Genomic DNA, 113,078 nt, shown 5'->3' with positions numbered 1-113,078 from the left:
GTACCGGTAAGCATTGGAATCACTAATCAGACGTCTATTACAATGGATGCCAACTACGGACATTAGTGGGAATGGAAAAAATGATGGAGTTCAGCGAGCTATTTGCTTGGATAGCAAAATGCCATTATGCAAATTGCAAGAATTAGAAGTACATTAAAACAAGTGCAAATATTCAACCACCAATAATTATCAAGCAGGGCCAACTGGAACATTATCTAACTTGTCAAATCCAATATTAAGTTCAAAAAACCTTGGGCGACTCGGGCGGAGAGAAAGTCCAGGATCCAATGATGTATAATGAAAAAGTATTTAAATTCAGTTTATTTTGTATAGCCCAAAATCACAATCTGGACACAGACGACATCCCTGACCTTTGACCTCACATCGGATCAGGAAAAACTCCCAAAAAACAGGGAAAAAAGGGAAGAACCCTTCAGGAGAGCAACAGAGGAGGATCCCTCTCCACAACCATAGATGTCATGTGACCAGATGAACAGAGTTACAACACATTTAATGAATATGACGGAAATTATGAATAATGAGTAATAGGCATGGACCACGATCCAGACCTCCATCATCCATGGCCTACCTGAACCTTGTGATATCATAGCAGGATATAGAGGAGTACCTGTGGTTAGCTAAAGGTTGTCCCAGAGGAGGTGAAGCCTTCTGTTACAACCACCTCTCACACTGCTGCTGTGACATTGGAATGAAACGCACACAGCAAAACTGAGAATGACGGCAGAAGTATCTTCCACTTGGCCAAGTTTACAGCGCGACTGTTCTTTCTCTCTCACTGCTGCTGTCTTGGAGGTTTCAAGCAAACGCAAGCTTGAGATCATAAGTGCAAACAGAGTTGAAGTAGTGATGAATATTTACAGTTCCCGAAGGTGTCTCTGGAGCGGGGCGCGTGACCCAGAGGAGACCGCTCTGAGGCTCACACTGGGACAGGTTGGAACTGGGCAGCTGCCACTGGTCACTGGGAGTGTACTGGGAGATGCATGCATGAGTACATTTACATTGATGCTTTGCACACAAGTTGGCATAGCTCCCTAAAGTGTTCTAAAATGTGTTAGTTCAAGAAGGCCAAGTGTGGTTTGTCTGAAAGGTTAAAACTGCAGCTGTGTTTCATGGGACCGGGTTAATGCTTCTCTAATAGGTTCATACATGTCTTCATTCTCCCTTAGAATCACTGAGACCCTAAGGGAACCTCACAATCCTCCATAGATGACCTCCGAGGTACTGATCCACCGTGTGACACCACCAAGTTACTATGATGTGAGATTAGATAAGTAGGGCAGGATGTCTGAGGAACCGGGCTCACTGACAGTGAACTGTTCATCAGCGTTGCACCTGTCACAGGTCTGTATTAACCTTTTCACCAAATACCAGCCATTGCAAACGTGCAGCAATCACCTCCAATGATGATGAACGAGTCAAACCAACTGGCTTTGTGTCTGTTTTTATTGAACCACAGTGAGATAAGTAACAACAATCAGATAACTTCTTTTATTGAACAAAAGGTACAGTCATGTCTGGAAAATAACTAGTCTTTAGTGTCTCTAAAGGTTCAATTAAATTCAGTTTATTTTTTCACCGATTATTTGAAGCCTCTAAAATGCCGATATAGTAATACAAGCACAATGTAAAGGATGAAACATTGTAGGAAACAAGTACTTTCTATTCATATGAGATGATGTATCACAGTGAACAACCTTTCTTCTCACTTGATCAACGTGTGGTACTGCAGACTTTACGGGCAGATAAACCCGTTTAGGTCCAACTCCCTCCTCCACCATCACTTGTGCATTTGGCATGAGCCACGTATCCTCCACCTTTCAAAGTAAAGGGCAACAGGGCAGCTTCATTATTTGCACACACAACGAGAAACCAACTCAATCCTTTTCTAACCCCAAAAATATTCTCTATCTTCTCCAACCTCCTCGACCCCCTCCTCCTTCCACTATTCTACGAAGCAACTTCGTCGACTACTTTACAATCAAGATAGACGACATACGCTCCTCCTTTACTAATATATCTATAAGTGGTATAACTACATTTCCATCAACTTCATCTTCTTCCCCATCGCTTTCCTCTTTACCCCCTGTCTCCTAATCAAGTTCTTACCTTGGTAACCTCCTAACGATTGTATGTGTATCATTGTTCCTCTGTGCCATAGAGCTCCATTGTTGCTGGAAATATTCACTAGAGCATCAAATAGGAATTAATATCTATAATATGCATATCCTTATCCACCTGTTTTAGGAAATGACTAAGCCTTTTTAAGCAGTGAAACGATATACTGTATGTTTGAGGTGTTTCCGAGGACGTGGGTCTCTAGTAGGAAGCAATGGGCTTGGAGCTGAGAGAAGCAATGAAATAATAATGTTTCAACCACAGATGGTCTTCATCAGCTCACATTGAAGGAGGGAACACATCTGTATTTGGTGAGTAATTACTGAATTAGTCATCTGATATGAGACATTTTCAGAGATAATAGACTGATTTGTCCTCCTCTTTCATCTTATTGTCCTCATGTTATTGGAGAGACAACGTGCTGACACTATTTATATTTACTTAATATGAATATCTGACATAACAGACACAATTTATTATGCACATGATTTACTTGCCCATTCACACTGATATAGGAGACAATAAACAAATAATTATCTTACTTATTGGTGAACTTAGAGTGTAATATGAATATTTTGAGACCACACTGGAAAGATACAGACTATGAATATTGTCTGTTGTATACAGTATGTGCAGGTTTTTGATGACTTGTCATTTCATCATAAATAAACACAGACCTTGTGACCTAATAACACATCCACATAAAATAAAAAACAGTAGTGATTCTGTGTTTTTACATTTATTTCTGTTACTCTCTACGCAAGTTTTTTTTTGTGCAAATGCTTTTGTATTACTACTCAAAATTATTCTGATGGCAGAGTTATTCCATACTCACGTTCACGTGCACACTAGTTTGTGTTCCCTGCTTTAATGTTGAGAAACACTTCATTGTTTCCTCCGTCTGAAACGCTCCATGTTCGGGCTGTTTCTTTAAGCTCCTGTCCCAGAGAAGAACGCTCTGACGCTACGTCTTTGCAGAGGGCGTTCTCTGAAATGGGAGCGAGCAAGGGGAGCTACATCTGATTGGCTTGTAGAATCACATGATTCCTGATCAAACACAGACTGGGTTGTCACACAGTGTGCGGGCTCCAGATACACAAACGTATGCACTGTGTGCACTGAGAACGTGAGCTTTTCATCATAGGTCCTTTTGATGGAGAAGAATACATTAGTTGATGTTGTACTGTTGAATTTATTAAAACTTTACAACAAATTGGCAATTAATCAAATTAATTCCAAAAATCATGTTGTTGTGAAATAAACTAACTTAGAATCAGTGTCAGCCCCACTCTACTGTGATGTCTATCAAATATTCTAAAGCATGCAATCAGCAGGTTCACGGCAGGAGGCAGGAGGCTAGAACAGGTCCATTTACCATGCACCATTTTACATAAATACGTAACCTTGTGCGTTGATGTGCAAATCAAAGGACGATGCATTAGTGTAGTACTTTTTTTCAGTTTAGTTTACCTTGAATGCATCCTGTTCAAATGGGAAGCACAACTAAAGAAGTATATGCACATGCGATTGGATATGTGAATAACTTTGCGGTGTGTGATTGGAGAGCTGCTGCTGACCTTCTGAGGGCTCAGAGGCCCTTTCCAAACACTCCTACACAACCCCAGAGACGAGCGTTGACATGAGGTCAGCCTTCACCTCCCTCCAGGCTCTGCTTCACCTCCTGACCAACACCATAAGCCTTAGGACTCTGTGTGTATGCTGCTGTTAACCTGGATCTCTGTACAACAGACCCCCCCCAGCTGTGCCCCAGAGGCAACACTGAAACCAGCATCCTGCAGGTCTCTAAACGGGGACAAAGATTTGAAAAGCAAGGAGACATCTTGGTTGACATGATCGAAAAGTAATGAAATAACAGCAATTATTATAAAAAATGAAGGGAGATAATACACTCTTTTGGTAATGGACCTGTACTTATTTCTCTTTTCTAGTCTTCAGACCACTCAAAGCTCTTTAACACTACATGGCATCATTCACACACTGATGGGAGGAGCTAAGGTTCCACCAGCATCAGGAGTAACTAACTTTCACACACTGATGGGAGGGGCTAAGGTTCCACCGGCATCAGGAGTAACTAACTTTCACACCCTGATGGGAGGGGCTAAGGTTCCACCGGCATCAGGAGTAACTAACATTCACACACCGTAGTCACAGCTTCAGGAGACATTTGGGGTTCAGTGCCTTGCCCAAGGACACATGGACATGGGCTAGCGGAGCCGGGGATCGAACCGCCGATCCTCTGATTGAAGGACGACCCTGCTCTCCACTGAGTCACAGTCTCCTTTTTGATGATTACATTTTTGCTACCGTTTGTAAAATCCTGCACGGTCATGTGTGCCATCAGCCTAATGCCCGACACCTTGTGAGGTCCGGCTGCAGTCAGCTCGTTTCCACATTTATGTACATGGACACAGACATCTTTGGAGATATATATATATATATATATATATATATATATATATATATATATATATATATATATATATATGTCTTCACAATATTAAATAAATATATAAAACAAATTCACAAGTGTAATGAAAGTCATATTTAATTATATCTTACAAATGTGTGTGTGTCATGAACATGTCTTAAAAGAGTATCGAATATATATAGAATAGTATGTGATGAATATTAATAGGACAGTATTTCATAAAACATCCTCCGCAGACCGGTGAAACCTTCAGGGTTCCCCGTCTCAGCGCTGCAGGCGATGACCTCAGGCGATGACCTCAGGCCTTCAGGTCGGGCTGTTTCCCTATGATCTCCTGCCTCTTGGAGAGAAACAACCCGTATCACGCGACTCACCCTCTGAAGCAGAGGACAGTTCAGAGGGCTGTCAGCCGCTTGCTTGACACAAGGTCAGAGGTCAACGACAGCAAGTCAGACACGAGATGGACTGTCAGCCAAAGGAAACAGCCCCACATTTGGAAGGGTAATGAGTTACGTTTCAAGGAAGAAAACATCCACGCCATTGCATGTTTTTACAGCATCTTCTCGTCACCGTCTCTCTCTCTGGGGGAAAGGTATGCTCGCCTTCCCACCATTGCTCCCTGCTTCTATCTGCTTATCTGTCTCTCCTCTCCCTCAACAGAGATGTGCCATCGTGGCTGAAAGGCCAATTTCCATCATCCAGCTCATGAATACTGAATGGCCTCAAGTAGTTTTGATTAAGAAGGTACAAAGGTTGCAGGCAGTAATCTGCAATCTTTCACCAGTCAGGGAGGGATTTCTAGGAAAACAGGCCTGAGGAAGAAGAGGAATAAGATGGATTGGAATAATTTATGTTTCATTTTTAAACTAATTCAAACAGAGAAAGGCTGTGGCTGTTTCTTTTTTTGAACTCTCAGACAGAAGTGAAGTATAAGGTATTAACTCCAGAGAGAATTGCCTGAAATTGCCATTTCCCCGTCCTAGAAGTGCTGAGGCAGCAGAGCAACTTTGGACATCCCGAGCGAGGTGAAGCTGAGCAGCCGCCCGCCTGCTGTTTGGGGATGTTTCCCTGTAGCAGAGCCACAGTGAGGGAGAATCTCCATCACTTACCAGCTCCTCAGATGATCTGACCTCGCCTCTGGTTGTTTCCTGCTGGCTTTGCTTGTCAGTGCGACGACACTGCAGGATGAGGAGCAACACGCATTTGACCCGTGAAGAGAAAACAGCGTGAGGCCAACCTCCCGAACCGACGCGTTCGAGGAGAATTCATTTAAAATTGGCTGACAATAGATGCTCAATTAATTCCAAGTAAGTGTATTATTCCAGTATGAAAGAAGAATTTAATATCTATTTGAATTCATGAGCAGATGCCAGTGCATTTAGATGAACTCGTTTCTAATGGAGGTCTGGTCTTTTTTTTCTGTTATTTATTAATTTTATGCATTAATTCTCACCACCTACTGCTGCAGCTATTGCTAATTACCAGATGGAGTAGTACACTGTATAAATGTGGTGTGATGTTAATGTGATACTAAATATATAAACGTGTTAGCTGAAGTTAATGAACTGCCTTAAAGCTGCAGGTTATTTGCTGGCAGATAATCTCCATCTAGACTGTACTGAATATCAAGACCCAGACCACATGATGGTATGTGAGCAGGTGAGCCCCAGACCACATGATGGTATGTGAGCAGGTGAGCCCCAGACCACATGATGGTAGGTATGACCACTGTAAGACGGAACTTTAGAGTCTGTCTATAGAACCACTGTAAGACAGAACTTTAGTGTCTGTCCATAGAACCACTGTAAGACAGAACTTTAGTGTCTGTCCATAGAACCACTGTAAGACGGAACTTTAGAGTCTGTCTATAGAACCACTGTAAGACGGAACTTTAGTCTCCGTCCATAGAACCACTGTAAGACAGAACTTTAGAGTCTGTCTATAGAACCACTGTAATACAGAACTTTAGTGTCTGTCCATAGAACCACTGTAAGACGGAACTTTAGTCTCCGTCCATAGAACCACTGTAAGACAGAACTTTAGAGTCTGTCTATAGAACCACTGTAAGACAGAACTTTAGTGTCCGTCTATAGAACCACTGTAAGACGGAACTTTAGTGTCTGTCCATAGAACCACTGTAAGACGGAACTTTAGAGTCTGTCTATAGAACCACTGTAAGACGGAACTTTAGTCTCCGTCCATAGAACCACTGTAAGACAGAACTTTAGAGTCTGTCTATAGAACCACTGTAAGACAGAACTTTAGAGTCTGTCCATAGAACCACTGTAAGACGGAACTTTAGTGTCCGTCTATAGAACCACTGTAAGACGGAACTTTAGTCTCCGTCCATAGAACCACTGTAAGACAGAACTTTAGAGTCTGTCTATAGAACCACTGTAAGACAGAACTTTAGTGTCCGTCTATAGAACCACTGTAAGACGGAACTTTAGTGTCTGTCCATAGAACCACTGTAAGACGGAACTTTAGAGTCCGTCTATAGAACCACTGTAAGACAGAACTTTAGTGTCCGTCTATAGAACCACTGTAAGACAGAACTTTAGTGTCCGTCTATAGAACCACTGTAAGACGGAACTTTAGAGTCTGTCTATAGAACCACTGTAAGACAGAACTTTAGTGTCCGTCTATAGAACCACTGTAAGACAGAACTTTAGTGTCCGTCTATAGAACCACTGTAAGACAGAACTTTAGAGAACCACTGTAAGACAGAACTTTAGAGTCCGTCTATAGAACCACTGTAAGACAGAACTTTAGTGTCTGTCTATAGAACCACTGTAAGACAGAACTTTAGAGTCTGTCTATAGAACCACTGTAAGACAGAACTTTAGTGTCTGTCTATAGAACCACTGTAAGACAGAACTTTAGAGTCCGTCTATAGAACCACTGTAAGACGGAACTTTAGAGTCTGTCTATAGAACCACTGTAAGATGGAACTTTAGAGAACCACTGTAAGACAGAACTTTAGAGTCTGTCCATAGAACCACTGTAAGACGGAACTTTAGTCTCCGTCCATAGAACCACTGTAAGACGGAACTTTAGAGTCTGTCCATAGAACCACTGTAAGACAGAACTTTAGAGTCTGTCTATAGAACCACTGTAAGACAGAACTTTAGTCTCCGTCCATAGAACCACTGTAAGACAGAACTTTAGAGTCTGTCTATAGAACCACTGTAAGACAGAACTTTAGAGTCTGTCTATAGAACCACTGTAAGACGGAACTTTAGAGTCTGTCCATAGAACCACTGTAAGACAGAACTTTAGAGTCTGTCTATAGAACCACTGTAAGACAGAACTTTAGAGAACCACTGTAAGACAGAACTTTAGAGTCAGTCTATAGAACCACTGTAAGACGGAACTTTAGAGTCTGTCCATAGAACCACTGTAAGACGGAACTTTAGAGTCTGTCTATAGAACCACTGTAAGACGGAACTTTAGTCTCCGTCCATAGAACCACTGTAAGACGGAACTTTAGTGTCTGTCCATAGAACCACTGTAAGACGGAACTTTAGAGTCTGTCTATAGAACCACTGTAAGACGGAACTTTAGTCTCCGTCCATAGAACCACTGTAAGACGGAACTTTAGTGTCTGTCCATAGAACCACTGTAAGACGGAACTTTAGAGTCTGTCCATAGAACCACTGTAAGACGGAACTTTAGAGTCTGTCTATAGAACCACTGTAAGACGGAACTTTAGTCTCCGTCCATAGAACCACTGTAAGACGGAACTTTAGTGTCTGTCCATAGAACCACTGTAAGACGGAACTTTAGAGTCTGTCTATAGAACCACTGTAAGACAGAACTTTAGTCTCCGTCCATAGAACCACTGTAAGACAGAACTTTAGTCTCCGTCCATAGAACCACTGTAAGACGGAACTTTAGAGTCTGTCCATAGAACCACTGTAAGACAGAACTTTAGAGTCTGTCTATAGAACCACTGTAAGACGGAACTTTAGAGTCTGTCCATAGAACCACTGTAAGACAGAACTTTAGAGTCTGTCTATATAACCACTGTAAGACGGAACTTTAGAGTCTGTCCATAGAACCACTGTAAGACGGAACTTTAGAGTCTGTCTATAGAACCACTGTAAGACGGAACTTTAGTGTCCGTCTATAGAACCACTGTAAGACGGAACTTTAGAGTCTGTCTATAGAACCACTGTAAGACGGAACTTTAGTGTCCGTCTATAGAACCACTGTAAGACGGAACTTTAGTGTCTGTCCATAGAACCACTGTAAGACGGAACTTTAGTGTCTGTCCATAGAACCACTGTAAGACGGAACTTTAGTGTCCGTCTATAGAACCACTGTAAGACGGAACTTTAGAGTCCGTCTATAGAACCACTGTAAGACGGAACTTTAGAGTGTCTATAGAACCACTGTAAGAAAGGACTTTAGAGTCTGTCTATAGAACAACTGTAAGACAGAACTTTAGAGAACCACTGTAAGACAGAACTTTAGAGTCTGTCTATAGAACCACTGTAAGACAGAACTTTAGAGAACCACTGTAATACAGAACTTTAGTGTCCGTCCATAGAACCACTGTAAGACAGAACTTTAGAGAACCACTGTAAGACAGAACTTTAGAGAACCACTGTAAGACAGAACTTTAGTGTCCGTCTATAGAACCACTGTAAGACGGAACTTTAGAGTCCGTCTATAGAACCACTGTAAGACGGAACTTTAGAGTCTGTCTATAGAACCACTGTAAGAAAGGACTTTAGAGTCTGTCTATAGAACCACTGTAAGACAGAACTTTAGAGTCAGTCTATAGAACCACTGTAAGATGGAACTTTAGTGTCTGTCCATAGAACCACTGTAAGACAGAACTTTAGAGTCTGTCTATAGAACCACTGTAAGACAGAACTTAAGAGTCTGTCTATAGAACCACTGTAAGACAGAACTTTAGAGAACCACTGTAAGACAGAACTTTAGAGAACCACTGTAATACAGAACTTTAGTGTCTGTCTATAGAACCACTGTAAGACAGAACTTTAGAGAACCACTGTAAGACAGAACTTTAGAGAACCACTGTAAGACAGAACTTTAGAGAACCACTGTAATACAGAACTTTAGTGTCCGTCCATAGAACCACTGTAAGACAGAACTTTAGAGAACCACTGTAAGACAGAACTTTAGAGAACCACTGTAAGACAGAACTTTAGAGAACCACTGTAATACAGAACTTTAGTGTTCGTCCATAGAACCACTGTAAGACAGAACTTTAGAGAACCACTGTAATACAGAACTTTAGTGTCCGTCCATAGAACCACTGTAATACAGAACTTTAGTGTCCGTCCATAGAACCACTGTAAGACAGAACTTTAGAGAACCACTGTAATACAGAACTTTAGTGTCCGTCCATAGAACCACTGTAATACAGAACTTTAGTGTCCGTCCATAGAACCACTGTAAGACAGAACTTTAGTGTCCGTCCATAGAACCACTGTAAGACAGAACTTTAGAGAACCACTGTAATACAGAACTTTAGTGTCCGTCCATAGAACCACTGTAAGACAGAACTTTAGAGAACCACTGTAATACAGAACTTTAGTGTCCGTCCATAGAACCACTGTAAGACAGAACTTTAGTGTCCGTCCATAGAACCACTGTAAGACAGAACTTTAGAGAACCACTGTAAGACAGAACTTTAGAGAACCACTGTAATACAGAACTTTAGTGTCCGTCCATAGAACCACTGTAATACAGAACTTTAGTGTCCGTCCATAGAACCACTGTAAGACAGAACTTTAGAGAACCACTGTAAGACAGAACTTTAGAGAACCACTGTAAGACAGAACTTTAGAGAACCACTGTAAGACAGAACTTCCATCGCAGCCTTCAGGTTTCTGGAGAGCTATTGGTTCTTGAGCTCTGCTTTGAACAGACAATATTCACTTTCCTCTGAATTAAACAACAAACAAAGACAATAATGAATTGAGTGGAGTTTGGGAAGGCGTTCACAGGGTCAACGCGGGTCAAGTGGATGAATCAGGAAACACGTCGTGTGGAAACCTTAGAACAAGAACACAGGCAAAGACCACATTTAAATGACATTACAGCAGCAAAACACCTCAACTCAGACAAATTCAGTCTTCAATGCATTCTAAAACAATCACCATCATTTATTTACAATATATTAAACTGTAATGCAAAATGTATAACAAGTGGTCAATTTGTTCAATAATGAAAATAAACATGAACTATTTTCAAAGCTAGCATCAATCATACACATATTTATATATAAATACGGTGTGCAGTCAGTAATATCATGCCTGCTTTTTTGTTTTTATTCCGTTGAAGCAAGACACTGTTTTCAGGGTCAATAAGGTCAAAAACACATTTCCACACTGCATAGAGAATATAAATGAAGACACAAGTCTACAAAACGCATGTATAGTAGAATAACACCCAACTACTCCCACAACGACCAACGCCTACAATTTCTTTTCAGCCCTAAATGCCACGTCACGTTCTCCTGGACTCTAAATGGCTTTCAAACACATTGTAATGCTGCTCAGTAAATAGATGACCAGGTGTGACACTGAAGCTACCATGAAAATGCAGGTTCCTATTTTGTTGCTGTTTCGAGGCATCATTGGGTTGAAGAAACAGAACACCTGACAAATAGCCAGGCCTCAAAGACACCGAACATAATTTCACAGTAATGGTTATTATATAGGCTGTAGTGTGTCCAGTTAACAAAGTTACAGTTAAAATACACAATGAGGCTTTAAAAGGAGATGCTGGTGATATTCTACACTTTCCTTACAATATCATCATAACCCATGAAAAGATCCAAGCAGAGATATGTTAATGTCAATCAGTGGATCTGCTGTACGGTTCATATTAAACTTTGGAGATGTTTGGCATTTAAATGTGCAGCATTGACCAATAGCAAATCAGCTATAAGGCTGCTAGGTCTGTCACTTTTATTCAAAATGTGTGGGATATGGGAGAAATAATGAGGTATACAATCTGTAATGATTTGTTTCAATGATAAATGGGCTACTCCACGTCCTGTTGGCCTATCTGTTAGCGAGGCTCATGTTAGAGAAAACAAGATAATTCATGCCACAAAACCCCAAAAGGTAATGCGTACAAGCACTGGATGTGACACTATGGATGGAAAATGTGACTTTAAAAAATAAAAAACACAACATAAGCCATATTTGAAGACTCAGTAGTCTTCAGTATGAACTGATTAGCTAAAGAGTTGCAATGACAACTGTGCTAGCTCCATTTGATGAAGACCACCAAGAGATGTGAAAGCTCCAGAAAACATGTCAAGTGGACCTTTGAGCTTCAGGACACACTGCTGGTTTTGGTCCTTTCATGTGATTTGTTGATAAAGAGACAAATATAGAACAGCACCAGTCGTTCCTTGGACATGCTGCTTGAGGATTCCCTACGTAGGACTGATGCCCAAAGTCAAGTACATTCTCTGCAAAAGGAAAGCGCATCACACGTAAAACAAACACAGGTGACACGTGAACAACAAGCACAAGAACAAAGCCAAAGTCTATTCCTCACTAAAGAATTAGTTCAATCAAGTCAAATTAAAAACAAGGCTTTTTGCAGAGGTAAGCTCAAACCTCGTGGAAATGAATTTGCTCGACGGCGGTCCTCTGCAAAACCAAATCTATCGCACATCAACTAAATGCTTTGCTGTTATGGAGGAGCAGTTATTGATGCAATCACCCTCCCTGTAAGGAAGAGCGAACGGCAGAACAACTTCCCCGTTTCTGCAGGGAAACAAAGAGGGAGCCGATGATGAGCGTGTCCTCGGTGTACGGCACGCAGCTCATGAAATGAGAAGCCAGCTGCAGAGGAGCCCACTTAAATCAAATGGCACTAGTCCCGAAAAGGAAAAGGAATAAAAATAAGGATGGGACTTTTCTCAGGACTCCGCATCAATTGGCAATAAGTAAAACACTGTGCACACACACTTGAACAAAGGCTTTTTGGCAATACATTGTACTATGGCAATACATCTTATTGTGGTGTAGAAGAAGAGAGGACGAGTGACAGTGACAAAGAGAGAGACAGAAAGAATCTATTATCATTGCAACCTCAAGTTCTTTGGCTAAGTTACAACCATACAGGGTGACAAGCTAATGCTGCTTGCATGCAACCAACGGCGTGGAGTTGTTAACAACAGAGCTGCTGTGTGTGTGTGTGTGTGTGTGTGTGTGTGTGTGACTAATGAGTGCCAAACACCGTGTAGTTTGTCAAATATGACCAAATCCTGTGAGGATCTGCAACAGGAAGCTCTGACGGTGTGTTGGGAACATGTGTTCCTGCAGGGTTGTGAGTTATTAACTGTGTGGTTTTGTCCAACTCAACACAAATGTGGTCAACTTTGCATGCAAGACAAACTCTTAAGGGCACGTTTCAGAGAGCGGACGCCGACAGCGAGGACTACGATGAGGTCTCATGAGGCCGGTCCTCGCTGTCGTCTTCTTTCATTTGGCTTCCGTATCGGAATCGAGAGTATTGAGAGCCCTGGGTCGCCCCGCCTTCTTCTTTTTCTTCTTCCTCTTCATCAGATCTCTCGAAGCCGTAGTGTCTGGAGCAGGAGAGAACAAGTAGAAGCTGATGTTGTTATCAGGAAATTGAGCCGAGAACAGTACAGTGTCTAACAGAGCTTGATGCACCGCAATGAAATAAAAACAAGCAAACGTCGCAATCATCCTCATCACAAGACAAACGCTGCATTTAGGAAGGACAAATACTCAAAATACAAACTCTCCATGGGCGTTTGTTTGTTTTTCCTCTCACGGAGAAGGTAGATAAGAAGATTGGCTAGAACCCTAAAAAAGCCCTAAGGGTAATGTGAGATGGCCATCCAAGCCTGTTATACATAGTGGTCCTGGATCAGGGGCAACACGAAATACAGGAACATATCACAAATAGGGGTCGGCTGTAGCTCATGGGGGGAGCGCTCGTCCCGTAACCACAAGGTCCTCGGTTCCATCCCCATAGTTCATGTTGAAGTGTCCTTGAGCAAGGCACTGAACCCCAGTTGCTCCCCGGGCTTCACTGCAGCCCACTGCTCCTTAATAACTAAGGAGGAATCAATGTAGAGGAGAATTTACCCACGGGGATCAATAAAATGTAGATTTCTTTGAAATATAGAAATCGCCAGAAAACACAGAAACACAAAGATGGAACTAAATCACAACACAAGTCTCGAGGGACGAAAAGCACAAACACACAATGTGTTCAATTCAACTACATGTCAGTTGAATTGAAGGTGAGCTCATGTGAGTTTTTAGGCTCTTATTGTGCCTCTGTGATACTATTGGAGAGATAAGCACCCCGAGCATTAGCCCGTTAGCATCTACTAGTTCTTACTTGCAGCGTTTCTGTATTTGGTGATTTTTGTTTCTCATTTGCTTGCGTCTTCTATATTTACAGTTGTTTTCTCTAAACTTGACAGCTATTTGTCTAAGTGGTGATGAGGTTGTCTTCATTTGCTTGTGTTTTGTCTATTTGCTTTGTGTCCTTGTGTTGCAGCTTGTTGAGCTCCCATAACCACGAGCTAGCTGTGCATATTGTCAGGTTAGCCTTTGCTCTCGCATTTAGTGGGAACAACAACTCTTGCAATGTGATACAACACTCGCATGCAATATGATTGTGTTATTATTGTTCCTAAGGGACCGAATAAATGCCATTCAAATACCAAATGCAAATCACTGCAACAGATGCGATTCCATCCTCTCATAATGTTACAGTTGTCATGTGAATCAGCTATATTGAATTACAAACCTGCTGAAAATGAAGTGGTTACCAAAATCTAAATATGATTAAAAAAAAGAAAAGGTAATCTCCAATGACTATAATGAACAAGAAAATACATCCAAACAGCTTAAACATTGTAAACTGGGGGTTAATTACTGTCAACTGTGCATCTCAAATGAATTTGCGAGTTATTTTTAATCAAAGCTTGGGGTCTAATTATACCTGCACTTATGGGGCTGAAAGGAGACGTGTATTATGGCCCCTCTTATTTAATTCTTGTTATCTTTGCCTGTCTGGGACTATACATGTCAGTGGTATCTCGGGATTGATTAAAGTCCGACTTGAGTGCAGCTTCTCACTAACTACACTACCCAGCTCCTTAAGAGTCCTCAATGAAGGCCTTACTAGACTAAAAGAAAATCAGCCACAGAGGTAGTGCTGCCAATGGTTTGACATGAATCTGAGAGGGGGTAGTAGTAAACATCAACAATTGTTAGCATGCCCAATACACATCATCAAAAGCAACCCAGAAATGTGAATTCTGAACTGTAAATGCCTAATCCAAGTCAGACTGGTGCTGATTGATGAGTTAAATAGTCTTTGATTGGTTAGGTAACAACATGCTTCAAAAACACTCTTCAAGGCAAGTCCATTTCAGGCAACCACCTACTGCCTGCCTCAGTCACTGTCCGGCCGATACAGGTACTTCATCATCAGGTTGTCGACCCTCTTCTTCCTCTTCTTATCATCCTTTTTGTTAATTGGCTGGCTCTCACTCGGCGGCCGAGCTTCTCCTTCGCTTTCAGGGCCGGACACCTTTCGATCCGGGGCCCTCTTCACACTGCTGGAGCTTCGGTAGGAAATGGTTGAAGCCCCGGAACTTGACCCAGAGTCCGACTCGGAATCTGAAGACGAAGAAGACGAGGAAGAAGACGAAGATTGGCCCCTCTTCTTGGACTTTTTCTTAGACTTCTTGGATCTCATCTTGGAGCTGCTCCTGTGACGGTGGTCGTCTCCTGAGCTGTCGGACTCTGAGCTATGGCTTCTCTTCTTTTTCTTGCTCTTGCCTTTGCTCTTACTGCGATGGCGACTGCTGCAGCTGCTGCCGCTGCGGGACGATCTCATGCAATCCACTGCCGATGCAGAGCGTCTAAGACTGCTGACAGGGCGACTACCATCTCCATTACTTTTGTTGTCGTCTTTAATATTCTTAGATTTTTCTTCTCCATCAGAGTCTTCCAAGCTCCTGCGCTTAAATTTGATTGGTTTGAAACTCAGCACCTCATTGATGGCTTTCTCCAGGTCAGGGTCCAGGTAGTTGCGATGACCAACTGGTTTGATATCCAATTGGGTATTATCAATTGGGTCATTATCAGCAGTTGATGATCTGGCTTGTGGGGGTGGCATGGAAGTGCTGCGGCCAGTGGATGTGTGAGGACTGTATGCCGACCTCTCGGTGAAGGCCACACTACGACTATCATCAATATCAACATCAAACTCGCTCAAGCGGCAGCTGCGTGCCAGGGACATATGGGAATCAGCTCGGCTAACACTTCCAGGACTGCGGCCCCCAGACCGTCTGCTAAAGCAAGGGCTACTGGGAGTGCTGCCATATAGTGACCGTCCGCCTCGGCCCTCATCTAAGTGTGAGGTGCTTTGGCGCCGTCCAAGTGGGCTTGACAGACCTAAACTGATGGTAGACTTGGCATCATTCTCGGGGCTTAACCCAAGACGTGTAGAGGCCCGACTTGGTGCAGTGTATGAAATTACAGATTCTTTGTCAAAATCAGCCCAACGGCTGTCCATACCTTTCCTGGCCCGGCTGTTGGCCTCTGAATAGGCCTGGGAGATGCATGATTCTCTGTCATGCATGTCATTTCCTGCCTGGGACTTCCTCCTGGAGCTGACCGAGTAGGTATCATGCTGAAGATCAAAGTTTTTGGGTTTAGCCTTATGGGGGGATAGAGCCTCTTCTGACTCTGCATTCTCCTTGAGGGCACTAAAGAGGGCATCCCCTTTGCCACTGATGGAATTAAGGTTGGACCGTTTTCTGTAGCTGAGAGAGCTCATCACCGACATTGGCCGGCTCGGCTCTACGTCTTTGCCCTCTTTATTGACCTCTTGCCATTCCTTACCCTCTTTCCTTTCTTTCCCTTCCTTTGCGTCTACATTTACAGCAAATCTAGAAAGAAGCAACAGTGGAGGACGAAGGAATGAAGACAATGGGAGAGAAAATGACAAAGATGAGGTATTGGGTCGAGTGGAAGGGAAGGAAGAGAATACAAAAATAAATGATGAAACATGACAAATAAAAACAGAAATGTCATGAGATTGTACAGTAAAGCAATGAAATAGATTAGGAGAATGCAGACAACTGAAAAGGAACTAAAGGACAGTAGAAAAACCTACCGAGAACCGATGAAGGCCACAGTAATGATCAGAATGGGAAAAAAATTATCTTACAAAGCCACTTTAAAGCAATCGAAATGTTTTGGCTAATGGGCCCATGTGGCATTATGGCAAAAACATAAAAATGATATAGCCATTTAGCTTAAAGCAGATACATAGGTAATACATCTGAAAAAACTTTGAGGGCCAGTGTGTAAGATTCCAGGAAACATAATGAGTTGTATTTCTGTACCGGTTCAAAATAGTTTTGTCTTTGTTACCTTAGCGCCATGTTGCGGACTCCGCTGCTTTACCTGAAGGTCACCGACCTGCAACAACGTGAGCCGCCAAGTGCAAAACCGTGATAACGGCAGCTAAATTTCAATGCTCCTAAATGAACACGGCAAAGGTCTTGAAATATACCACGGTTTTGTCTGGAGGAGTGAGTGGAGGGGTATTCAGTTGGTTGAAATCTGCAACCACACTGCTAGATGCCACCACATCGTACACACTGGACCTTAAAGTATCAAATATAAATACTTTATTTAAGAGGTTTGCGTGAAGTTGAAACCTAGGTCAAGCGAACATTTTCCATCCTGGTGGGAAATTATCCAGTAATCTTGCTGAAATATACTAAAATATTTTACATTAAATTCCATATTTCTTCCGGGTACTTCCTGTTTAATACTGATCTCAAACAGTGAATCCTATGAGAATTACCGAAACTTCAACAACATAATTTGAAAATCAGATTCAAACCAAACAAAGCTTAAACAACACGTTAAACTAAACTTTTGTACCCCATTATTTTGATCTATCCGTTGTTGAACGTCTGAGAGAACTGGCCAAGAAATCCGGTGTACCGGGGCAAATGACAATTACAGTCACTTAAACTTGAACGCTGCGACGACAAGGGCCAGTGTTGGCTTATCCCTTAGAGTTTGTCTGTGGGGACATGCTGCTAAGAGAGATTCAACTTTTCAAAAAGGTTGGTAATGGCTCAGCTGAGGGAGGGCAGTTAAATCTTCTGGTAAGGAGACAAATCTGGGGCAATGGTAGCTGTCAGCTGGCAGACACATTCATTTATCTCAGCAGGCGGCTCAGGTAAACTATACCATCTGGCCATTGGGCATGTCAATAAATCTACCACAGAGGTGGTTTGTTTTTAGAAAAAAAGCAGGCAACAATAAAGACAAAGCAGCTTGAAAAATACATTTCTGTAATAGCAGCTGCTTTCGTACTGACCTGGAGCTCTTGAGGCTGCCGTCATCTGACAGGTTCTTGGTGGAACCTTTGCTTTTAGACAACCAGGACTTCACCCCATCCACACGATCCTCCACCTCAGAGTCTGTGTCTGAATCCCCCTGACTGGTAAGAGTCAGAGACAGGAAAACAAGTCAGTGGAAGCAAAGGAGAGACAAGATGGAAAAGGAGGCTGTGAATAGAAAAACGACAGAAGTTATGGCTATTCACAGAGGAGAGAAAAGGGTCAAAGAAATGTTGGTGTGAAAGGTGAGTCAACACTGGTAGAAATGTTCCTGCACTTCTCTGTAGCTGTGGAGACAAAGAATGGAGAACAAGCTGTTTGTGTTAGTGTGGAAGCAAAGAAGGATTGTGACATTCATACTGGATAAAAGACAGCACATGCTCAAAAGATTCCAGTTAGCACCCAAACATGCCCACGAGAGGTTGTATCGACGTAAACACCACACAGAAAGTTCTTACTGTTGTCACTGTTAGAAGAGTGCTTCACTATCATGGTGCTACGTCTAGCTGGCACTCAGGCATCCAACAAGCATTCTACCTTTACTGTCCCAGTAACATTCATACAACGCAGGAACAGCCTGCGGGTAACAATCTGGATTAAGTGTGTTGCCCAAGGACACATCGACATGTACTAGCAGAGCCGGGTATCGAACCGCCGATCCTTTGATTAAAGGATGACCCTGCTCTACCACTGAGCCACAGGTCTGGATTGAACTTAATGTTCAAATAATTATTTGTTGAGGTTGTCTGCTTACATCTCCTACATTTCAATACAATGTGGTTTCACAATGGGATTTGGTGTGATGGTGCAATATGTGAGGATGCTACTCTAGTGGCGTTCTTATGATGGCCTTTATGCAGAAATGCATTGGCATAAGAGACTTGAATGATTAACTGTGGGCATAGTATTACTATTGTTGTTATTGGAGAAGGATGATCTCACTTCGTACATTACTCTATCTTTAGCAGGAAGTGTAGCTGACTTGCAATGGCCGTCAAATTGGAACAAAGCACACAAATATGATCTATTGCTACTTAACTTCATATTTGTATATCTACAATGTCTAAACAGCATTCATCTGGAAATAACTGCATATACTTAATAAAGATTAGATCCAAACCACATAAAAAAGAGTTGCGTCGAACATGTCCAGATTTACCTTTCATCGGGTAATTATTGTCATCACCAGTTCTGCACACACACATGCAGTCATATGCACACACTCATAAAATCCCTTCTTGACAGAATGATTTGGTACACAGCTGGGCACTGCACGGTGGTTCCTCTCAATTATCATTACGCATACATGAACCACTGTGAGCCACGGAGTAAAATAGAGGGCTTGTCATAAAATCTGACACGGATGGAAAGAACGCAACACTCATTAAGAGCCGTCAAAGCCCAGTGCTTGTGTGGCGCTGTGAAATTAAGTTGTTACAGCTTAATAGTCCTACAGAGACATCAGAAGGGCGCCACATCTCTGCATCGGTTTCAGAAAGCCTCCCATCTTGTCGGGGAAGAGAGAGAACATTTCTTTCTCCAGTACACGGAGCTCTGAGAGGCCCAGTGCCACATAGAATTAAAATCATTAGCAGTCGGAGACAAAAGCTCCCTGGATTTCAAAGGGGAGATTTCAAATAATGGCTTTCCCAGTGAGATCCAAATGCAGTCGGCTGGCTTTAATGGAATACAATAACCTTAAGCTGTGATTAGCTATACAAAACATGCCTCTGCTATTAGACAATCTGGGGACTTGCTGCTGTCTATGATGACAGAGCAGCCGAGTGTCTTTGGCACCGTGGACTTCTCAAACAAGACTTCACTCCTTGAGGGGAGAAGGTGCTCTAATGTCAGGTAGCAGGCCCTCTGTGGGCTTTATGTCGTGGACTGGCATCATTTTCTTTCAGTCCAAATAGTGTTACCCTATCCTGGGGGAGGAGGGGGCACACAAAGCCCAGGACTTTGTATCTAGTGGTTAGGGTGAATATCTAACATTGCCTCAAGACAGTCATCAAGCTTTAGTTGCTACAATATTGTTGTAAAATAAATGTTTTGGGTCTACGCTCATTAATCTGTGTAATAATGTCATGAAACAGTTAGAGCACATAGAGGGAGACTTCTCTGGTCTACAGCCAAAACTACAATTGTGGACAATACGTAATTGCGCACTTCGCACACTGTCAACCACAATTTATGTCCTTGACCACCGTCCCATTAGTTAAGCCCTGCCAACAGCCTGGGGAAGCAAACAAACAGAGTGCAGAGGAGACATTAATTGTCTGTGACATTCTGCTGCCATTGGTTGTACATCTCTGTTACACACTATTACATTCATCATTAGCTTCTATGGATCCTCCTGCTCCGCTCTGCTCCTCTGTGTCCCTGGGTCTTATAGACACAGTTTGTGCCTCCGATATATGAAGCTGTCGGCCCAATGAAGTCCCTGTGGCTTTGGAGCCCAGATGGGCATATGCACCGTCTCCAAGACCATGTGGAAACATAAGCTCGGAGAACAGTGTCACATGGAAAGGTACCACCGTTAATCTGTGCTGCAAGACACAAATCCAAATAGTAATTTATTAGCTGTACTAAAAGCCAATTGAATTTATAAAAGCATGGTCAATTATCTGTGCTGATTTACATTTAAAATTCTTACGATACTTAACAGTTTTAAAGAAGGTCTTCAGAGATACATCCGTAATGTGCATGTATCCTCCAGGCCTCCGAGTGGCCGAGAACATGTTTGATTGGCGGCACGAAACACAAAGGAAACCAATTGAGGACAGGGGAGTTGTTTGTGGGCGTGGCCTCCAATACGATATATCACATTCAGTTTTTTGGCTGGACGTTCTCCAGGTGGCAGGACACCAGGCTCCATGTCACCAATGGATGCTTTGATTGCTCTCAAAAAGAAAAACTACAACTACGATATTTAATATTGTATTGGGCTGTAAGTACAATGTAAGTACGTTTCTGGAACCACGGATATGATGAATGTGGACATTTGTGCATTCAGTCAAAGTAAAGTAAAGTAGCACCAGAGCGAGGGCCGTGGTATCAAGCGACTGTTAATGAAAGTTACTTGGCATAATAACGTTTTCTATACATTCTGAAATGTTAACACTCACAGCCGGTGTTTCCTGAACCGATGTGAGGTCCCTTGTGCAGATTGTAAAGCCCTCTGAGAAACATTTGTAATTTGGGCGTTACTAAATAATTTGAATTGAATTAAGAAGAAAACAACACATTATACTTTATCTTATAATGTTCCTAGCTGCAGCTAACCGTCTATATCAAATGACAACAACATTGTGACTGAGCTGGTGCTGTCTGAAGCGTAAATGTCTTCCAAGTACATTACAGTACAGTAGATTAAGAATAAACCCCAATATGATTTCAATGACATCTTAAGTTCATAGCGTTTCTTGAGAATATGTATTTTGGAGCAGCTTCATATACAATTGAATTATACTGTAATCATGTTAATATGTTCAAATGTATAGCTCCATAAATTATATTTCACAGAAATAGAAATTGTATGTTGTGTGAGTAAACATTTTGATTCCAATGTGACGATGCTAACAGCTCATTACAAATCAAAACACTACACACTCGGATTAATAATTCCTTTACAGCCGGGAGACTGGGATGGCTGAGCCAGAGGTTAATGCTGCGTGTGTGCTCCTCGCCTGGTGAGCAAGGCAGCTTTTTGTAACACATTTGACGCTTTTGCATTATTAAGCAAGGGCGAGTCCAAGATTGATGAGGAACACAGCCTTTCTTTCTCCTGTCAGGAGGGCAGTCGAAACCGAGCCAGTCACATCCAGATGAAATATTAAGATAGCCCAGGGAGCGAGAGGCTGACTCGTCATCGACTGCTGTTACGACACAACACAGCAGTGTCTGACATGACGCCCCCCCCCGGCTGTGTAAAGGAAGAACTGTGAGTATGATCTCAGTCAAGTCACAAAGCTTTGCAAAGCAGTAACCACAGTGAAGCTGAGGAGGGAGACTTGTTTCATGCTGGGGCTTAAGCAACATATTGTCAGTGGTAGCCATGCAACTCAGCATGTGAGGCCGTGCAATCAAGAGTGGCGTCGACTGGGGGTTGAGGGAACCTCTAATGACTGTTGATGATGCATTATCCCCAAGCCTTCCCCCATCAAAGGAAACCCCCCCTTGGCTTGACTGTTCCACTGTATCTTCCCTTTGAATGTTGGCCACGTGTGCATCTGCAACTGAGCTTTGATTCTGAGGGCCTGACACCAAAAGCTGATGTCTTGAAATAGATGAGGAATCAGGGAACATCTCAACACATTATAATTGGCCCGAAATGCCAGGTGCATTCCAAATATCTTTTCTTTTTTTATTGGTCTGGGGGGGATTTCTCCTTTGAATATATCTCATTCAGACAGTGTGACAGCAAGAAGTCAACTTCTCAACTACACATTCAAAGACTGTAGAATACTGCATCATTTCCAGTGGTGCAAACAAATAAAGTTCCTCACGCTCGGTTCTGTCTTTTCTGATACTTTGTCACCATGTCTTGCAAACTGGTCGTGATGATGAAGGGTGGAGGGACAAAGAAGAAAAGACAATACAGAAAAACAAAAGACAACAGAAGGGAAAAACAGGAAATAAGAATGTAAATAAAGCTCATACATATCTCAATAAATGTGTGCGTCATGGAAGATGCTGTGATGACAGACTAGTACAGTATGCATCCTGTTTCAGGGACATTGACTGTGTGCCACCATCTTGTGTCTTGCCTACAGAGGCTGTCTACTGCTGCTGTAGACAACCGTCCTACTTGTTGTACCAGAGGTCTATTTAAGGGGAGCATTGACCTGAGGAGGAGGGGCCTTCAAGGTACATGACCAGAACATTCACTACCTGGAGGGCTTTGATTGGATGGTTGAATGTGTCATTGGTCCTATGGCAGTATGACACAAATCAGCTCTCATTACAGTTCAACACAACAGGCTTATCTGCAGGGTGTGATAACTATTATTATCCTCTATATAATAAATATAAAGTATAAATATGTTTGAAATGTATCTCAGTAAAGTTCTGCAACGTGAGAACAGTAGAGTGCAAACAACAATCAAATGAGGAATGGACTTGGACTTGAGTCACAACGTGGTTACCCCAGCTACTCATAAATACACCTGCCGACACCTCGAGAGCTCACTCATGAACATGTTGAACCCTGATCGTTTCACACGTCTGATTTAGGGAGCGTTTATGTGTTGGCCCATCTTTTCTGGTTCTACGGCTGTAGCTTGAGGTACAGATGGTGAACTGGTTGTTGCTCTGGTCTACAGACACGAGGGAACCAGGCAACCTCACTCTGATGACGAGACTCCAGCTCTGTTCTACAGACATGAGACTGATGTCTGCTCTCCCAGTGAGACTTTATACTGAGGAGGAGTTCCACAGGATGGTCCTTAGCTCTACATTTAATGCACATGATCAGACCGATGCTGCCAAACCCATCACGGGTATCTACATACAGTCTAAGAGCAAGGCGCTGCTCTTCCAAAATCTCTGCTACAATGTATGTAATTGCACAAAAGATGGTAATTGCAATACATTCCTAACACGATGAGCTATAAAAGATTTACAAAACTATCCCACCACTTATGGATTGTAGCAGAGTTTTGGTCCCCTGAAGATGAAGGTTGTTAAACATCCTACAGGACGCTGTGGATAGCAATATATTGGTAATAAATAACAACAATCTTAATCATTTTCTGGTGAGTTGGTATGATAGAGAGTTGTCATCGACCTGCTAATGAAGATGCTAAGAAGTGTCTGAAAGCTCAAGAACATGGTAGTGAGGGACCTCGAGTGGAAATGATGATCAGAGGGACATTCTGCTGGTTTCCATCCTCATGTGTTTATGCTTGTACCTGTTGATCAGGTCTTCATTGTCGTCACTCTCCATCTCGTCCTCGATGGCTGCCTGGAGGTCACCGATCCTCTTGAAGGCCAGCTTGAGGTCAGCCTGCAGGCTCTGATTAGCAGCCTCTAAGCTCTCAATGTCCATTTCCTGTTAATGAGACGCGAGTGAGCAGAGCGGGACCAACGGTTCATTTGTTGTTGATGGATTCCATCTCCTAAACTAACGGAGCTGCCCGCTCATCGATAATTGTAAGTAAGTTGTCTCATCGTGACCTTACCAGCTCGTGTTTTTTGCGGCTGGCCTCGGCTTCTTTCTTGGCCAGTTCAGCCATCTCCTCTTTGACGTCGCGGATCTGTCTCTGCTGACGCTTGTTCTGTTCCTTCTCTCGATTCTCGCTGCTGCTGCGTTGGTCTCGTTCCTCTGTCAGCTTCTCCAAGTTCTCTTTCAGACGCGCTACAAGGCTCTGAGCAGCAATAAAGAGAGATGGTTCCACAACAAGGTCAGACCATATATATCAGGGCACCAACACAGAGTCCAGCCAAAGTTGAACCTGGCTCAATTTTTGCTGGTCCACAACACAACATCATCTGGCAAGTTGCATATGCATCCAATCATGTTGGTAGCTCAGCCCGCTCTCTCCAACAAAGTCTGCTAGAAATGTGTTTGCATTGTGAATCACAGCCAACTAACTTTCACCGAGTTTCATCTGTCACTCAGCACTGTTGCGTTGCCCTTTATAGATGACATGAGAGACCAGGTCCTGCTGTGGCCCTCAAGCAGCCAAACACGGCTCATGTCACTCCACTTCTCTTTTCTCTCCACTGGCTCGTCGTAGTGAGTTGTAGTCAGTACTGCTCGTGGCTTAGAGCACCCACCTACCTGAATCCCCACATTCAGATTCATAAGATTACTGTTCATGACAATCTGCGAATAACTGACGACTAGTCTTACTGCCAGGAAACCAATCTCAATCCAGCCTCTGAGTTCCAACTCCACTGGATCAGCAGAACCCTGTGATGACCTACTCTTCCCAGAGTGTTTCCGTAATATGCTCTTTCTCTCTATCTCTAGCCTACTATAATATACTCTACACAAACAGAAGTTATTTGCTCTGCACTTTGTTGTTCTTGAATGCACCTGGTAGCCTCTACACCCGTGTGCCGGGTGGAATGTGTAACTGATGCAGAGGAACTCAAAGGCCTCACCTTCATCCACTGGTTTGTGTGACAACAGATAAATAATTACTGCAGTTTTCATTTGTGTTTTGGCTTCCGATGTGAGGTCAAAGGTCAGGGATGTCGTATGTGTACAGATTGTAAAGCCTTCTGAGGAAAATTTGTAAATGTGATTCTGGGCTATAGAAAATAAACTAAATTGAATTGATTAACAAAGCTACTGTAGAGAATTAGAGCACAAAAAATACTCAATACATTCCGAGAAGCCCCTGAAATAATAGATGGGAGTCTAACACTTCACCTCCACAGAACCACGGAGGGAAACAATGTTACGGATTGATGAGCTTATTTGTATCAATAATGCATTGGGCTGGTGCACCAGGCTTTCATCACATGTTTGTCCTCAGCCGTGTGTTAACAGGTGACTCCCATATAAGTCTTTTGAATCTGCAGCCAGTCTGTATCGACGCCAGCAGCATACTTCATCAGTGAGTAAGCGCCTGCATTAGCCACCAGCCCTTCCATATTTCACCAACTGAGTGGGAGGATTACTGTTCCTCCTCCCATCTGTATTGATTGAGTTCTGCTACCTCCAGCTTTGATGAGTAATACTCCTCAGGCTACCTGAAATCTTCACCCGCTTTTAATGCTGGTGAGAAGCCATAGAAAGCCGAGCAACAGACAGCGTCTCTGTTTCCCTATCTGACACACTTCACCACAGGCGAAAAAAGAAAAATCTCATTTAATAAATAAATACAGTTATTTTGACTTTGGAGGTCAAGGAGCAGAGGGAGTGTGCCTGGAGGTGAGCACATTGCACAGCTAGTAATTACTAAACTGAAGCTGCAGAACTGAGCACTAGGTCATTTTATCATTGGGCGAGAGGATTTCAATTTGTCCCTGAGAGCGAGCAGATGGTAACCTTTAGCCTTCACTTGTGCTTTTTGTCTCAAGCAAAAGCAGAAAATAATTTGAAAACGACACAGTAACAATTGCTAGAGGACAAAGTAAAGCAGGGATGGTCTAACTGACAGTGGTCCGAAGTGTTCTGGAGATGCAGTACGTGTGCTGCCATTATATGTGCATGTTGTCATGACCTTTATGTCTGCAGTCCATCTCTGACCTCGGGAGCACATTTCACCCGCCCACCTCCATCAGCCGCCTACTAACACCAGCACTCGTCCCCCTGTCTTTAGCTCTCACCTCCAGGCGTTTGACCTGGGTCTTCTCAAACTCCAGCTTGGTCTCCAGCTCGCGGATCTTGGCCTCCTGCCGGCTGACGAGGGATTTCTCCACCATGGACTGCTCTTGGAACTCCAGCTGGCTCTGGAGGGCTTGCATCTAAGACACAGACATACACATGTGTAAGTCACCATATGTGTGAGTGAGACCAATGGGCCAAAATAAAAACAGAGCTTTTATTGTCTGAATTCAAAGCTTTTCATCATAAAGAGCAGACATGTCATGGAGGCTCCTTCCTGTGTGCAGATACCACCCAACACTAAATAGCCGTTGACACCAATGACTTTAGCTCTTGATGAACGGATCTTTGATGCATCATTTCCTGAGAGCGCATTAGAGTCTTTAGGTTTTCCCTCCAACCAATCCCCACAGTAGTTGATGTTGTGAGTTATAAATTAATCTGACTGACGGATCTCATCCTCTGCTGCATTCGGTTGCATTAAAAACCTTTCAGCCCTTTGGTTCACAATTGCATAAAGAAAGTATTATTAATTTGAAATATTTGAAACTTTGTATAGATCATCAGTAAATGGACTGCACTTGTATAGGCTAGTCTTCCAACCACTGAAAGGGCAGAAGCCCCAAATAACCGGTCTAGAACCCATCTAGGACCTTAGGTCAGAAGAGGACATCTTACTCCAGCTGTGCCGAATGAAAACGATGCATGCAGCCTCAGATTACGAGGTTCAGCATTATTGCTCGTCTTGGGACACCAAGTTGGCCATGTGTCACACTGCAGTGCCAATCCAAGGTTGTATTTGTTAAAGGGAGACGGCCGATGCAGCGCTGCTCATTCATGCTTTCAAGTTTGTACACGCGATTCTTCTTTTCATTACGAGACTTAAAGTGTCGTAACATAAGGCCGGCATATGTTGACAATTTCTTAAACAAGGTTTTGAGGCAAAAATAATAAGTATTGATCAATATGAAAACCATGAAAAACCCCAAGGCCAATCAACACACTCAAGACAAAGTCAAACCATCAGAAACAAGCAGAAAAGTAGAAACTCTTTACATTTGTGGAGCTGGAACCAGCAAATACTTGGCTTTCTAGGCTGAAAAGTAACATGTCAAGTAAAGCGGTTCTGCTCTTGAACCGCTTTCAATTTCGGTCGTGATCCTGGTTTTAAAAAGGTAAATCTTTAGATTAAAGTATTCATAGACCGTGGTCATCTGGTCATGTAAGGAGGCATTACCTGATCAATGGACTGTACTTTTCTAGTCTTCAGACCACTCAAAGCTTTAACACTGCATGACATCATTCACACCTATTTATACACTGATGGGAGGGGCTACCATGCAAGGTGACTGACTAACATTCATACTAATTCATATATTACAACAGCAATTTTAGGGTTCAGTGTCTTGTGGAGTAGCGGAGCCGGGGATCGAGTCTCCGATCCTTTGATTGAAGGATCTGTTCTACCACTGAGCCACAGTCACCCTAAGTCTGTATGCTACGAGCAATTGATCAAACATAGCTCTCCATCATCTTCTTCCCACACAGGAGGTCCTCTCCTGAGAAGAGCAAAGGGAAGAGAGTCCTGAACCCAGCTGAGACCTGCTGTCTGAGTCCAGTTCAGTTACTGCTTCAAAATAAAAGCTTTTAAATGACAAAATGAAGCATTTATAGAAAGATACGCTCCTTATACCACTGAATAAGCAAAGCTTTGTTAGTTAAAAATAACAAGGGACTGTTATTGTGAAGGATTGTAAGGAAATAAAATGTTTATCCACTTTTTACAGCTGCTACTTTGACCACGAACTATATCCAATCACTGCCTGATGAGGCAGATTACATCGAAGTGTGTAGTGTGGACACACACACAAGGACACAACTGAGTTCTGATCTGGTGGACCCGATAACAAAAACACACCGAACAGCCCCTCAGTGCTGTTTGTCCCCCATCAACAAGCACAAATACTTAAATACCTCACACCACTTTAAAAACGTCAATTTTAGTCAAATGCATTGGGCTAGCAACACAAAGGAGATGGGAGATCACAGCTGCATTTGAATAGAATAAACTTATAAAGGCTCTTTTCCAATTTGTTCCTGAGCCCCACATGCATGTGAAATGACTGCAGGGCTGGATTACACTTCACTCGTCCTGCTGGTACCTCCTCTGGTCTGACGAATAGGTTTTAAAGCTCTCTGCCTGTTTCACTGTGATTTTAGATGGAATACAGATTTTAACTGGATGCCTTTGTTACATCAGTAGTATGCCGAGAGCAGGTAACCGGCATATACCTTCTCCTGAACCTCCTGTTTCTCCTTGAGGGCCTCCTCCAGCTGGGCTTGTAGGTCACTGATCTGCGCCAGGTTCTGGGCCGACTGAAACCACAAAAAACACACGAGAAGCAAAGTCAGTGAGCAACATGATACATTAGTTGGATATTACTCGTGTTTTTCTTTTATTCCATTTGACGAAAGAATACATGATCTGAAGTATATCAATTATACAGGATTCAGGCTAAACATCCTAAAAAGTCAATCTTAATCCATTAAACTCCAAACAATAAAAAAGACGTTATACAACACAACGACACATTTCATAGACAAAGAGCTCTGCTGGAAACATCCTTTTAGTCTGGTGAAAGCGTATCAATGAATCTCATTTTAGTGAGACCTGTGTGAAATATGTGAGCTCCTCCTCACAGTAGATGAGCACTCGGCTCCCACAGGGAATTCAGCTGCTTCAGTTTAGACGGGAAGGATGAGATCATTTGGAGCCAGTGGAGGCAGATCACTCATCACTCCAGCCGCAATGGAAAGGAAGCACTTTTACTGCACTTTCATTTCCCCATGCTATTCATCTGCATGTACAGCGACATTAATACTAATGGGAGTTAGCCAAACACCACCGCTTTTCAAAAACGTGTCATTTGGAAGAGAGTGAGTGTGTGAGTGTGTGAGTGTGTGTGTGTGTGATGTTACATCAGCTCTCCGATGTTGGGCAGATCTCTGCTTTCTATTTAAAATCATACACCAGTGAACGTCTTCCTCTGTTCCGTGATGTATTGCTGACTTACAGTATCAGCTGTAGAACTGATCAATACTGTACTGCTTGTTTATGGGACCCACTTAAAGGTTCTCTGTTGAGGGACAACTCGTATCACTGCAGCGGTGTGCTGTTTCTGAGCCGCTCTCCGTTTAGCTCGTCTCGTGCACGTGCTTGAGGGCGCTCGTGCATCAACACAGAAAACTGGTATTTTTATATTGTCTTTTGAAAAGAAGATCTAATAATCCTCCAGACATAAATAAACCAATCACCAACACATGTTGGTATTGCTTGAGGCGACACACATTCAGAGTTTTAAATACAATTAAATGTGTTCAAGCCAGTTAAGCAAGTTTTATTTGGCCAATCCTGTGGCTGCTCTGTAAAATAAGCTTCATTCCCTTTTTAGGTCTTTATTTAAACTAAACATGAAATGGAAAGTGTAACTGTATTAGTAACCAATTCATTGTGAGATGGAATATGAGATACAAAAGGTCAAAGATCAAAGCATTTTCTTTAGAATGGGATTCATTAATACTTTAAAGGATAAAGCTGCATAAAGAGGCCTTAATTGTAATGTTTAGGCCATAATGTTATTGGGGTCTCTAACAGAGGAAGAGGAGAACAGCGGACCTGAGCTACAGCGGCCTTGTGCTTCTTCATCAGCTCGTTCAGGTCCTCCTGGTCCTCCTCCATCCTGGACTGCAGGTCATTCTTCTCTCTCTGCAGACGACTCAGCTGCTCCTCCAGCTGAAGGACAAAGACATTCGTAAATACATCAAACCCGCTGTGTGAGACAAGTTGCAGCTGTGTGTGCAGTTAAAACACAAAGGTGAGACAGCACGTGTCTCTGGCTATGAGCAACCTCACTGGGCAGCAGCTTTACATGTCAATTAGCTGACGCTTTTATCCAAAGTGACTTACAATACACTGTAGAACAGCTACAGGGAGCAATTCAGGGTCAAGTGCCTTGCTCAAGGAAACATCCCCCTGATTGAAAGACGGACCTGCTAACCACTGACCCACAGTCGCCCTTAAGTACTTAAATAACATGGTGCAGTGCTGCTAGTGATGTGAAACTCGAGGATTCAAACGTGCGATTATGTCTTGACAATAGATGTCGGCTTGAAATTATATATATTTATATATATATATAAATAAATACTAATTTATAAAGTCCAGGCCATTCCCTTTTGATAGAATAAATTTAGATTTGTATCTTTAAAATAGGCAGAAATTAATTATTTATCAGGATTAATAGTAAAATTCTTATTATCGCTGTCATCATTATTCAGATAAATTCAAAAGCACATAGTGCATATAGATTACTTTTCTCTTCCCACACCACACCTTCTTGACACTACCGTCACAGTAATATCTTATATTTTATATAGATCTTAGGTCATCTATATGGATATTTTCTAGGCACACGGGTATATTGTGTAGATTTAGAAAGTAAATCTATACATATCCATGAACAGTTATAAATCATGCTTTGACTTTTCCCAGAGGAGAGCTCGTCTTAGCTCCTCCCCCTTATCACAGGGTCCATCAGGGATGATCTAAAGGCCGTCAGAACCAGGACGTCCAATGAGAGGCTAAAGGCTCGTACCTTCAGCTGAGAGGAGAAGTAATCCCTCTGTAGTGACTGGGATAGAGGTTGTTGGTTCAGGGATATGGATTAATAAATCATGACTAATGTGTCTATGTGAAAAGGCTAATGAGTCAGGGGACAGGTGGAGCTCACAGTGAAGCATCCATCTCATTTAGAAACGGTCCAAACGGGAAGAAGAATGAAGAAGAATCAAAAGACAACCTCGTCATCCAAATCCGTGTTTTGAAGCCAAGATTTATTCATTCCTCGTCTATTTATATTAAAACCACGCGCTGCTGAGACGTACCAAGGTGCACAGTCACTAAAAATATCCATGTGAAATCTGGGGCAAATTAATTTACATATCACACTTTCCCTTTTTAAATTCTCTGAGTGCTAATAAAAGCTTTGAAGGCAGCTCATCCTCTGCAGCGTCGGGAACATTTTGTGATGGACGTGAGAAAAAAAAACGTGACAGTCAAAAGCGTCAAACTTTAATTTAACACATTCAACAATAGGCTGTCAGTGCAATCTCAACCCAATTACGTTGCTCTTTGTTTTTTTTCTTCCTTTTTTCCCTCTCAGGTTGCTGTGAAAAAATAAAGCTGCCGGAAACTTGCGAGGCAATTTTCTCAAAACACTTCAATTATGGCGATAGACCAGGGGGAGATGGTAGAAACGGCAAACCATCTGAAAGAAATGTTATTTGCATGATTTTATCTTGGTTGAATTGCAATGTGTGATGCGGTTGAGGCTCCATTTATATAATAATCATTTCTGTCATTCTGGCAGCCTCCTACTTCCCCTGCAGGCTGGATGTCTGCTGCAGAGGTCGTCCTCAAAGACACCCTTTCAAAACCAACAGCAGGGTACGCCTTCATCACTCTCTTTCTATTAGATGGATCATGCATTTGGGGGAAAACATTAGGATGCATTAGTGTGGAATACGTTCATAAGCTTCTCCAAACAACCTGATTCAAAACCAAAATGATAGCCGAGATGAAGCCGAGCATGGCCCTGACCAATAAATACCCTCCAAATAAAGGATACAGGACCATGAGCTGCTTGGAGGTTTTATTAGGATGGCAGAGGGAGATTAGCCTTGAGTTTGAATCACGCCTCGTCTATTATCGGCTCATAAACGTTGTAGCGTAACAATCCAACACGGCACAACTTGAAGTTGAGCCATCGGCACATTACGACTTGTGGTGAATGACTGAATTTCCCACGCTGTGACAAACGTGTGTAGATGAAGCATCAACTGACAAGCTAATTCCACCATGCTTTCATAACCCCTCATCTCTGGCTCAAGGCAAGGACTTGACAGGTTGACTGCTGTCCTGCTACCACCACAGATGGTGCTGCGCTCTAAAAGACTCAGACACAATCCATGTCCTCACCACTCATGGTCATTTCCAAGCTTTAGCTTTTTCCTCTTCTTAAACAACAACAACTTGCTGAAGGAAACCATGTATGTAACCACACATGTGTGGTTGGGTGACTGCAGGAAAGTGCTTTTAAAGGCTGAGCTGAGGATCCAGAGAGCTGTACTGACCGCCTGTTTTGTTTTGGAGATGTCCTCCATCTGAACGTGCAGATCTTCAATCTCCACCTCCATGGACTTTCGAGCTTTAACTGCAGACGCAGAGGTGAACTCAGACTCCTCCAGCTGGAACAGACACAAGTGGAGGAAAATGTATTAGTTCAGTAACAAAATGTAAATCACATGAACAGTGACTGAACCAAAATATCAATTGATTCTGGTCCCTGTCCATTCAAATTCATGGCACCGTGGTTACATATGGAACAATTGGAGTTGTAACTGGAAAAGAGAGAGAGGAGTAGTATCAGTTGTCCCATTTACATTTATTCTCAAGGATAAACATGTATAGGCAGTTTTCTAGGAAGCATCCTCATATCTTTGTCCTAGGATGGCGAAGTCCTGACGCGTTCTACTCTGATTGGCTAGTATTCGTCTGTGTAATATTTGTAATTTTGACAAAAAACAACATTCTGAACAAATACATTGAGGTGCAAATGAATGGCACAGAAAGAAGTCCTGTAGGTGTAAAGGCCGCCTGTGCGTTTACGATGTCGGTACCTGGTTCTTGAGCTGAGCGATCTCTCTCTTGCTGGGCGCGTTGTTCTTTATGTGGTCCAACATGATCTGGGCATCAGCCAGCAGGGCCTTGGTTCTCTTCAGGTCCTTCCTCAAACGCTTCTCAGTCTCCATGTCACCGCTTCTCACCTGGGAAACAGGTACAGTCAAGTTTGGTGACACGACTGATACATCGGGGATTAGCATCCATGTTACCATTAAAAAGGCCCAATCCCTACATTTTATCACACATACATTTTAGTTCAATTTACACACATTATTTATTGTTTAGCTTATAGATGGAAAACCATTATTCTGTCATTAAAATTCATTTAAAAATGATTTTCTTATTGCTTTGTTAAAAAATGTACATTTATCGTTCAGTATTATTTTACCTGTTAAATCTACATATTTTCCAATAATTTACATCGTAGTATGTCAAAATAATTTGAACACAAGGTCAAACATTACATTTCCAGCAGTTTTATTATATATAGCAATTAAATATAAAATATAAATTATTTAAACAAAAATAAACTCTGTCAATTGACTAATTAATTAATTGTTGCAACTCTAGAAAAGATGTCGGGAGTCGGCTGACCTTTTCTAATTAGCTTGTACATCTAAGATAACTAAATAAATGGTCTTTACCGTAACCCTAAAAAACCCTTCATGTTGAGGTCAGTACAAGAAAGCTCCACGTCGGTTAATGGTCAAGACGCGGTGATCACAGGTGGTCTGGTTGCAGCAGGATTCTCCTGTTTCCTGGTTTTATGAACGTAATTGATGCCGATGGCTCTCTAGTTGGCAAAGTCAGATACATCTGTGACTCAGTCAGCTGAAGTCATATAAAACGCCCACATCTCCACACACAGATGGCAGTAGTGCTCTGGCTTTACAACTAATAACCTCCCTAACATTGAGGTACTATATCACCCTGCACACAGCCAATGTGTCTGTGATGTGCTGTGAATACACAGAAGAAATGAGCCGGTCAAGTCCTGTTGGAAGATGAATGCATCTTACATTGACTATTTCCCACACACTTATTGTTAAAGTGGAAACTGGGACTGATCCCATGAAGACTTCCCATCATACAGTGTAGTTACCTTGGTCTGTGAGGACAGAAGCTTGGACTCCAGCTCTCTCTTCTCTTTCAGCACCTTCTGCTTCTCATCGTATTCTTCTTCAAGCTGGACTTCCATTTGCTTTAGCTGGACACACGGAAATAAAACCTCAGCAATGAGTACATTCATAGACCGGTCTGATCCCAGTGGGACGGAAAGTAGAGCTCAACATTTATTATTATTTAAGAATATTAACAATTATGTTACATCCCTCTAGGTCCTGACATGTTGACCTGGTTACCATCACAAGATGAATTGTACTAATGACTGTACCAAATGTTGTGCAAAGCCATCCAGTAGACTTTGAGATATTTCACGGGATAATTGAAAACGTTGGCAAGAACCAGTCTGCAGTATCTTGTATATTCATATGCTTTGGATGCACAATGAGCAACAAACACATTACTATAGGTCTACCTCCTTCATGCAGTTATTCAGTATAATCCATCATCAAACACTACATCCCCTTGGACATGACACTGGAAGACGCAGTGGGGGGGGGGGCCAACAGCAAACCTACCACTGACTCACTCAGACACCCACACACACACACAGACACACACACTCAGCACACTGATATCACATGGCGGTTGAGCCACCAATGGGAGCCAAATGTGACTCAAGGACATAAATAATTCACATAATGGATCCTAATCTAACAAATACAATGAATACAGTTGGAGGGTCTTTGTATGCATAGTGTGTGTCTTGTGTGTGTGTGTGTGTGTGTGTGTGTACTATGAGGGCCAGTTCCACAAATACCCTAAATCCTTCAATAAAAGCCTAAGCAAGCACCAATGAAGGCAAAGGTACACTATAGGCTCATTGTAACATCCACAGCACCTACTCATCAATGTAAGAACACGGCATACAACAATGTGAGAGCAGTATGACGTCAGGCTTATGTTATACTGACAACAGGTAAACATAGAGATGACTTTGTATTACCAGCAAACAAACGTTGTGTCTCAGTGACATAAGATCATTTCTAGAATGGGGAGGACTCTAACTCAGTTCATCTGGTCACATGACATCTCTTCTTCTGTCCATCCGGGGAGAGGGATCCTCCTCTGTTGCTCTCCTGAAGGGTTCTTCACTTTTTTCCCTGTGAAAGGTTATTCTTGGGGAGTCTTTCCTGATCCGATGTGAGGTCAAAGGTCAGGGATGTCGTATGTGTACAGATTGTAAAGCCCTCTGAGGATAATTTGTAATTTGTGATATTGGGCTATACAAAATAAACTCAACTGAATTGACGTGTGCTCCAAATAGCACACACGTCACACCCATCGCTCCCTCACGTTCAATCATAATTGTACAACAAACTTTAGTCACAGTATTACAATGTGTGCATGAACACATCCTCACCTTCTTGCTGCAGGACTGTCTGACCTCCTCCACTTCATCGTCTTTGCTCTCGATGTCCTTGGAATGAGTGTGACGCAGACGCTCCATCTCCATCTCCAGACGAAGTTTGGCCTGGAAGACGAACACAGACGTCGTACACTCTGCTTAAAGGAGGCCATCGCTGGTTTTCAACCTGGTTTCCATATATAATTCATAGACGACGTGCATATGTTGTTCTTAATATTGCTAATAGACTGACAGCTGCTCATAGTGGACGAACTACAGGGAGGCGTTGGCTTCCTGTCTGGAGCATCACTGCAGCTCAGTCTGCTGCTGGAGCTGCTTTATGTTTTGAGAACACCTTTTATTACATGTTTGATACGACCATTGACTTCCTGCTGACTCGTCGTTTTTATAATGTGTCTTCCATCAGTCAGAGTGGAGATGGTTGAGGAACAGGACATTAGTATCAGCAGTAGTGCTCCTCAGGTAAGCAGCACAGGAACAGTGTGATTAAGTAGAGCTGGAGGCCTGGCACACTGCCACTAAATGTTAAGTTGTTAAAATAGCAGTTTGGTAAATCCGTGCTGTACTCAGACTATAAAGCTGCTAAATTCTAAATTGAGGGCCTCTTTATCTTGTCCACACAGCTCTCAACATGGCGCTCTCTGCTCAGGTAGACATGACAGAGATGATCGTTGTTTGATGAGATATTAATGTTCTGAATGTGCAACACATTGTGGAGGTCAGTGCTTTTTCTGCATCGTAGCACTGGGGGTGGGACGATGTGGCGTTTTATATCTATAAAAAACACTCGCAATGACTTGATTGTGGTGAATTTCCATTGAATGGTAAATATCCTCACAAGCTGTCTAGCTCCCTGTTTTGAACAAAGATAAGGTAATGTGTTAGGGCCATTTGAATATTTTTAAGCATATATTAATAATTATCGGTAACATAAATACCAATTACCACCCAATATGAACATGTCATACTCTCTGACGCCTACTACAAACATACTGCCTCGTGATGTCGGATGTTTTAAAGGCTCTTTAAAGGTCTCCTCCCTACCTCCTCACAGTGGTTCACCTTAAGCGCTCTCTTAATGATAAGTGGCTCTGTGGATTTGTGAAGAACTTTCATCTTTACCAGGTTCTTATCTGAAAGGCTTCATGATTACGGCCCACAGGGTTCCAACAGGGTCATTCTGCAGAGTTCTTAAACCTTCACATATGGAGCCATGTCATCGTTCAACGGTTCACCTCGTGCTCGTGTCCAGATGGAGGACACAACTGTACTGCAGGGATGTGCATCCTGTGCAGTTTGTTGGTGTCTGATAAACTCTGTGACTCAAACTGGACTTCCTTCATTATTCTCGTCACCAGTACCTGAAGCAACAAGGTTGTCTATATACCAACACCTCTGGAGGCCTGCGTTTTGTTTCACTGGCAAGGGCTGTAATACTTTAGTCAAACTGGAACCCAAGTAAACAAGTTAAATATTCATAACACAGTTGTTTTCCCAACATTAACAGGACATTACAAGTGTGAGTGTGTTACTCAGAGAAAACAGTGCTTGCTGGCTGTCACCGTGGTCTCAAATAGAGGCCATGTGGATGGTGTTAAAAGTCAAGTAGAGTATCAGCACGTCATCATTGGGCTAAACTCCTCATTTACATCTGCCACAGAAGAATCACTCTGCAGGCGCCGTTAGTTCTACGGAGCTGTTCAGTGACACAGTTAGAGACCAGCTGCTGGATATCTGGAGCATTGAGCAGATACAGAGGCCACAGCAGAGCGTGAAGAACAGTGAATATTGGACACAAACACCACTCCAAAGGAAGGCGTACATGTCTGCTTGATGTGTGAAGAGGCACCTGCTTTGACACTTGTCATCTGCTTCTGATCTGTCGGCTTATTTTTGTGGTCAAAGATGACGTAACACAGCTTTAAACATGGCTGAAGATGTTCCTGTGCTTTGTCTGTACCTGCTCCAACATCTGGATGGTCCCGGCCTGCTCGTCCAGCTCCTCCTCCTGGTCCTTCAGCTTGGCCTCCATGTCCCGAAGTTGCTTCCTCACCTGAATAACACAATACAATGGGAAATAAATATATATATATATATATAAAAATAATACATAAATCATAGTACATAATGTACTATGTATGTAATAGAGCGTATCCACTGGACTATCTTTTACTATGAATGACTGAATGTCTTGACTGGGACATCAGGTCATAGAGCTGCTGTGGCAGCACTAAATACAATAACACACCAGAGTACTAATACAAGTTAAACAAAGAAGACCTTGGCCAGCGATGCTTCATCCTTGGATTCCTGGGAGTTGAGGTCCTGCAGCTCGGCCTCCAGCTGGTCCAGCTTCAGGTTGACTGCACACACCTCCAGGTCCTTGTCCTGAAGGACAGAAGGTTGCAGTCAGGGAGTCACAGTGTAGACATGGACCAGGAACCAGACCCACATACACGTGATGAGGGACCGCTGAGCAATTACTAACTCAGCATAATAATCTCAGCATCCCTTAATAATTACAAACGCATGCTGTGCAGAAGGGCGCAGTGCAAACCTGCAGACCTGTATCGTAGATGTAACCAAGAGCCACAGGACAAATAAAGGCTGTTCAATTACGAGTACATGTGTGTACAGTATTCCATGAACAATAAGGCATGCAGGTGATCATAACGGCCCTGTTTAAATAGTTCACTATAATAATACAATACAATAAATAGTTCACTAAACATAACCTAGAAACACAGGCTGGTCGAAAGCACATCCGAATCAAGTGAACATTAAGTAACTTAATATGCTTCACATGTCCTATTGGGGTTCTTTTTATATCATTTTGCCCCATGTTATAATCATATAATAAAATGATAGATGGACCTTTCTTTGGACTCATTTCTTTCTGTGAAAGCTCACTAACAGGTAGTGTACACGATGACACCCAAATATGGCCCCGCTTTGTACCCGTGTCTTCAATAATGAAAACTTAGTTACTGTGAAGCTACTAAAGTGACTTTAGGTATTGTGAGTGTCCCTGGGTAGACCTGTCTGAAGATGATGTATTAAGAAGAACTCTATGAAACTCTCTCAGCTTTCCTGGTTCCTCACTGTAACTTTAAAGTTCAGAGAACTTGTATTTAAAAAGCTTGTATAACTTTTAGCACGTTTTAATCTGGATGCTGCTGGATCTGGTATGTTTGGTTCATGGAAAGGTTTTGACCTAATATAGGCCAATATAAAGGCCCCTTTATGATAAGAAATGACATCAGTGTTGAAAAGATCAGTTCACAGATTTAGTGTTTTACAAAAAAACGTTGTGCAGTCAATATAAAGGTTTCCACTCTACAGTGTCATCAGAACAAATATGTACACTGCTTTCTGCAATCCTACAATGCAATGCGCCACAGGGAGAATAAGTGTGTTTAGACACTACAAACGTCAGTGGTGATGTCATCCAGGGAGAGGAACACACGCTGGTCTGAGCTGATGTTTGAGTCCTGGGCTTAGGACTCGGTTCTTTTTGATTGTTCTTTTCTCGACCAACATGCAAGAATGACATTATAATTAAATGCAGCTTCAGAACAGAGTGACTGGGAAGTTACATAATGCTCACCGAGGCATAAGGATATTATTATCATACTATTATTACTTTGTCTCCATTGGGTATAAACATAACCTGAATAAAATTTAGTTCAAAGAAAGTGCCATCGTGGCCACAGCAGATCCGTGTGACACCAACCTCCAGCTGCTGTCGGAGGCTGAAGGCGTCTCCGGCCAGCACGTCCTTTTCCCGGGCCAGTTTCTCCCTCAGACTCCTCTCCCTCTGCACCTCCTCTTGGGCTCCACTCAGCTCACTGTCAAACCTGCACGCCAACACACACTCCTCCCATTAACTGTCAAACCTGCACACACTCCTCCCATTAACACCGTCACGGAGCACGGCCACGCTGAGAGGAAACAACTCGGTGTAAAAGTTCATTAAAAGAAATCTCATCACGTAAAATGTGCTGAGCTGGTCACAGATGATCCCACATGTTTTAACTACATCATGCACACACACACACACACACACACAGGTTAGCAGCTGTACAAATGAGCTGGAGACCTGTCTGTTCTGTCTGCACAGCACGGTGCTATAAACAATCTGGAACACAATTTTCTGTCCAGTTATTATTGTTACTACAGCAACACCACTGGACCCTTCACAGTGTGTGGGAACACAGCAGGATGCAGCTGTGTAAAGTCTTGTGTACCTACAGGAACACCTGCTTGTACATGACACGTGTCTGTGTGTGTGTGTGTGTACTGACTTCCTCTGCTTCTTCTCCAGGTCGTGGTTGCGGCTCTGCTGGCCCTCCAGGTGAAGTTTGGTGTCCTGCAGTTCAGCTGTGAGTCGCTGGGTTTTCTTCTTCAGCTGCTGGATGTTTCTCTGGGACTCCTCGTTATCGGCCTGCATGTCGCTGATCTGCACAAACACACACATGCAACTAATCAGACGAGGAAGAGAACGCCCTGCACAAGTGTCATTCTAGTGATCATAATCTTACCAAGTCAGCATCCAACCTAAACATTTTCATGTGTACTTCTGTATAAACCGTTCACAGTGTAGGTCCCAGTGTTTTACTGGCTGAGGATTAGACGCCACTGCTTCTCACACACAATATGACTGAGATGAAGAAGCTGAGCTCGAGCTGAAACCTTAAGGACACCTCAATTGGCCCTCAGGTGACGTTTCCTTGTCTGCAGGTGAAAAGCATTCAATTGATGTGTTCTTTGTTGTAAAGTGTAGACTTGTGTTAAGACAACGTGGTTCCTTTGTACCCTCATTAATCACTACATTACAGAATTGATCTGAATAGTCTTATTAGCCGCGTTACCTGTTTGTTTAATCTTGAATTTACCTTCAGAGACTTTGGCCGTACATTTTAATAATTGTAAATATTTGTGTTGCAATAAAGCAAGAAGCTTGGAGGTGTCTAACTTGGGTACAGCTGTATATCGTACCGTAGACAACAGATGATGTCATTCCATTCCTAATGACCTAATGACTGAATTCTACGGTGCATGATGGACACTCACCCTCCTCTCCAGCTGCCGTTTGTTCTGCTGCTCCACCTCCAGCTTGTCCTCAGACTCCTGCTGCAGCCTCTTCTTGGTGAATTCAATCTCCCTGATGGCTCGTTCATACTTCAGCCTCCACTCTCCTCCTGTCACATCAGCATGTTCACATCAGTTGGATCTCAATATGCTTACAGACACCTTCATACAATATTTTTCATGACGTTTGCATGAAAAATGCATTTCCAGGGTCCCATATCCTTATGTTTAACCTAAACAGTTAAAGCCAGCTCAGTCTAGAGATGAGAGCGCTGCAGGATGATGGCTCATGATGTCCTGGAGACAGACCTGACACATCTGAGAGGTTAGTTTAGGATAAATTGAACTGAGCACATTAACAGTGATCTTGGTCTGTCTGTCACAAAAAATCCATGAAACAAACTTAAACAATATATAGATATAGCTTCCCCTCTTATGTATGTTATCATGTCGTGATCTGTTGATGCAAACACTTCAGGAGGGGCCATTCTCTGGGGGACCCTGAACATCTGTATCATGGTTCAGAGGTTTCACCACATTTAGTTTTATATGATGTTTGAGCACATTCATTGGTGGATTCCTCTGCTGCCGTCACCCAAGTCTATAAAGGGACACTATGAATTACTTTTATGGATGTGCCAAGTGCATCCTCAAACTTTACTTAACAAAACACTGATTTTATCAAAGCATGAAGCTCAACTTCAGCCAGTTTGGAACTTTATCCACTATTTTCAGACTAGTATAAGTATATTTTCCTGAAGAAGTCAGTTGTCGAGGTCATGTGACCCAGCCCACACATTGAATGTACATGAAGAACACGGCCACGCTTGTGTCACAGTGTCAGTTCACACGAGTCAAAGCTCTGCTTCGGCACCGTGCGACATGGAGACACTTCATCAATTCGACATGTCACACACAGGCAGCTGGCAGCCTGCCGGCAGGGCGTCTGACCCGAGTCCCCACTTCACTCCTCGCTTGGAACTGATCGATTTATAATGTACTACTTCACGTCGGCTCGTTCTTGGCTTTAGCTTTGGCTTTAAGCATCGATCGGGCTCCACCCCTACAGTCCTGCAGCGCCCCTGAAGACCACAGGGTGGGAATGAATTACTACTTCTGTAACCTCTATGTGGGGGGGCGGGGGTGTGTGTGTGTGTGTGTGTGTGTGTGTGTGTACAGTTCAGCAGTGTGTGTGCAGACTGTCAGAGGTGTACATTAAACTTGATGACGTTCTGGTGACTCTTTGTTCTTACTGTTGCTGAAAGACGAATTGTAATTGTGATCACTTTATCTTTCTGGAAGACACTCACTTAACTTGAATTTTACAAATAAATGATTCATCATTTGTTGTTTGTTGTTTGTTTTCTGCCTCCAGAGATCTATCTGTTTAATATTAATGTCAAAATACTGTTTTACAGTGGGGCTCGTCCTCATTGGGTTGACACATCGCTACACAGGCAGAACAAGACAACACCTCCAATGACGCTCTGCAACATGAATGGGATCTATTTCCTGTCTGAACAGCTGTTTACAGAGTCACAGGTGTGATCTGTAACTCCCACACAGTCTTGGTAAACACCTGTATGGGCGTTCAGCAGCTTTAACACAAGTCCGACTATGGGCATTACTATGTGTAGTACATACATACACATCACAATCTCTGCTGTGCTGAAGAACATCTGCTGTTTAGTCTACATGGTGTCTGACCTGTGTCGTCATCTTCCATCTCTCCGTTGAGTTCAGACGCCCTGATGAGTCGAGCCTCCATCACCTCCATCTCCATGGACTCCATCTGTTTGTTCATGCTGTCAAACTTGGCCTGATGGATGAGAGAGGAAACCGTTTCTATGACAACGTGAACACATATGCCTCCGGAGATTAACGGAAACGTCCTGCAGGTTATTGCGTGTTGGAGCCCAAATAGAGGGACATTAGACGGCTCAGAGACACTGCACAGCATCAAGGCTCAGGGGCCCACAGAATGGGAAGAGCTCCACAGATCACGCCGGGATGATAGCGGAGCACGACATGCATGTTTAGAGTGTCACTTCTAAAAAACAATAATAATACTATCCCTGACCTTCAGTGGGATTTTTCTTCGATTCAGTTCCAAAAGCACATATGTGTGAGAAAATAAATATTCTTTAAAGAACTGACCATAACACATGCTGGGAGATCCTTTTCAGATAATAACATTACCAGTGGCTCTGTTCCCTTAAGTGTCCCAGTTAGCCCGGCCAGTGAGCATGTACAATCCCAGTGCGCTAACCAACTCTCCTAAATGGAATGCAGCCATCATTAAAGTCATTCATTTCACCTGTTCTCACTAACAAGTCACAAGGTAGTCGGTATCAGTAATTACATTGAACTGTTATTCAACTGCGGAGGACAGTGAGTTAGTGTACAGGTGCATTGCAGTGCAACATTCATCAACCAGACATTGGAACTCTCCTCACTCTCACAAGAGGAAACTAACATCCATCCTACAGAGCGGCCTGAGCAGCCACAACCCCCCATACAAAAAGAAAATAAATCACCTCTAAGGGCAGTAGTGGAGAAATGGCCTGACAATATAATTTCACAATTACAGCCATCACTTTGTGTGTGTGTGTGTGTGTGTGTGTGTGAGACAGGCACATGGATTCAGGGGAACAGAAAGCTTGGAGAATGAATGCACGGTGAGCGTCATTGATGCGGTTGTCAAGGCAACGCTGGCTGACATGCTGTTTGCATAGAATATGTATTGAGTGGATTTAAGGCTCAGGTCGTTTTAAGTCATCTTAATACTGCCTGCCCATTGAAAGCGTTAATGGTTGCTGTAGTCATTCCTCCTCTACATAATAGCTGTGAAGTGATCCCTTTAGAGCGACTGCACTGTCAATGATGGAGGAGAACATCTACAGTGCTCTGCACAAATATATATATTAGAGTTGAGCGGAAAAACACACAAGGCTTCAGCTGTGTGAGTTGGTCTGGAAATATTGTAACGTGTCCTGTGTCTAAATAAACTTTGTATTTAATTTGCTCCACCAAAGACGTCGTTCTGTGATATTGAACAGAGTAAAGGCCACACACCTCCAACACAACAAGATGCTTTTACAGCCCAGCAGGCCGAGTCTCCTGCTGGCTCACTGCGGCGTCTGATGCTGAGCAGGGGGGATTAACTGGTTCCTTTATGTGCACACTTGGCTTTTCTGTTCTTTAATGTACATAAATGCTTCACCCCTGAACACAATGCCTATGAAGCGTCTGCTCCCAGCAGCCTGGACCGAATGCCTCTGAGACCGTACTGCAGTGCGTTAGGATCTCCTGGGTCTTCAATTACTACTGCCTGAATGTCTTGACAAAACAGCACTGTTTAAATATGACACAGCCTTTTATTATCCAAGATGAATTTTAAATGACATCTTCCAACATTAATACTCAAATAGACGATAACACCTCTCGGGAGAAAAGCAGCGGGCTGGCTAATAGTTCTGCTTTTTAATAATTCAAGCTGATGTGCTAATGTTAAATGTATATATAAATGAGCAGACATTAAATTACATTTTACAATGCGCATTAAAATAAAACTTCACTGTGAAGTGGCGGAATGGGCTGTGTTGTAGAACACTTTATTACCCTACTGCTAAAGGGCTAATTGGGTAATAAAGTGTTATCCATCTTTATTTGCCATCACAATAAGGCGGTTCCATTTTCATTTGCCTTAATGGAACTCGGCTTGGAAGAAAGCACCGCGTGAAGGAATGGGTGGGGGCGCTAATGGACACAGTGAGGCTCGAGTCCCACGGTGTGACACTGCAGCACAACCTGACTCTTACTCTACACACTCAGGCACGTGCACAGATAGACCCCTAGCCTAGCACCTGCCCGTTTTCATCAGTATTTAAGAATAACAATGACTCTCTCTGTCATCAATTCCCCCCAAATGTGTTTTGATATCTGACGGGGCATTTATTTGAGTTCTTGTGAGAGTTTTGCCCCTCCCTCCTCCTCCTCCTCCTCCACTTAGTGCTCATGCACCACGCCTTCTTCTTCTCTGCCCCGCAGCATCAGACAAACAGGTAATGACGGAGTTTGGGATAAATTAACCACAACATTAGCGCCGCTGAAAACATTACGTCTGGTCCGACGTTTCCTAAAAAAATAAACAAACAAAAAACTTACGAAATCTGTGATTTCAAAGCCTCGTCCAGCTGTTTACTGACGTTTGTCATGTTTAATGAAGAGAGAGACGGCCTGTGAAGATCCTTTAATTCATCCAGAGCAGAGTTTGGATAAGTTTTAAGTTAGAATATTTTTTGATTGCATTTGGTTATACAATATGGCCTTATTTTGTCAGTTAGTTTGTTTAAAAAAAAAATATATATATATATATATAAAAGTTGAAAATATCCTGTGTTTTTTAATTTATTATTATTTTTAATTTCATAAATAATTTTGGCGATGGGTGCCCTTTTTTTGGTTTGAGCACCTGCCCCCAAAAATGTCTGTGCACGTGCCTGACACACACGACTGTGTTACTTCACAACATGTTGCATTCTGTGTGTGTGTGTGTGTGTGTGTGTGTGTGTGTGTGTGTGTGTGTACCTGCAGGTCCTTCATGTCCTTCTCCAGGCGCAGTCTCTCAGTAGTTTCCGTCTCTAGCATCTGGGAGGCTGACTCCCCGGTGTTACGCTCATCAGCCAGCTCTGATGACAGCTCTGTGATCTGATGCAACGCACGCACACACACGCACACACACACACGCACGCACACACACACACACACACACACACGTACGTTCAGTCGGTCACACACACAGCCAGTATAAAGCATGTTTGTACTCCATGTTATATATAGATGGAGAGCTTGGAGGATTTATGCTGATTTAAGTGTGTGTTTTTGTTCTAGGCCAAGCTTCATCAAAAGGGAGTCTTTGCAGAGACCACCATGTCTTTGCAGAGACCACCATGTGACAAGGCCCACTTTACAGCAGGAATCACTGACCTGTGTGTACAGCCTGGTACTGAACTGGGGTCAGTCTCTCTTATTTCAGTGTTCATGACAACTGTACGAGTGACGAACTTACTCAAGGCACAATCAACTGAGCTAACTCTGGTGTAATATCACACCGAGTTTACATGTTACGGGTGGTCTGATTCCCCATTTAGTTCAAATGGTTGTGTAGGTCTGACTCCAGGAAGCAGCCATGTGGACAGCATGTCTTTCAGAACAATCTGGCTCTGTACTCGTGTGTGTTTACCCGGCTCTCCAGGCGGTCGCTGTTGAGTCTCAGCTCGTTCCTCTCTTTCTCCACCTTCTCCAGCTTCTGCTTCAGCTGCTGGATCTCTTCCTGAGAGGGGAAACACAGAGAGACACAACAGATGGAGGGAATTAATCAGCATATGAACTCACACTCATCCCTGTCATCTACTTTTTGCCTAATTGTAGGTGTGTATTTATGGGAGACGTCCGTGTACATTTATTTGATGGATGTAATACAGTTTTATTGAATAACAGCTATTATCAAACAATATTAATTGTAAAAAATCTCAATAAAAAATAGAAATCCTACGAAATCTGCCAGAATAAACAGGCAGATTGAAAAAATCTGTCCGTCCGTCCGTTCATCCATCCGTCTGTCTGTCTGTCCGTCTACTCACGTCCTTGCCCCGGATCTGTTCCTCAGTGAGCTGCACCTCTATGAGAGGTCTGACGGTGGTGAAGAGCTTCCACCACGGCCAGCCTTTGACGCCACGGTTCTTCTTTATGTTCTTCTGGATGCAGCGGATGGCCAGATCCTGGATCTGTCAACACATGAACCAATACAAGCACTGATTAGAACTGTAAAGAGGATGCTGCATTTACTACTGCAGCCATAGGGCTGCATTGTCTATGGAAAAGCATGATGTGGTGTCCTCAGCGTCACAGCACACACTTCTTTATTGCAGCCACAAAAAAACAGATTCTGTGAATCGATTAATTTTGAAAAGGAAGTGTGTGTTTAATACATAAAGGGTTGCAATAAAGTGACTTTTCTTTTCAAGAGAACTTAGTAGACTGGCTGGCTTCCCTGAACTTATCAGAGGAACACGACCAAAGGTTTGACCTGCACTTGACCATCCATCTATGTTCTGTGGTTTATCCGAGTAAGGGTTAGGATGGCAGCAGACTGGTCTCCTCCCAGTTGAACACAGAACCACTGCACCAGATTATTTTGATGTGAAGAAGCTCATTCCAGATGCCTGAGCTAAAACACACAAGCCAAAGCTCATGCCTACAGGGTGGACCAGGATGTTTTAGTGATGATCAGGTATCTCTCCATATACGCTCCCCTCTGTGGAAGTTGGATTTAAAATCATCTCTAACATGATTTCTTAAATGTGTTAAAAAAGACAAATTGATCATAGAATAATGCAAACACAACTGCTGATGTGGGAACAATGCAAAGACATCAACTTTAGCAACTGAACCAAACCTGCTCACCAATTGAACAGTATTCAAGTTGTGTAAAACAAGTTGGGAAGAAAGCAGCATGAAGAGATGTCATCCAACCTGCTGGGCTATCATGTGACGTACCATGGAAGAGTGTCACTGAGTTTCCACAACACAACAGAGAGTAGACTCTTCAAAGTCCTCTGGTCCACCAGCTACTCTTTGACTGTTACTAGGATCCTGAACACAACTCAATGTCATCCTTTTGGGAGCTCTGATTGAGAGCCGAGTAGTTCATTCTCAGATGAAAATAGGCGAATGCTGGAATTATTCTGCAGGTCAACACGAGATGCGTCAGGGCATTTCCCATGAGATCAGCTGCATGGAGAAGATTTTGCAACAGTTTCAATCTTTTTTCATGGAAAATATATATATTTATTTACAGAAGTCAAGTCATTGGAAGCATGTCCAGCCTTTCAATGAAAAGCACTGCAGCCTACTTTTTCTAAAAGACCAGATTTTGTCTACACCACCAATGGGCAAACAAGAGTAGCTGTCTCTAACAATAATCTATATCTATATATATCTATATATATATATATATATATATATATCTATATATATATATATATATATATATATGTTCCAACAAGACTCTAGATACAGATCTATAGAAGTATCTGTTCTAACAAGACTCTAGATACAGATCTATAGAAGTATCTGTTCTAACAAGACTCTAGATACAGATCTATAGAAGTATCTGTTCCAACAAGACTCTAGATACAGATCTATAGAAGTATCTGTTCTAACAAGACTCTAGATACAGATCTATAGAAGTATCTGTTCCAACAAGACTCTAGATACAGATCTATAGAAGTATCTGTTCTAACAAGACTCTAGATACAGATCTATAGAAGTATCTGTTCTAACAAGACTCTAGATACAGATCTATAGAAGTATCTGTTCTAACAAGACTCTAGATACAGATCTATAGAAGTATCTGTTCCAACAAGACTCTAGATACAGATCTATAGAAGTATCTGTTCCAACAAGACTCTAGATACAGATCTATAGAAGTATCTGTTCTAACAAGACTCTAGATACAGATCTATAGAAGTATCTGTTCTAACAAGACTCTAGATACAGATCTATAGAAGTATCTGTTCCAACAAGACTCTAGATACAGATCTATAGAAGTATCTGTTCTAACAAGACTCTAGATACAGATCTATAGAAGTATCTGTTCCAACAAGACTCTAGATACAGATCTATAGAAGTATCTGTTCTAACAAGACTCTAGATACAGATCTATAGAAGTATCTGTTCTAACAAGACTCTAGATAAAGATCTATAGAAGTATCTGTTCTAACAAGACTCTAGATACAGATCTATAGAAGTATCTGTTCTAACAAGACTCTAGATACAGATCTATAGAAGTATCCGTTCCAACAAGACTCTAGATACAGATCTATAGAAGTATCTGTTCCAACAAGACTCTAGATACAGATCTATAGAAGTATCTGTTCTAACAAGACTCTAGATACAGATCTATAGAAGTATCTGTTCTAACAAGACTCTAGATACAGATCTATAGAAGTATCCGTTCCAACAAGACTCTAGATACAGATCTATAGAAGTATCTGTTCCAACAAGACTCTAGATACAGATCTATAGAAGTATCTGTTCTAACAAGACTCTAGATACAGATCTATAGAAGTATCCGTTCCAACAAGAGTAGCGTTGTGACTTGTGGGCAGGAAAACGTTGTCTGAGCTCAAATAAGACGTGTGGAGCAAATCTAGTGCATCGAGTGTACTAGAAATGACAATCCTGATGGTTCTTTGACTCACGCTCTCCAACACAGTGGCCATTTGTCAAATCAAACCGACACAAGAGAGGATTTGTCAGCACTCAGCAGCCCTCTATGATGGCACCTTTAAACAGCAGCAGTGGTAACTTTACTTTGGCTGATGGCTGTATCTGATAACGGTTCCAGCTCAAATGACTAATGTTCCACCGGCAGCTTGTTGAAGCTCTGTACTCTGGAGAGCCATTCATAACACACAATTAGGACAAATTGCTCTCTACAGCAAGAGCTGGCATGGCTGGAGGTCCTGATTACACAAATGTTTCTCATCAAATCGGGCTCTTTTCCAAACATGATGACCTGGGACTTTTATTTGAGAAATGTTCAAGTAACTGGAGAGGTCCGTTTGCATTTCCAGATGAGGGATAACCTTTAAAAAGAGGGGAGACGACTGAGGACAGGAAAAGATCGATGAGGCAGGATGAAAGGAAAGAAGAGCAGCTTGAGCTTCATCTGAACACTTCCCACACTCCTCCTGACCGGGACACGTCTTCCACTTACCTTAAAACAGCTTGATTCAATTCTTATTGAAGAAAAAGAATCTTCTGATGTAAAGAGGCACAGACTTCACTTGAATTAAGCTTATAATAGAGTTGGATTTGAGGCGGATCGCTGCACCAATGTCATGAAAAATGATTATTTATTTGACTTAATATCATACACAGTTGATATTTACTTACTATGGTAATTCTTCTGCTGTGCCTTACACAGAGCTCCTCCTGTCATGCAGCGTGTTTACATGAACAGAAGCAGCCATGTTGCTAAGGTAGTCGGAGAACATGGTTACATGCACTGTAGTAACCTGGTTACTGTTGGTTACTGACCTTATTGGAAGCCTGATCTTAACTGGATGAGTCACTTGAAACAATGTATGGGGAAGATGCATTGATGTTTTCACCTGCTGCCACTGATGCACTCTTTCCAGTTGCATTGTGCTATTCTCGACTGCACTCCTGCTTAAAATCTTTTCGTTTCTATACGCAAACCGAACATGTGCATTAAAACGCAGTGTTGTGCTCGGCCTACTTACACTGTACAACTTAATGCAGCCGATTCTGATTCACGAGCAGCAGGTAAAGCCAGCCCCAGTGTTTGCTCTGCTCTCATTAACCCCTTGGACATGAATAATATGAATTCAGAGTGTGAGTGTGCATTGTGGCAGAAGTACACAGTGGTCACCTCAAATGAGAAACTGGAATGACACGGGTGTCCTCTACCTCTCCTTCACACACACACACACACACACACACACACACACACACACACACACACACACACACACACACACACACACACACACACACACACACACACACACACACACACACACACACACACACACACACACACACACACACACACACACACACACACACACACACACACACACACACACACACACACACACACACACACACACACACACACGTCTGCCTGAGCCCACCTGTTCCCACTTGGGTGAGGCTTCTGTCTTTAGGCAACTATTTAATTAGGCTCAGTGTTGGTTGGCTGGCGGTGGAATCCCCCATGCTCCTCCACTCTCAACTGTTCCCCATGAATGTCAAAGAGACGGAGAGGAGAGGCAGGCTGCAGGGCTTCAAAGCAGCCAGCGGATCTCTTCTACTTGTCTATTCCCCCATGTCTCTCTTTCTCCAGCTTCCCTTCCTTTCTCCCTTTTCTCATTCTCATCCCCCCATCACTTATTTCCTGGAGTGCTTTGAACGCTGCTTCCCCAGACAGGAAGAGAGAACTTGTTGGAAGGAAACGGGCGACGTTCCCCCGAGCAGGAATAATATGAACGAGATGGAGGAACAAACTAATTGATTTTGTGTTGTGGCAATGTGAAGAGAATTTTAATCTACCTTTCTGAGTATCTGGACGTTTGTCGATGACAAAACTATAAATTAGAATTAAAGCTCCAAACGGAGAATTGAATGTTGCAGATTTGGGAGTGAGACACGCTACTGATTTGGTACCCAGTGACTTTGTTTTTCACATTGTGAACCCTCTAGAATAATGCTGCGTTCACACTAGATTACATACAAAGTCAATGCAAAGATGTGAAACTTGTGCCCCAATCGCACGAAGGATTGTCGTGACGCTTCACTGTGAAAGCTATCAGCGTTGAAGCCAATGACCACAAAGAGTCCAGCGAGTAACGCAGCACAGGAGGGGCTGCTCACAGACACACATGTATGTGGCTGTCAACAAGACAATGGCCGGACCTTGTTGCTTAAAACAGAGAAATGAACCCAATTCCAAACTTCATCAATTACAAGGGATTTCCATTTACCCCGAGAGACCAGGCTCAAAGTGAGTCCTCCGGGAGCGCCGTGTGAGGGGAAACCCAAATGCCCTTGAAAAGGAATTCTGGTAGCCGGAGCCCAGTGCAGCGAGAAAGAATGAAATAGTCATAAAAGGCAGACAAAGATCCAAAGCTTGAACACACACACACACACACACGGGCAACTTGTGAAGCACCCAAAAAGCTCCAAAGTAAAAGTATGTCTTTGGGCTTTAACGCATTTCATTTCTCTGTGAAGTGTCTGATGACGCTGAACTGGCATGATGGTCCATAGAAACCACGGCCACAGGGATGCTTCTCCTTCAGCTTGACCCGGCGAACAGTTGCCATTGATTGTGGGTGGAAAGCCAGTCGGTGTGGCTCTGCTAAAGGGAACCGTGGAGCATATCATGTGTGCCGTGCCCTATTCCGAATTGGGATGCCACGGTGGGCAAATGGTCCTGCCAGTTAATTAACTGGTGACAACACCGGTGTTATGATTCCAACGGCCCATTTACAGAGAGGATAGATATCTCTGACGTTGGATGCTTTCACTCTGCACGCCTTCACGCCAAAGGTTTGCCTCATTAATGGAATCAGATTCCCTTTTAGCCTTTGGCAATATTTCAGATTTAAACCAAAGAGCCACTTTTGCTATTTGCCATGACACCAATAGGCCACCATCTTTTAGTTTGCCAACTCTTTAAGTGTGTTGAATCTGACACTTCTCCTCTCTGTAACAGTGCCACTACTCATATAGTGCGTTGGCAATCTGAATATGAGTGAACCAGGCACATGTATAATACCATCAACACAATGTCACATGATCATTTTCCAGAGCCACCCATCAAGGTCAACAACAAAGAGGCTGATCTGAAGCCCGGGTCCAGAATGAAGCTAAAGCATCAGTCCAGTGAGGGCACATGAGCCCATGGCATGTGACACCATGCATGAACATGAACTCAATAAAGAGTTCTCAATACAGCTGCATGCTGTATTTATATTTTTCTAAAAGCACTTAGGAAAGAAAGTCATTAGGAACAAATTGGTTGACAAAATGATGAGAAACGTGACCGACTCATGATAATGACTGGTGGTCTGACTGCTTGGCCTCTGTCATAGGAACAGCTTCACACTGGATACGGAGCTTCCTCGTGTCCTCAGTGAAACACCCTCCTTCAACGGGCCTCATGCTGGACTGCAGAGCCCAGAAGCTCCGCCCCACTGCAGCACTGAGTACTACGTACTTGTTTCTCAAAGTTTATTCATTCTGAACATGTCTCGTGTCCAAATTGCACCAAATTCGACAAAGCAAGGCATCCGCTAAAAGTGTGACGTAGATCAGATGAGCGACTCTCGAGACATGTGAAGGAGAGAAGAGCCTTGCTTCGCAGTTCTATATAATAAAACACCTCTGGGTCGTGGGGGAGCCCAGTTAGTGGGATGAGGGTAAAGGGAAAAATCCTATCTCCAGTACTCCGAATGTTTGCCATACGTTCTTTATCAAGTAAGCCTTACAAATGTCAAAGATGCTTCAGCAGCCTTACCTTCCTCTTCTTGAAGGCCAGTCTGGACAGGTATCCCCTGCAGGCAGCCTGGAACAGAGAGATGTTCCTCCTGGTCTGAACGTCTCGCTGCTCCTCCAGTCTGGATAGAGCCCCCGCTCTGAAGAACACCTGCAGGAGGAGAGGGAGAGTTGAGGCACAGCCAAGACGCATGGAGAGCAGACTTCCCACATATCGAGGTCACGTACAAACGCAAACATTTTGAAGTTACGCAGAAATAGAGCTGCACCTGTCCATTATTTTAGTAATCAAGTATTCTAGCGATCAAGTAACCGGATGAAGAAAACATTTAATTAATCATGTCGACGTCTCATTTCTAGGAGATGCTCTGTGAATAAGGATCAGTCTTATTTACATGCAGAGCTTTGTACAGGGCTCTGAAGGGACAAGACTCCCAACTTCAATACAAATAACTACCTAAAATCAATGAATAATCATGTTAAGTCATTGTAATCGCAATACCAATCAGAGTGCAGCTTTAAGTTCACAAGGTTCCCATTCTGCAACATAGGAAAATACACCCAACAAGAAACAAAACCACATCATGAGCTGAGGAGTCTCACAGCCAGAGAACGGAGCTGCTCTGAAGTCTGCTGGTTCATCAGCTGATACGTCTGCATCTCTTTGAAGGAGCAGCAGGTGAACCGGTTGTGGCTCGATGGGTTTAGTCTTTTCATCTTCACAGGCTCCTAATGTCACCAACATCACTGATGCTCAGTAGATGGTACCAATGAGGTTCTGGTTGCTGTTAACCACCCTGTAATGGTTGTATTATTAGTAATCCTCTGTAAAAGGGAATCTGGTCTTTAGAGATAAGTGGTGGCTATGCCAGGAACTTTAAACTGTTTAAAAAAAAACTTTTTCTCCAATCCGATTTCTTAACTTTCAATTTCCTTTTGTTCTTGTGTAATTTCTTTTATTAGACATTTAACATTTGAGAACATCAGAGATATATTATATATATAAAGTAAGGTATCCAAAAATAATTGTGAGTATGGAACTAATATCTATACATTTCAAATGATAGCCAGGCTGAGTGTCTGGCGTGGGCAGATGAAGGAGGCGAGAACACATCTGGTACCATGAGCGCTGAGCTCCTCGGAGACCTATTTGTCCGTGCCGGTGTAGTGATATCAGGCAGAGCGCCACGTACAAGTTGGCAGGCTGGAGGAGATGCAGCCACCTGCACATTCCACACTTCATGTGTCATCATGGGTGACACTTTCATTTTTGGGTGGATGTATTCAGTCCCACAACAAAACTGAGGTATTTCAAAGTTGTGTATTATTCTATTCAGCTAAACAAAAGGTTTGACCGCAGTGAAAATATAGATTTTCAAAGACTAAATGCCAACAAATATGGATTGAAGCAGAACATTTAGTTAGATAAGAACATCAAATTGAACAATAAATTGCATTTGAGTCGATGTGCGTCTCTTTTTTTGGATGATCATTTCGAATAATTTAGTTTACCGGAAAGCAATATTGTCAGTTTGGGAATTTGAATATGGCCAAACATCAACGGGAATGTAAACTGGATAACAAGTTTACTGAACCCAACTCAGCATCTATTGCAGGAGAAGATGTGGACTGATGCACAAGTAATGCAATGCTGGTGTATTAATCATATGGTATTCTCCACTTCGATGCAGCTCATTTATTAATTATTCAAAATGCATGAGGTACTCAGTATAATTAGATAGAGTAAGTGGCCCAGTGTGTGGGATGGTTGGACCTGTGTGTGTCTCGTCTGCCAGTCACACTCATGTGGAACAACAGGCATGAGTAACATGACGATCACCACGGAACAAAACTTCTTTGTGAACTTTCTGAAGTAGCAGGCCAAGTATAGACTGACTACACCAAGGTTAAACTCTGCAATATCTGCCAAGAAACTTCTCTAATTGACAGCTCAAGGCGCTCACTGTTCTTTATTCCACAGACATTCACAGATCTAATTAACAAAACCACCAGCCTGTCTTTTTCCTTGTGATTAGCAGCTCTTTTTTATCTCTAAGAGTTGGAGTCTGCCAGTGTCTGACTGCTGCTTGGCAAGGGTCCCCATGGAAACAGAACCAGGACGACTGAAGGTGAGAATGGAAGACTGGACTTCTGGATGGAGAATGGAAAACACTTGGCATTGTCTAATGGAGAGAGTCGCCCAGTGAAAAGGTGTTGGCACTTGACCCAGACTGTTTGATGGCAACATACAAGATGCAACTGTGAGGTCAGGGCGAGCTGACTTAGTTTCATGTTCAAACTAACAACATTTCTGAGAAGAAATTGAAAAACATAAACATTGTTGTTGGGCAGACTTTGTGGATGCTGCTTCGTAAACATAAGGGCAACATTGTGAGCTGTAAGTTTGTACCTGTATGCACTGAAGGTTGAAGGGTTGAAGGTGACAGTTACAGAGATGATGGTTGAGGCCAGTAAGTGAAACGCCTTGTGCTCAGCTCAATGACAAATAATCAATTCACTCAATTCAAATAATTGCCAGGATAAACCAAAAAAGGTTTCTAATAAAGAACATTGAAGTAGAATCAGTGCTTCAACGTCATACTGCTGCTTTCTTTTTGGACGACTTTAGAATAGTTTTATTGACTACTTTACTTCAGTTTACACTCAAAACCTCCTGCACATGTATCATATTGAAAGGCTCGGATTAAAGGGAGGTATGCATGTATGATATCCCTTTGTTTCTATTCATGTATCATATCAGATCTCTTCTATGTTGCTGTTCTTTTGACTGTCAAGCTCCACACGTCCTGCTAGGCTTGGACAATATGACGAAATTACGGTTAATCACGATATTGGTTGGCCACGATAATAGTCCTCACAATAATAGAATGACACTCAATTCTGCAACGCCCGTTATGGATTGTGTGTCTCTGTCTTTCCCTTTTTCTTTCTCTATGCTTCATCACCATGTTGTGAGTAACAACGTGAAAGCATTCTGATGTACTTTTGATTTTTGTGTTAGATGGATGTCACGTAGAGTGTAACTCCTACACCTCATCATCGGGGCTTTTGCAGAGGGAAGTCAACGGAGAGGGCCGTTACTACCGGTTAATTCATCTGATGTAATGATCTCAGCTCGTGGACCAATCGTTATCATTATTAATGGTACAGACGTATGAATCAGAGCAGGGAGTTTCACTGACAGTGTCTCAACACAGAAGGCAAAGTAGATATGATTGGAACGCGATCAGAAAACCAGCATCAACAGAAAAGGACAGATCGTTGATGAAGAACACACTTTTAGTAACGATGCTCTCTCACATGCCCGTTTCCCTCTGCAGGCCTTAAAGCCCCGTGACAGCGTTATGGTATCAGCCCTCATGAAGAGTGGCGTGGAACGTGTGCATGCTTGTGACCACTCACCCTGCTTAGCCCCATGTGGTGGCTGCTCTTCTCCAGCTCCAAGGACTCCAGCAACTCCTCCACCGCCTGGAAACAGCAGAACAAGCAGTCAGACCAACATAACCCCCCTCAGACTACCTGCCTTAGCTCTCAGCCAACAGGAGTTAAAAACGCTCAGTCAGTGTTCTACTTTACGACTCAGAAGGTCTTTAGTTCACGCAGCGAGATGATTCTTTTTTTTAATGCACAATTTTAGATGTGGTTTATAGATGTAGCATCCATCTGCTCTCAATCATGTCTCAAATGGCTTTTTATGGTGTTTTCTATTTGTTTCTGTCTATTGGTCGCTGTCTCAAAGTTGGCCATTTTGAGGTAGGATCTCACAATCACCATCAAGGAGCATTATTTTAGGTCTGGATATACTGCAGATAAAGGTTGTTAGTGCAGTGTGTCCCTGTCTCCTGTGAGTCCCTTGTTGAGATACCTCCCTGTGTTTGTGAAAGTAAGACTTTACATGTCAGGTCTCAGGGACAGGACGCTGACAGCAATGTGGGGAAATGTGGTGGACTTCCTCTCTGCTCCTGTCAGGTCCACCATCTGGCTGCTAACATCATGGCTACATCACGCTCTATTAAGAGGAACTGACAGAACAAAGACAGGGTTCTCTCAGACGGGCTCAGATTACCAACATTCTCTTTCTCTGAACACCAATTCTTTCATATTATTCCTCCAATTATACGGTCTTGTTGGTCTCAAGCCGCCTCCTTTCATCTTTCTTCTCCACTGTTGGTTCCCCACTCCCCAGAGAACTGGCGACCATTAGTTATTTTTGCCTGGCTGTCCTCTCACTTTACTGCAGTGTGTTGTGCTGTGGTGAAGAGGGGCTTTTGATTTCACTGATGTGCTCAATGAATCCAGTTCAATATTTATCTGCTCTCTGCTATTCCTTTCATTGACTTTGTGTCCTCCACATTTAACTGGCACACACAAACAGGCCAACCAGGTGTTTGGATAAAAAACCTTCTTTACTTTCTACCACAATACATTTTGGTCGAATGCCTTAATGTAGAGATGTTTTCCTCCAGCAGCCCCGCCTCCCACTCATAAAGGCTAATCGCACCTTTGTGCAAAGCTGCTCTACACTGCCTGAGCAGAAGGTAGAGAAGGCATTAATCATACACTCAGGGATGTTCCTACACTGTTCTGCCTCCTTTACAAAGGAATGGAAAGATAATGAGACAAGAAAAGAAAGTGGAAAGAGACAAGGGAATGGGAGGGGAGAGAGAGAGAGAGAAGGAAAGACAGAGCTTCTCCACTGCTGGTAATTAATCAGTACAGTAGCCGTATGCTGCCAGCCTGTGCAATCATAATTAATTACACACAAGAGCGCTCTTGGAACAGGGAGAGGACAGCGGAGAGAGGAGAGGAGGAATAAAGGGGTTCTGTTCACACAGGGAGATTATAATGTAGAGGGCAAGCTGAGGAATACTGAACCTCCAGACTTTAGAGTTTCAACATTCTAACAATCTGACATCATCAAAGTTATGTTTAATAGTAGAATAAAGCTCCTCCACAGCCACAGAAGATATTGTTTTTACAGGCTGAGAAATGTGAGCCTTGAGCAGTAAGATAACCTCTTTAAATCGGACCGTTTTTATGAAAATCTACTTCCTGACTTACAAGAAGACATTGTAGCACTTTGAGGATGGACCGAACATTTCAAAGAGGGTTCTTCCACCTCGAGAGTCCATTCATCATCCAACTCAACACACAGCGAAACTGTGTCACAACTTGAGCTCACCTTTCAAACTAACCTTTGACCTGAAACTATTAACTGCCGTGAAAATGGTGAATCCTATTCAGACAAGAAATAATTCCTTCACATATGAAAAAAAATGTATATATATATATATCTTGATTTTTTAGAGAAACCTTCTTTCAGCTCTCAATTGTCATTCACGTAATAACTGCATGCACGATTCAACTTTTAAAATAACAATTCACTTATTTCATCACTATACAGAATGTGCACAATCGGCCATCTGCTTAAATTTCTATTCATGTTCGATTTCTTTATTTTATGGTTCTCATCTTTCTAATTTTTTGGGACATTTTTGTGTTGCTGCAAATAGAAATACTAGAGAATGAACAAATTGGAATAAAATATTAATGAACAGGACAACTGGGATTTCAGCACTATAGATCATTATTGGGTAGAGTGTTGCTAAAGATGACATGGCATGTTACATGGCAGATGTAGGTTTCTGAAATAATAGACATACTGATTAGATATGTTGATCAGGTCATTGATAAGGTATAGAGGTATAAGAGTCCTCCATGTGTCCTCCGTGGTCCTGCTGATGCCCCCCTCCTCCTCTTTACCTCCTTCTGTTTCATGGATTGTGGAAGTCTGGGTCGTGGTCCATGCTGACTACTCATGATTCATAATTTCTGTCATATTCATTGAATGTTTATGTAACTCTGTTCATCTGTACACATGACATCTATTCATCTGTCCATCCGGGGAGAGGGATCCTCCTCTGTTGCTCTCCTGAAGGTTTCTTCACTGAAAGGTTTTTGGGGAAGTTGTTCCTGATTCGATGTGAGGTCAAAGGTCAGGGATGTCGCATGTGTACAGACTGTAAAGCCCTCTGAGGGGAGTTTGTGATTTGTGATTTTGGGATATACAAAATAAACTGAATTGAATGTGCTGGACTTGTGCAGTATATGTAGTGGTATGCTTTATATTTGTTTTATTGTCCACAAATTTCATGTGCAGACCTAAACCAACAGTCAATGCATTTACTAACAAATATTGAGTAATGATATCTGTTCTTCCTCTGTCCCTTCTTTACCATGCTACAGTGACCAGCTGTTTTAGGAAGCTATTGAGCCCTTTTCCTCAATGGAACAGAGAGAGAGAGAGAGAGAGAGAAGCCCCAAGTATCAGACACTCACCCTCTTCTCATCTGTGACAATGTAGTGGCGGCCATGCTTCTTGGTCAGATGTGGTGCCAGGACATCAAAGCGCCTGCGAAACTCTGAAAACACCATGTGGTCTGGGTATCCTGAGGCAGCACGACAGAGAAACATTGAACAGGAGGTTAGAGGAGTGGACGGACAAGAAGTGTCCATGTTCAACTTTTATTTTCAACCAAAAAACACATTAACAGACTTAAGAGCAACAAAAAAGTGTCAAAGGTGGAAATGAGCTCGAGCTTTTAGAGAAGCACGAACCATGAGAACGATATTAAGGATATCCAAGGATACACTTTTGAATGACAGGCTGAAGTTAAATAAATCACTGGATTCAAACGATGAGATTATCAGACAGTATAGCTAAGATCAAAGGACCAGGTGTTAATGAACTCTTCCCTCGCCCCCTCACCTTTATGCCACACCACTCACCCCAGGGATTTAGCATTGTACTTCTTTAGAGTTGGGAGATTCATAAGAGACAATAGTCAAAATCAAACTAGCAGAGGTCTCAATATTCTGATTTGCAACGCTGAGTGAGACAACAAATTGACTCACAGGTAAATGGACCTGTAGTTGTAGCTCTCTTTTCTAGTCTTCCGACCACTCAAAGCTCTTCAATACTACATGACATCATTCACCCATTCACACCCTGATGGAGGGGCTAAGGTTCCACCTGCACATCAGGACTAACTAACGTTCACACACCGTAGTCACAGCTACAGGAGCCATTTTGGTTAAGGACACATCGGCTGGCGGAGCCGGGATCGAACCGCCGATCCTCTAATTGAAGAATGACCCTGCTCTCAAAAGTCGTTCAAACTTGTGGAGAATGCAGACATCGATCCCTCTACTTTGCATGCTAAGCGAGCCCTTGGGAGTGAGTCAAAGATGGGAGTGGTACTTCAGTTTTATAACATTTCAATAGTAAGAAGACAAACAGAATCCAGCTTTTGATGGCTGACTTTCAGGGTTAAATGACATATACAACCGGGTGTCATCGACATAACAATGGTTAATATTACCTATATTACAGCAGATACAAACTGGATATTGAGCCTTGTGGCCCTCCCACAAGTCAGAAGAGTTCAGGATGAATAAAGTTACAACAGATACTCTGTTCTATATATCTAATTCAGCCAGCCCTCACGCCTTGAATTGGCCAAGCTACAAGATTCATCAGATCCTACATTTCCCATGCAACAAAAAACATCTATGCATTAGACCATACTGCCAGTTAACATTAATAGCTTTCAAATTGTATACCATAGGTTTGTAACACAGGTCCCATCCAAGTTAACCTGAATGACATCATTATTTTCTCAGACATGACAATAAAGAAAACTGTTTTTATAGGCTGAGTACTCCTCAGTTAACTCTGGGTTCTTATTTTTAATTCATATCAAGGTTTTCAAAAGTACTTTATTACCTTGCCTGTAGATGCGCAGTGCATCCAGCAGCTTGGATCCTCGGAGCTGAGCTCTCAGGAGGCTCACGTCCAACGTCATCAGACCTGAGTCGGGACTCTCTCCATGCGTCACACGGGGCTCACCTCCACCACCCACTGCCTCTGCTTTGGGCAGCAGGCAGTGGATGAAGTGAACCCTGGAACGACGCACCATGTCAATCAGAGCATCCTGAAGACAGAAAGGAGGGCACTCAGAGAACTGCTTCACTATTGGTGAAATAGTCTGAGCTCCAGCTCTGAGCTCCAGCTCCACCAGGCCACCGAGTTCAGGCTGGATGGAAGAATCCAGGTCATTCCAGGTGCAGTTTGGAGAAACTCTAAACGTTGCGTTACCTACACTATTCAAAGTAATCTTCCTTAACAAAGGAATTGTACTTAATGAATTCAACATTATTATTATAATTATGCAATTATTTAGTCCGAAAGATCTTTGGGGCAATAATAAAAATTCACATTGAAAAGCGACCTTCTCATCATTCAACACTGGGAACAAACTTCACTGTTGACCGATGCCCAGAAACAGCTGACCAGGCTGTTTATAAATGAAGTACAAGTTCCACTTACCACTTGGAGCTTCACCTGGATACACAGACTCTTCTTCTTGACGGCGGCCACGCCTGTGGTGAAGGTCTTCCTCATGCTGGTGGCTCGTCGCAGGGCAAGCTGGGAGCTGCCCTCCAGACCAGCGATGGAGCCAGACAACACTGTGGCGCCGCTGGCCCGGCCCATGAACAGCCCACTGATGTTCTTCCTGTGGTGGCGGAGGGATGAAGTGTATTCTGTATGCATGTACATGACTGACAGGACTTTGTTCTCCCTCACCCAATCACAATCTATTAGACAGGGTATGTATAATATACAGGTAACTGATGTGACTGCTTCAGTGGCGTATTGTTTGTAGAGGCATTCGTTTCATATCGGCTCTCTGCTCCTAAACGTTTTTCTTTTTTTCTAAATCATTATGGATATTTTAGGTCTGACTTTGATTAGGATTGGTTGATGTCCTTTTAGTGCATGTGAGTGCATGTGAGCGTGCCTTTTAGTGCATGTGAGCGTGCCCCACTGATTAGCTCTCTGCTCTGCTCTCGTACGGCGCTAACAGCTGATGACGGCGTCCCGACCGACAGGATTGTAAGCAGAAGCGTAACGCCCACCCTCAGGGTGTGATTTAGTTATTACAATTAAGAATACTGAATTATGGTTTACAAATAATTCCATTTAGCTCCATTGTATCAGGGTGAAACGGATATCTCAAAACTATCTGCATGGAAAGATGCCACTACTGCAGAATGAAAGAATGTTTTCTTTTGTACATTTGGTTTAATGATTTACTGCTATTACTTTTAAATTCACAAGCAATTTCTCAAATAAAGACTGCTATGACAGGGATTCAGTGTCTGGTCGAGTTTAAGGAGATAACCATATAAACAGAAGCGCATGGATTACTCGTCGGTGAGCGGTCGTACTTCTGGGAGTCCTGCAGCAGCGTGGCAGCGTTCTGGGCGGCAGGGTTGTGCTTGGCATGGCTCAGCCAGCCCTGAGCGTTGTACTCCACCCAGTCGGTCCCGTGGCTGTGGCCCAACAGGAAGAGGTGGGGCTTCTCTCCTCGCAGCAGCAGACTGGCTCCTGCAACGCATAGGAGACATTCCCTCCAGTGTCAGCCGTGAGGTCAGGCCGCCTGTTGTTCCAGGAAGCTACTGTTGAGGTCTCACCTTTGTTGTCTCCCTGTGCAGAGCCGTAGTGGCTGAAGAGTCTCTCCAGCATGGTTTCCTCTGATCCTCCAGGCTGAACAGCCTCCTCCTCCATCAGCCACAGGAGGCCTCGAGCTTCATTCGTCCTGGCTAGAGTCCGCACCTGTGATGGAAAGCAACGCTCAGCAATGTGCCCCATTGTTTATTTATTTATTTCATTTGACTTAATCAACCTGAATATTGTTTAATGTACAAAGATGAAAGGAATCAGGAGGGTGAAAGGTCATTGGGCGAGGCCGTCACAAAACGGTCCCAAGCAAAGTGAGGAAAGAGAGGAGAGACAACGAGAGCTTCTACTGATGCTGAAGGGGAGCTGGTGTCACTGATGAACACCAGTGGTGGAACCAGTATGAACCAGTATGAAGAGCGTCTACTTAGTTAAACACACTCTGTCACAAGGAAAAGTAATGTATTCAAAATCGTATTTAAGTTAAAGTATGTAGGCATATAATCAAGAAAATGTGCTTACAGTATGAAGGGTAAAAGTACTTAATATGCAACAAAAGGTGCTCTTTAGTCGTTACATTATTATATATTAGATTATTATTTGTATTGATTTATTTAGATGTAGATTCATTCATGTTTGTATACAGTTGGGTGGTTTCATTTATTGTATAACAATGCATCATATTCCATACAAATTATAAAGAAATGTATTCAAGTAAAAAGTACAATATCTCCCTCTAGAATGTAGTGGAGACAAAGTACAGAACTTGACTAATTGACTATTGACTATTTAGTTTATATGCAGTTACCATGTCAACCCTCAGCTGGTTTAAACATGATCTAACTGGAACGGGCCTTCAGTGATCCGTGGTTCAACAGCTGATTAATGCAATGGGAAGTGTCTGGATGCTGTTCTTAGTCTATTTGAAGAGAGGCTGGCCCCTATTCTATATATATCCCAAAGGGATCAGCCTCTTTAAATAAGGACATGGAACCTGTGCAAATAGGCACCCGTTGGTGAAAACAAGAGCGTTAACTGACTCAAGGCATTTCATAATCAAAGAGGAGTTGCTGTATTGTGCTGCTGAACCATTATCGCAGTGCAATCCTGATCCTTTACAGAGATAAACATGAGAGAGATACAGCTATAAAGCGAGCTATAGTCTGTTTGCATGTCTACGGGTCTTCTTGAGGACGTTTCTGTGCCACAGCTTGTGAGTCCTTTGACAACAACAAGCTCAAACTAAATACTTTCCTTCTTGTTGCCTGTAAAAAGGATCCGTTGAAGCATGTTCTGTCTGCCTCCGTCAGCAGGACGGCATCATGAGTCAATGACTTCCTTCAAATAGTGATCCACATAGGATTAGAGAACCCAATGTGCACCAATCACAAAGTACAGCTAATGCTGATGGGAATACCTGCAATGTCATGTACTTGGTCATAAACCAAAGTGTTCACAGAACCCGGCCATCAAAATAAATGTACGTTACGCATTGACAGCTGACTCTGGGGAAGAATCCTGAGCCTTTCATTCCTTTTAGCGCTCTCCAAGCCAGGGGCCTCAAACTCTGACCTGGGGGCCGCATCAACGGATCCAATCTTCTCAATCTTTATTAATAACAGTTCAGAAGATGAACGGTTCTTCAGAACATGAACGGTTGAACGGTTCTTCACAACATGAACGGTTCTTCACAACATGAACGGTTGAACTGGTTCTTCAGAACATGAACGGTTGAACGGTTCTAGAGAACATGAACGGTTGAACTGGTTCTTCACAACATGAACGGTTCTTCACAACATGAACGGTTGAACTGGTTCTTTAGAACATGAACGGTTGAACGGTTCTTCACAACATGAACGGTTCTTCACAACATGAACGGTTGAACTGGTTCTTCAGAACATGAACGGTTGAACGGTTCTTCACAACATGAACGGTTCTTCACAACATGAACGGTTGAACTGGTTCTTTAGAACATGAACGGTTGAACGGTTCTTCACAACATGAACGGTTCTTCACAACATGAACGGTTGAACTGGTTCTTCAGAACATGAACGGTTGAACGGTTCTTCAGAACATGAACGGTTGAACTGGTTCTTCACAACATGAACGGTTCTTCACAACATGAACGGTTCTTCACAACATGAACGGTTGAACTGGTTCTTTAGAACATGAACGGTTCTTCAGAACATGAACGGTTGAACGGTTCTTCAGAACATGAGCGGTTGAACGGGTTCTTCAGAACATGAACGGTTCTTCAGAACATGAACGGTTGAACGGTTCTTCAGAACATGAGCGGTTGAACGGGTTCTTCAGAACATGAACAGTTCTTCAGAACAGGAACGGTTGAACGGGTTCTTCAGAACATGAACGGTTCTTCAGAACATGAACGGTTGAACGGTTCTTCAGAACATGAGCGGTTGAACGGGTTCTTCAGAACATGAACGGTTCTTCAGAACATGAACGGTTGAACGGGTTCTTCAGAACATGAATGGTTGAACGGTTCTTCAGAACATGAGCGGTTGAACAGGTTCTTCAGAACATGAACGGTTCTTCAGAACATGAATGGTTGAACGGTTCTTCAGAACATGAACGATTGAACGGGTTCTTCAGAACATGAACGGTTCTTCAGAACATGAACAGTTGAAGTGGTTCTTCACAACATGAACAGTTGAAGTGGTTCTTCACAACATGAACGATTGAACGGGTTCTTCAGAACATGAACAGTTGAACTGGTTCTTCACAACATGAACGGTTGGACAGGTTCTTCAGAACATGAACGGTTCTTCAGAACATGAATGATTGAACGGGTTCTTCAGAACATTAACGGTTCTTCAGAACATGACCAGTTGAACTGGTTCTTCACAACATGAACCATTGAACGGGTTCTTCAGAACATGAACAGTTGAACTGGTTCTTCACAACATGAACGATTGAACTGGTTCTTCAGAACATGAACGGTTCTTCAGAACATGAACGGTTGAACTGGTTCTTCAGAACATGAACGAGCGGTTCATCAGTGAGTTTGGACCTGTACTTTGACTTATTAAAGTTCATGAAGAAGAGCTTTTCACACACACATGTGCTCCCAGAAAGACTCATGGTCCGCTTGATCATCCTGGAAAGCTCAGGGAAGGTGGGGGCTTGTCTGCTCGTCCACTCACCTCCCTGAACTTGGCTTTGAGTTCAGAGTTGCTCTGCAGGTCCATGAGCTCCACATGAAGCACAGAAGGGCATCTTGCACATGGAAGGAGAAGGTCAGCAAACATCTGAAAAGTGTCTCTGTGTCGTGAAGTCCTCAAACCTGTGATCAATCCTCCTGTAGCTTTACAATGGCATCAGCATACTTCTCACCACTGAATGTTGTGCATACATTAGTCGGCTGTAGCTCAGTGGGGAGAGTCCACAAGGTCTCCGGTTCCATCCCCGCTCTCCCCATAGTTGTCAATGAGCCATTTGGGATCACAGCACAGGACCGGCCGTTCTCCGGAGGGGGTTTCACGGACTTCAATCCGATGAAAGTGTCCGAAAATCAAACGCTGCACTTACGCCAGGAACACCAAATTATGGGGGGCTGGATGTCCCGCACTTCGGCTGGAGAAAGCGTAACCATAAACTCCTTTAGCCGAAGAAAGTGTTCGACATTCGGATGCGGTAAAAAATCGTGCTTGTGAGAAAAACGCGCGGGCCGCACTAACACTGAACTTTGATGTCAAGTAGGGGGCCACAAAACATGGTGAGTTTGAGACCCCTGCTCTAAACGGACTCTGCAGCAGAAACAACAGATTCGGTCGCTGGGTTCTCATCTGACGTGCCAACATGGAAAAGTGAAGGCCGGAGCTCTGCTATTTAAAACAATAGGTGCACTTCACAATGCAATTAGGCTGTCTTCAACTTTGATGACCTACTAATGCACCTTGGTCTCCCACACGGCTGTATTAACCAAAATCAAAAAGAGCTTCTTACAAGGCGGCAGGTTCACCGTTGATAGTTGCAATCAGCTTCAAAACAAATCTATTCCCGTGTTCATGCTGGTAAATTATCAGCCAAAATTCCATTCAACATGTTTTGCCCTTTGACATGTTGGAGGAAGGGTCTGTTTCTGTGTCCAGAGGGTACGTGGTTAGATGAGAGGCCTTTGTGTGATGGTATGTTATCTCTAAATCTTGATATATGATACTCCTTCCTTCGTCTGGAAGGTATGTGTTTAGCTTGGGGGTCCAGTGTGACGTTATGTTATCTCAAGTTTGGGACTAAGCAACAGCCCTATATAACTGGTCGGCTTTGGAGTGTCCAGTAGAACTTCCAATTGGCTGAGAAGTTTCTCCGAGCGATCTAGTCGCTCGTCCTGACCTGTGATTCCTCTCTGTAATAAACTCTATTATACCAAAAAGAACAGTGTCCACGGAGATTCCTTCATCCTCATTCTTCAACATCACTGCCGCTTGAAAGATACGACAAAGCCAATACACGACAACGCTGCAGATGTTCTGCCACGCGCCACGCATACTTCTACCACTAATGATTGAATGGGCTTCGCATTAAGAGGCCAACTGATGAGTAGAGTGAGAGAGGCCCTCTCAAGAAGGAAACAAATCACAAACTTTAATCCAATTCATTTTCCTGATGTATCACAAAGGGCCAAACTAATTGGCAACAGGCCTGGTGGCGCACAAGTGATCACGGTCTACTTTTGTCATTATTTAAGGGTAAACATTTCATTGGGCACAATGCTTGGAGGTGTAAACAGTAAAAGAAGCTTGTAAAGCCCATCACTTGTTCTCAGGACAGGTTTCAACACAATGACGTCACATGCACAGAGATGCCTGAAACAGAGACCATGTATTAGTGTCTGTGTGCTTACCAGAGCTTGGGTTGAGGCTTGGTCAATAGCTGCTACAGACAGTGAGGTACTGGACTCTATGTCATCTAAAGCAAGCTCTATGTTTTCCTAGATGCAGGAGGGATAAAGGTTTAGGTTAGTAACCTACAGGAGATGAGATCATCAATAAATCAACAGGTGGATTATGAGATGAGCTATTACTAGACTGGATTAGGTCAGTGGAGATTTGTTTGAAATTAGCCAATGCTTCTAAAGTGGAAAACAATGGAGATGCATTGAATCCAGGGTAACCCCGAGACTGTGATGTGCACAGCTTTCATTGGATCTACTTCCAAATGAACGCAGTAGCTGCAGTCAAATAGTTCAAAAAACAAACGTCCTATGTCTTTTCCTAACTCCTTCTCCTTGACGTCGATAGAGAAGGTCATGAGGTGTCATAAGGACAACTGAAAACACAACCACAGTGCTCATGGAATCCACCGTCAATGTACACAATGGAAGACAAGTGGGTTTTTGTTTGTTTGGCAACTTTAACAAATGTGAAACAAAGGAAGGGAGTAGTAACAAACTCAATGATGTACAATTCAAGGAATCCTTTCCAGAACAGAATCACACCTAACAAAAAATGTATATATAGAATAAATATCCATAGTGTACAAATAAACGGGGTTATTGATGGCCGAATGATGCGATATTATCTTCTTCCTTTAAAGGAACCAGTGTTCCCTATGCTAAATGAGACAGGAAGCATTGTTCTGTGGATTAACCAGAGCAGCTAAATGTCATTTTCCAATACCATGCACACCAATCCATTTCCATTGTATTTGGAGTCTATTGGCATCTCAAAACAGAAACTATCTGCACTAGAGGTGAGAAAGTAAATGAACAGAATATATATCATTTTGTTTAGATTTGAACAAATTAACCATTTAAATAAATTGACTTAATTTGATAGAAAAGAGCTAGTGTGTTAATATGTGTATGTTATGTCCATGCGCATGGTTGTGCTCTGTGGACCCAGCAGCACCTCCTTGTATCTTTCCAGCTCCTGGACGAAGGTGCGTTCATGGAACAGGGTCTGCAGCCTCTCCTGGGTGTAGTTGTGGCAGAGCTCCTCAAACGTGGCTCCCCGCTGCTGTTGAGCCAGCCGGGGGTTCTGGAAACCCGGCGTGTCCACGATCAGCAGGGAGCACAGAGAGTGCTGACTGGACTTCAGAGCCCTGAGTGACACATGTATACCATGAAGCTTTAGTGATGACGCTTTGACACCGGGAAGCTGTTGATTTGTCCAAAGACATTCAATGTACAAAGATATAATACAGAGAAAAACCGGTTCAGCTTTAACCATAGACTGTAAGCAGTGGACGTAGTGTCACCTATTGGTTTGTGGACTGATGTTACCATAAAACAAAATACCTTGTGGACCTTGAGTTTGAATGCTTAAATCAAGAGAGAAGTCATTTTCTCATAGACTTCTATACAACCAGAGGAGTCGCCCCCTGGTAGTCAGGAGAGAGAATGCAGCTTTAACACATGAAGCAGAGACTTCTATACAACCAGAGGAGTCGCCCCCTGGTGGTCAGTAGAGATAATGCAGCTTTAACACATGAAGCCTAGACTTCTATACAACCAGAGGAGTCGCCCCTTGGTGGTCAGGAGAGAGAATGCAGCTTTAACACATGAAGCCTAGACTTCTATACAACCAGAGGAGTCGCCCCCTGGTGGTCAGGAGAGAGAATACAGCTTTAACACATGAAGCCTAGACTTCTATACAACCAGAGGAGTCGCCCCCTGGTGGTCACTAGAGAATGCAGCATCAACTTCTATACAACCATATATGTCACAACCTTTACTAAAGTGTCCTCATAATAACACAATGCATGTATCTTGTGTTCGTTGGTTTTATCATTAGTTTTTTAGGGGTGGGATCCCCTTGTATTCCGGTACCGTGTCATTATCAGTGAATGGGGATGTCTGCTATATGTAAACTGTAGTTATGATTGACAAATCTGTACAATATATGAACATATTGTTTCACAGCCACCTGTACAACAGTGGCAAGACTAATGGTTTACTGCAAAGAGGAAGATTGAAATGTCAGTTGAAGCTCTCAATAGATACACTGAAGTGTAACAATAATACATACGTTTGTTTCTCAAATCAGATCTAGAAGACAGTCAGTTATTTCTTGTATTTGCAAGTGTTCAGATGGGATGTGTGTGAACCAGACATCCCCAGCCTATCTACATGGGTTGCTATGGTAACGACTGTAAGGCCAAGTTGAAACAGCGAATGAGAAACCTAAACTAGTGCATCGGCTGATCCCGAGTACCGCTCCGATACCAGTGTGTTAAAAACTAGTTTGGTTTTTTAGAGACAGGGAATTGGAGTCAGAACTGTTTTTAATAATTATCATGAATGCTTTTTTGAAAAAGAACTCCCAATAGGATCAAAATAATAAGATAACATAATTGGAATATTCTTGCCTGTTAATTAGGGAGATGACAAGAGTGAAGAGCTCCGAGTAGAGTCCGGACGCCATGGCCTCCAAGCACTCCAGAGCTGTGACCTTAGAGCCTGAGAGACAACAGATCAGAGTCAAAGAAGCACATTAAACTCAGCTCGTCAGCTTTTCTCCAACATGTGCTTTTAGAACAGTATTTGAAACATAGGTAACAATCCTGGAAAACAACTACCTAGGGACCTCAATTATTTGGGGGTACAGACCTAAATGTGTAAAAGTACATAAAACTGCCAATTACTAAAGGTTTGGGCATATTTTTAGTTTGTTGTTTAACTAAACAACATTTCCATATTTAATTCACCCTCATCTTATCCCACACACAAACAATTGAGTATTAAGCAATGGTACAGTACATATGATCCCAATTAAAGTCCACTTCTCCAAACTGATCATCCTATCGGGGGTAGTAGGACAACCACAACTGACCGAATCAGATTGTCTGTGAAAAGCCAACACGATCTTACAAAGGGTTAGGGGTTAGACAGTCAGGGGTTTTACCTGAGCTTTCCCCTTGGCCGGCCTCGTCCGGTCCTCCTCTGAAGGAAGTGGAGTGCTGCAGTCCTTTAGCCTGGTGCTTAAAAATAGAGGAGGACAGCTCCTCCAGGGTGCAGCCCAGAAGGTAGGCCGCCTTCTGGGCCCATTCATGACGGGCAAACTGCCTACGACCCGCTGAAAACAAAGTCCAAATGTGTTTGAAAAACAAAAAGATATGCAATAAGAACGTTGGTGAAGATAACAGCTGCAGACAGATGAAGAGGGAGGAGGATGTTCCATGGGAGGTTCCTGTCAGCTTCTACTTTCCTGAGCTGTAACTAACCTGATCTGAACACACAATGTACAAATCAGCATCAACAACCATAATCTTAGCCTTTAACCCACGAAGCATTTGTATATCCATAACACATGACACCTTTTTAAATGGGCCTACATGTGTTTCACCATGCTGCCCATTGGAAGTGACCACTCCTAATGTAACGACTGCACATCATTTTACTGGAATGGCCCTGCAGATACTGCCAACTGGTTGGATTAAAGTGGTAATTTACAAAGCTAGTTATTGTGTATCTAAATGTGCTCAAGACTTCACATAAGTGAACAAAGAAAAAAATGTTGACGTAAAATCAAAATGCATAATTTCAATTATGTTTGAATATCACAACACATCAGGTAGAGACAAACGTGTTGTACAACTGTTAGCTAGCCAAAAGTGATGACATCATGCAACAGAAAATATGACCCTGAATACCTTAAATATGGATGAATGATGTATTTTGGCCATTACAGCCGGTGGTGGCTGACTTTTGTTTGCATGTCATGTTTTTGGGAAGGTGGTTAAATAACTTAATCAGAAAGAGGCCTTCTGTCACGCTTGAGAACCCCTACGGCTGTATTCATCAAGCTTTCTAAGAATTTCCCCTTAAAGTATAAAATGATCCTGGTCAATAAAAAAGTTCTTCCCATCTCAGCCCTTAAAGAGCTGCTCAGGTGAAACACTGAGGAGGAGGAGGAGGAGGAGGAGGAGGCTGAAGAGTTTCTTCAGCAGAGGAGAAAATAGTGGAAAGACAGAGGAAGAGAAACATTGTCCAAACGCTGCAGGACTCAATGAAAAAGCCTCCAGATAAGAACGTCCTCCCATCTCTTACCCAACACTAGAACGCCAGGAATGACCGACCACGGCACTAGATATGTGGCAACTGGAAAAATGTTCATAGATTGACATGCAGACTGCTACTTCTATAGACTGGCCGGCCCATGGCTTGTATTCAACAGAGATGTTCATGACTTCAAATAGTTTGGTCTGAATGGAGACAAGACTCTATTATCAATACATCTCTCTTTAAAAGAACGTGTCCTACCTATCGCCGTGCCAACCCCACCTGTCCTTTCCTTGCTCCGAGTTGCTCTGCTCTGAAATCCTTCCCCAGTAGAAAGGTTCTGGCTAAGTGAGGGTTCTCTGCATGTCTGGTAACGCGACCACTGGACAAATGAGAGCCTTCACAGACATGATGCTGAACTGATATGGGCGAGTCGAGGCACATGAAATATGTCCTCCAGAACTGACTCCAACACTGTTCATCACACTAACCTCCATGCAGCTCAAGTTGGCTCTTAAACGGCTTTCATCAACATCAGAATCTCATCTGATAGCAGAGTTTAACGAATAAGCTGTATGCCTAACTGAGGTCATCCCGAGGGAAACTGACTTAAACATTGCTTACCTCTGAATATGCTAAAAAAAGATGTCAAGAATAAATACAAAGATATACACTTATTGAACTGAATAGATCGGCCACATTATCACTCACATCCGATTTTGTTATTTGAGTATGGGCATCTCTAGAGACACAGGGTCCACTATTCCAGTCTGAGAAGACACTAAAGTAACAGCTCAATGTCTGGACTTGGAGACTTCCTGCATTACAAACTAGAGGTGTGAGTTTTGGAACATCTGAGTGTACTAAGAGTTCCAAAGAAATATATGATGGAGTTGCATTGTGGGAAGTGCAGGATCCAATGCATGGAGGTACGAAACTTAAAGTCTATATATGGACCTGTGCCATATTATTAGTTTGTTGCCCCAACATGTGGAAGTGAAACACTAAATCACAAAAGGAGAAAACAGCTCCCTAACCAACACTACCACTTATTGAAAGCCCTGTATGTTTCCTATCGAAGGCACTTAAGCAAATAAAATAAAAGCTTGATAAAGTTAAACTTGTGTTTTCTCTGGTATGCGGTAAAAAATACAGTGAACTCAAACCGAACAACTCAGATTTAGATCTTTGCTAATGACTTGTGATCACACCCTGACTCTGCATGCAGACTGCATCTCCATTTGGTCTGGAGGAGATTCAAAGCCTATGTGGCAACACGACAGCCAACCAATCAAAGAGCTTATAGACACAGATCCAGAGAATCAACAGGAGCCCCCGCCAAGCACAAACACCACGGGAATACACGGGGTAGCTGGGAAATAAAAGTTCCGTGGACGAAAGTCAAAACACTAACTGGAGAAGTGAAAATGACCATGCGGTGCTTTGGAGGACGTGCTGTACTGTGACAGCGGCGCCGCGGGGAGGCATCAGAGAGCCGTTTAAAAGGGACAGCAACGTTCTGATTTCCATCTAACGAAAGAGAAAAGGGTGAGACGTGGAGCGGGGAGCCGTCATGAGGCCAACACGACTACACGAGAGAGAGATGAAGAGAGGATGGGGAGGAGGAGGAGCAGAAACAATGAAAATGCTAATGTCTTAAGGCCTGGGAGGAATGATAAAGGCATTAAGACCTCAAGTACAAACAAGGGAGCCTCTGAAATAAAGTTTATTTGAAGTGTGTTGTTTTCTCCATTACCTTCATCTCCGTCTGCGTGTGAGAGGGCGCGGCATGCAAACATGCAAGCAAAGAGAGGAGGTTAGAGAGAACACAGTTCAGAGTCATCAATTCACATGCACATTAAACAACAGCAAGCAGAGAAGCCTCAGAGGAGGGTAAATGATGAGTCTACATACAAAACAACACGCGTTCCGTTGTTGTTCTGTTCACGCCACCAGACAGACTGCTGTCATGTTGATGGAGGTGTTAAAAAAGCACACGTCTACTCTCAGCTGAGGTGGGCTGTTGCTCCTGTTTTACAGCAGGAGGCCATGACCACACTACGATCTGTTGTGAACAAAGCCAGGCCCACTGACCAACTTAGTTTCCCAGTTTGGTGTGGAGCAACTTGACTGGCCAGCAGAGAGCCTGAGCTCAACCCGTGTTTACACCTTTGGGACGAACGGAACACCGACTGCTCTTGTGGCTGAATGTGAGCAAACCCCTGCAGCCAGGCTCCAACATCTGGGGGACAGACTTCTCAGAAATCTCTCACAGACATTCATAGTTCAGAACCTGGACACATACAACCACAACTATCCTCATGGTCACGTACCACGAGGGTGAGAGCATGCCCCTTTAACCACACACAGTAATCTGTGTGTGGTTAAACAGCATCTGATGCTAAATCCTGTAGTCCTGGTTGTAATTGCTGTCTGCATGCTGCCTACAGACAGTCAAGCCTGACACCTAGTGGCTGTTTTCAGATCTTTTCTGCTATTCTCGTTTGAGAATAACAAAGAGTAAGAACTTATTTTTGCCCTCCACCTGGTAAAGCTTAACAGTAGCATGTTCAGGCAACCAATAGACGCTTTGTGTATTCAACCCTGTTGGTGTCTGATTGGACTGCATTATAACACAAACACTTTCTAGAAAGTCAAATACTGTTATTTATGGGAAGGTTTCATTGTAGCCTTCACAAACGTAGCTTTTATTGCATTACTATGAAATTGGATGGCATCATACTTCACAGTTGTGCACATTATTATGTCTCCCCTGTATATACTGTAATCTAACTGGCCAATTGTCACCGTGGAGTAGAGCACTGAGCACTGAGTCCTTCAATGAAAGAGGATGTGCACAGTGAGTCATCGGTCCTCGTGTTACACTGAGCCTGGACCGACAGGATGAAAACAAGAGGTGAGGTTTGACGCAGCTTCTGCGATACGAGTCACAGAAAGACTAAATAACATGCGTGTATTGTGAACACACACATGTAACCAGGGCCTTAGTAAATGCACTAGAAGCACACAGTTAGGGACACGGAAGTTCTCTTCAGGTACCGACCAGTAGAACCAATGGGACACCCTTCCAGTGCTGTGGTGGACTCAAGTTCTTACCTTTTGTGGCCCCTGCGGCCCCCAAGTGGTAGACGGCCCCTAGGATGAGCCACAGGGCCTTCTGCTCCTCTCCAGAGATGCCCAGCACCTTCATGGCGGCCTGCAGCTTGGTGAACTGCTGCGAGGCTCGCTGCTTGTCTTCAGGCTGGAGAGGATAGGAGCAGATCAGAGTGACAGGATGTTGCAGCAGCAAACAGCTACTTCCATATTTTTATTTCATTCATAAATAACATAGAGGTTTGAGTCCGGCCGATATTAGATTACTTCTCTCACTCACACTTCTCTTTTTGCCTTCTCTCCTTCAATTTGTATTCTGTCATACATTTATTTTCATTTGTATTTGCACAGGCTGTCTTCAGGTAAATAAAATATGAATGATCTTTTTGCAGATACATCGGTATTGGCATATTTGTCAGCTAATAAATGACAAGAAAGTGAAGAATTTGTATAGAAATGCTAAACCAATGTTTTGAAACCAGGCCAACAACATGCATTTGTCAGCTGCTTGTCCAGTGCATTGTTGAAACAAAAAAACATCTAAAATATGAATCAATTCATGGGTTGTATAAAGAAAATGTATTTCCACCAATATATCTTGATAGGATTTTTTGTAGCCATTGGAATCGGCCTCAGAAGCTTGTGAACTGGCCTTTAATATCCAGCTCTGACAAATACATTCACATCATCTGGTGTGATTACCTTAGACTGAGGGAGGATCCCAAAAGCACTATTCTCAGCCAGGTGGTTAAAGTGCAGCTCCGTTCTAGAGGAGAGGAGGAGAGGAGGAGAGAGGGAGAGGATGAGAGAGGGAAAGGAGGAGAGAGGGAAAGGAGGAGAGAGGGAAAGGAGGAGAGAGGGAGATGATGAGAGGAGGGGAGAGGGAGAGGAGGAGGAGAGGAGGAGAGAGGAGAGAGGAGGAGAGAGGGAAAGGAGGAGAGAGGGAGAGGATGAGGGGAGAGGGAGAGGAGGAGAGAGGAGAGAGGAGAGAGGAGGAGAGAGGGAGAGGATGAGAGGAGGGGAGAGGGAGAGGAGGAGAGAGGAGGAGAGAGGAGGAGAGAGGGAAAGGAGGAGAGAGGGAAAGGAGGAGAGAGAAGGAGAGGGAAAGGAGGAGAGAGGGAGATGATGAGAGGAGGGGAGAGGGAGAGAGGGAGAGGATGAGAGGAGGAGAGAGGGAGAGGAGGAGGAGAGGAGGAGAGAGGAGAGAGGAGGAGAGAGGGAAAGGAGGAGAGAGGGAGAGGATGAGGGGAGAGGGAGAGGAGGAGAGAGGAGAGAGGAGGAGAGAGGGAAAGGAGGAGAGAGGGAGAGGAGGAGGAGAGAGGAGAGAGAGGGAGAGGAGGAGAGAGGGAGAGGAGGAGGAGAGGAGAGGGAGAGGAGGAGAGGAGGAGAGAGGGAAAGGAGGAGGAGAGGAGGAGAGAGGGAGAGGAGGAGGAGAGGAGAGGGAGAGGGAGAGGAGGAGAGAGGGAGAGGAGGAGGAGAGGAGAGGGAGAGGAGGAGAGAGGGAGAGAGGGAGAGGAGGAGGAGAGGAGAGGGAGAGGAGGAGAGGGAGAGGAGGAGAGGAGGAGAGAGGGACTGGGGTCAGCCTCACAATGTTGTGCAAGAATTTCCACAGAAGTTCTTTCGATGTAGTTCACACTACCGGACAAAATGGTAACGATTCAAAAGCCCGAATCTCCCATTGCTGCTAATGTAAGTATGTTAAATGTCTGTTATACATTCGTTAGAGTGAGGAGGTGAACAGGGGAAGGGCTTCAGCCCAGAGCGGTCCTCTACCAAAGAGACACGGACTGCATCTCACTCACAGAACAGAACTGTGATCGTACACATTTTGATGTTTGCCGTTATTTATTTATGCTGTTCATATGTTGACTAGCGGTGTTCGAGGACTCACCTGAGGCTGCTGTCGGCTCCGGCCATCATGTAGTAGAAGACGTTGAAGGTGGACTCGGCCTCGGGACGTTTGCTCACCCTCAGTTTCTCCAGCAGCATCGTCTAAGCAGGAGGAGACAAGAGGAGTCAGATGGTCCTGCTATGAGTCAGTGCAGTGTATGTGTGTGTGTGTGTGTGTGTGTGTGTGTGTGTGTGTGTTTGTGGTGTGTGTGTGTGTGTGTGTGTGTGCGTGTGTGCGTGTGTGTGTGGTGTGTGTGTGTATGTGTGTGTGTGTGGTGTGTGTGTGTGTGTGTGGTGTGTGTGTGTGCATGTGTGTTTGTGGTGTGTGTGCGTTTGTGGTGTGTGTGTGTTTGTGGTGTGTGTGTGCGTGTGTGTGTGTGTGTGTGTGTGCGTGTATGTGTGTGTGTGTTTGTGGTGTGTGTGCGTTTGTGGTGTGTGTGTGTTTGTGGTGTGTGTGTGCGTGTGCGTGTGTGTGTGTGTGCGTGTATGTGTGTGTGTGTTTATGGTGTGTGTGTGTGTGTGCGTGTGTTACCTGGATGGAGGCGGAGGCCACCTGCCCAGCCTGGTCAAAGTCCAGGGACACTATGTGGGAGAAGCGGCTGGCGTTGGAGTTCATGGAGGTGGAGCTGTTGCCGAAGGCCTCCAGGATGGTGTAGACCGCCTGCCACTTCTCAGCTGGGTCACCAAAACAATGTCACACTGGGTCTCAGTATGTGGTCAGGGGGATCAGAGAGCAGCCATGTGTCCTGCCCTTTGTTTTCCACTAAATACTTGAGCAGGTTGTCTTCATCTTTTAGAATGATTTAAATCAACAAGAATATGGCTTGAGCATATTTCTAATAAACTGCGCCTCATGAAAATTGCTCATAGTGGTTCAAACACTAGATGTCGAATACATTTCGTAAAAAAAACCCTCTCCGTCTTAAACTATTATATTATATTTTATAACTGTTTATAACATCGTAATATTAGACATATGTGTCTCCTACATTTGCATCATAATCTTGATCATAATTTATGAAGAGAAACTAATACTTACCTACATATTTACACATTACATCATAATATTCAAGTGGGCACTTAGGCCATTCACTGCATTGGAGTTTACAAGTATTAAGTACTGAATGTCGAATGTTAAACTGAAGTTGCCTTGAGAGTAAAGTGAGCTCTCACAGTGGAGGCTCATGGCCGGTAACTGTTTCCACAACACACACTTTCTGTGCCCATAGTTGAGGACACAATGGGAGATTATCAGGGACATAAACTGTTGCTTTGTTTACTGTAAAGAAACGCATCTGCTTTTTAAAGCAGTTAAGAAAAGTTGGGGCCATATTACATTCAAGACGAGACGTTGACAGACATCTGTTTCCACTGCAGCGATGCAACACAGTGTTATACGGGATAGAACACCACCGTCCTGTATGACTATGATCAGACATCCATCTGTTCCATCTATTCATGTATGTGTGAAGACTCTGCTGCCCTCTTTCTGTCTGGAGGCTCACCGGAGAAGATTTTGCCCGTGCTGCCAGCGATGGAGACCAGGTACTGGACCAGGTGCTGGCAGTTGGTGGTCTTGCCGCTACCAGACTTGCCCAGCAGCACAATGGACTGATCCTGCCGTGTGGTGAGCAGGTTGCGGTAGGCAGACTGGGCCACAGAGTAGATGTGAGGTGCAGAGTCCTCACGCCGACAGCCTTTGAACATGTGCATCACCTGATGGGAAAGAGACACAGCAGAGAGGTATTAAAATAAATGGAATACATTTCATTGGTATGCGTTCCATTTGATCTAAGAGCTTTAATGAAGGAAAGTTAAAGTTTTTTGGGCTTGAATCTTCCTGCTCGTTCTATTCACTCAATATGGTCACCCACACATGATACGCCATTCAAAACCATGGGCATTAAAACAGTGTGCTGCTGTATCACCAGTGTCACACGTACCTTCTCAGAATACATGGAGGGTGTGCTCAGGGGGTTGATGACTACCATATTGGGTCCAGCGTAGGTGTGGATGAGGTTGCCTCCGTAGCGCTGCCTCAGGCAGTGCATCACACTGGATTCATTCAGATAGAGCAGTGAAGCCAGGTCCTCTGATCGGTTGGATGATGGAGGGTTGGCCTGCACAGGGAGAGAGATGACGATGATGCCATTCCACTAGTAACCAGATGCACCCCTGGACTATTTAAATAGGAGCTTGGATACAACATGTACAACATCGTATGGTACTTTAGGGGGATCCAGAGACAGAGTAAGGGCCATCAGAGGACTGATGAGCCACTGGGGAAACCCAGATTGGGAAAAGCATTGTGGCCAAGTAAGCAAATGTTAACAACTACCAAAGCTCCCAACTGTCCTGTGTGACCTCTCCTCCACCTATCCCATCATTCCTGCTGGCTGTCAGTGTCCTCTGTGGCCTTCTGAGGCCCTCAGTGACAGGCGGAGATTAGACCTCATTATTCTGCCCAGGGTTGAACATGGACTTTGCTAAATTACAAAAAGTTAATGAACTAACCTTCATTTTGTTTTATTAGAAGTGGAAATGTGCCTTGACTGGTATAAGTCAAATTTGTATAAACAAAAAAACATCACCAAAACAAAAGTATGAGGTCCGTAACATTCATTTTTAGAATTAATAGATAGTATATACAATTACATATACAATGACACACTGCCTCTATCTGTGATATAAATGTTGTTCTGTACATCCTCAATTGACATGACGACGTCTGATTCTGTCTTCTAAATCAAAAACGTCACGTAACCTAGAAAATAATCAAAAATACTTTGCGGTGGGTGAATATGAAAAGTCTGGATGAACAGTCTGTATCAAAGCTCCTGACTTGGATTCCTACTGGCGCACTCCCATTAGCCAACCCCCATTCACCTTTTCTACGTCGTCTTCGTCCACTTCCAGGATCGTCCCATCATGCTCCAGTTTGATCTTCACCTTGCCCTCTGGCAGGGAGCCAGCCTCTGTCTTCACCACGGTGGCTGAGAGGAGACACAAAGATACAGTAGCTATTAGCCTGCTGGAAGTGCTCACACTCATCTGTTTATCGTTACTGGATAATTCAAAAGACAGTTTATGATTTTCATGATTACAACTTTGGAGCTTGCACCCGACTACCACCAGAGCTTCTCTGGTCACTTCGAATCAAAAGAGACAATAACACTGTTTCCCTCTGCTGACAGACCTTTTACCACCCCTAATACCTCTAATATCTGTCTTTTCAAAAGGAGCATCTGGTCATAAAAATGATCTGGGTACAATGCACAGCAGTCTATACAACTAAAACCTTACAGATGTGGTGTTATGGTTTATAGTGACCACCAAAGAGAGACAAGCGACACACAGTTTAAGGTGTTTCTAATCATCAAAAGGTGGTCAACTGTTGGGTAATAAGCTTATTTGATCTTTCAAAGATAAACAAGACTCATGTGTGTGTTAAGTACAAAAGCTTGAGTCCCAACATGGTTAGCATAGCTTAGCATAAATACAAGAAGCAGAGGTAATCAAAGCACATTGTATCCCTTTTGTTTAAGCCAGGTGCTGTAGCCAGAGACACTGCAGAGGGATGAGCACGAGGAAAAACATTCTAAATCTGCTTGTGCTTAAGGATGAACTGTCCACAGAAGTCGATCAGTAACAAGTAATAATTGGAGTCATGGTCTATTGTTGTGAGATACCTACAGACAGAGGATTTGAGCCAAGACCACAGTGTGGTAAATACATAAATGGCTTAAAAATCACACTATAATCCCATTATTCCTCCTGACTGACACTAACGGAGCAGTTAGGACAAACCACATGTGCACAAATAAGCCCATGTGATCCAGGGTTCGATTCCCATCTGACAGTTTGCTGCAACATTCTCCTCCTGTCTTTCCCCACATTTCCTGTCTCTCTAAACTATCACGTCAACTAAAGGCATCACATGCCTAAACATTGTCATTCTTCCCCATCCGATTGTCTGCAGTGATACCATTTAAATGAATTTGGATTGGTTCCCATTGTATATTTCTTTATTTCCTCCTAACGTTGTCATTGAGAAACCCACACAATCACACTACATAAAGTACGAATCCATCTAAAAACGTATTAAAATCCTGTTATCTTTGTCATTATACTTGACTGGTGTACAAGATGAAATTTAATTAAAAGATACAAACATTTTTAACAGAGAGAGAAGAATTGCTCCCCAAAAGGTTAGAAAAGTCCAACATCGGACTGTTTAAGTAATCCCATCTCACCCAGGGAGAAGCCATTTTTGTGGACAAGCCAGACTTTCTCCGATCCATACCAGACTTGCTCTGCTGCGATCTGCTCTTCTGTCTTCACCTGGAGGACAGAAAGGACAAGGAGACAAATGACATGAGAGCAGGTACGGGGGAAGTATTTTGTTGCGTCATTGGGTCTGTTTGAAAACCCCATTTTGATAACCAGCACATGCCGAAAGGTTATTAAGGGAAAGCTTGCCAATATGATGACCATGCAGTGGATGACAGTGGACTCAAAAGGCCTCACAGTCCACTGTTCCTTCAGGCTGCTGTGTGACAATGTGTGTGTGCATGTGTCAAAACAAGCCGTGGTGGTGGTGGTGGGTGGTGGTGGTGGGTGTGGTGGGTGGGGGGGGGACCACCACAACAATGTAACATAAATAGTAAAACACATCTTAGAACTGAACACATAAATTTGAAAGATGAAATGAATAGTGACCATTTTAGTCTTGAGTCTTAACTACTGGTGACTGCTTACATTTCACATCATAGTACTGGGAAAAGTGAACAAGACACACTTCGCAAGCAAAGGGTGAGAGCACAGCACAACATTCTACCGAGCAGGGTGATCATGAGTCGAGCTGGTGGTGAATTACACTCAGACCTGGGGTTGCTGAGCAGCAGCATGAGATGCCTGAAGGAGGGCCACAGGGTCCTCTTCCACTGATCCCTGGTGATTCGGCCAGCATGAGGAGGTCAAATGTTACAGTTATACGTGAGTAACACATAACACACATAAGGACACAGATAAATGGGAGTATCGTCTGCGAAGCATTGCATCGGAACAAAGTGAAGTAAGTCATACTTATCCAGCACAGCTGTGAGACAAAATCCAGTTAATTATGTATGAAAAGGACCTGTTGTGATCCGTTTGCTGGCTTCACGGTAGATCAGCTTCAATATTACAGTTTCACAGGTACATTTTCAAATGGTTGCATTACAACAAAACACATTGGTGTAGCACCTGAATGTAATAATTAGCCACACAACACGCACACATACTTCTTTATTAAGATATAAACAGCATACATGCATGCCAACCAAAAGATACAAAGCAGGTCGCTTCAATCAGCCTAATGTGAGAAATCTGTGAGCGTTTAGAAAGTAGCATTCAGGGGTTTGGGTTTGTTTTCAAACACAAAATCAGTAAAGAAGTGTCACTTTCATCTGTGTTTCCAGTACTAACATAAATTAATGCCAAATAAAGAAAAGTGGCATGTTTGATTTGTATCCTTTGTAGCTCGACATAATGTCTCCAATGTTTTTTTAGACCATGAGACAACTGACAACCAGGCTTACAATCACAGTAAGGTTCACAATAAAACATAACCAAATCTGATCAGTCAAATAGCGGGTTTGGAATCAATACCCTTAAAAGGTTTTGATCCACATATTATCCATTACAATACAACTGGACGCTGACTGGATTAAACCCTGTAGCCTTTCAACTTTTTGTATTGGTCACAGCTTAATACAGTTTTTGGAAATGCTGCAGACATGGGAAATAAGGAAAAGGGGAAATGATAGAAGGATTCCGGGCCTTACACTCTGACAAGTCACACGAGCACAAACTCCAGTCAGGAGGCCCAGAGGAAGGCTGCAGGGCTGCGGTACCTGGAGGAGGCCTTGGGACTGTGGGGCGACGGGGGTGGGGGCTTGGACAGAAGACGAAACACTGACTGCCAGCTCCAGCTTAGCCGCAAAGCAACCACAGCGAGACAACGACAACCAGCAAAAGCAGTGTGTTTGGGATATGGAAAGAAGACAAGAGAGTGAGGGGACAAAGAGGAAGACAAGGTCAATATGGAACTTTGGATTAAGAAAATGCATTGCATAAAAGAAAAAGAACGTGGTGTGAAAATGGCTTTGCAGTGAGTAACCATATGGTGAAGATGATTCCAATACACTGACAACATCATCAGTGCAAACCTTTACAGTTATTGCCAACTGTCAGAGTGGCACATTAGTAGGCAGCATGTCCCTTACGTTATCACTTCCGTTTGGTTAGTAGCTTAGTTACAAACTTGGATGTCAGTCTAAGACCATTGGAGGGGAAAACCCTCCCCTTTGTACACCATTGTACAAACAAGTGTTTCTGTAGCTGCCGAAAGCAATGGAGAGTTAGATTTAGTAGATATATATTTCATAAATCAACATTTGGACGATATCAAGTCTGGACTGGACCAGACTTGATTTCGGCAGATACCCAATATTACAAGACTCAGAAATGGGACGTCTCTGCTTGCTTTTGTGGACTCATTGGAAAGTTTCCCAAACAAACAAAGATTCCAAATCTTCAACTTGGAAACTGAGATTTGACTTTTGAGAGCAGCCATAGTAAGTAGTAAGTAAGTAGAAGTAAGTCATAAGATTTGAGCCAGGACAACAGCAAAGGGGATATTTCACTCTGTCATGAGTCACAACTGTTCTGCCCCAGTCAAGAGAGCAAGAGACACCCTCTGCTGTGCGTCTGTAAATATGTACACCAATAATCCAAGCATGTCAGGCATGGCGACTAATGCAAACAACCTAGGAGAGCCATCTTTATGGAGGCTGACGTTCTGTAAGCCAACCGGGTTAAGCTCATGATGCAGACTTCTTTTTAGGGGAACTTCAGCAGTGTTAATTTGACTCTGTCTGTAAACTTTTCTGTCGTTAAGATAGATGTTTGTTTAACGGCACAAGAGTTTGCTGTTTTTAGTTGTGCAAGAGTTGGCATGGACAGAAAAAGAGACATAGGGCCATGAATAATATGCAGACGGGCAGCAGGGTGATTTACAGGGGCACCGAAGATCCTCATCAGGCGCCTCTGAGCCTCCTCGGTGGGACTGAGCGGTTCCTCCTAAAGATCCAAAGCAGCACATCAACACTAAGCCCACCAATAAAGCTGAAGCAAAGCCCACAACTCTACACAAGCACAACGTCACAGAACGTATGGATATGTGATGTTTTCCTCACAAACCAAAGAGTGTCTTGACTCATGTTCCCTACAGAATACTGCACACATTACATAGCACCGTGGTTTACTGTGGAATCTGTTCGTAGAACCTTGAGAGTGCTACTAACATGGTCTTTTCAAAAGGTGTTTCAGTCTGCTGGCAAATCAATGCTTCAGTACAGTACAATTGTTTGGTGAAAAGAAGAATATTTGCAAGACATGTTACAAGTTGCAACAAACCAGCACAGCAAATCAATGTACCACAGAAATATAGACAGAATGTGGCGTTCTTCAGCCTGTGGGGCAAAACCCTGATCCTAACATTCTTCTTCTTTTTTTCCATTCATCAAGATGTGTCATAAGGAAGTTAATATCTATCCAGCAAAACAAAAAAACTGATTTGACAGTCAATGTTTTGAGAATCTGGGGGCAGAATCCCTTCCAAGGGTACTGGTTATTGGCAGCATGGGATTTGGAGTAAGCTGAGACCTGGTGAGGTCTTCGTTGCACAAGTTCAGTAAGAGCCAGGAATGTCTTTTTGTAAATATGTCTTCCATCTGTAAAGTTGTTCCATCTGTGCCTGCTCATAGGTTTGAGTTCCTCTCTGGCTCTACATGGGGTTCCTGTTAGTGACAAGAGACGCTGGGCTATTGAAGTTCCTCATTTGGAACAGTCTCGGGTTGGACTCTGCCTTTGTAAACAAGGCTTATGAGCTACATTCTGCTATGTGGGTAAAACAAGTAGCATCTGTCCGTCTGTTTTGATGGTAGACTTCAGAGAAAGGGCTCAAGGAGAATATAGGGCTCAAGGAGAATATAAAGAGAAAACTCTTAAAATATGCTAAACCAAAAGAACCTCTGGAGTCTCTTAGAATAAACAATCTGCTATTTTGACAGCAAATCCACATTTGTTATTAGATTAACAGTAGGAACTAAAGTATGTGTGACTGATCGTCGTTAGAATGGGAAAATATGGTCAGGAATTATAGTCCTGCTCCTTAACTGCCACTGTTGCCCTGGAGCAAGACATTGAACAATGGAAGAGTTGTACAATAAGATGACTTGTTGAAAACTGTTCTTGTTCTAGACTAATAAAGGATTATCTTATCCTTGACAGTATTTTATTTTAGACAGAAGGACAACAAACCAACTGACTGAAGTGGCTATAGAGAAAAGGTAGGCTATTCTCTAGCCTACTTTTTCTGATGAACGGGAAACAATATTATGTATTTCTTTTTATATTCCATATCATGCGGCTATGAAGTGACTCTAAAACCGTGCCACACTGAGGTTACACACACACACACACACACACACGGTGTCCCCTAGATAAGCCAACTCCAAAGTGCTCTTCCATTTCAAACATGCATTTCAAATGTTCATGCACTTTCCACACCAATGTCCCAAATGTTGACCAGACATGCGAAGTGTGGAGAGTGTACCTCTTGTTGACTGACAGCAGTCTGTTGAATGGGAATGACTCCTTGAGGGGGAGTCAGTGCATTAGGACTGGGACGGGGAGGAGCAGGGCTCACAGAAGTTACAAGTGGAGAGGGCTGAGGAGCTGGGATGAAACGGGATGGAGGAGTGGGGGAGGGATTTTTTTGGGCCACTTGGGTAGCAGAAGGAGGATTTGTAGGAGTGGGTTTCTTGACAGCAGTTGGTCTGGGTGCAGGTATGAAGCCAGGAGGCGGAGACATGGGTGAAGGCTTGGGAGCTGGGATAAAGCCAACAACTGGTGGGAGAGATGTGGGTCTGGAATGAGTTGATTTGGACAACTTTGGAGCGGAGTGCTCAGAAGCGGTGCGGGTCGCGTTTACAGAAACCACAGGAGGTTTGGACTCCTGTATATCTTGACCAGAGCTTGTAGGTTTGTGATCGACTTTGTGCGGCTTTAGAGTGGTTTCATATTCTTTATTCTCCTCCGGCTCCGCAACTTTCCCTACTGCCTTCTCATTGTTCTTCTCCAACTCGTTTTTTTCTGGTCGTTCATCTTTATGTACTCTGGGGCGAGGCTCCCTGGTCCTGCCTCGGACCATAAGGTTTGTCAATCCTCGCGAAATGTCGTCTTTGTCTTCCGTTTTGATGACGTCATGTTTAAAAGAGAACCCTGACATTGACTTAGACACTGAAGCTGGGGCTAGCATTGCTTTAACTGCTTCGGCAGCAGGCTTGGCTACTTGGATCGCTTTATGTGATGGTTGTGTTGGCACAGTGGTCTCGTCCTCTTCTGTGGGCAGGACCTTCCTGACAACACGGCGAACCACCTTTACTACTTTCTTTCGTGTCAGACCCTTGTCCTCTGTAGTATCCATCTGGTTGGTGCTGGTGCCTGAAAGTTTGATATCACCGTTGGCTGTATTATTGACCACGCCTTTGCTCATTATGCCATTTTGCGCTCGCTCACTGTTCATAATTGGCTCTGGGCTCAGAGGAGCATATGGTGGTTCAGGGCTTCTAAATTGCTCAGCCGCCTTTGACACTGGCTCAGGGCTTTTGAAGCGTTCAGGCACTTTAACAGGTATCCTGACTTTTGGCGGGGAGGGACTTCTGACCCGATACAGCGACTCCGTGGGGGAAACTGATGAGGGACTTGTTGCCCGGTATAACCCCCTGCCAGGGTCTAGAGCTGGCACTGACTTGGACCGGTTGGGCAGCCCTTCACTGTCTGGCTACTCGTAAAGAGGAAAGAGAGGAGGCGTTAGGACATGAATGATGAAGGAAAATCCAAGCACCATGTCGTTATGTCTTTAATAAACAGTCTAAAGGTTTGGTACCTTTATGGGTACGCTGATCAATCACACAACTCCAAATGTGACAGACAACTTTTAATCCAAAGCTACAAAAACTGTAGCTAACAGCTAGCTGCTTAATACACTTCAAACTGACCATTTCAAAACCCCTGAAATCTTACATACGGTATTCTTGAGGAGGGTTTGTCGGGCACTAAGATGCTATGAGGAAGCCAGAATGTCTCGGAGAACTGACTGACGGTGGTGAAACTTAGTAACAATTGACCAGCTGCTTACAGTTTACCATATTAGTCTTACAAGCACAAGTCCTTCAGAAAACATTTTTAAGGCTGTTATAACTGTTCAACTTTGTCCAAAAGTAAGACTTCTGGTTCTGCAATGTAGCTCTTGGGTACAAGTTTCTTGAATGAAGAAAGTGAAGCATTTTGATCTATTAAGCCAAAGATCAAATCTCATGAACATGCACCTGCTCGTGTCCGGGGTGGGATCCATCCCGTGGGAATGTATATTAATGACAGGGTTGTGTATTGAAGATTACAAACTATGAATATGAAAATGTTCTTGGACTGTTCTCTACAAAGAACACCTAGATAAATCAAAGACCTGCATTGATCCCTGGCTGACATAAGACAGCTCTTACATATGTACCCAAGAGAAACATATGGACTGCATTTACTTACACTTTTGCTTTCTGGCTTGTTATCTTCTTTGACCTAAATGTGTTGATATCAAAAAGACGAGATCAAAACCTGAACACTCTATGAAGCTGCCGTCTGTTGCATGCCGTGCAAACCTCAAAACATGCACATGTTTTATTCTTTTGATTGAAAACGATTTTTGCACGGCAACATCTTTCACTAGAAACACTTGATGCACTCACTGCATTAGGAGTGAACTGGTCGAGGACATAGGTGGTACAAAGTCGCAGCTACTATAACATGTGCTGATACATATGCGTGAAAGCCATCACGCTCTTAGTGCGATACAAGCAAAGGCCAGACTTATCGAAAGACACACATGTTAATACACAGCTTAAAACACTGGAACACCATGCCGTGTAAGAGTGCTTTATGAAATGTCCAAATGAGACTTCCCTTTTGCTCCCAGAAGGAAAAGCGAGATGAGAAAGCCATGTTGGCTGATCTGCTGTCATGGGCTGTGATGGATGAGATGAGAGCAGGAGGAAGAGGAGGTGGAGGGAAGCTGAGAGAAGAAGAATGGTAAGAACACAGAAATGAGGATCTTCAGGCTAGAGGGGTCATTGGACTCTCAATGTAGACAGAGCCACATTGAACAAAGCAGTGAATGGGGTCTGGGAGAAGCAGAGGATGAACAGGAGATTAGAGCAGGTTTAGAGAAATTAAAACACAAAATGTGAAAGCACCAAAAATCTAAAGAATATCAACATCCCACTGCAGCTTGCATAACGCTTTGAATGGTGATGTATCTGTGTGGCCAGGGCTCCGGATAAACACCCAACAATTGTGTATGGGCTTTAGAATGCTTTGAGACGATTTCATGATCATAACTTGGTCTGGTTGATATGGATCAAATCAAATATCACAATATGTTTGACTAAATATCTCGATATCCATATTGCAACGATACTGGAGTGCAAGCAGTGCTTCCACAACATATATACAAAAAATAAAAAGGATACTCCATTCAAAACCCAATTCTGCCTCTTTTTACAAAGAAAAATTATACGTTTAAAAAACTGAAATAATGCGATTCATTCAGAGTTAGAACTGAGTAGTGAATTAATTAAATACTATTTTTTAATGCTTTTTTCACATGTTTACTGCTGTCTGTGGGGCCACGTGGCTGCTCACCTGGTAGCATGAAACGCTGTAGTCACCATAGACAGTATCACCTGTGTGGGAGTGGCTAAGTTCATCTGCTGAAACCAAAACGGGTGTTCAACTCGGTAAGGACAGTGACCGAACATGATCGCTGATGAAACCCGTCTACCCATCCCTCATGAGTGAGTGCTGTTGGGATTTGATATAATGGAATTATGATGTGAGGCCTTTCCTACCTTTGTTTCAACTCACCATCAGTAGAAAACATACATTTACCACAATCTAAAACCGGCTGTGTTGTTTTTAAAAAACTAGTCACACCATTTCAGGAGAGGTGTGGTGCTTCTGACGAGTTTGCTGCCAGGAGGTAAGGGGTTAAGTCCGGGGTTCTGCCTTGCTGAACTCAATCTGACTTGAACTACAGGCTGTTAGCATTTCAGGTCTGGCTTGGCTCTTATCAGAGGTCTCTGAATTAGTGCGCTGACTAACAGGTTTATTTCTGGATCAGACAGGATGTGGGCCAGACTCCTCCCTCAGAGAGAGGCCATCCGGGCAAAAAAAAGCCCCATTAGCGGTGCTGTAGTCACACATCACAAACATCTTAGATGTACAGATCAGTTGACATCAAACCACACCACCTTATTGTCTCCCTGGAAAATATTTGATGTTAGCACATTTCAGAATTCAATATTTTCAAAAGGACCAAAATAAACTGAGGCTACTGTATTGATGCTGTACCACTTCTTCTCTGTCTTCTTTTGCCATCATGTGCTATGGATGCCTTTTTGCTCCGGTCTGGTATCACCACTGGACCTCATGTGACCAACGTGTGTTCTTCACAATGTGTACAGGTTGTCATTAGAATGGAGACACCATAGTCCACAAAACAAAAGCAAGCTCTCACACATATCCCGCAGGAAGAAACAAGCAGCTGCTTCTTGCTGTGCCAATGTTGACAGTTGAGTGGTTTGTGGTGGACTGGTGATATCGGGGGTGGAGGTCTGACATAAAGCAGACCCATGAAGGACCTAACCAGATTTGAGCCTCCCATACATTGCAGGGAGGCTCAAATCTGAAAGAGGCAGAGGACATCTACCACAGTATTATTAGACCTGATCTGAAATGTGGTCCACCTGAACACACCCAACAAGAGAGAGAACAGCAACAATGCATGTCAGATAGGGAACCTGCTTGGGTCCACTCAAGCATGACAAACAGACTGGAAATCTGCTGCAATGCACCAGGACTCTAACATGTCCTTGTGCTGGGACAGGTCTCAGATACTAGGGACAGAATGGAAGATCAATAATCTGCACTTTGTGTCAGTAACCAGCAAATCAACAACTCCGACCAGAGAGGCCTCCCATATATGACATCAGATAATACCACAGCAGGGGGACATCTGAGCATATTATACATGCATTACAATGAGGTTTGTTTCAGATTCATAGGGACAAGTGAAAATCCGAGCCTCATAATTATCCCTTTGCCCCACTTCTCTTCCGTCCAACTGACAGAGCTACGTTACCATGGAGACACGCTGTCGCCAACTGCCCCTAGTGGAGAAATATTAGAGGCAATGAAAAAATTCTTGTTTGACAATAACAATGACTTCCTGTAAAGCTGGGTTGGTCTTTATTTACGGTTACAATCATTAAAAAGCAAAAGCAGACATTCAGTATACCTTTAGTAGCTAGCATAGCATAGCATAGCGCTAATGCCATTTAATGATGTACTAACGTAGCTCAACAGGTTTTAACATATCTCCTTCCTACCTCTCCGGTAACGAGTAGCACTATGACACAACATATAATCATGGCGAGCTCATAATCCACTAAACCAGCCTGGACATGAAGAGCATCGGAATGAGAGTCCTTTGGGAGCTAGCCGATGCTACGCTATGATTGGCCAGTCTGAGTTCCAGAAGTGGGACTTGGCAAAGGGTCAATTGATCTCAGAATTAAGTAATATGTCTATGGCCTGTCTTTGTGGGATTTGGTCAGTGAACTTTAATCAAACTTCTTGACTCCAGAACGTTGAGGTTCAGTGAGATTTTCACATATGGTACACAAAATAACATTAAATTATGACACTGATGTTCAAAACATAGAACTGTGCTCCACACTCCACAGTACTGAATAAGTCTACACTTTTCCTTCATCTCAGGATCATACATTTGTACAATGACAACTGTCCTGAAGTCCAGACATATAAATACCGAAGGATCACCCAGCCCTAGTATACACAGTAAGCCTGAATGTGATTGACCTAAAACCTCTACAGTCAAAGTGACATTTGCCTAAAATCAAAGACGTTATCAGAGTGCCACAACTCATGGCACTGAACTGAAAACAACATAACAATTCACTTAATCTCAGTCTAAACTACATTTCCCAACAGTCCCACAAGCACATGAGCTCGCACTGAGCATGTACCTATGTCTTCAAAGCTGCCAAACTGTGGTCCTCACACTTCTACTATTAAATCATTCCTCTCTTACTGATTAAAGTCTGAGTAGGAACAGGGGAACCATCACCTGGCACAAAAGCTGCTATTGTAAAATGCTACAAATCGGTTGGAAAACCAGTAAAGCTGCCCCCTCAGCGAACTGTAGTCTAAAAATACCACGGGCTGTGGGACCTCGTGGTCCCACGCTTGCCATAGATTTCCCACAAATGCTTCTCACACATTGTTCTACCTGTTAGTGAAGTAATTCCACAACTCCCGTATCCAAAGAGTTCCCAGTCGGCGATCAAATAGAACAAATGGGCCGAGTCGAGGAGGTCTGAGCTGGAGACACAGTGGAAAGTGAAACAGCAGGGCCGAGGAGAGGGGGAGCGCTCCGATAGGCCGGCTATTCCTGACGGTGGACAGACAGGAGACGTGGGGACAGCTGTTGTGATACGAGGGTGTGGAGCGGTGGTAAAAATAAGAGCCTCCGCTCTCCACGAACTCCCCCCAGCACCTCCACAGTCCAATCAGCAGCCATACATACTGCTGCAGTTGCTGTCATCTCAGCTGTGTGTGTGTGTGTGTGTGTGTGTGTGTGTGTGTGTGTGTGTGTGTGTGGCTCAGGGTCTGTTAATGTAACTGAGGACATACCGGCTACAAAGGCTCCTGAAAATATAGGACTATACAATTACAGACTTGGAGCATGACATCATGGTGCATTCTGGGTGTTTCAGGGGCCAATCTGACTCACTAGTGTGATACTGGTGTTTGTTTAGATATGCAGCCACTGTTCAAAATTAACTCTGTGACTCAACGGCTCAGAGGACCGGCAGATGAAGAAATCTTTTACTGGTAATGAAGAGCCTTTTTGTGTCACGTTGAGAGCCAACATTAGTAACGTTGTTATTATTGTGTATCATTCCATTTAGTTCAATTAGGGAGCGTTCAAGCTCCATTCGGTAAAAAAAAGATGGGATGAAAGTCAATTATAACGTTATCATGATGTGTTCACATGTAATCTTGTGAAATGTGAAATGTGAAATTTTGGTGAGAAACTTGAATAAATCCAGTTGTCTGAAGGAGATGTTTTAGTAACAGCCTCACAATAACTCATTAAAGCTCATTATTAAAACTGTTTAATCACAAATATATGGACCCAGCAAAAGTTTGCTGAACAATGAATTCAATTCGATTACAGTTCATTTCATATAGCCCAAAATCACAAATTTGCCCCAGAGGGCTTTTCAATCTGTACCATGAATGAATGAGTAAACTAAAGATGAAAGTGGGTTTCAGACACAGGGAAACGATGAAGACAGTACAGTAAAGGTCGTATTTTCTAAAGATGCCACCCCACCAAGTGGCTCCGCTGTTACAGCTGTCTGACATGTTCACTCCGGGTCTGTCAGTCAGTTGTAGAACAGCAGCTGTCTGGTGGCACTAGTTAACTGGTTCCTGAACGTGTGCAGAGACTACTCATGACATACCTTCACACGTTGTCCAAGCATCATGTGCTGGTTCAATCCCACGTCCAGGACCTCAGCGCCTCGAACACCAAAGCTCACTAAAACCTTCTGTCCCCTGTTCCGCGGGTTTCACTTGCATGTCTACCGTTGAGTGTGTTGCAAGCTGCACTGTCTTCCTGTGTGAAACAGTCCAAGCACGGCAGAGCAAAGAAAAGCAGAAGCAGAGTTAGATGAAATAATACGCAGGCTTCCCTCTCTGCTGGAACTCAATGAGCAACAGTGATGTTGACTCTCAACACCTCCCAATCAAGTACATTCTCATATGAATAAACAGAGATGTATTAGCAAGGTGCAACACTAGCTGTTCAACCAGGCATCAAGGATGGTCATGTTTACCCTCATATGTTGAGTTAATAAGACACTATGCAGTTAAATGTCAATCATGGACATCTTTTACTGAAGAAGAATGAAGAGTCTTAAGACTTTGACAGTGTGGGGTCTTTCCAAAGATAAGAGCTGGAACTGTAACAAACAGACGTGTCACCTGTCCCTTTATTGTTGTATGTGAACACTGTCACATACAACCAATCAGCGTGTGTACATGGTATGTTACTGTGTAGGGTAAACAACAGTGGTCATACTGAACGCACCAGTCAAGATGTGTAACGCTGTTAAGGCCACCACACATTTAGCTCAGGTTGGAGACCGGGTCAGTGCTTTGGTTCAACAGACAAAGTCAAGCACAATGCTTCAAAAGTCACTGTTTTGACCTCCTCCCAAAACATTAAGAGGGAACATAGTATACCCTGATTAGTTGGGAATGTATATGAATGCAATGTAAACTAGTTAGGGTTGAATACAGTCTGAGAATATGTCTCTGACACAAGCAACCAAGTGAGATTTGTTCATTCCGTCTCTAAATCCTGTCCAACATGGACTATCCACCACACAAGGACACATATCCCCAGGCAGCAGATATCAACCTCTTGTATTTGTTCCTTTTGGACCACAAGATGGAGCCAGAGTACCAGGAAACGCTCCACGTGCTTTTAGGATGCCTGCAGCCACACAAAGCATCCATTATTTCTGAGCGGCTGCCATGATATTCTAGGGAGGAAACGCCAATGTGATGAAGATAAAGTGGAAGCAAACTGCACTGTGAAATGAATGCAGTGACAGCTTGAGTCCAGCTGAGACTGAGGTGTAGGAGGAGGAGGAGGGGGGGGAGGAGCTGTAGGGGAGCTTAAAGAGGAGGGTGGGGTAAGAAGAAATGCAATGACGTAACAATGTGTTCAAAAGTGACTCCAAGTCTTCAATGGTAAGGAAGTGTGTAATGTGAGAGCCACAAACATGCACTGAAACGCTCCACAGGTGAAGTCTTCTGATATGTGAAGTATCCTATTAGCTGCATCTGGAAGTCCGAACTAATCGAACCGCTTTCACTTTTGGGAAAAGCGATTTTGGATTAGTCTGTATAATATTTTAAGTGGGCCCCTAGGCCCATATGAACCAATATTTGGCCATTTCTGCCTGACTTAACGTTACTAATTTACATATCAAAACATAATATTAAAGTACAGTAAACTAGCTGTAATGTTGTTTTGTTATTTTCATTAACTTTTTATGTCACACTGATTGTCTTGCAGTGTAACTGTTTGGTCCCTGACTTTGAGTTCTTAATCATAAACATATCTCCATCCCTGACTATCTATTAAACACATGTTGTAGACACCTTGGTCAAAGCTGGCTGAAGCTGCGCTATGATTGGTCAGGCGGCGTTCGAGGGGTGGGACTTAATGAAGGGTCACTACCAAAGAACATTTCCTCAATGGCATGTGACTTTCCACTAATGCCCCCAGGAGAAACACACACACACACACACACACACACACACACACACACACACACACACACACACACACACACACACACACACACACACACACACACACACACACACACACACACACACACACACACACACACACACACACACACACACACACACACACACACACACACACACACACACACACCATTTCCCGTGTTGACAGGATTGGCTGTGTGTAAAGGACTCAGTAGGAGTCCTACTCACTGGCCAGTAGGACTCAGCATCATCGCCACATGTGTGATCTTACTGAGTTACAGAGTAGGTCAATGACACGCTGACATGTTATGTGCAGTCAGAAGAGGACTCCATCAATAGCCGCTCCTTAAACCACGTGTTGGTTTTACATTTATTAGTCTACACGGGATAAACAAACAAGATTCACTACGTAATTAAACAGATTCAGACAGAGCGAGGCAAGTTTCCATCTCCCGCTGGTCTTTGTCCTGAACTAGACTAAACCCGTCCCAGAGGGAACTCTGTACTGGATACTCACCGACTCAATTCTCCAACATGTGTGTTTCAGGCTCTGCGTGGTAACTAAAGTTGTTTCCAGTTTCTTGAGATAAAGTCCATCAATTCCTCAAACAATACGCACATTTACATAAAAACAAACATTGCAATTGTCTTTTCAAAAAGGTTTACAAGACGACTCCCTGACAATCCTTTGAGTGAGCAGGGTGTCAGATGTAGACAGCTGTAGGTGGCATGATGTGTTTGTCTGTGCTACATGTGGACATGAAGATGACTTTAGACACACACCGAGAAGAAGATAAACAGACTACACAGCTATCAGCATCACATCATGTTAACTCCAAGTACGTTCATCTGGCTGCAGAGATCTCTGGAACGCGTGGGAAGGACAAGATTCCAGCTGCTCTGACCTCACATGCCAGGTCAAAGGGCAAGGGGTCAGCGTTTGGGGTTAAGGGCCTGGCTCAAGGATAGCACAGCGCTGCTTTTCACTTCCCCCAGCCGTCCAGGGGATTGAACCAACAACCTCATGTCCAGTATTTCAGTGGAGCTCTCATTCTGTCAGCTTAAGAGAGAGTGATGTTCGTTCCAGTGCGTTTCAGAGCAATCCGTCTCCATACTGGGACAGACTGCCTGTAGATGCCTTTAGCTTTTGGAGGTATTTGGATATTTTGATAATAGTTAATAACCCAGCCTTGAGTTATGAGCACAGCGACACACAGCAGTGACAGGATATAGTGAGTGGTTCTCCGGCTGAGAGGAGCCCCGGGCCGTAGGTCAGTCGAGGAACAGCAGATAGAACACAGAGCCCTGTTTGCTCAAACGGAAAGTGAACAGCAGATAAGCCGAGTGGCAGCGGGCGTGTGCTGAAGTGTGGCCTTTGAGCCAAGGGTGTATATGTGTGGAGTGAGTGATTGCGTAGGACGGGCACATTGACCTTCTGTATGTTTGAGGCTTCGCTGAATTTAACAGGTTGGCGTGAACAAAAGAACCCATTGGTGGAGCAAACAAAGCAGTTCTTTGGCGTTGGGTTTCAGCGGCGTGCTGGCCGAGGTATATCCTTCACCCACCAGCAGCCTACTGGCAGTCTGCAATTGGTCCACGTTATCACAGGGTTTGCTGCGTTGCCTTCTGAGGAAGTCTGTTTTTCCATTCCTTTGACTTGCATCTACACATGAGATACTTTGAGGTGTATAAACATGATCTCCTTTATATCATTTCAGTCAAATGTGGTCTGACACTACAATAATGTTGTTTGTGATAAAACACACAACGACAAAGCCGTCCGTCTGCACTGATGGGGACTTTATGGAGTGAAATGTATTACAATCTAGACATGCAAAACATTCAATATTAATAAAATGTAAATAAACAAGTAAACAGCACGGAGCTGCTGGCTACGGCCTGGTGACGCTACAGGAACGCTGAATAACGTTAAAACTGGGCTTTTCTTCACTTCCCTGGAGTCAACAAGTACAAGCGGGTCGGCTACAGGAGCAACCGCCATTCTAATATGCAACACTCATGTTGTTGCCGGTAAAATTAATCCGTTAAGCCGGGCCCGGCTGCCTGTGTGTCCCTCGGCTGTATTCGAAGCCTATTATGTGTGATTTTCCCAGAAGGCCGCTCACACCATGGGTTCACTGCAGTATGCTTAAGTGACGTAATAAAGGAACATATTAACAGCATTTAGTAACAGGAGTGAAAATGTGAACTATTAATAGCACACAGTAAAATGTTTACTTAAAGAGTGAAGGAGAGAGAGAGAGTGAGAGACAGACAGACAGACAGACAGACAGACGAGAAGGTGCATGTTAGACTTTAGAGTGCAGGAGGAATGAGATCCAGATCCAGAAAAGAGTAAGCTTTTCTTTACTTTCTTTTATGTGTTTTCGGTTAGAAGACAGACAGAAGTCTGGAGTTAAGACAAGCTTAAAAGTCTTCAACCATTTGTTCCAACATATTGTGGGTTTATAAAAGGCGAGACACACTCGTCCTGTTCCAGCATTGTTGTGTAAACCCTCGTTCATGTGACCTGGGGTAGTTTGTTCAGAGCCTTTTTTACTTTTCGTGATCGTATTCACACTTCAAGAATTATAAAATGGGCTTTCTGAAGATTATCTAGCTGAACCAGACGTATTACTTATTCTCGGCAATAATCCAAATTAAAAACCTATTTATTGAGGGAACCATTATCTAAAGTTACATCCATTCACTTTTACTCCTGGTTGGTTGTCCAGTAGAAGAGGTGGGTGAATAAATAGAAGGGCAACGTGTGTTTGTTACTACGCTACAACAACAACAACAACAACAACAACAACAACAATAAAGGGTATGCAGCAACCCAAAGCAAACACAGATGTTAAACTTAAGCTTTCCCTTTGTCTAATGAACAAGAACCGTAACCTGTTAAAAACCTGTGCCTGCCCTGTGCACAGCTGGTACTAACAAAGACGCCATCAACGGTACCAATCTATGCACAGTTTAATGCCACAGGTGGCCACATGGGGCAGTAACACCAAACACAGTCCAACAGAACACTTCATCTCATAAGAAATAGTTACAGTTACAGTTTCTGTAAGTAATTAATAACTTACTCACATGGTGCTTTGCCATCTACCCGACCCACATCGAGCCACTGGGTTTTGGGTCGACCCGAGCATGGAAGCCAATTCTACAAATAGATTGACACTAGTAGTAATATTTACTACTAATCACATTGGTGCATGCAGCCTCATCTTATTGCAACTGTGCAGAAAATACGGTGTTTAAACTGAAAGAAAAGATGTGCCAAAAAAAAGAAGCTTGATTCAGAAGATGTAGTTCGCAGAGTAAACACAATTCAGACGGGATCAAAAAAACATTTGTCTCCATTGACTAGCAACGTATTTCCCTCTCCAGTCCCATGGGGGCTAGAAAGGGAGGGGTCTCCTGGAAAGGGAGGGGTCTCCGCCTCTCTGTAAATCAAACCATGTGATGTCAATCATTTCACAGGTGGACAGACTGGAAGAAATCTATGTCTCCATACGATGGTACCACTGGTCTGACCCTGAGAGACTTGACACCAGCCTACCACACTTTGACAATTGAATATTGAACAGAAATCAGGCAGATTGTGACCATGGAAACAGTGCTCAGCATGGAGAGAAAGCAGACTGCTGACAGAACGGTTTCAGTCAGCAGCGGTCAGCACTGAGAGAGGCTTCTGACACAATGCTACTGCACCACCCCAGCTCCCCCTGGTAATGTCCTTCTGAAAGGGGGGGTAGGGAAAGGAAGTCACTGGGTTTATTAGAAACTGGTTTTAGCACATATACTACCATACTTCCTTCAAGTATGAAAGGGTCTATCAATCATGATCTGAGACCGTTCTCAGAGTCCAATAGCTCTAGTCATGATATCTGCCAATACTGAACAGTCCACCACCAGTGGTCCCTTTTTCACAAACTGGTTTATGGATGGCAACATGGACCCAGGGATTGTTGGGAGACTAAACACAGAGATGGAGGACCTTTGTGGCTAAATGAATGCAACACAAATTGCAACGGAAATACAGACTTTCCTGATGACATTTCAAGTGGATTGGTCAAGTCTGGTGAATACCGGAACCATTTATAATTCTACAATAGCGTTGATTCAGATGTTTGCATCCCTACCAATCATCTTCACGTTAGTGATAAGCTATGAACTTAGAGGCAGAGGCTGGAGCTATTCTAACATATATAGTTATTATCCTCTAAAAGTCCCAAACCAACAATGTGTTGATCCCTCTCTCAGTACTTTCTCATTTCTGTGCTGTCTGAGGCTCTAAGCCCCAAGCCTGGTGGTTCCTACTGGAGGCAACAATCTTTAACAAATCCCAAGTTTAGTTTCTCTTTTCGGAAAAGGTTCAGTCATTTCTTACAGCAGGCAAATAGACCATTTTATGGGGACTATTTTCAGCTGCAGATGAATATGCATTTGTTCCTCTGACTGAAGTCGTTTCCTGTCCCTTTATTCATACAGCCACACTCAGTGTGTCGATATTACCAGAGTTGTGTCCCAACAGGTAGGTCCTAAGATAAGAGGTAGATGCACCAGTCCTGAAACCAAACACCTCATTGTAACAGCTGCTCACCTCTCCAGAACTCCCTTCTTTACTTGTCAAGTCTGCTGCAGACTTCTGTATTATTCATCGGGGCCGTAGCATCTCTGTGAATAATTCAGATGGCGGAAACAAAAGTGGAGGGGAGAAACCCCATGCCACATCAGTAGAGAGAGAAAGTCCACAGTTAAAATACTGTGGCTGTAGTGCCCACTCACTGGCTATAGAACTATTCGAGGAACATCGAGTCCATATGTCCTCTGAGACCTCACCACAATCTGTGTTAAAGGAAACATACATTTTATCCTCTAACAGACAGAGAACGACTATTTCAAAACACCAAACCGAGTCCAGACATGTTGTGTTTCTGCTCAACATTGATTGTCAAGTTCAGCAACAACACAACATGTCTGGGTTTGGACGTCTTACACGTGTTCAATGGACAATTATGGGAGTAAAGCTCAGACTAAGATAAAAAGATAGTGTTTGCTACATAACCAAATAAATGACATTACATTAACTAACTCCAACATTGTTTTCAGAAGCCCAGGAGGACCGAATGCTTCCAGGCTAGATGTGACTTATTCCATTTATTTTTATTTGATTCAACAGTATTTGCTTTGTAATATATTCTCAATGAAAGTGTTTGTTGTCTTAAAGCATTTAAATAAAACCTCTTTTCCCAACACACACACACACACAGACACACAGACACCCCTCCTGCTCATCAGTGGCAGCGAAGGCTCTGTTTAGCCCTGCACCGCTTCATTTAACAACACCCCCCTCTCATCATGGCATCACTGGTTAATCCCCGTCTCTGGAAGAGGATTAGCTCCCAGCAGGACGGCCAGCTCAGCCAGTGTCAAATCTGGTAGTAGACCCTGATCTGGCTACTTGGATCCAAGAGGCTATGAGAGACCAAGTGAGAGGGGAATAAGTAGGAAAGAGGATTAAGAGCCGAACAGTGTTATGTTAACCTTCTTGTTTGGTAAAACAGAAGCATCAGGCACACATAATCCTTTGACTGGCAACACAGTGATGGCTGACTAATCAGTATCACACACAGTCTCAATCATGGAGAAGAGCAGCCAGGTCAGCTACTAATCTTCACCACTGATGAAGATGCAGCCACAACGTGCTGCAGAACTACTATCGCCCACTGATAGTAGAATCTGTCTGGCCGGTGGAGTCGGGCTATCCAATCGCCATCATCTACGCAGCTGGTGATAATCAAATAGGTTTCCAAGCATGTGTTGGTAAAATTACGTTTCAAGAATGGTTGGCAATATTCTCTGCTCTGGAACGCTGGGGACGTGACGGCTGAAAGCTCTTGATTACATATGTAGAGGTACAAAAATATACAACATGTTGGCCCTCTCACTGCTGAGCGCTACTTTTGCAGAATGTTAACGTTAACTAGAGCCTTCCGCCAGCAGAGCAGGCTAACTTCCAGTCTAAGCCCGATCCAGTTTATCACAGGGCTCATATAGAGACAACCATTCATGTTCACATTCACACCTACGGGCCATTTAGAGTCCAATTAACCTGAGCTGCATGTCTTTGGACTGTGAGAGGAAGCCGGAGAACCCAGAGGGAACCCAAGCTGACACGGGGAGAACATGCAAACTCCACACAGAAGGACTGTCCAGACCGGGATCCGAACCCGGGCCCCTCTTGAGGAGACAGTGCTAGTGAGTGTGTGTGTGTGTGTGTTTGTGTGTGTATACAGAGATCTGTTGTGATATTTTTAGCCATTCTCTCTGAGGTTCAGCCACTGTTCTGTCTACTATTAACGACGTCTTCACTTGGAACTTTGTTTCTGCATTGATGACATTTAATCAAATCAAGTGTGTCTCTCATCACACTGCCTTCAAGTCGTCCTATAGCATTCCTGTCTCCTGCCTGGTATGACCTGACTGCTCCATGAACTCTCACACACTGAGGCTGACACAAAACTCTGCTCGTCTAAGCCACAACACACTCGCGTGCATATATTTACAATGCAAACAAGCTGCGTCGATGCAGTCCTCTGCTGGAAACCCCATTTGACAAAGCACTTTCACAGCGATCAGTTGGCGTTCTCTGGAGCAGATGAAAACGTGTCCTCCTCTTCAGACAAGCATTTTATATTTTCAGAAACTCAGAACTCAAAGTCAGGGAACATTGTGAGGGTTTGTTAACGAGAATCAGGCTGGAATGACTGCAAGGACGGCTGTGTATGATTAGGGGTATTCGCGCTTTCATACACAAAAACCCATGCATTCATGTGTGGTATGACTTATTCTTACCAGTTTGCTGGTTACACAGTCTAAATAATTCCTGTATGTTGTCACTCACACAAGCCCTAGGTTTGAAAGCTAGACATCACTAGAGAAATTGCTGTCTATCCTTAGAATCTGACAAACTATTTGGCCTTCACACCCCTAATTAAAAGCAAAGTGGATGGTTAAAGACATTAACTATGACTTCTTGTTGCCATTAATTAGCCTGAACCACCTTTGTATTTGGTCTGGACTGAAACTAAACTGAGACTGGATTTGGATTTGATTTAAACATGGTCCAAGAGTCCACAGCTCTGCTCTGCTATTTTATTGGATTCAATAGATTGTAACCTTGTTTGCTGCTGCTACAAACAAATTTCCCATTGGGGATGAATAAAGTATCCATCTAACTAACATGGACTTAAACAATGACGTGCATTATATTTCACCACGTGTGAAAACAACAAATGAATGATGCAGACACTGCTTTACACAGTCACATTACTTTTGTATGTGTAAAAGTTTTATAAAACAATGTTATAAAAAAAAAACTTTCACAGACTTCAAGTTCCTTCTTCTACCCTCAGCCCTCGGCCTCAGAACCTCATTCCTCTTCCTCCAAAAGAAACTCCAAGGGAAAAGGGTCAGGAAGTGGCCTATTTGTTCCAAAGCAGATTCCACAAATGCCAGAGTGAGACCTAAAGGGAGAGGCCTGCTTCCCGTTGCTTCCAGTCAGCCTGTTAAGACAAGTGAGGATGGCTTCTTGCTATTTTAACCTCCACTCTCTCTCTCTCTCTCTCTCTCTCTCTCTCTCTCTCTCTCTCTCACGCTCCAGCCTCCCCTCTTCTTTCAGGCTTCTAGATGGGGATTCCTGCCGCCAGATTCAGATGGTTTGGGGCTAAAGTCTACAAGGCTCACAGGCTAAGATTTGCTACGTTTGTTTAACTATTTCCACCCTGAATGTTATCTCTCTAATTAACAGGCTTGTTATGGGTGTGGTATAAAGTTCAGCCAGCTCCCTAAGAAGCAAGTCTCCCAGCGCATGTTTTATCAGCGGAAGTACGGCAATATGCCACAACCCATGTCCACATTTCATCCGTTGATGTTTATTTACATCATTAGTAACTCCACCTTTAATGCACCTTTTTTTACTGACTATTTCTAACTTGGACACGCCCCTAAAAGCATATTAATTCTATTCTAATTTTGCTGTTCTTTATGAGTTGTCATATTGAAAATGGAACGGCAGTTGTTCAGATCTGCACAAAGACAAGCTGGGCCTTCAGCAGCGTCACGACATTTTGCTGAAAATGAAACTCGACATGCACAACTTGTTCTACTGATCTAAAAAATGATGGTGTGCCTGGAAAATCAGGTTTGATCACTGACGTCTAGTTTTATTGTCTTGACTGTTATATACTCTCTCTGTTGACTGAGATTGAGAGGACAGACAGATGACCAGCAAATGGAAAACACAAGCTTATAAAGTGTTGATTGACCCCTGAACCCCTGAAGTAAATGTAGTGCTGTGAGACAGCAAAACTTTTAAACCAGATTTTTTTAAACCAGAGGAATTAGTCTGAAACATTTATTGCAAGCTAAATGCATCGTAGATCACGTTATTGTTTCGGTATGGTCAAAATGTTCCCAATCATATCCAACAGTAGCTTGGGGAGAGTATCTGTTACATAACTGACAAATGACACATTTAAAGTTCTACTCCTGTAACAATCAGAATGCGAACACTTTGAAAATGGAAATGAAAGTTGGGTAATTTGTTTGAGCATGGGAAGCAGATACGTTTGAGAGGGTCTGATAAAAGTGGAAGCGTGTTAAGTCACAATTGCTTCCTGAACGGGTCGAAATAACAACAGCTGTGCCAAAGTTAACAGGCACTATTGAGGGTACACTCTCGTGGAAAGCAGAGAGGAATGAGAAAGAGAGTGTGGGAGGAAAACATGGCAGTGCTTTAAACTAACCGTTACTGCAAAAACCCCAACAGCATTCCATTGCAAATAGAATGTAAAGGCCAAGCAACCAAGCTTCAACTGCTACAATATTGTAATCAAAAGACCTACACTTCACTTCCCACAGATGACCTAAAGAAGGTGTGGTTGTTTTTCTGTCTCTCTGATGTTTTATGACTCTGCATTAAACATCAATCAAATATTAAATTGAATATTGAATAGAAATGAAATATTAAAAGTAATCAACCTGCCGCTAGACAGGGCTAGTGTCAAGGCACCCGCAAATACCAGAATCTGCTTCCAAACACAGGAGAACATCAGAAATAGGAATAAGAGCCAGAGAGCAGGAGCTAATTCCATAAATCATCATACTGTATATACAGGGTTTTTTTTAAACACAGGAAAACCTGCTAAATCTATCTACAATTATTAGCCTCCATTTTATTTCCCTGGTGTAACACATTAAATGTCACCAACATGCCAGTCGGAACTGGAAGCAGAATTACTAAACAGTAAAAATGGTACTGTTAGAACAGTGGAAACATAACTGTGTTTGGTGGCTTTGAGGAATCCATATTCATTGTAGGTGTTGTACATTAATACAAATGTAATATTTGTCCAAATCCCGGATGATTGTATTTATTGTATATCCACTTCAATGCACCACTCATAGTATCGCAGCGGATGGAACGTTTCCATCACCGCTGTTTGGAGCTGGTGGCGATAAATACCTGTAACTACAGAGTGCTGATTGTAACCCTTCACAATAAAAGACAAAAGCCCCATGTTTGTGTGTTTTTGTCCAGTGGTGGTGGACGCGAGTGAAAATCTGGTTAGTTTGAATCCAATAGGAAAGGAAAAGAGAGTCAACGCTGGACGCAGTAGATGGGAGCGACACTACCGACAGTCAGTCCCAGTCAGCTTTGGCCTCTGCATGCATCTACAGCGCTGAATGCTGCACATCAGGTTTTACTGGAACAACACAATGACCTGGACGGGGCTCCAGCTTGTGGGAACGCTCAGGACTTGAGTATCACAGCTTCTCAGCATAAGGCCACCTGTGGTGCACTGCCATAGATTGAAAATCACACTAGAACTACGCTCTTATAGGTTATATCTTTATTATGGTGTTGCTATTCATCAATCATGTCATTTTAAATATGAATCTATATCAATATGTTTTTTTAAAAGTAGAGTTAAAGAACTGATCTGTTCTCCCATTTAATGTACACATGGCCATAGGTAAACATGAGCCAGTAGTTGTCTTATTTGTTGGTTCAGGGTGAAAATGTCTCTTCCTTTCCTAAGACATGCCTGTGCTTTCTTTAGAATACCCTGCTCATACTGGTCACAGCTCAAAGAATAGCTGCATCGTCTCTGTCTGTTTCCAAATCTTGATCAAGTCTGACTGTTTTCCTGGCACCAGCTTTAGGGGAACTGACACCATGCTGACTGACTTCAGCTGTTAAACTTAACCTCAGCAAGAATGCTGCTTTCAAACAAAGTCCTTCTTGTTTGAGTGGATCATTCTAGTTTCTTACGATGTGGTTATTATTTACATAGTTTCCTTTGTTTTACATTGATGTCAATTTGAAGACAGCACCTTGGGCTCTAAGAGAATGATCTAGATCAGTGGTCACCAACCTTTTCAAGCCCAAGATCCCTGACCTCTGCCTTGGTGACAGGCAAGATCTCCTATTGAGGCGTTGAGAGAAAAACAAACTGTACTTACAACTTGAGGCTTTTTATTTGGCTTCATTGTAATTGAATGAAATCAAACACTTTGGGCCAGCTTTCATCTGGATGTGACCAAGAACACACTAAATGACTTAATTTCAGTGCAACGTAAAAAGGAAATTATTTGTTAACCGCACACAATATGAAGAAGAAAACACACATTTGCAATGAGCAGGCTGGATGAACTACCAATATTTATGTTGTATTTATCAACTGAAGTTACAACACAACACTGACAACATGCTCAGTCAGGAATAATGTAAGTTCAGTTCAGCTCTGTGTCATCACAAGACCATCAGAAGTCATGTGACTCCAGTCTGTGAGTGTCTGTGACTGAACACTGTCTGTGAGCCTGTAGTTGGGCTTATCAGCACAGACAGCCAGTATGAGGCAGTCTGTGAGCTGTCTGTCAGTAATCCGGCTCCTGGACTTTGATTTGGTGATTTTCTGCACACCACATTTGGTGTTCATGAAAGTTTTCTCATTCTGAACTCAGTCCGTTGGTGATTACGTTCACGTCAACTCTACAGACATCCTCAGATTTAAATAATTATAATACAAATGTACATTGCGCATCAGTATCTGCACCTCTGAAGTTAGGTCTCAGTCAGTTTACTCGACCGGTGTTCGCGTTCCACTTTGACATCATTAATCAGTCTTCGTTGCCTGTGGAGTCTGTCGATTGTGCACACGTCACTTCAGTTGCATGCCCTTATAAGGTGGTGGCGGGCATTTCTCTATACAAATCCAGGTGCACGAGAACGCGCGTTCACTTTAATGCTGCGAGTTTACAAGTTGTGGTTTATTCGCATCATTTGCTTCATTCGCGCGTTAGAGTGGGCGTGGCTTATCTCAGTGTTGGCCTAACTTTTGAAATAATGGCAAAAACATTGAAATATTTCAATATTTTGGCGAAATCTCGTCATTCGCAACAATTGGCGTCTGTGCATTGACTTTGCATGGGAGCTACTCGTGCGAAAGATTCACAACACTTTTGGTGTGAACGCAGCATAAGAATGGTCATTCGGGGGGCACAGCTGAGAACACTTCGGCTGTGTAAGAACCCATTGTCAGGCGTTCATGAATCAGAAGGAGATCTTTTCTGACGTTGTCTTCTGAAGTCCGTAAGAAACATTTCAGAAGACACTTCAGAAAATCAGCGAGAATGAGGGCCAATGTGTTTCTGAATTTATTTTAATTTTATTTTGGAGCGACAGGAAACGTCTCCGAGATCAATCGCGATAGACGGGTTGGCGACCACTGGTATAGATCCAAGAAAATAATCAGCCCTATAACAGATAGATTGGATAGAATAGATTGTGAAAAAAAATTGTCTTCAGGTCTTGTCTTCAGATGAATGATCATATCTACTTTTGTATCTGTACAACTATGTAGCCCTTCTGTCGCCTCTCCTGTATTTAAAAGAGTAGTGAAGCTAGTGATATCGGTTAGAGTGCACATAGAGAAACAGACAGGCCTGCTGTTTAACACACCCACACACGCTGCTGTGTGTGTGTGTGTGTGTGTGTGTGTGTGTGTGTGTGTGTGTGTGTGTGTGTGTGTGTGTGTGTGTGTGTGTGTGTGTGTGTGTGTGTGTGTGTGTGTGTGTGTGTGTGTGTGTGTGTGTGTGTCCCCCAACCCTACTATACACTTAAACAAAGCTGCCTCCGGTGTTCCTATCCTGTTTGCTCTGTGGAAATCCTTATAGCAGCTCCTTAAATAACACAGAGTAGACCCAAGACTCTTATCTGAGAGACAATCAGCCCGTGTGGAGACGCAGTCACTGCTTCGGAAAAGGAAAACACGGGCTACAGAGTGTCACTCCCTGCCTCACAGAGCGGATGAACATGGTCACAAGGACCCTCAAAGTCAATGGAGGCAAACAAACAAAGCCCTTTGATCCACACCACTGGAGGACAATCAGCTACTGTTAATGCAACAAAGCGAAGAGTGTGAAAATGCCTTCGAAAAGATAGGTTCCTTAATCAATTCATCATCTTTTCCAGTTTTCCAAAGGTCGCTGTGACAAATTACTGAAATAAAACAGCTGCAGCAACAACCCAGGTGGCAGCAACCTCCTGTTCTGTCGAGTAAAGCTGATGCTGAAGTGTCTTCAACCTGGGTTCTCTCTAAAGTCCATCCGCTGGCTGGTGGTATACATTACATTACATTACATTACATTACATGTCATTTAGCTGACGCTTTTATCCAAAGCGACTTACAATAAGTGCATTAAACCAAGAGTCCAAAGAAGTCTATGAGAAAATGACTTGATTTATTCCCTCAGTAAACATTGTAAACATGAGTTTATAACATCTAGTCTCCTTCAATACATCATGATGTTCATTTAGTAAAGTATGGTCCATTTAGAGTCAAACAGACCAAACAAGTAATGCTTTAGTGCCGGCATACTGTGATTGAGGCTGCTGCTGCTACCAAAGTCATTGAATGAGGCCGTGAAGTTTGAGGTTAGGCAACACTTGTTCAACATGTCATGTATGGTCCACTTTAGTTTGAGTGTGCAGCAATGCGTTTGAAGAGACAAAAATAAAGTACTGTTAGCCAAAACGTAGATGGGGTTTTGGGCTCCCATTCATTGCTTTGACTCATTATTCCCATGTATTGTTATGCGACTCTTAACAATGCCCAACACACACAGAAAAGCCATTGGTCCTAGCTAGAGTTGAATCACAAACCTTAAACCTTTGCAGGCAAAACCAGCTAGCGAGCCAGTCAACTTTAGCAACTGAACCAAACCTGCTCACCAATTGAACAGTATTCAAGTTGTGTAAAACAAGTTGGGAAGAAAGCAGCATGAAGAGATGTCATCCAACCTGCTGGGCTATCATGTGACGTACCATGGAAGAGTGTCACTGAGTTTCCACAACACAACAGAGAGTAGACTCTTCAAAGTCCTCTGGTCCACCAGCTACTGTTTGACTGTTACTAGGATCCTGAACACAACTCAATGTCATCCTTTTGGGAGCTCTGATTGAGAGCCGAGTAGTAAGGAATATTTTGCATGACTTTTTATGCGTTTCCATTACCAACTGGGCAAATGTTTTCCAGGATGTGTGGGAACCCAGTGCTGAAATTAGCTTCACAATTCAACCCAATAAAAAAAAAAAGGTATTGCTAACATTAGTGGAGGAACCTTGACTCTCACACATCCTGATCAGACGGTGTAAATAAAAGATCAGAACACAAATACCCCTCCGAATCTGGAATATTGCAGTGCTCAACTAGTAAATCTGCTAGTTGAACAGGTTATTATATCTATTTATCACTGACAGCCCCAGTCAGCTCAGACATCCACATGAGGTGCCATTAAATCTGTGTACTTAAAGTCCAGCTGAAATCACAGTCATCATTTTTGGAGTCAAAAATGATGACTGTGATTGATTGACCGCAGCTGGCACCGGTGGGGCAAAGTAAAGAAACTTGCTGTTGTCTTCGTATCTAAGCATGTTGATAGTAGTGGTACTGAGGAGTATAAACCACTCCAGCATCTAACCGGACATAAGAGACCTTTTTAGATCTGTTTCCACGCTAATTAGCTATCCAGCCTGCAAACTGCAGTTAGCAGTGCATCTTCCCTGGTGAGTGTTTGTCTCCTTCGACAAGCTAAAGAAAAGACTTGTGTTTATGTTTGTAAGGTAGTGAGAAAAGAGGGAGACTTCAGCAGGAAAGATACTGTGTTCACGCTGTGGCAAAGGAAATTATATTTCAGTTGGACTTTCAAGGGTAAAATGTCATCCTTAAAAATAAATAATTCAAGAATTAACAGTAATGTCACAAAATGCATCATCTCAGCGAGAAAAGCACATGTTTAACAGCTGCTGTTCAAAATACAAGGCGCAAATAGTTAGCAGGACAACTTGATTTTGCTGTCATCCAGCAATCTTCACCCCCCCCCACATCCTGATCAGACACTGAGATATGATGTCTTAGAAACAGCTCGTCAATAAACCAGATGTCAAACACTGGTTCCCTGAGAATCAGGGACATTGCTGCATTGCTTCTGCAGCTAATCAGCCTGTGAAAAAAAGTTTTCAGAAACCAGGAGAAAACATTGAAAGATTGTCGATCGTGAGACATCAAATAGGAGCGCCACTAATGCCAAAGAGAGAGTAGCAGTGGCCTTCATCTGTTTGGACATAGAAAGTGGACAAGCTACTTACATGTCTGGCCTCCCTGCGCAGCCCCTCGGTGTTCCTCAGCCAACAGCGGCTCAGCTCACTCAGCTCCAGGATGGGTTGCACCTTCAGCCTCACCGTGTCGCCCGACTGGCGGATCATCTCCACGATCTCGTCGCGGCTCTTGTTCTCCACATTCCGACCGTTTATCTCCACCAGCCTGTCGCCCGGCACCAGCCCCAGCGCCAGGTCCTTGGTGCCGGCACCGGGCTCAGCAAAGTGGACCACCCGCCTGTACACTCCTCCATCAGGACTGCGGTCCAGCATGGTGGTGCGACGCAAAGAAAATCCAAAGTCCCCAGTGTTGCGGCGTTGGAGCTCAAGCTCGCGGATTTCTGGTACGCTCGGTGCGACCACAGCCGGTAGCTGCAGCTGTGCAGGGAAGGTCTTGTCGACCACTTCGGGGATGCAGACTTTTTTGGTGGCTGGTGCCGCTGCTTCGGGCTGCTGCGTCAGGCTGTGCTTGCGGAGCATGCTGAAAACTTTGCTCTCCACTTGCGGGGACGGCGCAGCAGAGTTCTGGCCTGAAGGAGTGGAGCCCTCCGATGGGCTCTCCTCTTTACTCCTCTGGGAAAAGGAGAAGCGTTTCATCATCTGACCCACCTGCGAGGAGTTCGTCTTGGCAATTGAACCAAATTGAGCCACACGATCACGTACTGAGCTGCGATGTCCATCCTGTCCTCCCCCGGCCTCACCCTTCAGGTCATCGGTGGAGCTGGCAGCGCTGAGCTGGTCGTCCAGGACCATGCTGCTTCGGTTGCTCAAGCCGTCCGATTCAATATCAGTGAGGGTGAGCTCGTTGCCGCTGGCCACTTTGATGGGAATTGGGTTGGAAATCTCCAGTTTATTCTTGGAATCCCGCTTGGACTCCCTCTTCAGGTTGAAGAAGCCACGCCGCATGCTCATCTCTTCCAGGCTGCGCAGCTCCGCTGCAGACATCCTCTCCTTTTTATCTTTCTTCTCCTTCCTACTCCCATCCTTCTCCTTATCCTTTTTCATCAGGTTGAACATGGTGACACCCGTAACGCTGAGTTTCTGTCCACCGCGGCTCTGCTTTCCCTACAGATGAAGGTCCTGTTCACAGGGGCTTTTGTTGTGACCAACAGGGACAACTCCCCTGGGGAAAGAGACAGGGAGGGCAAATGGTGTTAAATGGTGTCTTGGATTTTCAGGTGGAGCTGGACACAGATGACAAATAAAATCATACACTTTCATATTATTGATTTTACAATATACTGTGAGGGACTTGTGGTGCTTAATTCATGTTAATATATATTTGTTGAATATTTGTTTTGATTATTTCACTCCGCTGAAAAGGATTCTTTTCTCTTGACTGTAATGATATCTTAAGTAATATATATAATCTCATCAACACTAAATTTGTCAACAATAATTGTGATAATTAATCAATTAAGGGATGTACAATGGATAAATTAATATTCTAAATCATTGTGTAATATTCATGAGACCCTGTTTATGGAGAAAGTTACAGGAAGGTTAGTTGTTGACTAATCTAGTGAGTTAAAGACCTCACAAATGAAGGTATTTCTTCAAATGAAAAATATTACCATAAAAAGTTATGCTCAATGATTTGCAACACTGTCAGCAATGGCTCAATATACTCAGAGACATCAAAGGATCAGTGTGTAAACAATCATGTTCTCTGACACAAGACTTGTTTACATTGTCCCATAGTATGAATTGTTATATCGCCCAACCCGATATGAAGCAAAAAGAAATCTCATCTCATCTCAAAAGAGAGGTGTTGGTCCTTTTTTCTTTTTGAAATAACTATGTTTGGATTCTGGATGTTGTTTCGGTCAAAGGACATACATGGGCTCTTTCTTCCCTTTCAATATTGAAATATATAACTGATAGAGCACAAATACTAACAGACTAAACCCACCCAGCCCGTCCCCCCTGCTGTCATCTGGTAAGAGACAAAAGCATCTCTCTTCTTTCCTCTGAGTCCTCAGCTCCACCTCATCCTCCACCAGAAACATACTTGTGTGTGTTTTCTTCAGGAGCCCAAAGGGACTCCACCTGCATGCCGCTGTGCAGCTCTGTGATGGGAGGTCAAAGGTCAGGGATGATTGTAAAGCCCTCTGAGGAGAGTTTGTAATTTGTGATTTTGGGCTACACTAAATAAACTGAATTAAATGACAATAAATCAACCTTGAACCTTAACCAGAAATAGTTGCAATTACACTAAATTGCCATGACGTCATTTAAATAAGAACTTCTGACAGAAGTGACGAGCATATTAAATATCCCAGTTCCCATCTGGCGTGTACCTTTGTTAGAACCGTGTGTACCTGCCCAGTGACATATAGCCCTCCAACATTGTGACATTACAGAGGCCCACTGGAGGAGCACAGTCCTGGACTCCTCTTTAACTGGGTCTCCCCAAACCCTCACAAACCAGCACCTCTTCCTGCAGACCGGCTTCCTCCCCCCTGGTCCCCATTAGCTGCGGGGTGACACACAAAGACTCGTCTCCGCGGGGCAGCACGGGACGAGCAGCCGCCTCCTCCCGTAACGAACGGGGCACGGTTCTCTCTCCCGGCTCCGAGCTGTCACGGCTTAACGTCAGCACGGCGAGCTCCACGCGGAGAACGGCGCACTACGAGCGGGGCGCAGCCGGAGCCGCGTGCCAGAACACCGGAAGGTTTCCTCAAACCGCGGGCGGACAGCTCGCGTGTGAACACGAGCGTCACGTTCCGTCCGTCTCAACCGGGACCGGGGGACACGAGAACAGCGGCGCTCAGCAGTGCCTCCTGTGTGAAGCTCTCCTCCCGGTGTCCCTTCGACTGCCGAGCTTCACACCGGGGAACAGCACCGAACCCAAAGCACCGTCTCTCAGCCCCGACAAGCATGACACGGCGAAAATAGGTGGAGCTTTTCGGCTACACTAGCTAGCCGAACGTTACCCATGTACACGTATTTGCGTTTGTATTCCACCTCAAACATAAAAAGCCTCAACAACACAAACAGTAGTAAAACATAAAGTTTCTGCTCAACTACCCGGTGGGTCGCTGCTAGCTAAACATGCGACTGAACTGAGCCTGAGCGCTAGCGTGAGTTCTGTGCCCTCTTTCTTTGGTGGAACAACGCACCGGGATCCGGTGACCGTTCTCCTGTCGGGCCGACCGACCGACTGCCTCAACGCGGCTGTCTTCAAACGAAAAGTGCCCCCTCGCTTGAATCGCACGTGTTTATTTCCAGAAGGAATACTCACTGTTCTCCAGCACAGCGAATACAGCTGCAGCACGGCTGGGTCAGAAGGGACAGAAGCCGTGGACTGGCTCTGAGCTAACGTTCTCATAGCTGGCTGCTCCCAGACCTGCTCTGGAGCTTCAGGACGGCAGCTACCGGCGGTGAACCGGCTCCCCCTGCTGGACAAGTAGCTACAGGATCAGGGATCCCAGTGTGTACCTGCTGGAGGCCAACAGGCCCTGGTAGTGCAGGCCAGGATCAGGGATCCCAGTGTGTACCTGCTGGAGACCAACAGGCCCTGGTAGTGCAGGCCAGGATCAGGGATCCCAGTGTGTACCTGCTGGAGACCAACAGGCCCTGGTAGTGCAGGCCAGGATCAGGGATCCCAGTGTGTACCTGCTGGAGGCCAACAGGCCCTGGTAGTGCAGGCCAGGATCAGGGATCCCAGTGTGTACCTGCTGGAGGCCAACAGGCCCTGGTAGTGCAGGCCAGGATCAGGGATCCCAGTGTGTACCTGCTGGAGGCCAACAGGCCCTGGTAGTGCAGGCCAGGATCAGGGATCCCAGTGTGTACCTGCTGGAGGCCAACAGGCCCTGGTAGTGCAGGCCAGGATCAGGGATCCCACAGTGTGTGGTGGGGTGGGGGGGGGCAGTAACGAAAATAAATGGCCTACCTAAAAAATAGCAGCTGTTGTTGTAAACCATGACACATGTAACTCCTGGGGCAAGCACTTTATTTTGAAATGTCTCTACATCTTCCATCGCAAACTAAAAACACATCTTTTTCGACTATACCTTGAATAGGGAAGGTAGAGCCGTAGTAGCACTTAAATGTCCCTTACTGATAGCACTTTGTAGTTTAACTTTAGTGAAGAAATTGTACTTTCTCGATTCTTGTTCTGAGTTTGGACTCATGGTTTAATGCACTTATTGTAAGTCGCTTTGGATAAAAGCGTCAGCTAAATGACATGTAATGTAATGTAAATGTAACAATGACATTGACAGAAATAAGAAAGGTAATACAGACTATTTAAACATTAAATGTCCCCAGTATCCCACTACTATGCCACACAAACACAAATTAGGTTTCAAGCAAAGTATCTATAAAAATCAAAGTATCATACGTTTCTGAATTCTGAGTCAATGTTAAGATTTGTGTCGTGACCACAGTATGTGTTTGGAAAGACAAACAACCCATCCACCACTTTGGACCCGACCCGGTTGGATTGAAATAGCATTTTGTGCATACGTTCGTGGTCCCCAGATGATGAATCCTGGCGACTTTTGTGATCCCCTGAGTTTTACTGGAGCTACACCAGCAGGTCAATCTTTTCCAATATGAAGCCTATCTTTTCAGACATCA

The 113,078-nt window shown here is 43.5% G+C and overlaps 1 protein-coding gene across 10 annotated transcripts; it reads right to left on the bottom strand.

Moving 5' to 3' along the window:
* Nucleotides 1-10,700: 10,700 nt before the first annotated feature.
* myo18ab (myosin XVIIIAb) lies at nucleotides 10,701-111,844 on the bottom strand. 10 transcript variants are annotated; one of them, XM_034528880.1, is made up of 45 exons: nucleotides 91,915-92,063; nucleotides 86,855-86,887; nucleotides 84,864-86,093; nucleotides 81,089-81,154; nucleotides 80,458-80,545; nucleotides 79,091-79,197; nucleotides 78,148-78,324; nucleotides 77,710-77,920; nucleotides 76,737-76,879; nucleotides 76,206-76,306; nucleotides 75,017-75,080; nucleotides 74,318-74,462; nucleotides 72,957-72,968; nucleotides 70,104-70,274; nucleotides 69,568-69,658; nucleotides 68,109-68,301; nucleotides 67,103-67,189; nucleotides 62,256-62,397; nucleotides 62,010-62,169; nucleotides 61,108-61,294; nucleotides 60,505-60,712; nucleotides 59,058-59,167; nucleotides 56,121-56,186; nucleotides 52,720-52,848; nucleotides 46,250-46,393; nucleotides 45,850-45,939; nucleotides 45,195-45,314; nucleotides 42,312-42,423; nucleotides 40,587-40,714; nucleotides 39,818-39,972; nucleotides 39,247-39,370; nucleotides 37,794-37,901; nucleotides 37,474-37,566; nucleotides 35,508-35,618; nucleotides 34,125-34,229; nucleotides 33,019-33,165; nucleotides 32,473-32,586; nucleotides 29,957-30,073; nucleotides 28,573-28,656; nucleotides 26,283-26,420; nucleotides 24,182-24,367; nucleotides 23,912-24,051; nucleotides 22,508-22,552; nucleotides 17,978-18,100; nucleotides 10,701-13,169 (listed from the first exon to the last, which is right to left on the bottom strand). In XM_034528880.1, exons 1-45 carry the CDS (start codon nucleotides 91,936-91,938, stop codon nucleotides 13,022-13,024), a joined length of 6,477 nt encoding a protein of 2,158 aa, XP_034384771.1. In that variant the 5' UTR covers nucleotides 91,939-92,063; the 3' UTR covers nucleotides 10,701-13,021. The 10 variants fall into 10 exon arrangements, with proteins under 10 accessions (XP_034384771.1, XP_034384774.1, XP_034384773.1 ...); XM_034528883.1 differs by lacking the exons at nucleotides 84,864-86,093; nucleotides 86,855-86,887; nucleotides 91,915-92,063 and adding exons at nucleotides 108,486-109,617; nucleotides 111,739-111,844; XM_034528882.1 differs by lacking the exon at nucleotides 22,508-22,552.
* Nucleotides 111,845-113,078: the final 1,234 nt, after the last annotated feature.

The sequence above is a fragment of the Cyclopterus lumpus genome, chromosome 25 (genome assembly GCF_009769545.1).
Source record: "Cyclopterus lumpus isolate fCycLum1 chromosome 25, fCycLum1.pri, whole genome shotgun sequence".
Classification (NCBI taxonomy): Eukaryota; Metazoa; Chordata; class Actinopteri; order Perciformes; family Cyclopteridae; genus Cyclopterus; species Cyclopterus lumpus.
Note: the sequence above shows the minus strand (reverse complement) of the source record. Positions and strands in the feature narration are given on the sequence as shown.

Bases quoted from the DNA above. Each gene is read 5' to 3' on its own strand.
- myo18ab (XM_034528888.1), bottom strand. From the start codon at position 109,511: ATGTTCAACCTGATGAAAAAGGATAAGGAGAAGGATGGGAGTAGGAAG. The intron at 70,275-74,317 runs GTAAGAACTTGA...CTTTGTTTTCAG, and splicing joins GGCCGCAGGGGCCACAAAAG to CGGGTCGTAGGCAGTTTGCC. The intron at 68,302-69,567 runs GCAAGAATATTC...TGTGTCACTCAG, and splicing joins GTCATCTCCCTAATTAACAG to GGCTCTGAAGTCCAGTCAGC.